The 135427-nt window shown below is 43.2% G+C and overlaps 1 protein-coding gene, 1 non-coding gene and 1 pseudogene across 3 annotated transcripts; 1 reads left to right on the top strand and 2 right to left on the bottom strand.

The window, feature by feature from the left end:
- Positions 1 to 16508: 16508 nt before the first annotated feature.
- Positions 16509 to 107103, bottom strand: ARID1A (AT-rich interaction domain 1A). 2 transcript variants are annotated; one of them, XM_007532497.3, is made up of 20 exons: positions 105610 to 107103; positions 69625 to 69837; positions 67195 to 67650; positions 65092 to 65208; positions 40123 to 40363; positions 39748 to 39837; positions 39280 to 39450; positions 37807 to 38119; positions 36004 to 36149; positions 35802 to 35911; positions 35094 to 35303; positions 30345 to 30552; positions 28338 to 28470; positions 28000 to 28172; positions 27117 to 27267; positions 26898 to 27035; positions 26721 to 26817; positions 25159 to 26050; positions 24697 to 24827; positions 16509 to 19613 (listed from the first exon to the last, which is right to left on the bottom strand). In XM_007532497.3, the coding sequence occupies exons 1-20, from the start codon at positions 106735 to 106737 to the stop codon at positions 17862 to 17864; spliced, it is 6870 nt and encodes a 2289-aa protein (XP_007532559.2). In that variant the 5' UTR covers positions 106738 to 107103; the 3' UTR covers positions 16509 to 17861. The 2 variants fall into 2 exon arrangements, with proteins under 2 accessions (XP_007532559.2, XP_060061603.1); XM_060205620.1 differs by having other exon boundaries at positions 28338 to 28467.
- LOC132532497 (U6 spliceosomal RNA) lies at positions 22715 to 22817 on the top strand. Its single transcript, XR_009544451.1, has one exon. It is a non-coding gene; the product is annotated as a U6 spliceosomal RNA (small nuclear RNA).
- LOC103121945 (large ribosomal subunit protein eL34-like) lies at positions 46939 to 47344 on the bottom strand (annotated as a pseudogene).
- Positions 107104 to 135427: the final 28324 nt, after the last annotated feature.

The following is a 135427-nucleotide window of genomic DNA, read 5'->3' as shown; positions in this document are numbered from 1 at the left end:
TACAAAGACAAAACTGATGGCTAGGAAGGAGCATAACAGTTATACAACAGACTTTTATGTCTCAGGTTCTGAGGTCCTGGTTCAATCCCCAGCACCACTTTAAACCAGAGTTGAGCAACAACTCCCTGTCCTTGCTTTGTAAATTCATAAAGAATACATTATTATCATTGTTGCTGTTTTTCAATGTTATAGCCACCAGAGTTATTGCTGGCACCAGTACTACAAATCGTCGGTCCTGGTGGCCATTCTCTCTCTCTCTCTCTCTCTTTTCTATTTTATTTGATAGAACAGAGAAATTGAAAGGGAGAGAGAGAGAGAGAGAAGGACACCTGCTCCACCTACTAGTGAACAGTCTTCCCTGCAAGTGGGGAGCAGGCACTGGAACACCTATCCTGGGGCACTCCACCGGGTGTGCCGCCACCAAGCTCCAGGAATGCATTCAAGTTCCCTCTATCTCATTAAATTCCCCCCTAAAAACTCATTCATGGAAGAAGACACAGGTTACATGTGTTAAGTCAGAATGCTTCCTAAAAGCTCAACTGTTTCCCTTTAAGTAAAACTTTGTCCAGATCTACAGCTCTACTTTCCAGCAAATTTTCCTTCCTTTCCTTCTCTGCTAACCCCCGCCCCCTTCCGCTGTTTCCTGTTTCATTTTCTGGCTCCTGCTCTGTCAAAAAAACAAGAAAGCTGAATCTTAGGCTCCCAAAGCCTCAAAGATTGTCAAGAGTGGAAGAAGACTTGGTGGGATGGGAGCAGGCTTAGGGTCCCCTAGCTGAGAGTTAAGTAGTGGAGGAGGCAGCTCTCTCCAAGCTGCCTTTAGAATCTGCAGCTAAAATGGAGTCTGCAGTTACAAGAGGAGCTGGCCAAACTACCAGCACCGTGGGAGAGTCAGGGAGCCAAAGATGTATCCCAGGGCACCAGAGAGGCTCTACATCTCCTAGTTACTTCCATTAAAAAGCAAAAAATTCACACTTCCAAAAGACAATTGGATAATTAATACAAATCCCTGACCTAAACAATGCAAGTGATGCATCCTTGTTTCTAGAATACCAGAATGCAAAAATAGAGCATTTCTTTATTCCATTGTTGCCCTTGTTTTATTGTTGTAGTAATTATTGTTGTTGATGTCATCACTGTTAGATAGGACAGAGAGAAATGGAGAGAGATGGGGAAGACAGAGAGGGGGAGAGAAAGACAGACACCTGCAGACCTGCTTCACCTCTTGTGAAGTGGCTCCCCTGCAGGTGGGGAGCTGGGGGCTTGAACTGGGATCCTTACACTGGTCCATGCACTTTGCGACCTGTGCTTAACCTCTGCGCTACCACCCAACTCCCAAAAATAGAACATTTCTGTTCCCTGGCCTTTGCCTGGCTCTGTACTTGCTCTTTCTCTTGCTTTTGAAATACTTTATTGCCAACCCAACTCTTTGACAATCACATTCAGGTTTCAGCCTAAAGGTCACATGCTCAGAGAAGCTTTCCCTGACTACCTAGCCATTACCAGCACCCTATATACTATGCAATCACCCTGCTCTTTTCTAAACAGCACTTATCACCACATGGATATTCTGCCCACAAGTTTCACATGTTTCATTGTCTGTTTTCCTCTTATGAAATAAAATCTCTTGGGGGTTTGTGCAGAATTGTTCACCAAAGTATAGCCAGCACTTAGAAGAGTGCTTTGCATATTAAGTGCACTCAAAAATTTTTAGTGTGGGAGTCTGGCAGTAGCGCAGCAGGTTAAGCGCACATGATGCAAAGTGCAAAGGACCCAGAATAAAGATCCCGGTTCAAGCCTCCGGCTCCCCACCTACAGGGCAGGTCTCTTCACAGGCGGTGAAGCAGGTCTGCAGGTGTCTGTCTTTCTCTCCCCCTCTCTGTCTTCCCCTCCTCTCTGCATTTCTCTCTGTCCTACACAACAATGACGACATCAATAACAACAATAATAAATACAACAATAAAAAAGGCAACAAAAAAGGAAATAAATAATTAAAAATTATATATACATATATATATATATATATATATATATATATATATATTTAAAAAATTAGTGAAAGGGGCCGGGTGGTAGTGCACCTAGTTTTGCCACATTGCAGTGCGCCAAGGACCTGGGTTCAACCCCCTGGCCCCCAGCTACAGGGGGAAAGTTTCATGAGTAGTGAAGCAGAACTGCAGGTGTCTCTCTCTTTCCCTATCTTCCTCTCTTCTCTCTCTCTCCCTCCCCCCCCCCCGTCTATCTTAATCGTTTTATTTATTTTTGGATAGAAATTGAGGGGGGGGAGTCGGGTGGTAGCGTAGCAAAGTTAAGCACACATGGCGTGAAGCTCAAGGATCGGCATAAGGATCCCGGTTCGATGAGGCCCAGGCTCCCCCACCTGCAGGGGTGTTGCTTCACAGGCGGTGAAGCAGGTCTGCAGGTATCTCTATCTCTCCCCCTCTCTTTCTTCCCCTCCTCTCTCCATTTCTCTCTGTCCTATCTAACGACGATCATAACAAGAACAATAATAACTACAACAACAATAAAAAAAAACCAAGGGCAACAAAAGGGGTAAAATTAAAAAAAAAAAAAAAAAAATTGGAGAGGGGGAGGGGAGATAGAGAGGAAAAGAGGGACCATGCAGTGGCACACTTGGCTAAGTGCACCCAATACAGTGCGCAAGGACCTGGGTTCAAGCCCTTGGTTACCACCTGTGGGAAGAAAGCTCCATGAGTGGTGAAGCAGAATTGCAAGTCTCTCTCTCTCTCTTAATGTTTTTATTTGTGTTTATTATTTATTTATTTTATTTTTATACCAGAGCACTACTCAGCTCTGGCTTATGGTGGTGTGGTGGATTAAACCTGGGACTTTGGAGCCTCAGTTATGAGAGTCTCTTGCATAGCCATTTTGCTATCTACCCCCACCATTTTATTTTATTTTTTTACCAGAGTACTGCTAAGCTCTGATTTGTGGTGATGTGGGGCATTGAACCTGTGACTTCAGAGCCTCAGGCATGAGAGTCTGTTTGCATAATCAATACACTATCTCCCCAGTCCTCTCTATCTCCCCCTCCCCTCTCAATTTCTCTGTCTCTATCCAATAATAAACAAAAAAGTTTAAAAATAAGAGTTGGGAGTCTGGCAGTGGTGCAGTGGGACCGGCATAAGGATCCCTGTTAGAGCCCCTGACTCCTTTGTGAAGCAGGGAAGTCGCTTCACAAGAGGTGAAGCAGGTCTGCAGGTGTCTATCTTTCTCTCCCCCCTCTGTCTTTCCCTCCTCTCTCCATTTCTCTCTGTCCTAACGACAACGACTTCATCATCATCAACAACAACTACAACAATGAAAACAACAAGTGCAACAAAAAGGGAAAATAAATAAATGTAAAAAAAAAATTGTGGGATATGGAGATTGGGCGGTGGGAATTGTGTGGAGTTGTACCCCTCCTACCCTATGGTTTTGTTAATTAATCCTTTCTTTAATAAAAAAAAATTAAAAAAAAATTTTTTTTTAATATTTTTTAAAAAGAGTTAAAAAAAAAGAGAAAGAGGAAGAGAGACAGAAAGACACCTGTAGCCCTGCTTCACCACTTGTGACGCTTTCCTCCTGCAGGTGGAGAGTTGGGGGCTGGAACCCGGGTCCTTGTGCATTGTAACATGTGCACTCAACCAGATATGCCATCATCTGGTCCCTCTCTCTCCCTGTCTTCCCCCTTTTTTTCTCAATTTCTGGCTGTCTTTATCCAATAAAAAAATATTTTAAAAGATTGTTTTTAAATGATTAAAAATAAAATTTTAAAAAACAACTAGGGCAACAAAAGGGGAAATAAATAATAAAAAAATTAAAGATAAATAAATAAATATTTAGTGACTAAGTCAATTTTTTTTTTTCCTTTTTGGTTTCCAGGGTTATTGTTGCGGCTTGGTGCCTGCACTACAAATCCACTGCTCCTAGAGGCCATTTTTTCCCTTTGGTTACCCTTGTTGTTTATCGTTGTTGTTATTATTATTTTTGTCATTGTTGGATAGGACAGAGAGAAATGGAGAGAGGAGGGGAAGACAGAGAGGGGGAGAGAAAGACAGACACCTGCAGACCTGCTTCACCGCCCGTGAAGCAACTCCCCTGCAGGTGGGGAGCCAGGGGCTCGAATCAGGATACTTGAGCTGGTCCTTGTGCTTTGTGCTATGTGCGCTTAACCTGCTGCGCTACCACCCGCCCCCCTGAATAAGTCAATTTATTCAATCTGGTATCTATGTTTTCTGGCAATGAGAACAGGCTCAGAAAGATGAAATGACTGGCCTGAAGGTACACAACTAGTAGCAAAAGTGGGGTATGAATTCACATCTCCAGCCTCCCATACTGATTTTCCTGTCACTGCACACCCCTTTAATCTTTCTTCAGTTTATCTCTTTCTTTTGATTCTTTTTTCCACATTTGGGAAACTGGAGAGATACCTCACCTGGGAGCGTTGGCCCAGGTTCAGTGCTTTAGAGTTTCTTTCTTTCTTCTTTTGGTATATCACATAGTTTCAGGTAACCAAGTTAGGTAGTCTTTTGGGGGCCATGGTTTCACAACTCTCTTGGCACTGTATAGTAATTTTTTTTTTTTTTTACCAGAGCACTATTCAGCTCTGGCTTATGGCGGTGTGGGGAATTGAACGTGGGACTTGAGAGCCTCAGGCATGAAAATCTCTTTGCATAATCATTATGCTATACCCCCACTTTTAAAAAATATTTATTCCCTTTTGTTGTCCTTGTTGTTTTATTGTTGTTGATGTTGTCGTTGTTGGATAGAACAGAGAGAAATGGAGAGAGGAGGGGAAGACAGAGGGAGAGAGAAAGATAGACACCTGCAAATCCGCTTCACCGCCTGTGAAGCGACTCCCCTGCAGGTGGGGAACCTGGCCTCGAACCGGTATCCTTACGCCATCAGTCCTTGAGCTTTGCGCCACCTGCGCTTAACCCACTGTGCTACAGCCCAACTCCCTATTTTTTTTTCTTTTTACCAGAGCACTGCTCAGCTCTGGTTTATAGTGGTGCCCCTGGGGGGATTGAACCTGGAACTGTATAATAATTATTACTTCACCCATATACTAGATTTTACTAGAGCAATGGGGAGTAATGAGCCTTTTATCTATGCTTAGGGTCTTGTACATACTAAGGGGGGGGATGCCATGATGGGGGTGGGGCAGTAACGCAGCGGGTTAAGGGTACATGGCGCGAAGATCAAGGACTGGTGTCAGGATCCCAGTTCAAGCCCGACTCCCCACCTGCAGGGGGTTGCTTCACAAGCAGTGAAGCTGGTCTGCAGGTGACTACCTCTCCCCATCTCTGTCTTCCCTTCCTCTCTCGATTTCTCTCTGCCCTATCCAACAACAACAGCAATGGCAACAATAACAAAAACAACAACAACAACAAGGGGAAAAAAAAAGCGGGGGAGAAACTGCCATGATAGGATGGAAGGCTTGAACTGATGATCTGGAAGGTCCCTTTCAACCTTGAGAGTCTAAAAGTGAAGTGGTCATAGTTGCTCACCACTTAAAAGAAGTGGGCTTCTGTCCCACTACAGAAAGACAGAAACAGGCTGAGGATATAGGTTGACCTGCCAACATCCATGTCCAGCAGAGAAGCAATCACAGAAGCCAGACTTTCCACCTTCTGTACCCTATAATTTTTTTTTGGTTCATACTTCCATACTTCCAAAGGGATAAAGAATAAGGGGGCTGGGGCCAGACGGTGGCACATCTGGTTAAGTGCACACATTACAGTGCACAAGGACCCAGGTTCAAGCCCCTGGTCCCCACCTGCAGGGGGAAAGCTTCATAAGTGGTAAAGCAGTGCTTCCCAATCTTTGCAATTTCTCTGTCTCTATCCAATAATAAATTAAAAAAATAAACTAAGGAAAAAAGGATTAAAAAAAGAAAGAATAGGGAATACTACACAAGGCATACACCAATTCTTAGCTTCCCTCTACTCTTTCTTCCATTAAGTTCCTATCATACCTGTTTGATTTATTCAACAATCTAGCTACTGTGTGGCAGGACAGAGCAAGACAGTCATAAACCTTGTCCTTATTGAGATGATAATATCTACCTTGTGGATTTTAATTTTTCTTTTTTTATGGTGCTGAAACTTTGCACTTGTGCAATTTCATTGTTCTGAGGCCAACTTATTTGTTTTCATATTTCATTTCAGAGAGACAGAGAGGAAGAGACATTATAACACCAGAGCTTCCCCTTCATGACATGGCACTACCATGTGATGTAGGGTTTGAACCTGGTTGCAAGCAAAGCTAGGCACATGCTCTATCAGGACAGCTCTTTCTGTCTCATGTTGTTGTTTGTATTAAAAGATTTATTTGGGGGGGGGGCAGGTTAACCACACATGGAATGGCATAAGAATCCTGGCTTGAGCCCTCAGCTCCCCACCTGTGTGTGTGGGAGGTTGCTTCACAAGTAGTGAAACAGGTCTATAAGTGTCTAACTCCCCCCCCCCCATCTTCCCTTCCTCTCTCGATTTCTCTCTTATTCAACAACAACAATAACAATATCAAGGGGAACAAAATGGGAAAAATGGCCTCCAGGAGCAATGGATTCCTAATGCAGGCACTGAGACTCAGCAATAACCCTGAAGGCAAAAAAGATTTATTTTTTATTATCATATGAGACAGAATATTACACATGAGGCACAAAGGAGGAGAGAGAAACAGGAGTCAGGCGGTAGGGCAGCGGTTAAGCACACGTGGCGCAAAGCGCAAGGCCCGGAGTAAGGATCCTGGTTCGAGCCCCCGACTCCCCACCTGCAGGGGAGTCGCTTCACAGGTGGTGAAGCAGGTCTGCAGGTGTCTTTCTCTCCCCCTCTCTGTCTTCCCCTCCTCTCTCCATTTCTCTCTATCCTATCCAACAACAATGACATCAATAACAACAATAGTTATAGCAACAATAAAAACAAAGGTAACAAAAGGGAAAATAAATAAATATAATAAAAGAATTTTTAAAAATAAATTGATAAATAAAAAAAAGGAGAGAGAGAGACAAGCCAAATAATCACTCTGGTATGTGATGTTGGAAATCAAACCAGAAATTTCAGGCATAAAAGTCTGATGCTCTACCAGTTGAGCCATTTTTCCAGCTACCCCTAATTCATAGTATGTACCTGGCTTCAATCCCTTGCACTAGATGGAAGAGCCTTGACAGCATGAAAGGAACATTTAAAATGTATATTTTAGTTTCTCTCTTTCAGGTCTAAACATCTCTAAACTATGTGTTTTCCTCTTTTTTTAAATTTTTATTTATTCCCTTTTGTTGCCCTTGTTGTTTTCCTCTTTTCTATCCCTACTTTATTTCAATAAATGCTCATCTTTACAAAGTAAAATAAAATAAAATTAAACAAAATCAAATGAAATATATTTTAGGGGCTGGCAGTGGCATACCTGGTTGAGTGAACATGTTACCATGCATAAGGATCTGGCTTTAAGCCCTTGCTTCCCACCAGGAGTGGGGAGTGGTGAAGCAGGTCTTCAGGTGTCTTTCTTTCTCCTCTCTACCTCCCCCACCTCTCTCAACTTCTCTCTGCATTATCAAAATAGGAAGAAAGAAAGGGAAAAGAAAGGAAGGAAGGAAGGAAGGAAGGAAGGAAGGGAGGAAGGAAGAAAAAAATGCTGCCAGGAGCAGTGAGTTTATAGTCCCAGCACTGAGCCCCAGTAATAACCCTGATGGAAATAATAAATAATTAAGGGACTGGGCAGTGGCATACTCATTTGAGCACACTCATTACCATCAGGGTTTCAAACCCCTATCCCTCACCTGCCAGAGAGATGCTTCAGAAGTGGAGAAGCAGGTATGCAGATGTCTGTCTACACACACACACACACACACACACACACACACACACACACACGTCTCTGGTACATGTGCTGCTGGGGATTGAACTCAGGACCTCATGCGCAGGAGTCTAATGCTTTATCCACTGTTCCACCACCCGGACCACTTTCTCTCTCTTTCTTTTTTTCCCTCCAGGGTTATTTCTGGGACTCAGTGCCAGCACTATAAATCCATTGCTCCTGGAGGCTATTTTTCCCCTTTTTGTTGCCCTTGTGGTTGTTATTGTTATTATAGCTGCTGTTGTTGTTGGACAAGACAGAGAAATAGAGAGAAGAGGGGAAGACAGAGAGGAGGAAAGACAGACATCTGCAGACCTGCTTCACTGCTTGTGAAGCGACCCCCCTGCAGGTGGGGATCTGGGGGCTCGAACCGTGATCCTTAGACTGGTCCTTGCACTTTGCTCCATGTGTGCTACCGCCCAGCCCCCTCTGCCTCTCTTTCTATTGCCTCCTCCCCTCAATTTGTCTCTGTCCTATACAATAAAAATAGGGAGGGAAAAAAAAAGGCCACTGGGAGTAGTCGATTCATAGTGCCATCACTGAGCTCCAGTGATAACCCTGATGGCAAGTAAGTAAATAAATAGTATATTTTTATTGTTATTAATGAGAGAAGGGGGTGGGGGTAGATAGTATAATAGTTATGCAAAGAGACTCTCATGTCTGAGGCTCCAAAGTCCCATAGGCCAGAGCTGAGCAGTGCTCCCGTAAAAAAAGAAAAAAGGGAAAGGGAGAGGATAAATACCATAATGGTTATATAAACAGCTCTCATGCCTGAGGCTCCTAAGTCTCAGGTTCATTCCCCTGCACCATTGTAAACCAGAGCTGAACAGTGCTCTGGTTTAAAAAGGAAAAGAAAAAGAAAAAGAGAAAAAGAGAGAGAGAGAGAGAGGAGAGAGAATCAGACTATTACTTTATTACTCTGGGACCTCATGCTTGAGGGTCAAATACTTTATCCACTGTAATACCTCCTCCTGAACCACTACCTCATGGATTTTGGATTTCATTTTTTACTTTATTATTATTTTTAAAATTTTTTATATTTATTTATTTTCCCTTTTGTTGCTCTCATTTTTTTTATTGTTGTAGTTATTGTTGTTGTTACTGATGTCATTGTTGTTAGACAGGACAGAGAGAAATGGAGAGAGGAGGAGAAGACAGGGGGGGGGGGAGAAAGATAGACACCTGCAGACCTGCTTCACCGATTGTGAAGCAACTCCCCTGCAGGTGGGGAGCCGCGGGCTGGAACCTGGATGCTTAACCTGCTGCGATACTGCCCGACTCCAGATTTGGGATTTTATGTTTGACATAAGTGTTCAACACAGATGGGCTGTTATTAACTTCTTGAATGAAAGGGAAATGAGTGACTTTCCCACTGAAGGTGTGAAGAAGAAGTTAGTATGGTAGACCCCACAGATCACTCATCTCCCTGGAACAACCTCTCAATCTAGTTCTGTCTGTAGCTGCCTTGCCTTACTCCTGATGTCACATAAGGAGATGGTCTTGGACTCAGCCTGGGCAGAGAAATAGCCCAGTATCTATTCTCAGTAGCTCTGTTTCCAGACACTTTTAAAACATTTTTTATTTACTTATTGTTAGATTGAGACAGAAATTGAGAAGGAAGGAGAGAGAGAGGGAAAGAGAGACACCTGCAGCCCTACTTCACCACTTGTGAAGCTTTCCTCCTGTAGGTGGGAACCAGGGGCTTGAACCTGGGTCCTTGTGCACTGTAATGTGAGCGCTTAACCAGGTGTGCCACCACCTGGCCTATCCAGAGAAACTTTCCATGATCTCAATCTTATGGGAATGATGGAGTAGCTGACTTCTGATCTTAGCAGTGAGACCGTGACATTATAGTTACACAAATATGACCACACTGTTGTCTCATTCTGCCAGCTGTTAGTAGGCAGGGCTAATGCCTTGATGACAGGCTGTTGTGCTCTGTCACAACTTTTTTTTTTTTTTTAACATTTATTCTCTTTTTGTTGCCCTTGTTTTATTGTTGTTGTTGTTGGATAGGACAGAGAGAAATGGAGAGAGGAAGAGAAGACAGAGGGGGAGAGAAAGATAGACACCTGCAGACCTGCTTCATCGCTTGTGAAGCGATTGCCCTGCAGGTGGGGAGCCGGGGGGCTCAAACCTGGATCTTTACGTGGGTCCTTTGCGCCACGTGTGCTTAACCCGCTGTGCTACCGCCCAACTCCCCACAAATTTTTTTTTTTTTAGTTTTTTTCTTTATTATATTTATTTATTTATTTTCCCATTTGTTGCCCTTTTTTTTTTTTTCAATTGTTGCTGTTGTTATTTATGTTGTTGTTGTTGTTGTATAGGACAGAGAGAAATGGAGAGAGGAGGGGAAGACAGAGAGGGGGAGAGAAAGATACCTGCAGACCTGCTTCACCGCCTGTGAAGCGACTCCCCTGCAGGTGGGGAGCCGGGGGCTGGAACCAAGATCCTTACTCCCGGTCCTTGTGCTTTGTGCCACAGGCACTTAACCGCTGCTACCGCCTGACTCCCTCCCCACAACTTTCTATCCTGACATCTGGAGTGATACCAAAGATGTCGTGGACCTTTATTAGAAACATCTTTTTGGTGTCTATCATATCACTTGAAGATACTCATCTACCCCAAGACAAGGGGTCCTGTCCTGCCTCCCACTTAATGGAGCCAGATATTGATCCTTTAAGCCTCATGGACACTAGAATAGTTTCCACCCATCCCTTTGGCATTTGCCTTTTAGTGGTTAGAAAACTTGACCCCGTGTATTGTTATATGGGAAACTGGGGAATGTTATGCATGTGCAAACTATTGTATTTACTGTTGAATGTAAAACATTAATTCCCCAATAAAGAAATTAAAAAAAAAAAGAAAACTTGACTCCATTTAGAGGTTTAGTGGGAAGGGCCTTAGCCACTTGGGGGTGGCAGTGGCTGTACAGCAAAAGAGCCAATGAGGTTGAGAGTATTGTTTAGGCCTGACGTGGCTGCTCTCCAGCTATGAAAGGCTAAGGTCACTTGGGGGGTGGGGAGGGAGAAGGCTGGGAAAAGAACTACTGGCCACACCCCTGGTTCTCTACTGGTGTAGTTCTATTTACTTCTCAAAAGCAAATTACTCACAGCTCAGTAGCAAGCACTTTGCTCAGCCTGTGGTAACTCCAGTCAGAAACTAGAAACCAGGCTAGGCATCCTCTGCATTGCAAGAGAGCAGATGAAAGGAACCCAGGAAACCAAACTCCTAGGTAATGCTCCACACAGCCCAGACATGCACTTTCTAGGCTAGAAAGTGGAGTTCAAGAGCCTGTAGTATTATATATAGCCATTACTAACAACTGCTTATCAAAACAAAGATATGAAAGTCTTACATTCCCCAGCCCCCCACCGCCTCAGGAATTCTAGGAAGGCATCTTGATGGTTAGCCAAGACTATTTCCCCATAGAGAAATACTATTCATTCCCATTCCTGATTCAAATATTAACAAACACACTTGGTTTGATCAACACCTAATTGAAATTCTTTTTTTAATTATTTGTTTATTTTTATTATTGGATAGAGACAGAAATTAAGAGGGGAGAGGGAGATAGAAAGGGAAAGAGGCAGAGATAACTGTAGCCCTGCTTCACCTTCACCACTCATGAAACTTTCCCCTTGCAGGTGGGGACCAGGGGCTTGAACCTGGGTCTTTGCACACTGTAGTGTGTCGGCTTAGCCAGGTGTGCCACCACCTGGTCCCATTGAAATTCTTTGGACAGGGGTCAGGCGATGGCACACCTAGTTGAGCACACATTACCATGCCTAAGGACCCAGGATCGAGCCTCCACTCCCCATCTGCAGGATGGACATTTCAAACAAGAGGTAAGCAGGTCTTTCTTTCTTTCTTTCTTTCTTTCTTTCTTTCTTTCTTTCTTTCTTTCTTTCTTTCTTTCTTTCTTTCTTTCTTTCTTGTGTTTGTGTCGAGGGCTGACTTTCAATAAATCGCAGCGAGGGAGCTGCTCTGATACGTACGAAACCCTGACCCAGAAGGTCTTTGAATGGTTTAGCACCAGGTTCCCCACAAACGTGCGGTGCATGACAGGCGAGGGGGAGCCGCCTTTCCACCCGCGCCCTGCAGGATTTTTTCTCTCTCCATCTCTCCTCAACTTCTATGTCATATCAAATAAAATTACTAAAAAAAGAAAAAAAGAAAAAAGGCCGGGGTAGATAGTATAATGATTATGTAGACTCTCAAGTTTGAGACTTAAATTTTTTTTTTTTTTTAATCACAGCACTGCTCAGCTCTCTGGCTTATGGTAGAGCAGGGGATTGAATCTGGGACTTGGGATCCTCAGGCATGAGAATCTCTTTGTATAACGATTATGCTATCCACCCCCACCCTCAAGTTTGAGGCTTTAAACATCCCCAGTTCAATCCCCCCCACACTACCGTAAGCCAGAGCTGTAGTTCCACACCAAGTCCCAGCAATAACCTTGGTGGCATTAAAAAAAAAAAAAAATTGGCCAAGGGAGGTGAAACAGTTTTACCTCATGTTAAATACAAAGGAAAAAGGATATTTTCTTGGCCCCAGTTAAACTCAGTTATTCCTGACTGTTCTCTGTTCAGTATTGTGTATATATGGAGACCTTGGAGTCTGATGAGGCTTGCTTCGTGTGAACTCAACCAAGGCACTTTTCCTCAGCTGTAAAATTAGCCAGAATCCTGATCTCACCAGCATAACCTATTGTATTTGATCTACCATGTCTGGCACACAAGTTGGTAGGTACTCAATGTAAAGCTGTCATTTCAAGTTTACTTTTAAGTGCCCACAATAATAGCATTTTCTATTACTGCTTCTGGTTTCTCCATTGTTTCCTTTAAAAAAAGGAATGAATGGAGAAACTATATGTTGTAACACTAGTCTCATAAAAGCAACTACATCTGGCCAACATCTACAATTTCACTCAAAATTACTTAAGTGGCTACTATGTGCCAGGCTGTGCTGTAAAATAGGAATGCATCAGTAAACAAAACAAAGCCCCCTGCTGAGAGCTTACATTCCAGCAGAACACAAAAGGTAAGTACAATATACAGCAGGCCGAAAGGCAACAAGTGCTATCAAGAAAAATGAGGTAGGAAAGGGAAACGAGACTGGGGAGCAGACTGCTAATTTGAATAAGACTCCAGGGAAAGATTTACTGATACATTTCAACAAAGACCTGAAGCTCTTAAAGTATGTAACTATCAATGAAAGTGTATATATACCAGAGCATCAATCTGGCACATATAATACTGGGCATTAAAGTCAGCACACTTGGGAGTCGGGCAGTAGTGCAGTGGGTTAAGCGAACGTGGCGCAAAGCACAAGGACCTGTGTAAGGATCCTGGTTCGAGCCTCCGGCTCCCCACCTGCAAGGGGAGTCACTTCACAGGTGGTGAAGCAGGTCTGCAGGTGTCTGTCTTTCTCTCCCCCTCTCCATCTTCCCCTCTTCTCTCCATTTCTCTCTCTCCTATCTAACAATGATGACATCAATAACAACAATAAAAAAAAAAGGGCAACAAAAGGGAAAAAAAAATTCAGAAAAACAAAAAACAAAACAAAGCACTCGGGAGTTGGGCGGTAGCGCAGCAGGTTAAGCACACGTGGTGCAAAGCACAAGGACCGGAGTAAAGATCCTGGTTCGAGCCCCTGGCTCCCCTCCCCACCTGTAGGGGAGTCGCTTCACAGTGAGGCAGGTCTGCAGGTGTCTTTCTCTCCCCCTCTGTCTTCCCTGTCTCTCTCCATTTCTCTCTGTCCTATCTAACGACATAAATAACAACAATAATAACTACAACAGCAATAAAAAACAAGGGCAACAAAAAGGAAAAAAAATTCCTTCAAAGTTAGGACACTCATGCTTGAGTCATGTGCCACCTTCTGGGTTGCTGATCAGAGTATGTTCTAGACAGAGAACAGTAAGAATAAAGGCCCCAAGGTGGACATATCCTTGTAAAGGGGAGTGAGCAAGGGAGTGAGCAAGGGGCCCAGTGGGTAGCACACCCGGTTAAGTGCAAATAGTACGAATCCCAAGGACCATGCACAATCCAGGTTCAAGCCCCTGGCTCTCCAGGTTCAAGCCCCTGGCTCCCCAGCTGCAGGGAGGACATTTCATGAGCAGTGAAGCCGGTCTGCAGGTGTCTTTCTCTCTCCTCTCTCTCAATTTCTCTGTCCTATCCATTAAAATGGAAAAAATGGCCACCAGAAGTTGATTTACGGTGCTGGCACCAAGCCCCGTAAGAAGGAAAAAAAAAGGGGGGGGATAGTAAGGGGGAGAGTGAGCAGTAAGAAAGAGTGAAGAGAGCGCTTAAGAGGTAGTAGCTAACTTGAGGGCCTCAGGAGTCATTATATAAGGATCTGGGCCTTTATCTAGAAAAGCATTGAATGATTTTGACTTGATAGTTTTGCACTGATCAGCTCTCTTAGCATGGTGATTAGAATTGAACCTGGAACTTTGGAGCGTAAGTCTTTTGAGGTCTTCCCATCTCAGTTTGATAGAGTTTAAAGACAATTTTCGGGAGTCGGGCTGTAGCGCAGCGGGTTAAGCGCAGGTGGCGCTAAGCACAAGGACCCGCATAAGGATCCTGGTGGGATGCATTGGATGGACCTTCTCGTGGTGCATCCCGTGAGTACCCATTTATTGGGGAAACTGACGGATCCTCCTAGCCGACTGAATCCACATGGATCCCAGTCACTTTCAAAGCCAGCAACAAGCAGACATCAGGCTCAACCTGACGCTGTAGACTGGCTACGGAAGAAGGGCAAACGCTAGAAGAAGAAGGATCCTGGTTCAAGCCCTGGCTCCCCACCTGCAGGGGTGTCGCTCCACAACCTATGAAACAGATCTGCAGGTGTCTAACTTTCTCTCCCCCTCTGTCTTCCCCCTCCCCTCTCCATTTCTCTCTGTCCTATCCAACAACTACGACAACAATAATAACTACAACAATAAAACAAGGACAACAAAAGGGAATAAATAAAAATAAATATAAAAAATATATATTAGGAAAAAAAAAGACAATTTTCTAGGGCCTGAGGACAGCATGACTTTCATGTATGAGGCTCCTAGGTTCAATTCCCACCACCACAAGCCAGAGTACAGCAGTGCTCTGGTTAAAAAAAAAGTGCTTTGAATCATCCCAGTACATTGCCCATGTATAATACCCCAGTGAGTTACTACCCCAATGTTTTCTTTCAAGATTAATGAGATATACTCAAGAGCATCACTGGTACATGCAATGCCAGAAAATGAATTTGAGACTTCATGCTTTTAAAGAGTAACACTTTATCCAACTATGCCAATTGCAACCTCCGAGGCCACTGAATCTGCATTCCATAGTTTGAGAGACAAAAGCACCCTCCACCATCTATGGTGTCAGGGATTGAATCCAGGACACCTCAATACATAGATCAAACTTGGGACCTCATGCCTGCCAACTTGTGCATTCAACTTGCTATGTTACTTCCTAGGCTGTCTCAGTTTTTGTTTTTAGTCGTAAAATTTCCATTCTTGTTGGACAGGACAGAGAAATGGAGAGAGGAGGGGAAGACAAGAGAGAGAAAGAAAGACAGATACCTGCAGACCTGCTTCACCGCCTGTGAAGCGACTCCCCTGCAGGTGGGGAGCCAGGGGCTCGAACCGGGATCCTTACCCAGATCCTTGCACTTTGTGCCACATGCACTTAACCTGCTACGTTATTGCCCGGCTCCCAATTTTCATTCTTTTAATTTTAGATAAATAGGGAGGGAAAGAGAAAAGAAACACCAGGAAGGAACTGTCTATAATGTTCCCATGTGATGCTGGGCCTCCTCATACCTGGTGTGAGCTCTACTAGGTAAGCTGCCCCTTGGGCCCCCAGAAGTGTCTTTTTTCTTTCTTTAGAGTGTCATTCATTTCTCTATGAAAACCCACTTTATTTCTTTTCTTTTTTTTTTTTATGCCTACAAATCTGTGAAGGTAAAATTGTCTACGAGATTTCTTAAGTTTACACTGTGGAAGGTAATGGAGAACTTGATGCATAAGTAACAGAGTTTAGCATACTAGCCCTTAGAGGAGGAGATAGGCAAGAACAAGACCGACTTCCTCACTCCCTGAAAACATCAAGTTTTTAAGTATGCTTGAAAATAAAAAGCCTGGGAGGGAGGGGGGCCGGGGCCAAGATGGCGACTCGGAAGCAGCTGCTGGCTTGAGCTCTGACAACTGATGGAAAACATTGGATCCTGGCCTTCAGCAGGACGGTGAACAAGACGTTCTAAGCATGACACCAAGGAGCCACCAGGTTCCGGATGCCAGCATACCGACCAGACTTCCCTGGACTGACGACCCTACCAACGGGTCCTGGAGCTCCACTTACCCAGAGACCCACCACTAGGGAGAGAGAGGCAGACTGGGTGTATGGACCGACCAGTCAACGCCCATGTTCAGCGGGGAAGCAATTACAGAAGCCAGACCTTCCACCTTCTGCAACCCACAACGACCCTGGGTCCATACTCCCAGAGGGGTAGAGAATGGGAAAGCTATCAGGGGAGGGGATGGGATATGGAGATCGGGCGGTGGGAATTGTGTGGAGTTGTACCCCTCCTATCTTACAGTTTTGTTAATGTCTCCTGTCTTAAAAATAAATAAATAAATAAAAATCCTCACAAACGTCTTACCAAGATTTAATGTACATTTATTCTTAACACGTGGAACATATAGTATAAAGATTTCATACTGAATAAATGATATTCATTAAGCCAAAAAAGGAAAAAAGGAGGAATTTACATCAAGTTTTAGCTACATTGTTTGAAATACAAATATGCAGATTTTATCACTGAAAAAATCTCAATTGTGTTTCTTCATCAGGAACTTCAACTGAACCTAGAACTTTTTCACACCTCGATTAGAAAGAAAACAAAACAAAACAAAAACCCAGAAAAAAATAAACTATAAGTTGATTGGCTGCTCAGACAGCAAAGACTTTTTACAGAGACCTGTACAGCATCGTGCCAAGAGGGACGATGTCTGGCAAGAGATTAAATAGCTGTGTCTCGCTTTGTGCAGGTCACCAACTTGTTAACTCGTCATACTATAAAGGGGTAGCTGAGAGGGGGACCAAACTGTGGGGCTCCAAGGGTATGTGCAATGTACAACGTCATATATATATACACACGTGGCAGCGCGACCGCTGCAGCTAAAGGTTAAAACCAGTTCTAAGAGGTGATCTCAGGGTTATCCATACAATCAAGGAGGAGAGAAAGAGGTCAGGGTGTTGTAGGTTCACACATGATACTTTGGGGGAAAAGCCTTTTTTTTTTTCTCCTCAACGTTTTAACTAAAAACATTTTTAAAAACTACAGCTTGCTGCTGACCCAGCGTTTTCTCTTGTTTCCATGTGAGACATTATTATTACAGTATGTTTACAGTATCAGGTGTACAGTACAGTACATGAAAGGGTCTACACTCTACTGCACAGGCCTCTCCAGTGAACACGGTCTGTCCACAACTGCGAACTTCTTGGCTCCTGCAAGATTGTGAATGTACAATAATAAACCACGCACAGTTCAGCAGTCACCTTTTTTTGTCCTTCAGAGGTTTTTTTTTTTTTTTTGTATTTTTTTCCTTTTTTTTTCTTAACCATTAAAAACAGTTATGAAATGTGGCATCCCGTTGATGCAAGGACTGGGAAAACCATTTTAATTTTATTTTTTTTCCCCAAACTCACTGTAAACAACAGTAACTTTGGTTAAAATAAAAAAAGTATTCTATGTAGGCAGAGCTTTGTCTTTTCAAATGGGGGGGGGGGATCCTGAGGGGAATAAGGTTAGGATAAGGAACAGAAAGGTGTGGGAGGGGGTGGGAGGAGGAAGAAAAATAGGAGAGTTTTTTTTTTCCCAAGGGAGAAGCTGGACAGCACAGGGTAAACTGGATTCTGAGGTGGTTTTGCATAAATAAAGGGCAACAGTCAGTTTCTAAGTTCTCCACACACGCACACACACACAGGGAGGGAGGTGTCCCACGGCTGTCATGACTGGCCAATCAAAAACAGTACATCACAAATGACTTGTGAAACCAGTGAGTTCATCAATGGTGATACTGAAATGTCCAACAGCCGTGATTCATACAGCGTGAACTCTGAGTGGTTCTCGTCCACCTTAGCCAGGGCCAGCAGAGCACGGGCAGCCCGCCGCATCATGTCCACACTAGTTGGCTCAAAGGGCGGATTCTGCATGTGAAGCAGGCTGGCCTGGCTCTGCTGGAACTGTGTGGCAGCGAGGCTGTCCTCCAGGAAGCCCAGGAGGTTGCCGATGCTGCCCTTCTGTACTGCAATTGCTCGGGCTGCCAGGCTATCACCCTGTGCCAGGTTGGCCAGCAGTACCACAGCCATCTCCCGGCACACCGGGTTCTTTCGGTCACTGAGGAAGCGCACCATGGTGCTATACAACTTCTCCAGGCGGCTGAAGGGGGGCGTGGCCAGGATCAGGTCCACATTGTTGTCCTGGATGCTGAGTTTGCTGAGGGTTTCCAAGACCAGTCTCTGGGGGGAGAGGACAGCATTGGGGCCCAGAGTGGAGAAGGGATCCTGGGCTTCAGCTGAAGGGCAGACTGCCCAGTGTAAGAGTCCATCCAGGACAGGCAGGCAAATGCTCTCAGGGTATGGGGAGAGGTCCAACTGCCCCGAGATGTTGGCGAGTGTGACCAAGGTGTTTTCTCGAAGCATCTCCAAGCAGTCCCACCACCATTCCACTTTGTTGCAGCTCACCCCTTGGTCCTGCTCCTCCTCCTTCTCATAAGTTAGTGGTGCCTGTTTCCGCTCTGGGTGCTTGTGGTGCAGCAGGATCAGCTTGCCCAGGATCAGCAGCAGCCCTGGGTGTTTGGACATCTCAAAGTCGTTGCCTGGCACAAACGACAGGCTTCGAATGGTATTGGAAACACAGATGCAGCGTTTGGCTAGGGAATCCTGCCAGTCCAGAAGGGTACACAGTGGGGTCTCATCTTTACTGTGGGGCTCATCCTCTAGGATCTTGATGTTCCGGTGGCTCTGTGCCGGGCTGATGCCGAATGGAAACTTGCTGCCATCCTTAGTGGCCTCTGCACTCTTAGCTCCCTCCTCGGTCAATGTGCCAGACCGGCTGGACAACATGTCATCCATAGTGGCTGTGATCCGTTTTTCTGGAGGGCCATCAGGTGGAGGGCCCTCCTGCTCTGTCGTCCCTGGTGTACCCTCCACTGCTGTGACATATTTCCGGGTGGCCGGTGGGCAGGGAACATGAGGCCGGCTAGGAAACAGTTCTGTTTTGCTTTCAAAGTGGGTCTGGATATGCTCAGTGGTGTCCCCCCCACCAATCCTCCAATGCAGCAGGCCACTGTCAAATTCCTGCACACGCCCAAGTTTATCTGAGCAGTCCACTACAAATGGGTCATTCTTCTGCACAATCTTTACTGGAAGCTTATCAAACTTACTAATCAGTTTCTCCTCACTATTCTCTGAGGCTGCCTTGTCCTTGCCCGAAAAGGCCAGCTCCTCATCATTTTCAACTACTTCCTCTTCTTCCCCCTCCTCTAGTATAGGACTGAGAAGGTCTTCCTCTTCTTCTTCCTCCTCCTCCTCCTCCTCCCCCTCTGCAGGGGCTGGACTAGATGCCTTGCTGGCTCTCCCAGGGTCCAGTAATGTTCTCTGTCCTGGGTCACCCACCTCATACTCCTTTAAAATGCCAAAGATCTCAATCAGGCAACGTCGAAAATATTCCACAAGGAGTTCTAGCAACCCTGGGAGCTACAAGAGAAAGAACAGAAGATAAGTGAAGGGAGAAAAAAAGGGTTAAGGAAAGAATCTTTCACTTGAGAGACTTCCTTTTCTTTTCCCTTTTTAGCCAGGGCACAGCTCAGCTCTGGCTTATGGTAGTGTGGGGGACTGAATCTGGGACTTTGAAATCTTAGGTATAAAAGTCTCTCTCTCTGAATCATTATGCTATCTACTCCCACAACTTGAGAGACTTCTCAAGGTCTCAAACCCTTCCTAGGGTTGCCACCTGTATCTGGGAGAGGCAGAACCGCTCCTCTGCCAGAGCAACACAGCAACTTGTTTAATCTTGCCTGTGTAATCTTCCCACAAAATTATATTTCAGGGGGCTGAGCGGTAGCACAGCGGGTTGAGCACACGTGGCACAAGGACTACACATGAAGCAAGGCCGGCATAAGGATCCTGGTTTGAGCTCCTGGCTCCCTCCTGCAGGGGAGTCGCTTCACAAGTGGTGAAGCAGGTCCACAGGTGTCTATCTTTCTCTCCCCCTCTGTCTTCCTCATCTCTCTGCATTTCTCTGTCCTAACCAACAACAACGACATCATTAACAATAAACTACAACAATATAACAAGGGCAACAAAAAATGGGGGGAAATGGCCTCCAGGAGCAGTGGATTTATAGTGCAGGCATCGAGCCCCAGCAATAACCCTGGAGGCAAAAAAAAAAAATCTATTTCAAATTATCTTCTATAAACCTGGTTCTGGGAGGCAAGATGGAAAGGCTGATTAGCAGCTCTGTACCTCACCTGCATCACCCATCCCTAGGCAGGTCCAATGTCTTACTGTTTGGACATTGTCACTATCCCTCCAAAGATACTCTTGACATACTATTGCTAAGTGGAGCCCTCTCAATACAAGCTCAGAAAAGAGATACAGAATGAACCTGTTTATCTGCTTTTGAAAATATTTCCAATATTCTAGGAGGCTGGGATTCCATGAGTTAAGCAACATAATCAGTGTAATAAAGCCTTAATTCTTCAAACAGGGTGGGGATAGATAGCATAAGGGTTCTGCAAAGACACTCTCTTGCCCGAGGCCTCAAAGCCCCAGGTTCAATCCCCACCCCACCCTGACACACCATCGTAAGCCAGAACTGAGCAGTGCTCTGATTCAAAAAAAAAAAAAAAAAAAAAAAACAACTTCAAACATTGGTTCAAGCTGCTGCCGAGTAGATCCACACTCCAACTTGGATTCTACATAGGATATTTAACTCTCGAAGAAAAACACTCATCTCCAGTAAGATTATTTCTAACTGAATAGTACAGCAGAATGGAAAATAAAGAGTCTTAGAAAATAAAAAAAGACCTAGGTTTGAATTCTGGCTTTTCTAGCAACAGGTTGTATGTATGACTGAAACCCGAAGCTGCAGTTTTTCTTACTGGAAACAATGTGAATCCTCAATCTTACAGGGTTGTTCTGAGACCTAAATGGATCATATCAAATGAATGGCAAGTGAAAATTGTTATATATATGAAGAGAGAGAGAGGCGTGGGGAGGGAGCGAGAGAGATATGCACAGGACATTAAACTAAACCTTTCCTCAATGTGGTAGCAGCTGGGCTTGAGCCTGACTCACATGGCAAAGCAGCACACTATCCCAGTGAGCTATTTCTTTGGCCCTGTTCCTTTTATTTTTCATGTAGGAAATACAATGCAAACAAACAAACAAAATTTTTATTTTAAATTGCCATCAGGTTATTGCTGCAGCTCAGTGCATGAAGTACAAAGTTTGAGCTGTAGTATCACACAAGCAGAGTGATCTGATTCTCTCTTGCTAATAAGTGAGAAAAAGCACTTGGCACATGGTGAGAGCACAAATAAACTCTCAAGTATTAATCACAAGACCCTGGGGCTCCGCAGTGGTAAAACCAGTTGAGTGCACATGTTACAATGTACAAAGACCAAGGTTCAAGCCCCTGGTCCCCACCTACAAATTACAAGGAGGAAAACTTCATAAGCAGTGCTACAGCTGTCTTTCCATCTCTTTTCTTTTCTCTACCCACCCCATTTCTGTCTCTATCAAATAAATAAATAAATAAATAAATATTTTTAAATTTTCTATGCCTGGCCACAGATGGATTGGTGAGTATAAGGATGATCAAAAGACATCATAGGATAGAACAGAAACTCTTCCCAGTCATTGGGAAAAACTCAAAAGTACACATCCTGTGAGAAGGGGTTAGAGAAGGACCTCCAGGAGGCCAGGCAGTGGTGCGCCCAAACATATCACCATGTGTAAGAACCTGGGTTTAAGCCCCTACTCTTTCCCTGTAGAGGGAATGCTTCATGAATGGTGAAGGTGACTCCCTCTCTACCCCTCCCCTCTCATTTTCTGTCCTGTCAAATAAAATAGGGGAAAAAAAAAATGCTGACAAGACAAGTAGATTTATAGTACTGGCATTGAGCCCCAGTGGCAACCCTGGGGTAATAAATAAATAAATAAAACCTCTGTAAGAACATCTCTGAGGGCCTGGGGGGGTGGTAGCAAAGTAGATAAAACACTGGACTTAAACAAAGACGAGGTTTGAGTTTGATCCTTGGCATCCCAGTGATGGTTTGGTTCTCTCCCTTTTTCTCATAAATAAACTTCAACAAACACACACACACTAAAACATCACGCCATACCACTTAAACTTCCATTTCCATACCCAAGGAAAACGAGTTCAGCAAAGACCTCTCCTCCCTCTCTTCTGTTGCCAGGGTTATTACTGGGGCTTGGTGCCAGCACTATGAATCTACTGCTCCTGACATACATTTTTTCCTCTCTCTCTCTCTCTCTCTCTCTCTCTCTTTTTAAAAAAGATAATTGGATAGAACAGAGAGAAACTGAGAGGGGAGGGAAAGATAAGAGAGACACCTGTAGACCTATTTCACTGCTCACGAAGTGTCCCTCTGCAGGTGGGTATGAGGGCTTTGAATCCAGGTCCTTGCACATGGTTAATACATGTGCTTAACCGGGTGCACCACTGCCTGGCCCCAGACCACTTCTTTCCAGAGTGGATGAAGAAAAACAAAGGGGGCTGGGTGGTGGTGCACCAGGTGAAGCGCATACAGTACGAAGTGCAAGAACCATGCTTGCTTCAGCAGCACATATACTAAAATTGGAATGATGTAGAGAAGATTAGCATGGCCCCTGCGCAAGGATGACATGCAAATTCGTGAAGTGTTCCATTAAAAAAAAAAGTGCAAGGACCCACACAAGGATCTTGGTTCAAGCCCCTGGCTCCCCACCTGCAGGGGGGTGTCACTCCACATGTGGTGAAGCATGAAGCATGAAGCATGTCTGTAGATGTCTATCTCCATCTCCCCCTCCTCTCCCAATTTCTCTGCCCTATACCAAAAAAAAAAAAACAAACAAACAAACAAACAAAAAAAACCCTGCAGGAGCAGTGGATTTGTAATGCTGGCACTGAACCCCAGTGACAACTCCAGGATACATTTAAAGAAGAAAATAAAGGAACCGTTTTTTTAAAGACCAGCGGTTTTTTGCTAGTCTAGAAAATATGGTGTCCTTTCTGATACCAATAGTCTACATTTCTTACCAGTGTCAAGAATGTCCCCCCAAATTAGTTTTTTTATTTAAAAAAATATTTTTTATATTTATTTATTTTTTCCTTTTGTTGCCCTTGTTGTTTAACATTGTTGTGGTTATTGTTGTTGTTATTGACGTCGTTGTTGGTGGATAGGACAGAGAGAAATGGAGAGGAGGGTAAGACAGGGGGATAGGACAGAGAGAAACCAAGAGAGGAGGGGAGAGGCAGAGAGGGGAGAGAAAGATAGACACCTGCAGACCTGCTTCACCGCCTGTGAAGTGACGCCCCTGCAGGTGGGGAGCTGGGGGCTCAAACTGGGATCCTTATACCAGTCCTTGTGCTTCGTGCCACGTGTGCTTAACCCACTGTACTACTGCCCGACTCCCTATTTTATTATTTTTAAGTATTTATTCCCTTTTGCTGCCCTTATTGTTTTATTGTTGTAGTTATTATTGATGTCATTGTTGGATAGGTCAGAGAGAAATGGAGAGAGGAGAAGACAGAGAGGGGGGTGAGAAAAAACAGACATCTGCAGAACTACTTTACCGCTTGTGAAGAGACTCCCCTGCAGGTCGGGAGCCAGGGACTCGAACTAGGATCCTTGCGCTTTGTGCCACCTGTGCTTAACTCACTGCGCTACCGCCCGACTCCCAAAAAATATTTTTTAAAATTTATTATTAGATAAAAGACAGAGAGAAATTGAGAGAGGAGGGGGAGACAGAGAGGGAAAGAGACAGAGAGATGCCTGTAGCCCTGCTTCACCACTTGTGAAGCTTCTTCCCTGCAGGTGGGGACCGGGGGCTTGAACCTGAGTCCTGTGATATGTGTAATTTCTTTTTTTAAAAAATAAACTTACTATTTATATTTCCTTTTGTTGCCCTTGTTTTTTATTGTTGTTGTAGTTATTATTGATGTCGCCGTTGTTAGATAGGACAGAGAGAAATGGAGAGAGGAGGGGAAGACAGAGAGGGGGAGACGGGGGCTTGAACTGGGATCTGTATGCCTGTCTTTGCACCATCTGTGCTTAACTTGCTGCTCTACTGCCCAACTCCCATGTGTGTACTTTCATGCTGTAATGTGTGTACTTATCCAGGTGTGCCACTGCCTGGTCCCCGGAATAAAATTATCTCTCCCCCACCCGGAAATATTTTATTTATTTTAATGAGAGATACAGACAGAGGGAAAGAGAGACCACAGCACTGCTCAACTATAGTTTATGGTGGTGCTGAGGATTGAACCTGGGACCTTGAAGCCTCAGGCTAAAAGTCTCTTTGCATAACCATTATGCTGTTTCCCTAGCCCTTATCTCCAAATTTCCTTTGAAGTTAATCCTGATATTTTATACAAATTATTACTGTCCTCAGTATTCTGGGCCCATGGCCAGTGGGAAAGTACTGGCAAGGAATAAAAAAACTGGCATGGGGAGGAGTGTGAGAGAGGAGACCACGTAGGCTAAAGACAGCTTAATTTCTTTTGTCACTCAGTTTTATCTATTATAAGAAGGTTCCAGGCACCTGTACTCACCTGACTGAGGTTGAAGGTCATGATGCTGTTGTCATCATACAACAAGATGTTAATGGTATCTAATGCCCATGTGCTCTCTGCCAGCAGCCCAGACTTGAGGGACATCATTACTCGCCATGCCTCTGGAGTTCCTGAAATAAACTTCCATGTTATCTATCCCTCAAACCCAGTTTGACTGGAGGACTCAGCAGGCTAGCCCATCAGACCACTCTGATGACTGGGAGCTAGTCCCTATATGGGAAATCATACACATTTGCCTGTCAGGGCTACTAGGCTCTTTTAGGTCATCAATACATGATGGCTCCTCTAAGAAAAGCTTGCAATCAATTGATCTTTATCCTTATCCAAAGTTCTTTGACTCAATGATCAATGGATAAGATTTAACCAGAATGTTGGGATGGAGAACAAAGGACAAGATGGAAAGAGGGAGATTAAGTAACCCAATCAAAAAGATCTCCTTACCAGTATCTTTCATTGTGAGTCGCCTCCTCTGCTTCAACACAGGCTGTGTGGCTTCAACAGAGCCGGGTGGAAAAGTGATGTCCCGCCGTATCATGGGGGGCTGCACAGGGGCAGGCGCTATGTGCGAGGCAGGTACTGGGGGACCTGCCTTCTGCATCTTCATCCCAGAGTGCAAGAATGGAGACTTACTAGGAGAGGTGCGGTTTTCCATTGGCCGGGGCAGGGGAGCAGGGCTGGATACCTGAGGAATGTGATTCTGCATGCTTGGCGGGGGCTGGTAGTTGGATGGAGGGGGCCTTGTCATGGGGGGCACAGGGGCAGAGGGACCATATGGGGGCTGACGTGTGCCATGGGAAGGCCATGGACCTTCATGATTGGCCCTCTGATCTGTGTGCAGCATTTCATCTGTTCGGTTCACACCATGATAGGCAGGACCCTGGGGGGCGGAGCCTGTGCTCTGCCTGTTGGCGTAATTGTAGGTCATGTCATTACGCCCCTGCCACATGGTGCCTTGCTGAGCAACCTCAGCCGATGCCTGTATGGGGCCACCCATCATTTGTGGTGGCATGTTCTGTTGGGCATTGGAGCCAGGGGGTGCAGAGACACGGTCTCGGCCAAACTGGAATGGAAACTGGTTCTGGGGGCCACCTGCGGGTCGGCGCTCAGTAGCAGCCGTAGCAGAGGCAGGATAGGCATTGCCATACTGGTTGTACACATCTTGTTGAGGGGAAGGTTGGGCAGCTTGTTGCTGACTGGAGGGCTGGGGTTGGGCTGGGGGCAGCTGCTGCTGCTGGGGCTGCCCCTGTCCAGTGCTGTATGGCACGCTGTACATCTCCCCTTCGTGCCGCTTGGCAGGAGGGCCATATGTACCATCCATTGGCCGCTTGTAATTCTAAGACAGGGACAAGTAGAGGGGAAATTAATTAGCACTTAAGAACACAAGACCCACCACAGCTATACTATTAACTGACTAGTAAGATGGTGACACCAATAATTGCTTGGTTTACTTTTTCAATTTTCTTAATTTAGTTTATTTATTATTGGATACAGACAGAGAAATTGAGGGGGGGGTAGAGAAAGAGACAGAGACACCTGTAGCTCTGCTTCACCACTTATGAAACTTTCCCCTTGCAGGTGGAGACCAGGGGTTTGAACCTGGGTCCTTGTACACTGTAGTGTGTACGTTCAACCAGGTGTACTACCACCTAGCCCCCTTGCTTGGTTTACTTCTGACTCTCTCTAGAAGAGAGACTACAGACTCCAATGGAACAAAAGAATCACCGTTGCTAAGTATCTTTTGAAGTTTTGAAAGCAGTAACCGGATATTCCTCTATTCTCCCATTTCTCCCTTGCTTTAGGTAGAAGAAAGTAGAAAAGTTCTCTGGCTTATGGTGGTGCTGGGGATCAAACCTAGGACCTCTGAGCCTCAGGCATGAAAGTCTTGCATAACCATTATGCTATCTTGCAAGCCCAGGAGGTAAGCTTCTTAAATTTTTCAACTTGGTTTTCAAACTGGCTTTCAAGGGAAACTTATGTGAGCACTCATCCCATACCCTCCTCACCTGCTGCTGCTGCTGATACATTGTGGTCTGCTGGCTGGGGAAAGGGCTGCTGGAAGGGGTGCCTTGAGTGGAGAATTGATTGCCATAGGAATCATGTCTACAGGAGGGAGAGAAACAGATTATGGTGGGAAGTAGTAGAGCCTGAACCACAGTAGCAAGGACACCAGTTCCACTCACCGTTGCTGCTGCTGCTGCTGCTGCTGCGGAGGGTAGCGGCTAGGAGAATACATCCCCGAGTCTGGGTTGGAAGGCATGAGATTCGGCTGTGGGGCTCCAGTGCCCATATTTCCCTCAGGTCCTATTCCAGGCTCCGTCCTAAGCAAAGTCATAGAAGTGAGTTGAGTTCACTATAGCTGCTGGGTGCTGAAGTGGAACAGGAAAGGGATTCATACTTACCTCACTCTGTCATAAGGACCTCCATAGGGATAGTGCTGTCGTGGTCCCATCGCCACATTTCCCAGCCCTGGGCCAGCAGCTCGGCTGTAGGGGTCCCCCATCCCACCGTTGGGGCCCTGCCCTGAGGACATGAAGGGATCACTCCCTGGAGCTGAATGCAGAAAAGAAGGCAGTGAGAAAATTGGTAGGTCATTAGTCCAGAAAATTCTGCACCTGTCTAGTCTCAAAGACCCAACCTTCAGAGCTTGGGCTTGTTTCTATTATTTTCCTGACTGGTTCAAAACAAAGACTTAAAGTAGTCTCAACCATCAAAGAACACATATTTATTAAGGGGTGACGAGGTGAAGCAAGGGAGAGGGAGACAATGAAGAAAATAGGGATACAGCAAAGTGATGGCTAGGTCAAGAGGTCTCTTATTTTAGAGGATGGCTTTATTTAATGTAATTTTTTAAACCTTTTATTTATTATTAAATAGAGACAAGAGAAATTGAGAGGGCAGGCAGAGATAAGAGAGGGAAAGAGATGGAGAGATACCCGCAGCTCTGCTTTATGACTCGTGAAGCTTTCCCCCTTCAGATGAGGACCAGGGGCTTGAACTCAGGCCCCTGAGCACTGTAATGTGTGCGCTTAACCAGGTGTGCCACCACCTGTCCCTCAGAGGATGGCTTGACAAAATCCCTGAACCACCCCCCCCCCACCCCCACTTCACCGCTTATGAAGTGACCCCCCCCCTTGCAGGTGGGGAACTGGGGGCTCAAACAGGGATCCTTATGCTGATCCTTGCACTCTGCGCCATGTCCCTTAGCCCCCTTGAACTATTTTCAAGATCATCTCTTACCCTGTCTATAATGGCCTTGTGCCATTATAGACAGAAATCAGTTACCTTTTCTCATGCTGCCATAAGGATCCTTATTTGGCTCATAGGACATGCGCCCCATCATGTCAGAGGTATTCATACTGGGCTGGTACCCAGGGTTTGGAGTCATGGAATTCCGTTTCTGGAATGTGGGGTCACTTCCATCAGGAAAGGCATCCTGAATCCCGACTGAATTGCTCCTGGTTCAGAATGAGAAAATCCAATTAAAATCCCAAATTAAAGCAACTATTCCATTAACAGAGAACATACAAGGAGTCAGAATAGGGACCACCCAGGCTGCACAGAACCTCACACGCTTCTGCCCATAGCCCTCCTAACCACCCACTCTGGCTCCTGAGCGTTACCTCATGCCTGGCAAGGGGGGGATCTGACTGTGTGGTGTAGATGCTGGAGTTGGTGGCTTCAGGTCTCCTCCTTCTGCCATGGAGCTGCTGGTTGACTGAGGTGTCTGTGGTCCCTGCATAGACCCTGATCCTGCTGTGGACAGTGATGTGGGGTGAGCAAGAAAGTGAACGGTCAACAGAAATACACAAATGCACTAGAACTTCTTATAAAAAGGGGAAAAAAAAAAAGCTAGTTATTTTTATTTTTTTTGCCTCCAGGGTTATTGCTGGGGCTTGTACTTCAAATCCACTGCTTCTGGAGGCTATTTCCCCCCCACGTGTGTTACCCTTGTTATTATTATTGTAGTTATTGCTGCTGTTGTTGCTGGACAGGATAGAAAGAAATCGAGAGGAGGGGAAGACAGAGAGGGGGAGAGAAAGACAGACACCTGCAGACCTGCTTCACCACTTGTGAAGCGACTCCCCTGCAGGCGGGGAGCCGAGGCCTAGAACCACTATCCTTACGTAAGTCCTTACACTTCGTGCCATGTTTGCTATTAAACCCCGGCGCTACTGCCCGCCCCCCCCTTTTTTTTTAACCAGACCACTGCTCAGCTCTGACTTACAGTGGTGTGGGAGAATGAACCTGGGGCCTCAGAGCCTCAGACCTGAGAGTCTGTTCACATATCCATTATGTATCTCCCTGCACCCAAGTTAAGATTCTTTAAAGCCTAAATAACTTTCTAAGCTGGGGATCTGCTTGAGGGTTCTATGGTTCCTTGTTTCTATTTCACACTTAGAGGAAAGTACAGATGTGGGACCATCACCAAGCTGGTGATTCCTTGAATTTCCTGGCTAGCACCTCTGATTACTATTCTCTAGTTCCACCCCTAAGGCCCCATCTCACCTATTAAATGCTAGGCTGGTGCATAAACTCCTTATCTGGGCCCTCAGAATCCAGATTCTTGCCTCAGGGTATACTTTAGGAGCCTTCCTATTCTCAGGCATCTAGAATAGTGTCACCACTCAAGATTTGAAGGTTCCACTAAACTCCTGAGCACAGAACTACCACTAATTAATGTTTCCATTAGTTACCATTCCCAGCAGTAGATATCCCACTGCCTTGGCCTCCCAAGCTGATGAGTCATCTCAGGCACTCATTACCCGCTCAGAGGTCAACACTGGGGCACATGTGTTTACACCCACCTTCAAGGAGCTCTGGCCTTCTTCCCTCCTCATGCCTGCCCAGGCACCAGCCTCTTTTCAGAAAGGAGGGTGGGCAGAGTCACTTCCATCAGAGAGTTCCATTCATATCCTCCTCCCCTCCCCCCTCCTTTCCATTCATTACCATCTCAGCTCCCTGGGGAATTTAGGGCTCTAGTCTGAGCTACATTCTAAGGCACTGACATCAGTGGGCCAAAGCTCCCAGATGGCCCAGCCTCATTGCTATTTGTCAGATTTCTCCACTCCTCTGGTGTCCCTCCTACTCACTAGTTTACAAACATTTGGCAAGATGCCATGCCCACAATGAAAATCAAAACTTAAGGGCTGCTACAGACTACCTCCCAAGGGAGTCACTGCTGACCTATCTTTTGTCTGCCCACCGGTTAAAGCCTGGTGGTAGGGCAAGCCAGATAGAGCACACATCCCTGGTGGCAAGCACTGCTGAATAAGGATCCTGGATGCTTGATGGGTGAGCCATGTTGAGATGGCTCAACACATCATTTTGTGTGTGTGTGTGTGTGTGTGTGTGTGTGTGTGTGTGTCTCCAGGGTTATCACTGGGGTTTGGTACAGGCTCTATGAATCCACTGCTCCTGGTGGCCATTTTTTCCGTTTTACTAGATAGGAGAGAGAGAATTTGAGAGAGGAGGGGAAGATAGAAAGACACCTGTATACCTGTTTTACCACTTGTTAAGTGTCCCCCTACAGGTGGGGAGCCAGGAGCTTGAAGTGGATCCTTGCTTGGGTCCTTTTGCTTTGTACTACGTGTATTACGTAATTGGCCCCCAACTCAACACATCCTTACCAGGAGAGGGAGGCTGGATCTTGGGCTGGGACTTCTTGGAATCAGCAGCTGCAAAGATGTCTGGGGGAGGGTCTTCTCCCCGTTCAATCTTGCACTCAAAGGCATACAAACACTGGATGTACTGCTTTTTCAAGGAGCTGGCTGCACTGCTTGAAGTGCCAACATTGAGGTTTGTTGCCAGTTCCCGCCATTTTTTGTTCTTGTTGACCTGTAAAAGCCACAAGAAGAGTTGGGGTGCATCTTATACGAAAACCCCATGTTTTCATCTCTTATAGAATCAGTTCTCAGTGAATCATAAACATTAACCCCCAACTAGGAGATTATTCACAACAAATGTTAAGTCCATTAAACTCATGACTGGCCTGCCTTCATCCTAAGCAGGCTCTATTCATAAATCATTACAACTAGTAAACACTGTTTATATAAAATAAGTAAATTTCATAACTCTTGACAATTCAGAAGGTTGTCTACAAGTGTCCTGCAAACCACTATTGCATTCAAATTCCACTTAAAATACATTAATAAATATTAGTATTTTCTTTCTCTATTTTTTATTTGCCTCTTAGGGTTCAGTGCTGGGCTCAGTGCCTGCACTATGAATCTACTGCTCCTGGAGGCCATTTTGTTGCCCATGTTATTGTCATTATTGTTATTGTTGTTGGATAGGACAGACAGAAATTGAGACAAGAGGGAGACAGACAGACACCTGCAGACCTACTTCACTGATTGTGAAGTCACCTCCTTCCAGGTGGGGGGCCGGGCTCCAATTGGGATTCTTATGCTGGTCCTTGTGCCTATACTGGCCTGTTACCAACCGGCCCCCATTATTTTCTTCTTCTTTTTAAAATATTTATTTATTTATTATTTCCTTTTGTTGCCCCCTTTTTTTTTTTGTTATAGTCATTGATGTTGTTGTTGTTGGATAGGACAGAGAGAAATGAAGAGAGGAAGGGAAGACAGAGAGAGGGAAAGAAAGACAGACACCTGCAGACCTGCTTCACTGCTGGTGAAGCGAGCCCTGCAGGTGGGGAGCCGGGGGCTTGAACCGGGATCCTTATGCCAGTCCTTGCGTTCAAGCCACGTGTGCTTAACCCGCTGCGCTACCACCTGACTCCTCATTATTTTTAATTTTTTTTTTAATATTTATTTTCCCTTTTGTTGCCCTTGTTTTTTTATTATTGTTGTTGTTATTATGGTTGTTGTTATTGATGCCATTGTTGTTAGACAGGACAGAGAGAAATGGAGAGAGGAGGGGAAGAAAGAGAGGGAGAAAGATTGACACCTGCAGACCTGCTTCACCAACTATGAAGTGACTCCCCTGAACATTATTTTAAAAAATTTTTTTAATTTTTTTTTTTCCCTCTAGGGTTATTGCTGGGCTCGGTGTGCCCGCACCATGAATCCACCGCTCCTGGAGGCCATTTTTCCCCCTTTTTGTTGCCCTTGTTGTTGTAGCCTCGTTGTGGTTATTATTATTGCCATTGTTGATGTTGTTCGTTGTTGGATAGGACAGAGAGAAATGGAGAGAGATGGGGAAGACAGAGAGGGGGAGAGAAAGATAGACACCTGCAGACCTGCTTCACGGCCTGTGAAGCGACTCCCCTGCAGGTGGGGAGCCGGAGGCTCAAACTGGGATCCTTACACCGGTCCCTGTGCTTTGCGCCACATGAGCTTAACCCACTGCGCCACCGCCCGACCCCCTATTTTCTTTTTAAATGCTGCATCTGCTGCACTATTTTCTAGGCTGCTTCATCCTCACCCCTGCCTCCACATGCTTCTCAGCTCTAACTTGTGGCATCAGAGATTGCACCTAGGATATCCAAATCAGGCATGAAAGTCTTTTGCATAACCATTATGCTATTTCCCAACCCTAGGTTTGTATTTAATAAAATGGAAACTCATTATCAACAATCACTCTGCTTAACTGTGTTATAAGTTGGGGTTTTTCTACACACATTTGATTTTGTCTCTCAATGTAGGGGTCTCCCTATCATATGGCATTCTGTGCTACTGCTCCCTTGAAGCCCAGTCACACATAACTGAAAACCCTTCTTCCTGATCAGGCACTGTGATAATTGTCCAGGACAGGTTTCAGCTCACAAATGTCTTTTGTACTTTCTCACCAGCCAGTCTATAGTTCTGTTTCTTTTCCTTAGTTTCAAGACACACTGACCAAGACCATTCCCCAATCTCCACATAATTAGTTTCCTCTGTTCTACTCAGGCATTCCTAGTTTGTTTACCTATTTCTCAAGGGGTGGAAGAACTGGCTTTTCTGTCATAATCCACAAAGGAAGCTCAATATGTTGTTATCTGGTATCCGGGATACCAGAGAGAAGACTGATAAGCAAGCAAAGAGGGGAACAACCTAAATGGAGGTAAAGTGACTAGGAATACTTTAAAGAGCAGGTAATTCCTGAGTTAAGTCTTAAAAATTGGAGATGGCCTGGCAAGGGTATAATCCAGACTTCTAACTCTATGCCATCTGGACCAGTCAACTGGAATGGCTCCTCCTATCCAACTTCATCTGATTTTTGTTTTTATTATTTTTGCTTTGAGATTCCCTCTTAATTTACCATAGGCTCAGTGAATCCAGAAGTATGCTCAGTCAAGAGTATGCCAAACCTCAATGTGCCCTTCCTCTTAGGCAGGCCTGTTAGAACTCAACACCAGGAAGAAACGGTAAGAATAAGGAGAGGTCACCTCAGAAGCCTTCTATGGCTTTGCTTCCCACGCCAGTTTGCGTGGCAGTGTGCGCATGTCCTGTTGTGTTTTGTTTTCCTTTGTGGGGGAGGGGAATAAAGCCTGAAGGGAGAAGGAATTCACAACTGCTGATTGGCTTCATTCCAAACACTTTCTTTTCAGCTGGTGACAGCTATTTTCCTCTTCTGATTTAGAAGGTTGGGAATATACCCCCTCCCTCCCTGTCACGCCTTCCTCTGAGCTCAGCCACAAACTCAGACCCAATAGATTCCTGGTCTAATGACTACAGAAACTATAGAGACAGAGGACTTAGTGAGGGTTGAATTGTTATATGGAAAACTGAGAAATGTTATGCATATATAAACTATTGTATTCACTGTTGACTATAAAACATTAATCCCCCAATAAAGAAATTAAAAAAAAAAGAAACTATAGAGCTTGGGGATTGGGCGGTGGCACACTGAGTTAAGTGCACATAGAATGAAGTGCAAGGACGTGCGCAAGGATCCCAGTTCAAGCCCTGGCTTCCCATCTGCAGAGGAGGGGGGTTTCCTTCACAAGTGGTGAAGTAGGTCTGCAGGTGTCTCTTTTCCCTCTTTCTTATTTCCCCACCCCTTTCAATTTCTCTCTGTCCTATCCAATAAAATAGGAGGGGGGGAGAGGGGAAGCCTGCCAGGAGCAGTGGATTCACAGTGCCAACACCAAACCCCAGTGATAACCCTCACCTGTAAGCCTTTTAGGCTGAATGTAAAACAGCTCAAGGAGGCTCAGAAATTTCCATCAGATTAATAGATTAATACATTTACCTAAGTATCCCATACAAAGTAATTTAAAAAAATGTTATTGGATAGAGACAGAGAGAAATTGAGAGAAGGGAGAGATAGAGAGGAAGAGAGACAGAGAGACACCTGCAGACCTGCTTCACCACCTGTGAATCGACTCCCCTGCAGGTGGGGAGCTGGGGGCTTGAACCGGATCCTAACCGGTCCTTGCGCTTTGAACCACATGCGTTTAACCCGCTACTGCCCGACTCCCACAAAGTAAATAATTTATACTTCTTCCATCATTATTTCTATTAAACAGCTCCTTTTTAATTTTATTTATTTATTTATTTATTCCCTTATGTTGCCCTTGTTGTTTTATTGTTGTAGTTGTTATTGATGTCGTTGTTGTTGGATAGGACAGAGAGAAATGGAGAGAGGGGAAGACAGAGGGGGAGAGAGAGAAAGACACCTGCAGACCTGCTTCACTGCCTGTGAAGTGACTCCCCTGCAGGTGGGGAGCCTGGAGCTTGAACTGGGATCCTTACGCTTAACCTACTGCATTAACACTCGACCCCCTAAATAGCTTTAAAAAATTTTTTTCCCCAAATATTTATTTGTTTTCCTTTTTGTTGCCTTTGCTGTTTTTGTAGTTATTATTATTGTTGTTGATGTTGTCATTGTTGGACAGGACAGAGAGAAATGGAGAGAGGAGGGGGAGACAGAGAAGGGGAGAGAAAGACAGACACCTGCAGACCTGCCTCACCACCTGTGAAGCGACTCCCCTACAGGTGGGGAGCCAGGGGCTCAAACCAGGATCCTTAAGCCGGTTCTTGCGCTTTGCGACACGTTGCGCTTAACCCGCTGCGCTACTGCCGGACTCCCCTAAATAGCTCTTAAAGTCTCATTTCTAGTGGGAAATTTTCTGGAGTGAAAAGGTAAGCAACTACTTTGGCCATTATGTTTCAAACCAATTTATGTGGAGAAATCCTGTTGAAACCCCTTACTGCACAAATAAACTCAGGGCACAATGTGGTATATTTCACACTATCACATTTGCTACAACTGGTTAAGACAGGATTCAAAACCAGAGCCATGCTCCCAAATCTTGTCCTTATTTACATGTCAAACTGATTCCCCTAGAATGAGAATGCAGAAATTCCCTGTCAGTGGGGCCCTTGACATATTATAAACTTACAGTTAAGTTGCCATGGGATGATGAATCCACTAAATATCAAGAAAGAGCCTTGTTAGAGCCACAGGAGAACTTCTGGGCAATCACTCACCTGAGTCAATCCACCAATCTCCTTCACAGACACGTAAAGGCGATAGAGGTCCAGAGGTTTCCTGCCCACAGCAGGTAGATTTGTCATGCCCATGGCCTTCTCCTCTGTGAAAGCCAGATAACGGTCCACCCACATCTTTCTTTCAGGCTCACCACCCAGCTCATACAACTTGGTAATCTTCTCATTGGTTGTAGTAGAAGAACTGGATTTCTAGAAGGGCAAGATTCAGAGGAATCAGCTTCAAAGCCCATAAAAGAGTCTTAGATGTCCACTGATTAAGGCAAAAAGGACTATACTTTCTTCTAGTGAAGAAATGTTAACAGCTATGATTTTTAATTTCCCAACTTTACAAGAGCAGAAATGAGATATGATAAAGGGCAGAAATGTTTCAAGTGATTCAAATGTGAGCTAGTGCCTAGACAGCTACACAGCCAGAACACCTAGGACCCAAGCCCCATACACCTTAACCCCCTGACCACCCAACAGAGCACGGTATACCAACCATTTGGGCTGCTCTAATAGAATCTGGTCATCCTTTTATCTCTTTCTTTTTCAAACCAAAACACTGCTCAACTCTGGCTTATGGGAGCGCTGGGGACTGAACCTGGGACCTCTGCTGCATAACCATTATGCTATCTCCCTCTCCACCTCTCTTCTATTGATGGTAAGGATGGAACAAAAAGTTAAAAGGAGTCAAGACACAATTACCTTGGATTTGGATTCTGTCTTGGGTGTCCCATCTGCCTTATTGTTCATTTTGGTGGCAGGGGTTAACTTGACATCACCAAGACCCATCATATCTGGGCTGGCTGCCATCCCTATAAAAGAAAAACATCCTCAGGTCCAGCAGGTTTATGACATGAAAATGCTCTGGAAGACATCTTTGGAGTGATCAAAGACTGGGGCTCACCTGCTGAATTATTGGCCATGGTTCCTCCCATGGGATATGGAGGTCCCTGAGGGTTGATCATGCCAGCCATACTATTAATCCCTTGTCCATAGGGAGGTCCAGTTCCCATCATGCCCCCTTGATTCATATTGGGGTAGCCTGGTGGTCTGAGAAAGATAGACAGTAAGAGAGACATAAGAATTAAGAGACTGGGCATTCAGATTTGGACTTGAGTCAAACAGGGTTGTGAGAATCAAGATCATTCAGTACGGTTCACAAGGACAAAGTTAATGGACCTCCTAAACCACAACCCTACACCACCTTATTTGGGCAGGGGGGAAACAAAGAAAAGACACCTCAGCACAGGTCCAACATCCATCAAGCTTCCCAGTGCTCTCTCCTCGTCGCTGTGGCTTGAACTTGGGGTTTGCACACGGTAAAGCATGCACTCTATTGGTTAAGCTAACTTCTGGCTCTCCCCATACTTCCATTTTTACTAGTATTTGCACATCAGGAGCTTTACACCTACATGAATCCACTATTGCTAGCAAATTCTTCTTTATCCATGAGATGCTGGAAGTCCAAGCCCCGCTTCTGCATAGCAGGTGTGTGCTCTCTACTAGCTGAGTTATCTCCTTGCTCCACCTTCCATTATTATATAGTTAGCAAACCTACCACTGTGCCAGTCAACTAAACCATTCTACCTTGGGTAGAATTAACATTAACATCAACATCATAGTAAGTCAAGACTCATGTGCATTACTAAGAAAAAAAAATTTTTTTTTGGGGGGGGGACTTAGTGGAATAGTCCACTTGGGAAAGCACCTGCTTTGCTATTTGTGTAACCTAGACCCTCAAGGCACTGCAGGGAATTTCAATTCTGTTGTGTGTCTCTTCATAATTTATTTAGATAAAAATGATATATAAAATTTTTATTATGATTTATGATAGAGATATAGAACATCATTCTGGCACATGTGATGTTGAGGACTGACTTGAGACCTTATGATTGTAAACAGAGTGCTCTCACCATTGTGCAACATATGACCTGGGCTGTACCTCCTGGCTCTTTCTATCTGAGAGAGTTGGCCCAGAGTAATAAAGTCCCTGCTATGGGACAACTCCCCAAAGGAAGGGGGGGGAAAAAATGAGTGTTTAGGTAAAGCTTAGCTGGCAGAGCACAGAAATTACATGTCCGAAGCTTCCAGTTCAATCCCAAATACCTATGTGCCAGAGCCATGCTCTAGTTTCTCTCTTTATCCATCTCCCTTCCATATGGAATTATCTCTTATGAAATAAAATAAATCTTTAAAATCTAGAGTTGAGCAGTGTTCTGGTTAAAAAAAAAGTGAAGGGTCAGCAAAATAGTTTAACTTGGATAGTACAGCTGAGCTGGGCCTGATGCTGGCCCCCACTGCACTGGAGGAAGCTTCAGTGCTGTGCTATTCTCCTATCTCCTCCCTCACTCTCCTCCCCAGTGAAAAAAAGTTGGCTTGGAGCAGTGAAGACAAAAAGAAAAGAAAGAACTCTGACGACTTATTTACCAAACAAAATAACATGTAATTTTTAAAAGTTCTTTATATATGATATCTGCTGATATGAAATTTCATATTAACCTAAGATTCTAAGGTTCCAAGACTTCTACTTGTGCTTTGTACTCTAAGCAAGGCTAGTTCCCTAAAAAACAAACAAAACACACAACTCTCAGTAAAGTACGTATATATCAATATAACATAGCTTAGGTCCTCAGTGACCTGAATAACTATAGAATTTAACTCCTTGCATTGATGCCTCCTCCTTCACTTTCCTGTGAAATTGCATTACCTGTTTTGGATAGAGTTGGCAGCAACATGCATGGCGACAGCAGTTTCTTGAGTTTTCCGGTTCATGCCCCCGGGTGGGGGGCACATCCCTGACCCAACCTGAGGTGGCATATTGGCCATGTTAGGGCCATAAGGCCGGTTGCCCATGGAGGCATGACTCATTCTCCCTGGAGGGAGTGTGCCATAAGGTGGGATGCCAGGCTGCCCATGCATCTGACCTGCAGCACCCATAGGGTTCATACTTCCAGCCATGCCTGCACTGGGGTAGTTAGCATTGGGCAAGGCATTATAGTTTGGCTGCCTAGGGTAGCCTCCTGGGGGAGGAAAGAGAGAAGATGCAGAAAAAGTTGGTTAGTGTCATCAATCAGTCAACTTGAATTCCAAAGATGATAAACAACAGAAACCACTAAGTATTTCTTTTTTTAAAAAAACTTTAAAAAATATTTATTCATTTCCCCTTTTTTGTTGCCCTTGTTGTTTTATTGTTGTAGTTATTGATGTCATCGTTGTTGGATAGGACAGAGAGAAATGGAGAGAGGAGGGGAAGACAGAGAGGGGGAGAGAAAGACAGACACCTGTAGACCTGCTTCACCACTTGTTAAGTGACTCCCCTGCAGGTGGGGAGGCAGGGGCTCGAACCTGGATTGTCACTCAGGTCCTTGTGCTTTGCGCCATGTGTGCTTAACCACTGCGCTACCGCCTGAATCCTACCACTCAATATATTTCTACTAGAAAAGAGACCAACTTGAAGGTAGCTTTGATTCTATTAAAAATAAATAGGAGGAGGAGTCAGGTGGTAGCGCAGTGGGTTAAGCGCAGGTGGCACAAAACACAAGGACCAGAGTAAGGATCCGGGTTCAAGCCCCCAGCTCCCCACCTGCAGGGGAGTCACTTCACAAGTGGTGAAGCAGGTCTGCAGGTGTCTGTCTTTCTCCCCTCCCCCCATCCCGTCTTCCCCTCTCCATTTCTCTCTGTCCTATCCAACAACAACGACGATATCAATAATAACTACAACAATAAAACAAGGGCAACAAAAGGGAATAAATAAATATTAAAAAAATAAAAAATAAAAAATAGGAGGGAGGCCAGGAACATATACATGCAAGCCTCAGTTGTCTCATCCACAAGACACAGCACAGCACAGACCAAGGTCTGATGGCTGGCAGACTGGCTTTGCTGGTATTTGGGCCCTTAAATTTCCAGAAATCTTTCTTTCTACACACTCATCTTGCCTGCTCATCCATGCTTTAGCAGAAAAATTCTGCTTGAGATACATATAAGGCTGATTTTGAGCAAAGATTCATTAAGACTTACTGTAAAATAATTGTAATAGCCAACAATTGTCATCTCCTATCTATGCATAGTCTTGAGCTAAGCATTTTATTCCTTTCTTACAACCCAGATGGAAGCATATAAGAAAAAGGAAATATTTTCTCCTCTCATTGCTATATTCCTAACTGTGCTGTATACTCACCCTGTGGGCCATACTGATTCCCCTGGGGACCATAACTCCCCATGGAATTCTGCTGCTGGTAGGAGCCCATGCCTGTGTGCATCTGTCCTCCTGAAGGCTGACGCGGAGATAAGGCTGAGCCAGGCTGGGGGGAACTGTACTGGGGCATCTGGGGGTTCCTCTGGATGTAACCTATTTACGGGTAGTGGTCATAGAGTTATGGCCCTGGTACAATGGTAAGATAGATCCTAGGACTTCATAGAGTTGATCTTGTTTGTAATATAACAATGATTAAAACAAAAATGGAGTGTGATCTAAAGGGTAAAGATTCATTATTGAACAAATCAGGTGTATGTGTATCTACCAAAACAAACACTGAGAAATAAACTGCTTAAAAATTACAATTCTGGAATCATCAACATGCACAAGATAATCAAGTGGTTTGCTTAGCTCTCTCTTCATCCCTCTCCTTAAAGCCCAGGTTCTCACCTCGATCTTGGGCAATGCTTGATTGGTTCATGGAAGGATGCATGATACTGTCCGACTGGCCACTGGGTGGCCGAGGCGGCATCTGGGTGCCTGTTCCAGATAGAGAAAGAAGTAAGCCAATCATCACTAAGTCTGGAAATTATAGCTAGGAGGTCAATTTATTGCTAGAAATGGCTTCTAGGAAGACCAAGTACTTCCCAGTCTCATATACTAGAAGAGATCTAGCTATATAGTTCCCATTTTATCTTCAAATGCTAAAGGGAAATTTGTGGGCATGAACCAGGGATCCTCTTTCTGCCAGACTCGGGGTCTGCTATGATTAGAGAGCAGTTCCCTCTTTTTCCCCTCCCCCCAAAGTCCAGTACTTGATGGTACCTGGCACTGCAGCAGGCGAGAGTGGTCCTGAGCGAGACTGAGCAACACTGGCGGGAGAGCCAACGGGGGATGGGGAGGGGCCTCGGATGCCAGGCAGGTGAGGGGAGGTATGAGGAGAGAAAGGAGACTGAGCTGGATTACTCTGCTCTCCTTGGCTGCTGGAAATCCCTGATGTGCTCACTCCAGGGCTCAGAGCTCCTTCTGTCCCCATAGGGAGATCGTCTATTGAACCAGACAGATCCTGAAATAAACATAGCACAAAGATTAGTATTATTAGGCAGAAAGATTCTTCTTTTGATAATCCTATCATAGGGCCAAAAATTTCCTAAACCACCAAAAGAAAACATACTGCACACATATTATGTAGCTAAGATACTACAGCTTACAGGGGACAAACTATTTTGGTACTATGTAGGCTAGATAGTACTTGCCACACAACTACTTACCCTAACCACTGCAGTGAGACTTTAGTTTTTTTTCCCCTCAAAGGGGAAACTTTACAACATAAGGGAGGGGTGTGTGTGTGTGTGTGTGTGTGTGTGTGTGTGTGTGTGTGTGTGTAAATGATACACTGCACAAGAAAGAATTCCTTAACTGCTAAGGTCTGGAACTATATTCCTAGTATCTGGCCCACAGGTGATGAACAAACTCAGTTCCTTATTCCTGCTGCCTATTATAAGGTATTCAAAGAAAACTTGGTGTGTATTTGAGACTTGTTTTCAACTGACCATTTAAGAATTTATCTAGGTCATAAAATCCAAGATATTAGAAAGCTCAGTATGAAAAATAATCACTTGGGGCCAGAAAATGGCACACCTGGTTAAATTAACTGCACACATTACAGTGTACAAGGATGCAGGTTCAAGCCTCTGGTCCCCACCTGCAGGGGGAAAACTTCACGAGTGGTGAAGGTGTGCAGGTGTCTCTGTCTCTCCCCCGCCTCTCAATTTCTCTAACAATAAATAAAAATATATTTAGGAAAAAAAGTAATCACTTCAGGAACTGGAACTGGCCCCTCTCCCTCAACACACACACACACACACACACACACACACACACACACACACACCCTTCCTTAAGCAGTTATCCCATGTTCATTCTCTAACAGTATCACTGGCTCGACAGTACACATTAATTTCACAACTAGGAATTATAGTGCTCTGGAGAAAGGGCAGGTTTTTTTGGATAGAAGCTTAGTTTTGGGAACTATCCAAATGAGGGGGCCAGGAGGTGACACACCTGGTTAAGTGCACACACACAGTGCAAAAGGACCCAAGTTCAAGTTCCTGGTCCCCATCTGCAGGGGGAAAACTTCACTAGTGGAAAAGCAGGGCTGTAGGTGCTTTTGTTTCTTTCCCTCTACCTCCTCTCCTCTCAATTTCTTTCTGTCTCTATCCAATAAATAAATAAATAAATAATAAAAAAGAAATATTCAAATGATTAAGACCCAAAATATCATTATTTGAGTTTATTTCTATTCCCAAAACAGATTAACTACTTGCTTGGTTTGAAGCCAATATCTCAAACTGTCATTTTCATCCAATAGTAACTGGTAAGTACAGAGTTGATTGGGGGGGGGGGGGGATTAAAACCAGAATACTACCATAGGCAGGACAAATAATCTTTAAAAATCATTTTTTGGGAGTCAGGCGGTAGCACAGCGGCTTAAGCGCACGTGGCGCAAAGCGCAATGATCGGCAAAAGGATCCCGGTTCCAGGCCCCGGCTCCCCACCTGCACAGGGGTCACTTCACAGGTGGTGAAGCAGGTCTACATGGTTTATCTTTCTCTCCCCCCTCTCTCAATTTCTCTTTGTCCTATCCAACAATGATGACGTCAATAACAACAACAATAATAAAAACTACTACAGCAATGAAAAAACAGCAAGGGCAACAAAAGGGAAAATAAATTTAAAAAATTATTTTTTATTATCTTTATATATTGGATAGAGACAGCCAGAGGGGAAGGGGAGGTAGAGAAGAAGAAAAAGTGATAGCAATAGCACTGCTTCACCACTCAAAAAGCTTTCCCCTTGCAGGTGAGGACTGGGGTCTTGAACCTAGGTCCTCGTACATTGTAACATGTGTGTTCAACCAGGTGCACCACCACCCAGCCCATGGGACAAATAATCTAAATGTTAACAGTATTTGCCATTTGTAAATTCTATGAAGGAGAACATTTATTAATTAATGAAAGAACCAGAGATGCTATGGGATCCAACTTAGGGCCTCGTGCCTGAAAGTCCAAAGTTTTATCCACTGTGCTATTTTTTCTTCCTTACAGAGGGAGAAAGGGGAAGAGGGGCTTAAGATGGGGAGGAGGAGAGGGGAGAGACAATTATAATACTGCTCCACTGCCAGTGAAGTTTCTTCCTTGCGGGTGGGGACTGGTTGCTAGAACCCAGGTTCTTGTACAAGATTAATTTATTTATGGGGGGGGGGGGGAGAGGGGGAGAGGGAGAGAGAACCAGAACCATCACTTTGGCATATGCAATGCTGGGATTGAATGGGAGTGTTGTGCTTGAGACTCTGGCGCTCTGTCCACCATGTCACTTTTCAGGCTGCAGGCCTCTCCCTTCACCCTTTTAAGATGATTCCCTTTCCAGGGAGTTGGGTGGTAGCACAGCGGGTTAAGTGTAGGTGGCACAAAGCACAAGAACCAGCATAAGGATCCTGGTTCGAGCCCCCAGCTCCCCACCTGCAGGGGAGTCGCTTCACAGGCGGTGAAGCAGGTCTGTAGGTGTCTATCTTCCTCTCCCCCTCTGTATTCCCTATCTCTCTCCATTTCTCTGTCCTATCCAACAACAACGATATCAATAACAAAAAGAGCAAGGGCAACAAAAGGGAATAAATATTAAAAAAAAAAAATATATATATATGATTATTCCTTCTCCATCATGCTGTCATGTACATGGACTGAGGAAAAAGTATCATGCCCTTCATTTAGAAGACCAAGGTCCAGCTTTTGGTACTTGCACACCCATTAATTGGAGTGGCTAATGTCTTTTTTTTTTTTTTTAAGATTATTTATTTATTTATGAGAAAGATAGGAGGAGAGAGAGAAGGAAGCAGACATCACTCTGGTACATGAGCTGCCAGGGACTGAACCCGAGACCCCATGTTTAAGAGTCCAATGCTTTATCCACTGTGCCATCTCCTGGACCTCTAATTAGTGCTTTAATGAGTAATGAGAGAAGAGTGGTATGGGCAGAAGATTCAAAACAGAGAGAGAAAGAGATTATCCACAATTGTCTTCAGTATTAATGGTATTTTAGCAGTGATTTTTGAAACATAAACTGTAAGTAAACAATGCATTTGAAAAAATATTTTAAAAGTCCCTGCCTCTGTCACTTATTTTTATTTTACTTATTTATTAGTGGGGATGGGGTGGGGGTGAGAGTGTGCCAGAACATGTGATGCTGGGGGTTGAACTTGGGACTTCATGTATGCAAGTCTGGTGCTCTAGTCACTGCATAACCTCCAGGGATATCACTAGAGCTTCATGCTTGCAGAATTCCACCCCTCCCAGGGTACTCTTCTTTTTCTTTCTTTCTCTTTTATCTAAAGATAGAGGGTGAGAGACAGAAAGGGAGGGAGAAAAAGAGAGAGAGAGAGAATGAGAAGCACCACAGCATCTACGCCATCGTTCACGAAGCTTCTCCTGTGCATTGTTCTCCAGTATGGTGAGAGGGGTTTGAACCTGGGTCCTCAAGCAAGTGTGCTCTCTATTGATTGATCTATCTTTCCCCCTACCATTTACACGAACAGATACTGCAGCTGCTGTGAACTCCATGCCCTTGCACAGGACACACCAGTTTTTCAGGTCTTTTGTTCCACAAAAAGCCGGATGTCTGGTTGTTGAGTCACAGCCTAACATACCTACAAGTACAGCTTTCTACGACTCATTTATCACAAAAAGCTCAGTCAATGCGAGAGTACTCTCCCTGGTGGGGGTCGTTAGTATTTGAGTACTCAGTTCTCCCCAAAAGGGCCCACTTAGCAAGCATACTCCAGAAGAGCTGACAGAATTATAGCAATGCCCCTCATGTGGAAAGACCCCCCACCCCCCGAATTTGGTCTCCTTCAAGCATAACTTGTATGATGTTATTTATCAACGAGGAAGAAAGAACCAGGCATCACTCCAATATATTCAGTGCTGAGGATGGAACTCAGCACCTCACATACATTAAGTCCTGCACTTTGTTCACTGAGCCTCACCAGCACAATCTTACTGAAAACTGGTAAGAAAAGGATCAGCCCACTCAGTGCCCTGCTAGTTCCAAGGAAGCAGCAGGCCAGGGAGAATTTCCTCACGTGTTTCCAGCGTGTTTCATGCATTTTATTGCTCATCTACCATGCAGATCAAAAGCACTGGAGCAGGTCCAACTATTTCACACAGAATCTCACACTCCAGGCTGGCTACAGCCCCGAAAGCCTTCGTTTCTTCACTTGAAATACTGCCCAATGTTATTTTGGGATATGACCTGATAGAGGAAGCCCATAGGGACTCCATGACGATAACTGTTCCAGCTGTGATTGGTTGCCCAGCCCCAGCAAGTGCCAGCATGGGTTTGTCAGGCTCTGCTGACAAACAGAACTCAGTAGCTAACACCTTCTTTTCATACCACAACAAAACCATGCCCTAAATCACAGTCTATACCTCACTGGGAGTGGGGGTTCCTAGTGCTGCTTTCATAGGAAGGGCTTCAAGTTCTGACATGAATTAGCTGCTTGATAGAAATACATTTTCAAGTAGGAAGACACCAGATCAGGACTGGTGGTGGGGCGTGGGTGGTGGTGGTATTTAAACAAAGTCTCACAAGGATGACATCAGTTCATTTTGCAAAGCAGATTAAAGAAAAGCAACACATAAATCTACAGAACAGCTCCATAATACTTGAATTCAGGATTTTCTCTTAAATTCAGCTGAAACCCCGAGGAATGCAGCTTTTGTTAACCCTCTAGAGAGCCCTCATATTTCTTCAGTTATGAAGGGTTTCTGCCAAGTTGCACTGAGTACTGAAGAGAGAAAACCACCTACTAACAACACTAGGAAAACCCTATGTACATAGTCAGAGTGAGTTTTACAAGTGGTGGGAGCTCTATAATTCAGCCGGATTTACTTAAAACAGTAATCCTTAAATAAAAGTCCAAATGCACAGTCTGAAAGTACTGGATCTCCACTAGCATTTTGTCAAGTATTTTTCTCCCAAACCCACCCTAACAACTGCAAACCAATGGTAGGAGATTGCTCCTATGTTAAAGAATGAGAAAAACACAAAAGAGATTGGGAAACACAACCCTTGAAGAAAATCAGATGACAGGGAAGGAAGAACTGCAATGACAAACTTCAGGGGAAAAGGAATAAACCAAATTTTATTGTATAGGCACTATTTAGGGCAAATAGTTGTCAAGAGGGTAAGAAAAATTATCTTTAACACACACACACACACACACACACACACACACACAAATTTTGTTTTTTTTTTGCCTCCAGGGTTATCACAGGGGCTTGGTGCCTGCACTACGAATCCACTGCTCCTGGAGGCTATTTTTCCCATTTTGTTGCCCTTGTTGTTGTGCTTGTTGTAGTTGTTATTGTTGTCACAGCTATTGTTGTTGTTGGATAGGACAGAGAGAGATGGAGGGAGGAGGGGAAGACAGAGAGGAAGAGAGAAAGATAGACACCTGCAGACCTGCTTTACCGCTTGTGAAGGTACCTCCTGCAGGTGGGGAGCCGGGGGCTCGAACTGGGATCCTTACGCTGGCCCTTGTGCTCTGCGCCACATTTTTTCCATTTTATTGTATAGGACAGAAACTGAGAAAGGCAGGGGAAATAAGAGATAGACACCTGCAGACCTGCTTCATTGCTTGTCACCCTGACCTGCAGGTGAGTAGCCAGAATCCTTGCCCTTCATACTATGTGTGCTTAACCTTGTGTGCTACCACCCAGCACCCACCTCTAAATGTAACAAAAATCAATTTTGACAATCTCAAACTGGTAGAGACCTCAAAGTTATAGTGCTGTGGCACTGTTCTTCCAGTGAGTGGTCTCAGTTCAACAGATCAACAGCTGTCTAGAGAGCTGACTGGATTGTGCTGGCTGAACAACCAAGTAAAATCCGCAGACTGATGCCTCTTACTACTTATTGGTGGCATTTCTAAGTCAGGGTTTAAGTAGGTGGTAAGGAAGAGGAAGAAAAGACTTGAGCCAGCACCATTCTTTCTGTTTAGGACCAAGACCCATCTTTTGTCAGGACCACACTAGCTACTTAACTGTACTGGGAAAGGCTCAGAAAACTTTATTTCCTGCCCCCACCCCTAGTTTCCAAAAACTTCTCTTGTCTATTTCAACAACAGGCTATTGTTCTGAAATAATGGATCACTTCTTCTTGGTGTGTCCTGGCGGTCTGGTGGAGACTGCATAGTAGAAAGATCAGGATGCTTCTTGGGACGGGATTCTCTCTCTCTCTCTCTCTCTCTAAATGAAAAACAAAACTCTGGAAGACCAGACCTTCAGACTCAAAGATATCAGATCTAAGAATTTAAAGCGTCTCCCTTTTGAAGGGAAGCGCAACTAACAGGAGTATGTGACTATCATGTGTTCAACCCTAAGGACTCACATTTAACTCTCACAATTGTCTTCTAATACAGGTTTCACCCACATTTCAGCAAAGCAAGAGACATAGGATAGAGCTATTAATTTTATTTTTTATTACTAAAAAATGCTTCATTTTTTTAAAAAAAATTATTTATTCTGAGAAAGATAGGAGGGGAGAAAGAACCAGACATCACTCTGGTATATGTGTTGCCAGGGATCAAACTCAGAACCTCATGGATGAGAATCCAATGCTTTATCCACTGTGTCACCCCTCGGACCACAAAATGCTTCATTTTTTTATTTAGCTTTCTGACTTTGGGACTGTGCCCTCAACACTTTAATGATGATTTTCTGCTCCTCAATAAGGAAGGCACGCTTGAGCCTGTCACGGACGCACTTAGCACACATGGAACTACCATAGACCCTACTGACATTTTTGTATCCGACAGTCTCTTAGGTCTCACTGCATGAACTCCTTGAAGTCAGCCTGGGCACACACCACACATAGATTTGGATGCCTTGCCAACCTTCTTGGGGTAAAGGTAACAATTACCTGGGGTTCAGGACAGCCTGGTATTGTTAGAGGCTGTGTCGTAGGACATCCTACATCAGTAGGTCAAATGTTAGGACCATTGTGAATGCCTATAGACACCATCCCAGAAGAGAAAGTTATTAGTTTAATACAACAGCTTGGGGTTCAAATCCACATTTCTCTGATTCTAAAGATTATGCTCATTCTTCCATAAGGTGGAAACCTACCACTATCAAAACTAGGTTAAATGTTCCAATGAAGTGAAGTTTCAACAAGAGCAATCAAGTCTCCAGACGTGTTGGGTAATTTACCTACATGGTTCTAAACCACAAAGGCCAGCACTGGTACACAAGACCTTTTATATAACTATGAAAGCAACAAGCAGTTATCCCCTTACCCTCTCCCTCCTTACTAGGGGGAGTAGGTAAGTTCCTAGAGAGTAAGAGAAAAGCTGTAATAACTGGTAGGATGGATTTCCAGTCCCAGTCCCTGAGAATATAAATGCAACCACAAGGGAGAAAGAAGCAGAATGCTAGCAGGAAGAAACATCTCATATTCCATAATATTACAAAATAAAGAATATCTCCTTCATACAAAAGGTAGAAGTGCAGAGCTCTTACTTGTCTGAAGCATTAGGCAAATGGATATTTCTGGATTATTTCAAGTTCACTAGGTTTCTTTGGTGTCTCTGCAGAACAGACTAGATAATCCAATTCTGTAAGTCTAAAATGCCAATTTTTCTCTTTAGAGATATTCTTCTACCTTGCACCAGCATTTACTTCACATCAGTCCTTTCACCAGAAACCTGTTAATTTAAATCTATTTTTCTGTTCTTAATAAATAATTTTATTTTTATTTATTTCTTAAGGGGACTTAATCTTTATTTATTTATTATTTACTGGATAGAGATAGCTGGAAATTGAGAGGGAAGGGGGTGATAAGAAGGGAGAGAGACAAAGAGATACCTGAAGCCTTGCTTTACCACTCGCAAAGCTTTGCAGGTGGGGACCAGGGGCTCGAACCCGGGTCCTTGTGCACTGTAACATGTGCGCTCAACCAGGTGCACCACCATCTAGCCCCTTATTTTATTTTTATTTATTTTTACAAGAGAACTGTTCAGCTCTGACTTATGGTGGTGCTAGGGATTGAACCTGAGGCCTTTGGTGCCTCAGGTATGAAAGTCTTTTTGTGTAACTATTATGCTATCTTCCCCAGCCCATAGTTTCTTTTTTTTTTAAAAGCAATGTTTTATATTTTATTCATTTATTAGAGACAGAAATCGAAAGAGAGAGGGAGGGAGTGAGGGAGGCGCCTATAGCACTGTTTCACCACTTGTAAAGCACCCCCCCCCCACAGTGCTTAGGTGGGGTTTGGGGGTTTGAACTTAGGTCCTTGAGCATTATAATGTGTGCCGCCTGGCTCCAAAACCTACTTTTCTACAATTCTTCTCACCCTTGGTACTTAGAAGGGTATAATGTACAGGGGTTGGGGGTGGGGGGTGGGACTTAGAACCTGGGAGACAAGGGGAAAAGTAAAGTAGTGAAGGTAGATGTCTGGTACCTGCTGGCACTTACATATATTTAATATACATTAATTCTATTCACAAGAACAAGGATGTGGTCCAGAGAAGTCAAATATAAACTTGATTCCAGTGTCTAGCAGGCCTTATCTTATCTCTCATACTGTCTTCCTCACCTGCTCCACAGCCAACCTTCCAAACTGCAAGACAACCAGGGCTACTACAAAATGGGAAAGCATTTCCTGAAAGCAAAGCCAAAGCAAGTTTTGACCCTCTGCCCACAGATGTACTCCAACAATGGGTAACAGACCTTTCTTCTAACACAGAGCAGTGCAGCCAATTCTCCAACCACCAAAGAAGAGAACAAGGTGGGAAGCCCAATTGCCTGAAAACACACTACAGATACTGCTACTACAGACTAAAATAATTTTTTGCCTTGAGAAGTTCAAAGACAAGAGAGCATTTGTGTGTGGGTGGGTGGTGTGGTGTGGGGGCTGTGCATAATGCATCCACAATCAAGAGAACAAATTTCCTGGTCTCACCCTTATGTCTTAGGCAGGGCCTAGAGTCCCTCCAAGGCCACTCTAGATGCAATATGAAAGGCCTATGAAACTGTGCCAAATATGTCCTCCACCTAGTCTGTGAGACTCAGGCACAGACAGGCTATACTCTGTTATTAATGACAAGAAAAGTGTCAGGCATACAAAGACAAAATTCTTGATAAATGTTGCTTAGCAAATAATCTACTAAAAAGCATCTTTAGACCCAATCTCTGTTAGCATTCCTTCTTTCCTTTAATCTTTATTTCTTCACCGTGGCTCTGTACCTGAATTCTAGACCTCTGCATTGAGGGATTCCTGTGTGCTGGCATCAAAGGGAACTGACTTTCTTGTCAAAAACTGAAAAGTGCAACCCTGAATAGGCCATGGCCATTTGGGCAAGAGCTCTTCATAAAACTGCAGTGTAAAGAAGGAATGTCTGGAAAGGAGGGCAACGGAAGATGGGAGCCTGTATCGCTGGAGAAATTTCAATCTAATTACAAAAATAAAAGAACCTGCTGTTCTAATCCACCTCAGAAACCTCTAGAGGTAGGCTTGACCCTTTCAGTGGAGGGCGAGGACAATGATGAGGTAGAAGAAGGGGAGAAGAAAGACCGTTGAGCTGCTTGTGTTCCTGTGGTGGGAGCCCCTGCAAACGGCAGCCTACCCACTGCAGCAGCCATTGATTTCCAGAGGTCGATATTCTGCTCCCACAGATCTGCTCAGCTAGAGGTTTAATCACATTGAGTACTTCTGCTCAACATCTCCCCTGCACTGCCCCCTCCTCAAACCAATAAAACAAACACCAAACACAATGAGACTTGGCAATGGATAGATGGTACTCCCCACAGCTGTCTCCCACACCCAAAGAAATTGTAAGCCCTGATATCAAGGGAGTATACTCGAAGTCGAAGGAACCAAGGTTATACAGTTAATGCACAAGGACTGCATGAATAGACCCCACAGTTCCCAGAGAACCTCTTAAACCACTGACCAACACTCCCACATAGACCCATCTAATTAGAGCTTACATTTAAAAAAGAAAATAGGGGAGTGGGCGGTAGCGCAGTGGCTTAAGTGCACGTGGCACAAAGCGCAAGGACTGGCCTAAGGATCCCGGTTTGAGGTCACAGCTCCTCACCTGCAGGAGAATCGCTTCACAAGTGGTGAAGCAGGTCTGCAGGTGTCTATCTTTCTTTCCCCCTCTCTCCATTTCTCTGTTCTATCCAACAATGACAACATCAATAATAACAATAATAACTGCAACAAGGACAACAAAAGGGAATAAATATTAAAAAAAAAAATCCAGGTTCCTAGTGGCTCAATTGATCAAACACAGAATTATTGCATGCCTGAAGTTCCTGGTTCCATCATTAGTGCCACTCGCACCAGTGGTGTTCATGTCTCTTTCTCTCTTGGCCTCATATATAAAATAGATCTGGAAAAGTGAAAACTGGAAAAAAGAGGGAAAAAAAAAATCCTAAGTTCCGTGTGTGTGTGTGTGTGTGTGTGTGTGTGTGTGTATATATATGTGTGTGTGTGTGTGAGAGAGAGAGATAGAGATAGATAGATATTGATTCAAGAACTTCTACAGGGTACCACTTGTATGAAGCCATGTTTTCCAGTTTGCCATAATGCTCACCAGTTCTATGCAATATGGTGTTAAAGCCACCTCTCTCCCCAGACTTCTCATTTGGGCCAGGAGTGGACAGCTTATCTAGTCAGAAACCACTTACTTCTTGGCCATAAATGCCCAGAGTGTTTTAAGGGTCACTAGCTGAAAACAATGAGACTGGGTCAGAAGTGGGCTTGGGTTAGAGAAGACAAGAACAGTGCATATTGATGGTATGAGGCTGTTCCAGGCTCAGCAGGAAAGGAGTGCTATAGAGACAGAGAAAGTAAAAGGTTAGGAACTCTACTTACTTTCTCTGAGTCAAGTATTCCTCATTAGGAAAGTCAACTGCACAGGTCTTGTTCTCCATGACAATAAATAGCTCTAATTTTAGAGCTAAAAAAATAGAGAGAGTAGCCCAGGGCCCAGGAGGTGGTGCAGTGGCTAGAGTTCCAAACTTAGAAGCATGAAGTCCCAAGTTGAACTACCAGCATTGCCATGTGCCAGTGTGTTGCTCTGGTTCTCTAGTCCTCTCATGTGGAGAGGAAGTACTACCTTTGGCTTTTAAATCATTTGGCTGCCTTTAAGAAGTATCACAATTAGAAAGCAAGTAAGGGGGTAATAAGTACAACAGGAAAGGCAAAGCTGGCACAGTGCTGAACATAGGTTAGATCAATGTCTAGGGGTCATTAATATGTGCTCCCTGATTTGGTACTTAAAGCCCTAAGTCCATACTTGCCATTTGTTCTTCCTTATCATGGTCTATTGAGCCTGTTAAAATCCAAAGGCCTGAGAGTAGGGAATAGACAAAATCTTAAGACAGTAAAGATAGCCATAAATTCTACAAGGCCTTTTAAAAATCACAAGAACAATTCTGAACATAGAACACAGAATAAATTCTAGAAGTAGAAGACAGGGGTGGGATGATGGTGGCTGGTGTTGGTGTTCCTGATAATAGTTTATTTGAACACTGAAACCTTTTATTTGGAGCTTCTCTTCTGCCTTTCCAAAAATGTCAAAAAACTATCCACTTCACCTCAGCAAACTATATTCAATATTTCTCCTGTATCAAAGCTGACCTTGAGGAGTAGGTTTACCATTTCTCAAACTTTTAACCCTAGTTTCCACCTTCATAAGATGGAAACAGTCAAATGTGAAAGAAGTTAGCAATCTGGAAGTGAACTCTGTTTCATGGCAATCAGAGATTATGTCACAATACCAGCTAATTTCATGCTGACACCAGAGGCTCAGGCTAAAGAAATGAATGGGGCAAGGAATCAAGTCACAAAGTCAGCACTAGATCAATCAGTTTCATCACAGCTTCTAAGGTTTTAGAAACAAGAAAAAATAACAACAGAGCTAATTTATACTTGATTTCTCAGGTATGTTAACACTGCTCCATACCTGCTAGGCCTCTAGACTAATTTTGTGGGAACAGATTGTCAATTAGGGCTACTATTTCTGCAGGGATAGCATTTCTGAGGACTCAGTTTATTTCTAGTTCAAAAAGTCCAAGTGCAGCACCTCTACCTCCAAGTACAGGCAAGCAACAGCTTGGCATCCACATCTGGGGGTTGGCATTCTGATTTTGACTGGGCTTTCAAAACTAACAGCAGAAGCCAGGGCATGTACTTCACTGAGGTAATTCCCTAGACAGCTCTGCAAAAGGTTTCGAAAGTACCAACAGAGATGTACTGTACCAAAGCAAAGGACTGGGGGAGAGGGGGGCTTTCAGGTCCTGGTGCATGATGGAGGACCACCTGGTGGCTGGAGGTGAGTGTTTTGCAGAAAACTGATAAATTTTACCCATGTATCAATGACTGTATTTACTATAAACCATTAGAGAAAGGACAGGTAATGAAAAACCACTGTCAAAGCAACTGAGTTCATTCATTGACTAAGAAATTACAGGAAATACTAGCTTCTGAGATTTCTTTCTTCTAGTATAAATGTTCTCAAATCCTTCTATGGAGTAGACCTGAATCTCAAAGATGAAGATTTGACTAGAAAGCTCAACCTCCAAATCTCCACATAACTTCCTCTCTCCTTTCTCCAAAGAAAAGGGAATGTGAAGTCAAGAGGGGCACATGTCTTGCCATGTGCAGTCCAAGTTTGAAACCATATAGGACTGTTACATCTGAGAAAGCTCCAATGCTGTGGTGTCTCTCCCTCTCTTCCTTATCTGAAATAAAAATAATGAAAAAGTTGGCCTGGGAGCAAAGTCCCAGACACGCATGCACACAAAAGTTATGTTGGGGGCCGGATGGTGGTGCACCTGGTTGAGCGACATGTTACAGTGTGAAAGGACCCGGGTTTGAGCCCCTGACCTCCACCTGCAGGGGAAAGCTTTGCAAGTGGTAAAGCAGGGCTGCAGGAGTCTATCTCCTCCTTCCCTCTCAATTTCTGGCTGTTTCTATCGAATAAATAAAGATTAAAAAAAAAATTTTTTTTAAGTTTTTTTAAAAAAAGTTATGTTAGGCATTCTGGTATATTTGCTGCTGGGGACTGAACTCAAGACCTCATGCTTGAGATTCCAATGCTTTATCCACTATGCCACTTCCCAGACCACTTCTTAGGCATTGCGTATTCCCTTAAAGGAGCTCCCTCCAGCCTCCCTGCCCCAAGCCAGGGTCTCATGCATGTGCATTTCACTATACCCAGACCACTTTTTCATTCATTCATACATTTGTTTGTTTGTTCATTCATTCATAGGGAAAAATACCACAACACCTCCCATATGCTTCTGGGGCTCAAATATGGGCAAAGCAGTGTCATACTCAGTGAGCTTCCTTTGTGGTCCTCTTAAAAAAACCTTTTGCTAGTACTTTATAGGAATTGGTCTTACTTTTGAATGTCCTTGAACAAGACCTTTATTCTTTCTGGGTTTTAGGCTCTGCATGTGTGTGTGTGTGGGGGGGGGTTTACAGGAGGGAGGTGTTGTTGTTGGTGTGATGGATTGGCTTGGCTCTACACCCTAACTATAGAGGCAAAGCTAAAAAATAACCCACTTCCCAGAATCCCTTAGAGATGAATTTTGGATACAATTCAAGCTCTGCTAATTAGAAACAGATTCAAGATTAGATCAAAGTATGACTGAGACAGTATTTCTGTCTCCACTTGTTTTGCCAAGAGCATTTTGGTTTCATCTTCCAGTTAACTGGGTGCTTGGTTCTAGTGGTGGCATTTGTTGCTTCTTTATTCCAGCCTAGTGATCTCTGGAAGACAGAAGAACAATCAATCCCCTAGTGGCTCAGAGGTTAAAAAAAAAAAAAATTCTCTGTATAGGTTCAGTTCCTTGAGGATATACCTAGAGTATGCTGCTCCCATCCTTCCAATAATTTTGTTAGCCCAATTGCCTACAATAAACCTTATTCATTAAAAATACCTAGGTTTAATGTTCAAATCAGAAAATAATCCAAAGATACATAGTTTGAAGAACAGACTTATTCACAAAGATGTCTCCCCTAAGCCAGCACCCTTTAGGGAAAATAGACAAGTCGAGGGAGGGCTCAGAACTTTATAGTTGTCCAAAACAAACTCCTTTCCAAGACCTTTTCACAACCCCCCTGCATTTTCTTCCTCCTATTGTAGGCTTTAGGGATTAAAGTACTCACAGAAGACAAGAGGGTTGAGTCAGCATATGCTTTCCTTTCCTTCCATATATTCTCTGCAGGCATTTGCTCTGCTTAGGATAGCATTAAAGCCCAACTAAAAGAAGTATTTTCTGTCTTTAGAGAGTTTTGGACTTGAAAGGATACCAAGCTTCTTCCTCAGTACAGGAAATATATTCCTAAATTCCAAATATAAAAGAACCAGGGCATAGCAGTCTTAATAGCCCTGTGTGGCTAATGTGAAGACACGTTTGGCCTGCACAAAATTCCAGCTTATCTTTATACCAATTTATGGTCTCAGCAACCAACCACCAGTTTCCTGTAGCAGAGCTGGGGACAAATTGAAAAACAAGGTCAAATCCAAGTGCTGTGCTTGGTGGGGGTGGGGTGGAGGTATACTTCCCACCAGCCCTCAGTAGGGCTTGCTGACCTCGGAGCCATCATAGCTGAGGCAAGGTTCAGTTGATTTTTTTTTTTTTTTAACAAAAGTTGTTCTGAAAAGAAAAAAAGGGGGTGGGGAGAGAGAAGGTAACAGCAGCAAGAGGAATCTGTGTGAGACACACAGGCAGGAAGCAGAGCTGAGCCACCAGCAACTAGAATAGAAACAGGAAATGGGCCCAGGAACAAGCATACAGTGATCTGTTGCAAGCAGCACAAGCTCCAGCAGACACCAGGCAGTAACAGGGCTGGAGCAGCGTGACTAGAAGAGAGAAGCGGATTGGCTAGCCCTGCCAGAGAGCCAGAGATCTACAGGAGGGAGGCTACTTGCACAGGGTTCATGCTGCTTGCTCTGAGCAGTCTGGACAGAAATGACAGAGGGGGTGGGGATTTCCTTTTTGAGACTTGTGAGCACCTGGGCCACAATTCAAGGGGACAAAGCACAGATACCTAGATATAAAGGAAACAAGTCACAAACCTCAGAAAGGGCTTGTTTCTGTGGGCAGCATAGCTGCCAGTATCAGTTTTTGTTATTCCTTAGAAAACAAACCCCAGGCAAAAACTGTTGACCCTACTTTCTTTTTCCATGAAATGAGAAAAATGGGGCATGCATACCAACAGGGTAAAATTAAAACCCTTCAGAGGATTTATGCCACTCCTCCCAATAGACCTCCACAAATAAGCTAGCCCCTGAGCAAGAACAAAGGGGCTAATCAATAAAAATTTACAGTAGTCTGACAGGTGCTAGAGATGCTCAAGCACCAGAATAATGCTAGAACACAAAGAAATCACTTGAAGAAAATAGAGAAACACCAGAGAAAATATTTCATCGAAGTATAGAAGCCAAAGTAGAAGTTTGATAGGCATGGAAAGAGGAGGAAAACGTTTTAAGTTGAAGATCAAGGCAGCAAGAACTGAGAGATTTGAGAAGCTTTAGCTATACCTGAATGTCTGAAGATAAGGTATGTTGGAGCTGTGAATGGTCCCACAACATACATAAAACAATTTGGTGGTAGTTTCTCATGCCTGTCTTTCACAACTAAGGGTTACCTTTATTAGACACAGCATAAATATAATTTATTTCATCAGTCTCTAGTTTGATATTTCATTTGAAAATTTACTCTCAGCTCTCAGGATTCCTTGCTTTTGAACCATTAGACAAATGAATCATCTGGTGCTTGTGGACATTGCTAGATTCAATTAAGTTGGGATGGGGCCCAAAAATATGCATTTATAGTAAGATACTAGGTGGTACCTAGGCTCCTACACAATGAACCACAAGGTGTTAATACAAGAATTTAACTGATTCAAGTTGCCACTAATCAGGACACTGTGTTCTAAGAAGAATGGCAGGGAACTAAACCATAGAACCAAACACTAGTCAACTTCCTACCACTTGACTCCTAAGAAAGATGTGCCTATTCATACCTTCTAACATTCTGCCACTGTCTTCACTCTTCTACCTACTTCATATATATGTAGGTCTTCATATAGATAGGTCTTAAGACGAAGTTGAGGAATCTGGGCTTATTTAGTTGTTTCACACTCTTCAAACCATCTCTGCCTTTCCTAGATTTATTTATGAGCAGTGGGGAGAGAGAACTAGAGACCACTCTTGCACATGTAATGCTGGAGGTTGAACTCAGGACCTTGTGCCCAAGAACTCAATGTTTTATTCACTATACCACCTCCCAGGCTGCTCTATGATGCCACCTTTGAAGTGTGTGCTTTCCCTTTATACCCTTCTTTTATTTGTTTCCATTCCTCCAGTCCTCAGAAATCAAGTCCTATCCTTTTCTGAAAAGAATCCCAGTTACCGACTTCTTGACAAATTCAACTATCCATTTTCCTTGAAATATGTTTGATGTAAACCAACTTTCCCCCTTCTTTGGTTTCTAAAGATGAGGTGCAAACCTGGTCTTCCAATTATCTTCCCACCTATTTGATGGGTGCTTCTAATCAATCGTTGCAGGCATTATCCAGGGCTCCCTCTGACTCATTCCCAGTTTCCATGGCCTGGGAGGCCTAGCCTAACTCATTGCATAGCTTAACTAATCGGGAAGAGTAATGGTTTACAGTAAACAGTAAAATACAGTAGTTGGCACATATATAACATTTCTCGGCTTTCCTTTTTTCCCCCCGTTTTCCGTATAACACTCTAAACCCCCATCTAGGTTCCCCCTCCACCGTCATGTTCCAGGACCTGAACACCTCTCCCCTCACACTCCAGAGTCCTTTACTTTGATGCAATACATCAAAGCAAGCCTAATCTTAATCAGTCCTCTAAATATTTCCTAATATACCCGGCCTTCACCTAGTCTCTGCTCAGGCTATACTTTCCAAACTACATTCATATCTAGTTCATTCTGAACTTTTGCCGTAAGTCTCATTTAGACATCAGGGATAGCATTCATTCATCTCAACATCCAGGCATACACTCTTTTTTTTGTTTGTTTGTTTGTTTGTTTGTTTTGTTTTCTTATTTCCCCTTTTGTTGCCCTTTATCATTGTTATAGCTATTATTGTTACTGCTGTTGTTGTTGGATAGGACAGAGAGAAATGGAGAAGACAGAGGGAGAGAAAGAGAAACACCAGCAGACCTGCTTCACCACCTGTGAAGCGAAGCCCCTGCAGGCGGGGAGCCAGGGGCTTGAACTAGGATCTTTATGCTGGTCCTTGTGCTTCATGCCATGCGCGCTTAACCCGCTGCGCCACCGCCTGGCTTCCCTAGGCATACATCTTTAATCTACTTTGCAAATGAAACATAAGAAAAAAAGTCATTCAAAATCATAAACTTAAAAATTCAGGTAATCTCCAAACTCACACACTTTATCTAACATACTTTATCTAACATGTACTTGCCTTTGAATATAAAGTTCACAGGCTTTACCCCCTAGATAGGGAACTTAACTGCCTTTGCTTTATTGTTGTTGTTGCTAGCAGGATTATCACTGGGGCTTGGTTCCTGTACTAAAATCCATACTCCTGATGGCTTACTTTTTTCTCTTTCTTTCCTTCTCTCTTTCTACTTTGATAGGACACAAAGAAATTAACAGTGGAAAAGTAGACAGAGAAGGAGAGAGAAAAACAAAACTGCAGCAGACCTACTTCACTATTCATGAGGCTTCACCCCATCAGGTGACGTTTGGGACTCAAACCCGGGTCTTTGAGCATAGTAAGGGGTGTGTTCCACCAGGTGAATCACCCCGTCCCTCCCCCCTTTTTTAAATAAAAAAAAAAGATTTATTTCACTCATGTGAGAGAGCAGTTGGAGCACTATTCTAGTATATATGGTCTTGGTGATTAATCCAAGGCCCCATTCATATAAGTTCTACACCTACTATTAAGCCACTTGCCTAGCTGATGTTTAAAATTAATTACTTGTTTATTGTGAAAGAGAATGAGAAGGGAGAGTGAGAAGAAAGTAAAACCAGAGCACTGCTCAACTCTGGCATAAGATGGTATCTGGGGCTTGAGTGTGCATGCTAGTTCTGTACTCTAATATACTGAGCTATCTCCCAAGTGAGTGTGAGTGTGTGAGTGTGTGAGTGTGTGTGTGTGTGTGTGTGTGTGTGTGCGTGCGCGCACATACCCGCATCCAAGAGCACAAAGGATAATGTGGTAGATGAACACTGAACTCTCAAGCATAAAGGTATAAGTTTGATCACCAGCATCAATATACCCTAGTTCTCTCACCCCCGACCCCATAAGTATGTAATATAACATATATATGGAAGTCTTCATCCTTGATCAAGAAAATATCTCAATATCTAGGAAGATTATCTCAATACTAGAACATAGGATCTGCATGCCTGAGGTTCAAGAGGCCCCAGACACTACCACACATCAAAGTTTAGTGGTGCTCTGGTCTCTCTCTTATCTGGTCACCTCCCCAGCCAACAGTAAGAGATTTTAAAGCTTCCATGTAAGATGCAAACAGGTTCGAATTTTCTTTTTTAACAAGATTACTTAACTGATGAGAGAGAAGAGAGAATAGCACACCATCACCCTGGCATATCCACTGCCAGCAATTGAGCATACTTGAGGGACCAATGCTTTATCGCCTGTGCTATCTCCTAGGTTGCAGATTTGAGTTTGAAGATGACTAACCGGGTGATTGTGTGGACACACTTAGAAAGAAAAGAATCAAAACAGACACCAGTTAAGAAAGCATAGGGGTCTAAAATAAAAGGGCAGTGAAGATAGTTCACCTGGTAAGACGCACCCTTCAGCCCCTGTACACTGAATGGGAATATCAGATAAAGGGAAAGTTCCATGAGCAGTGCGGAATTGCTACAACATCTCTTCTTTTTCACTGTCTTGCCCTCTGGCTTTTTTTTTTTTTTTGCCGCCAGGGTTATCACTGGGGCTCGGTGCCTATTCCAGAAATCCACTGCTCCTGGAGGCCATTTTCCCCCCCATTTTTGTTGCCCTTGTTGTTGTCATTATTGTTATTGTTGCCATTTATGTTGTTGTTGGATAGGACAGAGAGAGATTTAGAGAGATGGGGAGACAGAAAGGAAGGAGAGAAAGATAAGACATTTGCAGACCTGCTTCACCACTCGTGAGGTGACCCTCCTGCAAGGTGGGGAGCTGGGGGCTTGAACCGGATCCTTATGCTGATCCTTGCACTTCATGCCACGTGCACTTAACCCGCTGCGCTACCACCAGATCCCCATCTTGCCCTGTTTCTCACTCTTTTTTTGGAGGAAAAAGTCTGCTGGAAGTGATGATTTGAGCATGCAGAAAGCGCGGACAGAAAAAAAAAAAAAAAAAAAAAAAGCAAGGAGAAGGGCAGGAGAAACCAGATCCTAAAGCATGTCTGAAGTAAACTAGGATTTGGTGAGTGATTTATGTGAGGGATCCACTGATGGGTACCAGAGTAAAAGAGAATTCCTATGGCGGAGCTGGCAATACAAAGGCTATCCCAGTCCAGGAAAGAACTGCAGAGGCCACATCTGCAAAATGGACCAATCTCTTTCAATTCTCTTTTTTTTTTTTTGCACTATTTTCCTTAACTCTTATTTCCCTACCACCACCCTTAAAAAAAATCCTTTCTTTTTTGCCACCATGGCTGCACACCTGCATGGTTTAAACTGGTTCTCTCTCTCTCTCTCTCTCTTTCAAGAGGGTGAGAGTAAAGGAAGAGAAAGACAGGGAAGAAAAATATTACACTATTGACTCAAGAAGCCAGTATATATTTTAAGACAAAAATGATAATTCACAAACATGCCCATTAAGAAGAATTGGGGGTTATTTATTAGCGAAATTGCACACTTAGATAAACCACTTAGTGTTTTTTTTTGTTGTTTGCTTTTGATGTTAGGGTCTCACTGTTTTGAGCTGGCTTCTCCAGACAGAGACACACAGAGGGAGGGATAGAGTAAAACACCACAGCACCAAAGCTCTGACTAGTGTGGTTAGGGCTGGGTTCTATTCTGGGTTAAATGCATGACAAAGCAGAGCACCATGTATATCAGCTATCTTGCTGCCCCATAAACAATTTCAGTTTTTAATGCTAGAGGAACACAAAGTGACTAAGACTAAAATGCGAAATCTGCTATTTTATATGCTGCTAGAGACAGAACCCAGGGCTTTCCACATTTAAGGTATATGCTCTACTGGTTCTTAAATAGAAGCTTATAAAGATGTAAACTCTAAATCATTCTAAAAACATCACTATAGTCAGCAGCAGAGCAAGTGACTCAGCAGGTAGAGTACATGCTTTACACGCCCATGCTGAGGATCTGGGCTTAACCCTCAGCACCACCCATGACCACAGAACCACTTAATTTTCTCTTGATCATATTAAAAAAAAAAAAAAAAAACAACTTTAAATAACTATAAGGGCAGGGGTAGATAGTATAATGGTTATGCAAAGAGACTCTCATGCCTGAGGCTACAAAGTCCCTGGTTCAATCCCCTGCACTACCATAAGCCAGAGCTGAGCAGTGCTCTGGTGTAAAAAAAAAAAAAAAAAAAACCTGTAACAGAAATTCAGATATTAATTTTCAGATGAGTCCCCTTTTTAAAAAACCCTCCCCCCCAAAAAAGACTTAGTGGAACATCTTGGAGATTTACTTACCCATCTCTTATAAGGATTTTCTTACATAGGATGAAGTAGTAGCTAGTTTACAAATCTTAGCCCCATTTCTTCCAAAGGCCTGTCAGGAAGCCCAAATTAACCCATTCTCTAAATAAGAGTCTAATGCCTGTCATGTCCTAGAAACGACAACATCTATCTGCAGATCTGCTTCACCATTTGCTTCACCTCCCCTAAAGGTGGGGAGCTGGAGGCTCAAACCAGGACCCTTACGCCGGTCCTTGCACTTTGCACCACCTGCGCTTAACCCGCTGTGCTACTGCCCGACTCCCAAGTATGGGGATTCTTTAACACAAGTGCGTTAAGAAAGGCAAGAATGGGGCAATAGATAGTTCCCCAGGAGTATAGCACACACTTTACCATTCCTGGAAACCACTGCAGAGTACCCTACACAAGAGGGAGCTTCATGTGCAGTGGAGTGGTGTTGTAGAGTCTCTCCCCCCTTTTTTCTGTGACTCAAAGAAGAAAATTTTAAACAAGAATGAGAGCAAGAGAGACAGAGACAGACACCAGCTGAATGGCACAGGATTTTTATAAAACTCGAGTAAAATGTTCCTGTGGCAACATACACACATTCTTTCTCTCTCTCTGTTCTTGGAGGGAATTCTCACTTTTTCTTTCTTCAGATGTTACTGTTTCCAGGCCTAGCTGGGCAAATCTGGCAACAAACCAAAATTCCAAAAAATAATCACTTTTTAGTTTTTTGTGGTTCAAGTAGCAGAATGATGAAAAGCAATTAAAACACAGTCTGCCAATAACCTAGTCAGCTCACCTCCCATGTGAGCTTCTACCATGAAGCAAATGACCTATTTGGATGAATCTACAGCAGAAGTTTGAACATGGGAATGTTCCTTGTGATAGGCTGTATAGGAACAATCCTCTCCTGTGCCTGAGAGGCTGCCAACACTGTCACTTTGGGTCAAATCAGAAGCTCTTGGATTCAATTGTATATGACTCTCAGTCCTTAGAAGACATGCAGACTGTTCTGCCTAAGTGTCACTAGAAGCAAGTAGAAACTTTAAGAAGCAACTTACAGTATTAGTAGCAATCTACCAATTGGGTTCTTGCCATAACAATACCTCACCCAGATTTAGCCACAGACTGTAGATGCGGAAGGGAATGGTTACACTTTTCCAACTAAATCAGTTTAAAAAATGTATGTATGTATGTATTTATTTATTTATTTTCCCATTTGTTGCCCTTGTTTTTCACTGTTGTAGTTATTACTGTTATTGATGTCATTGTTGTTAGAGAGGACAGAGAAATGGAGAGAGATGGGGAAGATAAAGAGGGAGAGAGAAAGACACCTGCAGACCTGCTTTACCGCCTGTGAAGCGACCCCTCTGCAGTTAGGGAGCTCGAACCGGGATCCTTACGCTGGTCCCAGCGCTTTGTGCCACGTGCGCTTAAGCAGCTGCGCTACCACCCAACTCCCCCACATCAGTTTTTAAAAAGCACATTCTAGTGGTCCAGGAGTTGGCGCAGTGATAAAGCATTGGACTCTCAAGCATGAGGTTCCCAAGTTCGATCTCTGGTAGCACATGTGCTAGAGTGATGTCTGGTTCTTTCTCTCTCCTACTATCTTTCTCATAAATAAATAAAATCTTAAAATAAAATAAAATGCCACAGATGGACACTTACTCTCTCCAATTCATCAGTTGAGAAAGTCTGCAGTCTCAGATGTCCCACTGACAGTGGCTATTCATCCTGGCCCAAGAAGCCTGGATGACAGGGGCTAAGGGACTCTGCAGACCTAGTCCCATTAAAATTATGGCTCAGAGATCTTCAGGGAGACTTCATGAAGAGGTTCCTATTTGCTCACTGCTTCTTAAAGATCCAGAAACCATTTTCTCTCAAGCATACACAACAAACTTTCTTCATGCCTAAGGCTTCAAAGGTTCCAGGTTCAATCCCTGGCACCAAGATAAACCAGAGTTGAGTAGTGCTCTGGTGAAAAAACAAACTGAAGAGACACATTCCAAAAATTCAAGTACAATCAAATTTTTGAAATATTTATCTAAGCACACATGGATGAATTTTCTTTTCCTAAGTGATACAGAATTTATAATGAAAGGTTTACTATGTACTATTATTATACTAGGTCTCAGAGTAGTCCACCTTTTTCCTTTGCCCAGAAAATCCTTTTATTGTCAGCATTTGAGGCACTTACCCACACTGGCAGAGCTAAGATTAGAAATAAATGTTCCTAGAAACGAGCCTACTACTCAACAGTTGTTCAGGTCACAATCAAAATACATAAGCCTTCTGAGATAATGCTAATAGATGACATTTATCAAGTGCCTAAAATGTGCCAGCATTCTCTATATGTTTAAAAGATTTATTAATTATTTATAAGAAAGACAAAGAGATAAAGCAGAGCATGGCTCTGGCACATGCGATACTAGGGACTAAACTCAGGACCTCATGCTTGCTAGTTCAATGTATGTAATCAACCAGTGTGCCACTGCCCTGCCCCTCCACCACTTTTTTTTTTGTATTATATACAGACTTGCTTTAACTATTTGTTTATTGCCTCCAGGATTTCACTGGGGCTTCACGACCATTTTCTGTTAGATGTGTTTCGTTATATTTTATTTTATTTTTTTTGTAATTTTTATTTATTTATTGGATAAAGACAGCTAGAAATTGAGAGGGATGAGACACCTGCAGCCCTCCTTCACCACTTGCAAAGCTTTCCTCCTGCAGGTGGGGACCGGGGGCTTGAACTCAGGTCCTTGCGCATTGTAATGTGTGCGCTTAACCAGGTGCACCACCACCCAACCCCGTGTTTCGTTTTCTTTATTTTGAGATAGAAGTTGAGAAATAGAGGGTGACGAGAGAAAAAGAGAGAAAGAGGGAGAGGGAAAAGGAGGGAGGGAGAGAGAGAGAGAGAACGAAAGAGATACATCACAGCACTTGTCTATCACTCAGTAATGCTCTCCCTTTGCATTTAGTGACCAAGGGTTCAAACCAGGACACTAGTACAAGGCAAAGTGTTTATACAAGGAGATTTCTTCTGGGCCCCTACAACACTCTATTTCTCTCCAAATTTGGAGTGCTTTACTATGCATCAGCAAGGTAATGATTTTCTAATACATCTTTCCATATTGCAAACTCTAAAAGTAATCTTTTAATCAATTAAATTTAAAAAATCAATAGTCTATTCACAGAACCACCTCCCACTGACTCTATACTAACCCCACAAAATGGGTACTTTTAGGTTCAGTTTGCAAATGCTACGGCTGAGGTATGAAAAAGCTAAGTGATTTGCCCAAGTTGTAGAGTTAACTGCAAAATTAAAATGCAGACCCAGAAATTCTGGCTCTAGAGCCCAAGCTCTCAGTAAGTAGACTACACCATCTTAAGAAATGGGAACACTAACCAAACATCTGGGCATCAAGCACTGTACCAAACAAAACTGCACCTATTCACATAGAACAACCAGAAAAACTGCTCTCACTCTGCCATGTTCCATGTGTCTATTCATACTGAACACATTTCAGATTCTACTTCTTATCTAAATGTTAAAAATCAAGCCCTCAAAACAAGGTAAGAAAAAGAAAAAGGAAACAAAAGCAGCTGCCTGGGAGGTGGCACAGCAGTAAAGCAAAGGACTTGCAAGTGTGAGGTCCTGAATTTGATTCCTGACACCGCATATGGAGAATGATGCTGTGGTTCTGATACATAAGTAAATCTGAAGGGAAAAAAAAGTGACTTCTCTCACCTTCATGTGCTTCTAATATCTCTATTTCCCTGTCTCTCACCTGTATTTATGTCCAAGATTAAAAACAAAAAATGATGTAACTAGGGTTGACAAACGTATTACTTGAGCAAGCAGCCAAAACATATATTCCACAAGATCAGTCCATAAATTTCTATTCAGAATTCGGAAGGTGAATAAATGATAGCTCATCATTTACTTAAACTCAATAGTACCAGAATACTGAACCAGAGGCTGGCTTTCTTTCCTTTCCTTTCTGCCCCCACCATCTTTTAAGGGTTGGAGGAATACTCACAGGCAAGCTCGAGGGTCTTGACTGAAGACTCAGGTTCATATCTTCTTGCCCTCCCTTACTGGAGGTCATTGAAGGGGCTGAGGATGCCTGAGACCCAAATGAATCTTGAGATAACTCCTAAAACAAGAGAAATAACATCTGTGAAGACCTGGTATTGATAAGGCTGACAAGCTCACTTCCTGGTAAAAAGTCTATGAAACTTGCACTTAATAAGAGAAGGCTGTGATGAGAGAGAGATCCTCCAGTTGTACACACTATTACCCAAAGGCAGAAAAATATTTAAGACTCCTGGTGGCAACACCAACCATTTATCATCACCCAAAGTAGGTTTGTCTTGGGGTTAAATGCCAAAATTTGGTTAACTACAAGGAATGAGACCATAAGGTAAAACAGACAGACAAAAAACAACTATAGCTGGTGAAATAGCTTGCTTAGACAGTTAGCTGTTTTGCCATGTGCAGCCTTCATATCATTGAAGAAAACTTTTTAAAAAGTATTTTTTTATTGACACCAGGGTTATTCCTGGGGCTTGGTGCCTACACTACAAATCCACTGGTGGGATTTTGGTTGTTTTTGTTTTGTTTTGTTGATAGAGACAAACAGAAATTGAGAGGAAGAAGGGAGATAGACACCTGTCAAACTTCACCACCTGTGAAGCTTTCTCCCTGCAAGTGGGGACTGGGGTATTGTACAACAATCCTAGTACACTGTAATGTGGTAATGTGTGCACTTTACCCACTACCTCCTGGCCCCCCTGAAGGAAACTGATATCCCATCCCCCTCCAGAAAAAGAGAAGATGAAAATCAGTCAAAAACTGAATACTAGCATCTATGCATTAATACTGCTTCCTTCAAAGACATCAACTTGGCATATGATAGTTATTTCAACAATATCACCAATACATGAAATCTTCAGTGGAGCTACCACCAATCAGTCATTTTTCTTTTCTGTTTTTCAAAGAATAAAGCCTGTGGTCCGGGAGGTGGCGCAGTGGTAAAGCTTTAGACTCTCAAGCATGAGGTCCCAAGTTCGATCCCCGGCAGCACATGTACCAGAGTGAAGTCTGGTTCTTTCTCTCTCCGCCTATCTTTCTCATAAATAAATAAAATCTTTAAAAAAAAAAAGAAAAGAAAAGAATAAAGCCGAGGAGTCGGGCGGTGGCTCACCCGGTTAAACTCACATGGTAAGAATAAAGCCCAAAGAGTTATTTCTTGGGAGCATGGATCGATATGCCAATGCTCATATCCAGCAATTACACAAATCCAGACCTTCCATCTTCTACACCCATAATGATCCTGGGTCCATGCTCCCAGAGGGATAAAGAACAGGAAATCTTCTAATGGAGGGGATGGGATACAGAACTCTGGTGGTGGGCATGGTATCCGTCTGATCCTATGGTCTTGGTGATCATTATTGAATCAATTTTTTAAAAAGTTATTTCATCGCTACCCTGGTTCAGATAAGGCTACAAATAAATCTTTGCTAATTTGTAAAATCAAAGCCACTCTCAACAAATGAAAAAATTTACCACCACTGAGAATATTCTAAAGAATTTTATAATGTCAGGGCTGGAGAGACAGCAAAATGGTTATGCAAAGGACTTTCATGCTTCAGGCTCCGAAGTTCCAGGTTCAGTCCCCAGCACCACCAAAAGTCAGAGCTGAGCAGTTTTCTAATCTTCCTCATTAAAATAAAATAAATACAATAAATAAAGGTCCGGGTATTAAAAAAAAAATATATATATTTATTTATTTCCCTTTTGTTGCCCTTTTGAGGTCCAAGTATTTTAAGCAGTGGCAAAATGGAACAGCAGTCTAAACATGATGAATATACACACACACCATTATCTTTAATTTCTTCTCTATCTATGCAACCTCCATTACCCTATTTCTTCATCAGTAAGGAGAGCTACAGGTTTTTATGTGGTTAAGGTCATACTTTTATTAGTTCAGTCAATCCAGTTACCATGTTTACCCTGTATTTAATTGGCTTTTAAATACCTATTAGAAACAATCTATATGGCAAAGTTCTCATGACACCATCTCCCAAACTACTTGTGGTCTCACACACACAGGCAAGGTAAAGAGGCAGGAACATCTTACCTGTGGTGGAGGGAAGCGCTGCTGAGAATAGGCAGTTTGCTGTGACTGCTGAGACTGGGGTTGAGGGTACGCAGCCTGCTGGGAAAGCGTCGAGGATGCTGGCTGCTGAGGTTGCTGCTGCTGGTAGGGAGACTGTGCCTGTGACTGTGAGTAGGTGGGCTGGCTCTGGGGGTGCTGCTGGGTGGTGGACTGCTGGGAAGGGTATGGAGTTGGGGACTGCTGATGTGGAGGCTGGGATGGCTGCTGGGAATACGGAGGCTGTGAGGACTGAAGTTGTGGTGGCTGAGCCTGTGACTGCTGCTGATATGAAGGTTGGGCGTGAGGAGTTTGAGATGGTGGTTGTTGAGAGTAGGGTGGCTGCTGCTGCTGCTGGGGGTGAGGACTTTGCTGGTTGTAATACGGAGTCTGGCCCTGCTGACCATAACCACTGGGGCCTTGTTGTCCATAGGGAGGAATCTGTAGAAAGGAAAGGATACTTTACCACTGTACTAATACACACACACACACACATACACACACACAAAGTACACTCTTAATTGCTATGTAAGCAGTTTGTAAGAGTTCAAAAGCAGCTCTTTTCACCAATGAGCCTACTCTACCATATCCTAGACCACTGGGAATTTGTGCCTACCTACACTGAACAGCTAACAACCTGGTTCAGATGACAGAACACCTAATGTTTAGTAATCCGTTTAGCATGGGAATCACTGAACTATTCAGCTATTTCATTTAGTTTTCATTCAAGAACCTACTTTCAGGACTACAGAGATACCTCACTGGGTAAGGTGCTTGTGGTGCTTTGTCCACAGGCCAGGTTTGAGTCTTGGCATAATGTGAAAGTATCAAAGCACTAGGGAAAGGCCTGGGGCTGTGGTATCTCTCCCCACCCTCTGTGTTAAGGGGGGGGGGGGAGGAGATAGATTGATCTGCCCAGGAGCCCCTAACTACAGACACACTTTTTTCCCTCTCATTCCTCATTAAAAAGACAAGTGAGGGGACAAGGAAACAGCTCACCCTATAGAACACACACTTTACCGTGTATGAAGACTTACATGCACATGGGAGCATATGCACAAGAGAGGCTTTGAGTGATTTAATGGTACTGGGCTAGCTCTGCCCCCCCCCCATTCAAAAGATACAGAGAAGTGGGGGCTTACTGGGGAGTGCTACAACTGTGCAGACACAAAGCCCCATCAAAAACCCTGATGGGGATGGGAGGGGGAAAAAAGTGATGCTATCTCACTTTCTACATTTAAGGGAAGAGTTTGCTTTTTAGTTTTTTTTTTTAATTTTATTTATTTATTCCCCTTTTGTTGCCCTTGTTTTATTGTTGTAGTTATTATCGATGTTATTGTTGTTGGATAGGACAGAGAGAAATGGAGAGAGGAGGGGAAGACAGAGAAGAGGACAGAAAGACAGACACCTGCAGACCTGCTTCACCGCCTGTGAAGCGACTCCCCTGCAGGTGGGGAGCCGGGGGCTCAAACCTGGATCCTTTTGCCAGTCCTTGAGTTTGGCGCCACCTGCGCTTAACCCGCTGCGCTACCGCCCGACTCCCTGCTTTTTAGTTTTAAGCTAGGTTTTAAATTCTGTCCTTCACTATTTTCAGTATGAATAGCACTCAGATATAAATGATAGAAAATGCTGTCGTATAAAAAAATAGCAAAAAGATAGTGATGCAGAAGGCCGGGTAAGAGGAGACGAAAGAAATTTTAACATTTGTAATAGCACTGCTGGCATCTTTATGGTTCAATCTACTCTTCTTCTATTCCCAGACCCTCCTACCCATTTATCTTGAATCAGATAGCTATATATTGAAAGTCTTGAGAAACAGCTATATGTTAAAGGAGTTCTTTCATCAGTAGAACACATAATACAAGTGGCTTTCTAGGTATCATTGGCTAGGCATTCAGTTGTCACCATTGTTTCTTCCCACTTCCTTTACAGATCATTTGCAGGTACAAACAGGTCAGCCAGGTGAAAGAAAAAGGTATGTATAGCTTGTGGCCAGGGAGCAGTATTCCTTGGAGCATACATGGAAAGCTATCCACAAACTTGGCCTAGTAAGTAGCACACTGTAACTAAACTGAGCTAGTTCGCTCAGGCTAGTTCACTTGCTTTCTATTTCTTTTTCTTTATTTACTGGACAGAGACAGAGAGAAGCTGAGAAGGATGGAAAGGATATTGAGGAAGAGAGACACAGGGACATACTTGCAGCATTGCTTCACCACTTGTGAAGCTTTTCCCTTGCAGGTGGGGGATCTGAACATTGCTCCTTACACACTGTAACACAGACGCTCAACCAGGTGCGTCACCACCCACTTGACTCATGTTCTCTTAAAGAGGTGTCTGCCAAAGATACTCTTATTTTATAGCTCACAAACCCGGTCCTGAATGACAAGCATCAAGGCAATCACAGTCATTATCTACCTGCTGTGCATAAGAGAGGCCGCCCATGGTACTCTGCGCCCGGCCCTGCATGGTCATCGGGTACCGCTGCGGGGTCTGGGACCCATATGGCTGCGCTGGGTACCCATGTCCTTGCTGTGGTCCTGATGGAGGTCCCTGCTGTTGCGAGTAGGGGTTAGTCCCGCCATATGGCTGAGGTCTCATCTTGCCCATCTGATCCATCGGACTGGATGGCTACAAAATAAAAGAGCATTTCATTAACTTGAAGCTCTGAACACAAACCCAAGCATACTGTTCTTTTGAGTCTATCTATATGCCACATAGGAAACTAGGTATTTACGAAAAAAGTAATACCAATCCAGTAAGCTCTGGGAAAATCACTTAACATTCCTTAGAACCTGGATTTTATCATACGGAAATGGATAGTAGAATAATCAGCACTTCAGCTGAGAGAGAACAGTGCTTCTCTACCATGGATAATCCTCGTCAGCATTAAAACTGATGCTTCAACAGTGTGGCTCGGAATTCAAATACACACTCTGGCTGCTTCTATTCTTTAAATAGAATTTAAAAAAAAAACACATTCGTCTATTTACACTACTGCACAGGCACTTAAATTCCAAGTAGGTAACATGGCTATGCCAGTTTGTGAGGGAACTGAGATACTGAATTCAGTCTTGTATCTCTTACTGAGAAGTTCATCTCCATTAATATCTAAGAATTTGAGAATACAAGGAGGCTAGAACATTCATTTTTTTAAAGAACAATATACACAGGTACAGTACAACACTAGCAATGAAAGCTCAAAGTTCAATTCACAGGTGTTTGGCCACCCACAAACATAGCTTTCTTTCAGCTCTTTGTGGGGCATCAGATTCAGTTCATTTACTTTTAAAAACATTTAATATGGGTCAAGCAGTGGTGCACCCAGGTACACATATAACCATGTGCAAGGTCCCAGGTTCAAGCTCCAGCTCCCCACCTGCAGAAGGGATGCTTCACAAGCAGGTGTCTGCTGCAGGTGTCTGTCTTTCTATCTATCTATCCTTCCTTCTCAATTTCTCTCTGTGCTGTCAAATAAAGTGTGTGGGGGGAGGGGGAGGGGGAGGGGAGAGGGGAGGGGGAGGGGGAGGGGGAGGGGGAGGGGGAGGGAGAGGGAGAGGGAGAGGGAGAGGGAGAGAATCAGAGCATTGTTCTGGCACATAAGATACTAGGGATGGAACTCTGGACCTCATGCCTGAAAGTGCAGTGTCTTACCCACTGCATCACCTCCCATACTGCAATCCATTTACTTTATGACAATATATATTTTAAATTTTTAGTATCTTTACTTATTTGATAAAGACAGCCATAAATTGAGGAAAGGGGGGAGACAGAGAGCAAGACAGACACCTGCAGCCCTACTTCAGCACTTGTGAAGTTTTCCACCTGCAGGTAGGGACTGGGGGCTTGAACCCAGGTCCTTGCACCCCGCCCCTGCCAAGAACTTTATTCTACTGGAGCTATATAGCTATATAAGGCAGTTACAGCAGAGACCTGTCAGAGACCTCTACCTATATCCAATGGTATGGGGGGAGGTGTTTTTCTTTTCTCTTTTTTTTTTGGGGTGTGTGTGTGTGTTTTTTTCTAAGTACCTACACACCCATGAGAAGTAGAAGCCAAAAATAAAATGAGAAATAAATCTTAAATTGAAGATTCCAGGGGCTCTTAGCCTTAAACATGCACCAGAATAACCTGAAGAGCAGGGGAGATAGCATAACAGTATGAAGTAAATAAATAAAATAAAATCTCCTGGAGGATGTTAAAAAACATGGGACTATTGGGTCCCACCCCCAGAATCTCTGACTCTGTAACTTCAAGACAGAGTTTATGACATGCATTTCTAACAGGTTTCAAGGTAACATTGATGCAACTGGACCAGAATATCTGATCTAGATGATACCCAGGCTTTGGTTTTTTTCTAGTTGTTAACCTATAGTTAATAAATTATTCTATAATTTATAATGTGTAATACATTAAATAATAACATTGAAATAAATAAATAAAACATTAAAAGAGTTGGTTCTCTGTACAAATCCTAGTGTTTTCTTGGGGTGTGGGGTGGGGAGAGGTATGGGGGAGGGCTACACAGAATACTGTTTTATACTAGGGATAGTAAAGCTATCATGAGAAAAACATAAAATAATTAACCACAGAAACTTTTCTTCTAAAATAGCAAGACAAAACAACAATAACAAAATAAGCAACATTACTAGGTCACAGCAGAAAATCGCAACCAAAAAATAACAATGATCATAAGAGTACTTTCCAAGTTTCTAAACTACCCTTCAGATTTCTAAAGGGAATCAGTAAAACTATGTCCCAAGTTATTACTACATGTCAATATTTTTTAAAGGGCTGTTTGTAATAACCATAACTAAATGATTTTTACCCAAGTCCTGCCTCTGTTATCAGAAACTCCAGTAATAGTCCCAATCAAAGCTACTGATACATGGATTCTTTGGGGACTATTTAAGGACCTCAAATTTAATAACATTTGGATTAATGAGTAATCAACAGCATGTGATCTTCCCCATATACACCTGGTAATAGAGCAAAACATATCCATTCTCTCCTGCAAAGAGCTCAGGGGTTCTCAAGGCCACATCATGCCACATATCACAAGATCCTCATCTCATTCTAAACTGCAGCTGCTGTCCGAGTGGCCCCCAGGTGAACAGACACATCTGACAAGGAGAGAAACCAGCCCACTGTGGGTATATCTGTCAGTCAAGGTCTTCCCACAACAGATAGGGGGCAATCGTTGTCATGGCTACCATGGGGTTTCTAGAGCAATAGTTATTAACTAGGGCTACAGATTGGAATTTTCTGTGAAACCTAGGCTTCTATCTGGAGATTCCAATTTAATGGGTTTTAAGGGACTTGCCCCCACCCCCTTTTCTTAAGATCACTGGGTGTTCTGGATGTATACTATAAGAATACAACTAAGAGTCAGTGATCCAGAAAAATACTGCCCAGTAAAATTTATTCTGAAATATGGTTCACGTGATTAAGGAACTGAATGTTAAATCTTACCTATTTTTAAATTAATTCAAGTAACCACCTATGGCTAGTGGCTTCTCAACCAAACAAGTCAAAAGCAATCTTCACAAATAACTTTCACTTCCCCTTTATCAACAATAGCTTCACACATCCTATCTCATATATATCCTGCACAGCACTGAATAGGATGAACAAGGATCATAGTAAATTCACAGGCTTGGGTTCAAATTCTAACTTTATCACTGTCCAACCTTGAATGCATCAGTTCTTATAAAAAATATGCAAAGCCACTTCATGTAATACAAGGTATATATGCCTAATATATATTAGCAATTATCAGTAGTGATAGCAACTCTTCCTGGCTTGAAAGCCCTCTGCTGTGCTCTACTTTTTGATTTCATGCTAATATTCCCCGTACACTGCACATCCAACTCTATACAATGGTATACGCTACCCTGACTTCTGGTTCACAATGGCTTCTACCAGTAGAAATCCAAGTTTCGCAACCCAGGTGTCCAACAACAGATGAGTGGCTGAGCAAGTTGTGGTATATAAATACACAATGGAATACTACTCAGCTGTAAAAAATGGTGACTTCACCGTGTTCAGCCGATCTTGGATGGACCTTGAAAAAATCATGTTGAGTGAAATAAGTCAGAAACAGAAGGATGAATATGGGATGATCTCACTCTCAGGCAGAAGTTGAAAAACAAGATCAGAAAAGAAAACACAAGTAGAACCTCAAATGGAATTGGCATATTGCCCCCAAGTAAAAGACTCTGGGGTGGGTGGGTGGGGAGAATACAGGTCCATGAAGGATGATAAATGACATAGTGGGGGTTGTATTGTTAAATGAGAAACTGGGGAATGTTATGCATGTACAAACTATTGTATTTACTGTTGAATGTAAAACATTAATTCCCCAATAAAGAAATAAATTTTAAAAAAAAAAAGAAATCCAAGTTTCATCACGAAGTCACTTCCCACTCTGAAGCACACTTGAATTTTCACATCTCTCAACGCCCTATTGTAAATTTGCTTCAAATAATAAGATTTAGCGTTTGGTTTTCTATATAATTGACTGTACCTCTCAAGACTGAGTTATATGAAAACAGAGATCAGGCATTTTTACATTCAAAGTCGTGTTCAACACAAGTCAAGTGCAGAATTAGGGTATAGTGATGTACCAGGCTGCTCTACTAAAAAGCAGACATGGAGTACTAGTATAAGCCGTCCAACCACAGGGCCAGGGGCACACACCTTAAACCATGTCTTGAATTTGAAGGGAAAAAATATAATGTGAATTAAACTGAAAAGAGAAAGCAGGCTGGCAAGTGGCAAAGCAGCAGAACACAGAATTTGCAAGTATAAGGTCCTGGGTTTGATCTCTGGTACATGAGGCTAGAGTGATGTTTTGGTTATTTCTCTCTAAATAAGTAAAACATTTAAAAAAAATGAAAGAAGGAACAATAAAACAGCTAAGGGAGAAAAAAAAATAAGTACAATTCTTCAAGTAATTCTGTATACCATCCTTTACCTTCAAACTGCATATAAATTCCCAAACATGCTGCTCAAATGTAAAGGCTAAAGGTAAATTACCTTTTGTCTCTCTCACATCAGGAAGGCTGAAACTCCCAATGAAAGACAGTTACTTACATGGTGGATAGTTAATGAAGGGTCTGACAACTCCTCCATTAACTTTAGGGAGTCTTTGTGAACCAAAAGTAAATACAATTCAAACTCCTAGCATCTCCCCTTCTTGGTTATCAGAATCCTTTTCCTACAACAAATGTTTATGATCAACAGAATATCCAATTTGGTGAACTAAAATATGCCCAATTCAAACAATCATCCCACTCCAGTTTCATGTCAAAGTTACATACCTGTTCACATCAGGAGAGGAGGGCAGGGCTACTGAACTCTCACTTCTGACATTTAAAAACCACTATGAAAGATTTGTGATTTGCAGTTATGGATTAAATGCCATCTTCCAACTTCTCATAACAGAAAAGTGGTCTTAAATCTTCACTAATCAGTTTTAATAGAAAGTAGCAATTTCAGTCCAGAAAAATCCTTACTACATAAAAGATAGAAAAGCCAGTATAGTGGTTTGGAAGATGGTGCAGTGGATAATGCACTGGATTCTCAACCATGAGGTTGTGAGTTCAATCCCTGGGAGCATATGCACTAGAGTGGTGTCTGGTTATTTCTCATGAGTAAATAAATTCTTTAAAAAAAAAAATGTAACGAAAAGAAAAAAGGAAAGAAATGAAAGGCCAAAATAAGCAGTCTTCAGGTACCAAGAAAGAAACAAGTGGGAAACACCAAACCCTGGCTGCAAAGAGCCAAAGATTCCACTCTGGGAAAAAAAGAGAGGAAATCCTTTCAATGGGAAACCACAGGAGTAGATTACTGTGATTACACTTCAAAAGCAAAGGCTCTGCCACAGACACACAATTGAGAGGAAAATGCTGCCCCCTTGATCAAGGAAGTCAGGCCCCCTGCTATATACTCTCTTGCATTCATAAAAAATAAAAATAAAAAGAGGAGAAGAGCCCCCCCCCACCCCCATCCACCACTTATCTCCTTCCAGATCACTGGCTGTGTTACAAACTGCCTGCCAAATGAAATGCATCAAAAGACGCAGTTTAGGGGCATCAAAGGCAAGGAGGCCTAGCAAGCTGATCCCTCTGAATACATTCAGAATAGCTCACAGACCAACCACCTGCATGAAGAGTTGTTCTCCAAGCAAACAGAATTACATGTTCCTCCAGTCCAATAGGCTAATGGAACCTCTTATAATTTCCTATTGTCCCAAAGAAAGCTATAATTACTAAAGAGTTGCTGAGATTTAACAGAATAGACTTCAGATTCTCCAATACTAACTGATTGGCAAAGGAGCAGATAAGATGGACTAAAGCTTCCAAGCAAGAAGGGTCTGGCTCATCACAATGTATCACACCATGGGGCACCAAGAAAGAGAACATTCTTAATTTTCTAGAAATAAAAGTGCAACTGAGGAATGCCCAGGACAGAAAGAGTAACTCAAGGAATCTAATCAGATCTGATACACAAGGACTGGCAAGAACATGAATTACAGGGGATGAGCCTGAACAATTGAGAAAGATCTCCATCGAAAAGCTTAAGTCTTGACTACCGAATGCCAACTGGTTGGGGACAGAATAAATTTAGAGCCATAGCCTTGTATATGGGATATTTAATGTTTTATGCTTCGTGTGCTTTCAATTCACTCCTGGCCAGATTTGTTGTATGACTTTAAGTAATAACAATAAAAAAAAGCATCCCTGGCTCTTTAACCGAAAGAACCCCCTAATTGATTCCCACAGTAATTAACCTGCATTTTACCTCAGAGAGCGGTAGTTAAGGAAGTCGGCACTGCTATTTATAACTCATCTCAAATTGAGGGCAGACTGCCTAAAATCTAACACATCCCAGCTGTACTCCTGTTTGAACTGGGGCCAAGGGAATTTTTTAAAGCAATCTTGGCACCGAATGAATGACACCAACAGTATGAGAGCGAGCGGTTGTGTTGTGGTGACGTAGCACTGGAGGTGGAATTGGAGGGGGCCAGTGTACTGTGATCCCTCTCGTGCACGCCTGCTGCTAGCTGAGTCCCAGTACAGTAAGCTGGGAACCGCCTACTGAGAGCCAAACACAGGAAAAGGCTTTTCCTGTGGAACGCCTTGAAGTGAGAAACACATGGCTAATCTGCATAAAACGCGAAGCCACACCGCCCCTGCCAGGAAGGTTAGTGCTCGTAATCTCTGGCCATGAAGCTGGCTGCCTGGGAGGACTTGGACTGGCGCCTGATAACCCAGAAAGAGCCGAGAGAACAGATGGGTAAAGGACCCCGGCAGAAAACAGCCCCGGGTCACGTGACTCGCCACATGGCCCCGCCAGCACAAACTATTGTCTGGCTGCAGAGCTCCCATACAAAGGCACCCGGCCTCAGCTTCCTGTGATTACAAGGACTGGCGGCAGCTGTTGATCCAGTTCCCGTATGGGACCCTCCCCTACAGAGGATCATTCCAAGCAGGGACAAATATAAAAGTTCAGGCCTCTCTCAACCAACGTGTTTCCAGTTTCCTGCAAGCTCCAATTCAAGTAGGCTCCCATTTAATATCTCTCTCTCTCTCTCTTTGGACCTCCCTCCAGTCAAATGAACACAGTTAAATCCCTCTCATTCTTTCTCACAAGAATGGCCAAGAAGAGTCCCTACCCCATGGAGGAGAAACTGTCCAGAAATCTGCATATACCCTGCTTCCTAAAAAGAGAGCTCCCTTAGTTTTGTTTTGCATTTAAACATCTTTTCTACTCCATGTGGTCTAGGACAATAACAGATTTCTAATTTCTTACTGGACCTCTTCAGAGTTATTACCAATTTCCTGAAGTTAAACTGATGATAGAAAAATAAAATATCTAGTTAGATATACTGACATTTGGCCCAGCAAATCAAGCCTACTCAACCTATGACTTATCACTAGTAATTGAGAATTATACCCTAGCTTTACAAGTGATGTAAAACAAGTATCTCAAACAAGTATTGCTCATTCATGTTTTAAGCTGGTCATCTGCCTTTGGTATGAGAAAAATCAATAATACTCTGAATCGATGGGTTTTTAGCATTTCTTTCAGGGCCAAGAATGGCTCAGTAAGTAGAATGCACACCTAACTCATGCAGTGAAAGTCTTGGGTTCATTTAGATACCAGGCACCACATGGGAGTGCCTTGGAGACAATATACTTCAGAGAATGGTAGTTATCTTATTGCTCCTCTCCTGTCCTTTCTCAAAAAGTAGAATAAAAATCGGGCTGGGGAGGTGGCTTAGTGTTATTACACATACCAAGGCTCTGAGTTCGTTCTTCCAACATAGCATTAAAAAGTCTTTCAAATTTCTCAAGTGTTGAAGCTGAGTAAAGGTTTCGAAAAGCCCAAGGGCAATGAAAAAAAGTTCTATCGTGGTCCAGGAGGTGGTGCATTGGACTCTCAAGCATAAAGTACTGAATTCAGTCCCCAGCTGCACATGTACCAGAGTGATGTCTCATTCTTTCTCTCTCTCCTCCTATCTTTGTCATGAATAAATAAATAATCTAAAAAAAAAAAGTTCCGGGGCCGGGTGGTGGCGCACCTGGTTAAGCACACATGTTAAGTGCGTAAGGACCCAGGCTCAAGTCCCCAGTCCCCACCTGCTGGGGGAAAGCTTCACGAGTGGTGAAGCAGTGCTGCAGGTATCTCTCTTCCTGTCTATCACCCCCTTCTCTCTCAATTTCTGGCTGTGTCTATCCAATAAATAAATTTAAGATTTAAAAAATACATTTAGGGAGTTGGGCGGTACCGCAGCGGGTTAAGCGCACGTGGCGCATAACAGGAAGGACCCGCGCAAGGATCCTGGTTGGAGGCCCCCCCCACCTGCAGGGGAGTCGCTTCACAAGCAATGAAGCAGGTCTGCAGATGTCTATCTTTCTCTCCCCCGCTCTGTCATCCCCTCTCCATTTCTTTCTGTTCTATCCAACAACGACATCAATAACAATAACTACAGCAATAAACAACAAGGGCAACAAAAGGGAATAAATAAATAAATAGTAAATACATATATATTTTAAAATTTTAAAAATAGTTCTACCATGGTCCAGGAAGTGGTGCAGTAGATATAGCATTGTACTCTCAAGCATGAGGGCCTGAGTTCAATCCCCAGCAGCACAGACTGATATCTGGTTTCTTTCTCTATCTTTCTCATTAATAAATAAAATATTTAAAAGAAAAAAGTTCTACCTACCCTATTTTGTTTACAACACTCATTCTAGAAGAGCCAGGTACATGACCTGCCCTAAATAAAAGTCTATTTCGGAATTGGGGGTAGCACAGCAGGTTAAGCGCACGTGGTGCAAAGCGCAAGGACCGGCCCAAAGATCCTGTTTGGAGCCCCCAGTCCCCCCCCCCCCACCTGCAGGGAAATCACTTCTCAGGCAGTGAAGCAGGTCTGTAGGTGTCTCTCCCCCTCTGTCTTCCCTTCCTCTCTCCATTTCTCTGTTCTATCTGTAACAATGCCAGCATCAATAACAACAATAACTACAACAGTAAGGGGGGGGCAGCAAAAGGGGGGGACTATTTCAAAGACATCCAAAAGCAGCCCAACCAAACCCCTAGGAGGGGGTGTAAGCAGGCCTTGCACCTAGACCCATCCCACCAACACTTGGTCTCTAAACTGATAGAGAACAAGTCTGGTTCTCTCCCCGATTCATATTTAGGCTAATGGACTCCTCCATCCTTTCAGACCAGATCACAGAAAACTCACTAAGCAGAGAGAATGGAGAGCAAGGGCTAAGAGTCACTGACTCAGCTAGCAAAGCTCAAACAGATGACAGCCAACTGTAATAACCACTTCACAGCTGTCCAACCAAAAGAGGCATATGCCAGAAAAACCACAACCAGGTGGCTGGTTATTTCTTTATTTTTCCTTTGCTTTCTGAAAGAGACCTCCAAATAAAGCAGTCAGAATACTAAAATGAATGCCTTTCCCAATAAATGATAAAATTTTTTCTCCTTCAGAGCACTTTTATTAGCCATATTTACAGAGAATGCTCTAAAACTATTAAAATCACTTTTCTTGAAGATTAAGCTTGGTTAATGAATGTTTCCTATTTTCAACAAGCTACAAAAAGCTCCAAGGAAATTGAACAACTATTTAAAGAATTCCTCTTTGGGTAAAACTTGGGGATAGAAAAAGAGGTAGGATTTAAAAGAAAGGGGGGAAAAAAAGAAAAACAATAGAAGGGTCTTAAGAAGGTAATTAAACAGGAACTGAAATGTCATTTGACAAAATTAAACATCCCCCCACCTTTTTTTTTTTTAAACAACTTTTTAATCTCAAGAGTAAGGCGGACGTTGAAAGAATACTATTGATAGATTGAAAGAACACCTGGGTTCTTTCTGTTCCTACTCCACTGACCAACTGGGGGCTGGGGAAAAGCAGGCAACTAATTAGGTTGTACTTTAACCTGTTCAACTACAAAATCAAACTCTGAATCAGAAGCACGAGGAAGGAGTCGGGAATCTACATGCGGGTTTCAAGGCCTCCCTCCAAAACTCCTCCTATCATCAGTATAGTGTGATTATAGAATGCAGATGCACTTCAATTTCCTCAGTCAAATAATTTCTGAGAAGGGCAATGCCTGGACAGTAAAGAAAAGTGAGGCATGCATCTCAGATTCCCAAATAAACAGCATTATAATGAAAGTCAAGATCCCCCAAACCAGAATTTTACTCAGACCAATTCTACCTAGACCAGAATTTTCTTGTTTACCTGACACATATTGCTAACATAACATTTGTCATTGCAGGGGCTTCACTGCTCTGGACCTACTTTTTTTTTTTTTTTTTTTTTTTAAGGAAAGGGAGTGAGAGGGAGTCGGGCTGTAGTGCAGCGGGTTAAGCACATGTGGCACATAAGGATCCCGGTTCGAGCCCCCGGCTCCCCACCTGCAGGGGAGTTGCTTCACAGGTGGTGAAGCAGGTCTGCAGGTGTCTACCTTTCTCTCCCCCTCTGTCTTCCCCCTTGTCTCCATTTCTCTCTGTCCTATCCAACAACAACGACAATAATAATAACTACAACAATAAAACAATGGCAACAAAAGGGAATAAATAAAATAAATATTAAAAAAAAGAGAAAGAAAGGGAGTGAGAAAGAGAAGGAAAGCACCACACCACCAAAGCTTATCCCCCAGTGCAGTGGGAACCGGGCTCAAACCAGAGTTACATACATGTGAGTGATCCTGTCCCAGGTGAGCTGTCTTGTACGCCATGCTTTATGTATTTATCTGGTTTACTAAATGAACCCTCAGCTAGAATATAAAATCCAGGAGGTGGAAATGTCTTCTGTGTATGTTTCACTGCTCTATCCTCTAGCACCCAAAGTGTTAATAACCGTTAATCTACACAAATCCCAAATTTCTAGCAATAAAGCTTAGAAACTACAACAGTTATGGCCTGATCCTACACATTTAACAACAGCAACCTGACTTGAATGCACAGGGTCCCCCAGGCTCCATTCCTGTCACTACATATGCCAGAGCTGAGCAGTACTGATCGTTTCTCTCAAATACTTTCTGGAAAATCTGGGGCTCCGCAGTGGGGCACCCGCCTGAGTGCACACATCACCATGTGCAAAGACCCAGGTCAAACTCAGTCCCCACCTGCAGGGAAGAAGCTTCTTGAGCAGTGAGGCAGTGCTGCAGGTCTCTATCACCCCTTACCCTCTCAGTTTCTCTCTATCCTATCAAATAAAAAGGGGGGAAATTGAAAAAAATGTTATGCATTGCCGAGATAGCTCACCTGTGAGGGTACCTGCTTTGCCTTGTGTGACCCAGGTTTGAGCCCCTGGTATACATGGAGTGCTACTAAGGCAATGGAGAAAGCTTCAGTGCTATTAAGTTTATTTCTATCTGAAAATGGTTCAGCTGACAGAAACAATAAAAAGAATAAAAAGGGCTTAGGGCTGGGGAAATAGCACAATGCTTATGCAAAAAGACTTAATAACTGAGGCTTCTACATCCCAAGTTCAATCCTCAGCACCACCACTGAATAGGAAGGAAGGAAGGAAGGAAGGAAGGAAGGAAGGAAGGAAGGAAGGAAGGAAGGAAGGAAGGAAGGAAAGGGAGGGAGGGAGGGGAGGGAGGGAGGAAGAGAAAAGGTACAGAGGTTTTTTTTTTAATTATTTATTTATTCCCTTTTGTCACCCTTGTTTTTTATTGTAGTTATTGATGTCATCGTTGCTGGATAGGGTAGAGAGAAATGGAGAGAGGAGGAGAAGACAGAGAAGAAGAGAAAAAGATAGACACCTGCAGACCTGCTTCACTGCCTGTGAAGCAACTTCCCTGCAGATGGGGAGCTGGGGGCTCGAACCGGGATCCTTACTCCAGTCCTTGTGCTTTGCCACCTGCACTTTGCACTTAACCTGCTGGGCTACTGGCTCCTGAGTGAGAGTCCAAATTCTTAATCACTGCACCACCTCCTGGACCACAAGGTGTCTCTCTTTCTCTCCCCCTCTCTGTCTTCCCTTCCTTTCTCCATTTCTCTCTGTCCTATCTGGCAACAACAACATTAATAACCACAACAATAACCACAACAATGGTAAAAAACAAGGGCAACAAAAAGGGAAATAAATAAACAAACAAAACATTATTTAAAAACAAGGGGCAGAAGGAAAGCTTTACAAGTGGTGAAGCAGGGCTGCAGGTGTCTGTCTCTATCACCCCCTTCCCTCTTGATTTCTAGCTGTCTCTATCCAATAAAGATAATAGAAAAATTAAAAACAAACAAAAAAACAAGGGCAACAAAAGGGAATAAATACATATGTTTAAAAAGTTACTATCTTAAAAAAAAACCAATAAGACAATTCAAAAGTGTGTGCAGTATGTTGCATTAACAGTTCAAAGGTGCATAAAGAGACATTACTTCCCTCTTTTTCACTCTAACAGGAAAAAAAAAAAAAGAGAAGTTGAAAGTACAAGTTTTTTCAAAAATGCCTACTTAAATAACAAGAACACACAAGTTAGACACCAAAAGGTTTGGCAATTCCAATTCTCTTTAAAAAAACAAAACACTTTTATTATTTTAATGAGACACCAGAGCACTGCTCAACTCTGGCTTGTGGTGGTGCTGGGGACTGAACCTGGGGCTTTGGAACCTCAGGCATAAAAGTCTTTCTGCATAACCATTATGCTGTCTCCCCAGCCTGCCATTCCAATTCACAACACCAACTTCTTTCAGTCCTATTTTCAAAGAAAGCTACCCAAAGTTCGAAAAATCCTGACAGTAAATCCTAGTTTGTTTCTTTTTTTCAACCAGAACACTGTTCCCTTCTGGTTTACAAGTGGTGTGGGGGACTGAACCTAGAAATTCAGAGCCTCACCCATGAAAGTCTTTCTAGCTTAATTATTATACTAGCTTCCCTACCAAAACCCAACAGTTTTCAACCAGGGCAGTATCAGTCTCTGAGAAGTACTTGGAAATAAATTATAAAAGCACCACAACTGATGCTACTGGCATTTACAATCTGGTCAGCAGGATGCCAAATGTCCTGCAATGTATCTTCCCACAAATAAAAGCCTGAGTCCTTTACATATCCAATCTCAGAGAAATTCCTCAACACCTGACTCTGGAGCAGTGATGGGGAAGGTAAGAAAATTGCCTTGTATCATTATCCCAAGAATTCACTCATTAGCCATGGTGTTCATAAATACAATTTTATTAAAAAGATAAAATAAAAGCAGGGGAAGAGGTGTACAAAAACCTTGATGGAGGGTGTGTAACTTAGACATAGTAAGAGTTTGAGAATTTACCGCTGAAATCTTCTAATTTGATAAAACACTGCTAATCAATAATAAAAAAAAAAAGTTGGGGGTCAGAGTTTACTGGGTAGAGCATGTGTCTTGCCATATGCATGGTCCAGACCATAAGCTGTGCAATGGCACCAGGGGAAGTTCTGCTGCCATTTAGTGTCTCTCTCTCTCCCAATCTATCCAATAAAAAGCAGTCTCAGAGGGAGTCGGGCGGTAGCGCAGCGGGTTAAGCGCATGTGGCACAAAGCGCAAGGACCGCGTAAGGATCCCAGTTCGAGCCCCCAGCTCCCCACCTGCAGGGGAGTCGCTTCATAGACGGTGAAGCAGGTCTGTAGGTGTCTATCTTTCTCTCCCCCTCCATTTCTCTCTGTTCTATCTATGACAACAGTAATAAATACAACAATAAAAAACAAGGGCAACAAAAGGGAAAATAAATATATATCCAAAAAATTTTTTAAAAGTAGTCTTAGTTAGGGAGATAGCACAATGGTTATATAAACAGACTCTCATACCTGAGTCTCACAGGTCCCAGAATCTATCCCCCTACATAAGTAGTGTGGTCTGGGAGGTGGCGCAGTGGCTAAGGCACTAGACTCTCAAGCATGAGGTCCTGAGTTCAATCCCCGCCAGCACATGTACCAGAGTGATGTCTGGTTCTTTCTCTCTCTCCCTCCTTTCTCATTAATAAATAAATAAATTAATTAAATAAATGAAGGAGAAGAAGAAGAAAGAAAAGAAGCAGCTGTGGTTCCCAACAAAATAGTTCACTTGGATAGTGTTCTGCTTTTGCCATGGTTTGCTTAAGGTTTGAGCCTGGCCTCTACAGTATTGAAGAAAGCTTCCTGGGCATAGGCCCTGGGGGTGGTGGGTGTGGACAGCATGATGGTTATGCAAAGAGACTCTTATACTTGAGGCTGCAAAGAAAATTTTATGTTGGTACTGAGGTTTCTTTCCCTCTGTATCTACTAAGAAGGGAGGGAGGAAGGAAGGGAAGAAGGGACAGGAAAAAAAAAAAAGGGCAAACAAGGCCGAGATAGTATAATGGTTATGTGAACACACTCATGCCTGAGGCTCCTAGGTTCAATCCCCTGCACCACCATCATCCAGAGTTGAGCAGTGTTGTTAGAAAGGAAGGGGGGCCAGGCAGTGGCGCATCTAGTTAAGCACACACTACAGTGCACAAGGATCTGGGTTCAAGCTCCTGGTCCCCACCTGCAGAGGGAAAGCTACACAAGTGGTGAAGTAGAGCTGCGGGGGTCTCTCTCCCTATTTATCTCCCTCCCCCCTCTCAATTTCTGTCTATCCAATAATAAGTAAAATTTTAAAACACACATTTTTAAAAAAGGGATGAATGGGGCCTGGGAGCAATGAGTTCCCACATGTACGAGGCTTTAGCCACCCAAATGGGGGGGGGGGTACTTTACCTAGGATTGTACTTCCCTAGTGAAAATAATTAGTTATTCATATTATTTATTTTACATCTTTCTTCACTAGAAAGTAATATAAACTCTATACTCACAACCAATATTCCACCACCTCTCCACAACCTCTCTGCACTATTGCATTCATGTAAGTAATTAGCATGTGGTAAGTGTGTACTCATGGGTTTTCTGCTATAAGATCTCACACTAGCAGGTTCCCAACTATATTATGTTTTCAGTTAGACAGACACTGTGGCAACAGAACTGAACAGTTAGGCAAGGATGGGGGGAGAAGGGGATGAAAGTTCTGATTCTGAAAATTCTTGGGACATGAAGTATATGATCAAAGTTTAGTAAATTCTGGTGGTATACAAAGGAAGACAGGTTGCTTCATCCCAATCCATGCTCAATAATTTGACAGTTAATAATGTACAGGTCATGCTACCCACATGGGGTGGTATGGGTGGACACCAAGAAAGGTACTTCCTCCCATAAACCATCCTCTGGGGTGGCTGTTATGGAAAGGAACTTGTTATGGATGGGCCACAAGTCCAGTCATCATTCAACAATACAGTACAATCAAGGAAGACATGGCAAGACAGGGGTCATGTAAGTTTCATCTACTAGTGCACATACCAACTTTCAATAAACAACACTTTTAAATCACACCTACTTTTTCTGACCTAGTTTCTTTTCTTTTTTCTTTCTTTTTTTTTTTTTGCCTCCAGGGTTATTGCTGGGGCTCAGTGCCTGCACCATGAATCCAATGCTCCTGGAGGCCACCCCCCCCCTTTTGTTGCCCTTGTTATTGTAGCCTTGTGGTTATTATTGTTGCTGTTGATGTAGTTCATTGTTGGATAGGACAGAAAGAAATGGAGAGAGATGGGGAAGAAAGAGAGGGAGAAAGATAAGACACCTGCAGACCTGCTTCACCACCTGTGAAGCGACTCCCCTGCAGGTGGGAGGTTGGGGTCTCCAACAGGGATCCTTATGCCTTGCGCTTTGCACCACGTGCACTTAACCCGCTGCGCTACTGCGCCTGACCCCCTGACCTAGTTTCTAAAACAATCTCCCTCATCCATATATTGCTTTGCATAGAACTACAAAGGGGGGGGGGCGGCGGCTTAACTGCTCCTATGAACAAACTTTGTCCTTTTTAAAAAAAAAAAGATTTTATTAATTATTCATGAGAAAGGAGGAGAAAGAACCAAACATCACTCTGGTACATGTGCTGCCGGAATTTTCTTATGTAACTCCAATCTTATACTGGTCTTGCAGAAGTCATACAAAGACGGGGGGTGGGGGTGGGGGGGTGGTATGGGAGATGAAATGGATAAAAGCACTGGACTCTCAAGCATGAGGTCCTGAGTTCAATCCCCAGCAGCACATGTACCAGAGTGATGTCTAGTTCTTTCTCTCTTTCCTATCTTTCTCATAAATAAATAATTAAAAAATAAAAATAGGGAGCTAGGTGGCAGTGCGGTGGGTTAAGTGGTACAAAGAGCAAGGACTGGTTCAAGGCCCCAGCTCCCCACCTGCAGGGGCGTCGCTTCACAAGCAGTGAGCAGGTCTGCAGGTGTCTGTCTCTTTTCCTTCTGTCTTCCCCTCTCTCGATTTCTCTCTGTCCTATCCAACAATGATAGCAATAAACAACAATAAATAAGGGCAACAAAACAAAAAAATGGCCTCTGGGAGCAGTGGAGTCATTGTGCAGGCATTAACCCTGGAGGCAAAATAAATAAATAAAGCAAAAATAAAAAGGCCCTAGGGCGGGGGCAGATAACATAATGGTTATGCAAAGAGATTCTCATGCCTGAGGTTCCAAAGTCCCAGGTTCAACCCCCCCCCAAACTACAATTGGGCAGTGCCCTGCTTAATAAAACCCTAAATTACCTATGCATACAGTTTTATGTCTTGCCAAAGCATCTTCTTTGTACACTGAAAAAGGTCTGAGTTTTGGGAATCTAATTTTCATGTCAGGGGTTCTGTTTATTGTTATATTTCTAAGGTCAACCCAATCAAGTCGTATATTTTGATAAGATACTGAGAAGCAGCAACAATGCCATTGCATTTATTTCATTAATTCCCAGGACTATCTTGGACCACTTCCCTCAAAATACCAAAATATTTTATTAGGTCCACCAAGTCTACTCTGAACAGTTATAATTAAATAAGTGAAGGAATGGCCCAGGGCACAGCTGACATGTGAATCTTAGGTGCATCTAAAATCTTTGGCTTTTGTTTTGTAAGATTTATTACGTGAGTTTTTAAATTTTTAAGTATTTTATTTATTTACTGGATGGAAACAGATTTAAGGGGAGATAGACACCTGTAACACTATTTTACCACTCATGAAACTTCCCCGCTGCAAATGGAGACCTGGGGCTCTGCACTCAACCACGTGCACCACCTGTTCTTTAAACGTGAGAGTTTTTCATGGGGAGCAGGGAGGGAGGAAGTTGCTCTGGTACATGAAGCACTAAGGATCAAACCAGGAACCTCAGGCATGCCAATCTGATGCTCTACTAGTTGAGTTATTTCCCAGGCTGATCCTTGGGTTATTTTAAGGTCAGCAATACTCTGAATAAGACTTTTATAAATTCTCCAGTCCTTTCCAAAGATCCGAAAGTACAATAGTACCAATCTCTTCTATACCAATGTCCACATAAATGTATACAGAAGACCTTGATATCATCAGTTATTAAAGAAAAATGGTACTATGTTAACAATTATCTTTTCCAGAGTTTTGTCTCTCCTCCTTACTTGCTCCCTTAACCAGAAGAGCTGAACTTCAATGGATACTTGACATGCTAAGTTATGGTAAGCTAGCTAAAAAATATTCCTGTCCTCAAATGTGTTTTAGCTCACACTCTCTTTTAAGATTTTATTCAAGGCACACGGAATTTCCTTCTGGTGAATGTGTTTGGGTGGGTGAAACCAACTATCTCAATCTCATTTTATTTTAACTCAAATACCATAATGAGACTACATACTGGTCACTTGAGGTTTTATGAAGGGGGTTTAAAAACCCAATTCAAAGCAAACTGGAAAAACAGAGGATTCAAATCATTAACTATAAAGAAAAACTAAATTGTTATAAATCTGTCCTGAGTAAACAAGAACCCCCAAAACAGCTTAAGGAGGAGGACTAAGCAGTAGTCACCAGACCAAAAGCCAAAGGGGAGCGGTTGAGATAATTTAGAAACCCTATACTTATTAATTATTATTTTTCCCTTTTGTTCCCCTTGTTGTTTTTGTTGTTGTTGTTATTGATGTTGTCATTGTTGGATAAGAGAGAAATGGGGAGTCCGGTGGTAGCGCAGCGGATTAAGCGCTCTTGGCACAAATCGCAAGGACTGGTGTAAGGATCCAATTCAAGCCCCTAGCTGTAGGAGAGTTGCTTCACAAGCGGTGACGCAGGTCTGCAGGTGTCTGTCTTTCTCTCCCCCTTCTACCTTCCCCTCCTCTCTCCATGTCTCTCTGTCCTATTCAATAACAACGACATTAACAACAATAATAACTACAACAACAATAAAAACAACAAGGGCAACAAAAAGGAAATAAATATTTTAAAAAATGTTTTAAAAAAAGAGAAGTGGAGAGAGGAGGGGAAGACAGAGAGGGGGAGAGAAGGATAGAAACCTGCCGACCTGCTTCACTGCTTGTGAAGCGACCCCCCTGCAGGTGGGGAGCCAGAGGCTAGAACGGGATCCTTACGCCTTGCGCCTCCTGCGCTACCGCCTGACTTCCAGAAACCCTGAATTTATAATATTAGCTAATTATACAAAGGTACGACCAAAGATCGTAGATACAAAAAAAATCTTCACCTAGGGAGTCGGGCGGTAGCGCAGCGGGTTAAGCGCAGGTGGCGCAAAGCACAAGGACCAGCGTAAGGATCCCAGTTCGAGCTCCCGGCTCCCCACCTGCAGGGGAGTCGCTTCACAGGTGGTGAAGCAGGTCTGCAGGTGTCTGTCTTTCTCTCCCCTTCACTGTCTTCCCCTCCTCTCTCCATTTCTCTCTGTCCTATCCAACAATGACAACATCTATAACAAAAACAATAATAACTACAACAATAAAAAGCAACAAGGGCAACAAAAGGGAAAATAAATACAAAAAAAATCTTCACCTAAATGTTAATCTGAAAAATCGTATGAACTGTCATCACCAATTATTTTAAAAAATTAATTACTGGGAGTTGGGCGGTAGCGCAGTGGGTTAAGCGCAGGTGGCACAAAGCCCAAGTACGGAAGTAAGAATCCGGGTTCGAGCCCCTGCTCCCCACCTGCAGGGGAGTCACTTCACAGACAGTGAAGCAGGTCTGCAGGTGTCTATCTTTCTCTCTGTCCTATCCAACAACAATGACATCAATAACTACAATAATAAAAACAAGAGCAACAAAACAGAATAAATATTTTTAAAAATCAATTAATTATTAACATAAGAGGACTAAAGAGCATCATTCTGGTTGGTATATGAACTGCCGGGGATCAAAATCAGGGCTTCATGCTTGAGCGTCTAACACTATAATGTACCGCCTCCTGGGTTGCTATCGCGTTCTTTTAAAGACACTTTACCAGCTCTATGAAGATAGAGTTACTGAGGTCTCCATGTGCTTTGCATTCTATTAATAGAGATGCCAAAAGAGAGAATGAAAAATACCAAGAAGCAAAATAAAGCTAAAAGGCAGATTAAGATATAAGAGTGCTGCAGGTCTCTCTCCCTATCTCCTACTTCCCTCTCAGTTTTACTTAAAAAAAAAAAAAAAAAAAAAGGAGGAAGGTCTCTATGGTGGTTCACCTGGTTAAAACACAAAGACCTGTTTGAAGGAGTTTGAACTCCTGATACCCACTTTCAGGGAGAAGCTTCACAAACTGCATCAAGCACTACAAGTGTCTCTCCATCTCTTTTTTTTTTAAAAAAAAAATTTTTAACTGTTTTATTGTGTTATTTATCTATAACCTCCAGGGTTATCGCTGGGACTTGGTGCCTGCACTATGAATCCACTGCTCCTGGAGGCCATTTTTTCCCTTTTATTGTTTATCCTTGTTATAATTGTTGTTATTTCTGTCGTTGTTGTTGGATAGGATAGAGACAAAGAGGGGGAGAGACACCTGCAGACCTGCTTCACCACTTGTGAAGCAACCCCCCTGCAGGTGGGGAGCCTGGGACTTGAACCCAGATCCTTATTCTCGACCTCGAGCCATGCACACTTAACGCGCCACGTTGCGGCCCAGCCCCCTATTTTTTTTTTTTTTTTTTTTAACCAGAGCACTGCTCAGCTCTGGCTTATGGTGGTGCGAGGGGATTGAACCTGGGACTTTAAAGCCTCGTGTATGAGAGTCTGTTTGCATAACCATTATGCTATCTACCCCTGCCCTCTTCATCTTTTTAAAAATATTTTTATCATCTTAATTTATTGTACAGAGACAGAAATCAAGGGGGAATGGGGTGGTAGGGAGAGAAACACCTGCAGCACCACCCAGGCCTTCTCTTCATATCTATTTCTCCCTCCCCTCTAAAAATTCTGTCCTATGAAATTTAAAGGGGGGGGGACCTGCTAGGAGTGGTGGATTTGTTGTGCAGTTACTGTGCCTCAGAGATAATTACAGTGGCAAAGGGGGGGGGGGTGGACACCAGGAGAAATGGAGTCACTGTGCAGACACCAAGCAAGCCCCAGTGATAACCTTGTGGCAGTGCAAAATCAGATATAGATCAAGTCTCTGTCTTCATCGCAGCTAGGTCACGGCAATTACAGCTTCACTTCTCAGGCAGCAGGGAAAAGTGACCTGGTATAGGCTAGTGTTTTTTAATGGGAGACGGACAGCAGCCACATTGGCTTTTCAGAAAGTCCAGGTAAACTAGAATGCCTGATTTCTGTTTTATTACTATTTATTACCTGGTCATCTCTATAATTCCTATTTGTGTGCCAACCACAATCTTTATTCACTAAATCCTACAACTGGGGATAAATTTTGGCTCAAATACCCACCCCACAGAGAGATTTCATCCACTTCAGAAATGGGGGGACTTAGAGGGTTTATTTGCTACAATTTCACAATAAGGGACACAAAGAAATGAATCACAGAATTCAGGCTGGCCACTGGGGGATGCAGTGGAAGAGGGAGGGAAGTCATTAAGGATGGTCCATTTTAGAAATTGCCAGATTACCAAATGCCCTGTTCTCCAACCAGTCACGGCATTTAATTTAATGCTCTAGCAATGACCTGTGAGTAACATTTCCAAGAATCACTTCTTGGGCAATTTACTAACTGGTCATATGGTGACCCCCATAGGTATCCATGCTAAAATGGCCTTTCCCACCTTCATCAAACAACCAGGATCACAGACTCAAATTATCCTCAAACTGCTTCAGCTAAAAGCTAAAAGAAGAAATAGGCTGGGGAGATACACTAGTAATACAAAAAGGCTTTCACGCCTGAGGCACTAAGGAGCCCAGGCTTAATCCCCAGTACACACACACACACACACACACACACACACACACACACACACACACACACACACACACCAAACCAACACAAACTGGGGGAGATAGAGCTTCTTGTACTGCAATGGACTTTACTCTCATGCTTGAGGTTCCAGGTCAATCCCCAGCACCACCTTAAGCCAGAGCTGAGCAGTATGCTCTGGTAAAAATAAAATGAAAATATTAAGCAGGGAGCCTAAAAACCCTATCATTACATAGTGGAATATTTGCCTCAAAATATTTTTTATTTTTACACAGCATTGGGGAATGAGCCCAAGTCCACATGCATGCGTAATACCACTGAGAGGCTTCCCTGTTCCATTTCTTTCTTTTATTTGCTTATTTTGAGAGTGAGAAAGAAGAGGAAGAAATAGGAGAGACATCATAGCATAGCACTGCTCCACCATTCATGGAGCCCCCCTGGTGCCAGGCTTGAACCCAGGGTCAGGGCCTAACACAGAGGAAGACGGGTACTCTGGTGGTCTGGTTGTGGTGCTGTGGATAAAGCATTGGACTCTCAAACATGAGGTCCTGAATTCAATCCCTGGCAGCATGTGTACCAGAGTGATGCCTTGTTCTTTCTCGCTATCTTTCTCATCAATCAATAAATAAAATCTTAAAAAAAGAGGGGTGGAGGGTAGATAGCATAAAGGTTATGCAAACAGACTCTCATGCCTGAGGCTCCAAAGTCCCAGGTTCAAGCCCCCACACCACCATAAGCCAGACCTGAACAGTACTCTGGTAATAAAAAAATAAAAACTTAAAAAAAAAAAAAAAAAAGACAGGCACTCTGGTGTGCACGCCCAGTCTTAAAAGTTTTTTTTTTTTTCCCCTCCCCGCAACTCCAAGAATTTTAACCTTTCCCTATCCAATTAACACTTTCACATCATGGAAAGAGAAAATAAATCCTGAAACATACCCTTATAGTGTTATTTTGAAAAAGCCCCTCAGGACATACATACCCTACAGTCCAGTTAAGCATGAGTCTAATAGTTCTCAAATTTAAGCATATATCACAATGGTCTGCAGGGCGTGTTTAAAAACAACTAGAATTGTGGATTCAATAGGTCTCGTGGAGTATTTTTTGTAATTTTTTTAAAATTTATTTTAAATTTATTTATTCATGAGAGAGATAGGAGGAGAGAAAGAACCAGCCATCACTCTGGTACATGTGCTGCCGGGGATCGAACTCGGGACCTCATGCTTGAGAATCCGGTGCTTTATCCACTGCACCATCTCCCGGACCAATATTATTATATTTATTAAAGAATATTCTCTGGTGGAATATTTATTATCTAAAAAGGGCCCAGGTAATTACTGGTGCTGAAAGTCAGAGACAACAGTGAAAAACACTGCACTAATCTAAGTCTCTTTATGTCCTAAATGAGGATACTTAGTAAAACTTGGGGGCCTTTAAAAAGCACTAATTTAATTCAAGTGTAACTAAGAACTATGGGAGATTTTAATCTAGTGAAGCCCAATACTGTACTGCCTTTACTACTCAATCCTAAACCCTTCTTAAGCTGGAGCCTTTATCAACCAAGAGTAATTATTAAAATTTCATTAGATAAATAAACAGTATTTTCCCACATCATTTAATACTTAAATTACAAAAGCCTGTAAGACAGATATTCACCACCATTACGTATTTACAGATACAGATTCAAAAGTTAGGTGACTTACCTACAGTCACACAACCTGAGGGAACTTTGATTTTGCATGTGCTAGCTTTTCTCAGTGTGGCAAATTAAGACAATAAACTGCTTCTCTAGTGAGTGCTTTAAGTTCCAGAAAGTATAATCACTCTGAAAATATTTTAATGCTATAAGTTACTCTCATCAAATCAACATTAAAAAAGGTCACTATCTTTGAGTCTGAATTCCACTCTCATCCTCACTCTCAAAAATGCCTCCTAAAGAGAAAGGCACCTAAGCAGGTGGGGAAGGTCATATAATAGTTATGTAAAACTTTCATTCCTGAGGCTTCAAAATCTCAGGTTCAATCCCCTGCACCACCATAAACCAAAGCTGAGCAGTGCTCTGGTAAAAAATAAGGAGAGAGAGGGGGGGGGGTTGCTAATCCTCATATTGAGGACCGCATAACCATTAATAAGAAACAAATAAAATCCTGAATGGAAAGTACGGACAGATAAAAATCTAAATATCAGATTATAACTAAAAGATTTCAGTATTTCACCCCATTTAAGAGTTCTGGGCTACTACTAAATAATAATGTCCCAATAAGCATTAGTGCTTAAATAATTCATTTGGAACAAAATGATTTAGTACTTTATAGTATCATGGTTTTGGAAAAATCATATAAACTCAGAACCTTATTTGCAAAGAGAGTGAAAGAGACTGCAGCAATGGAGTTTCCTTTAATGCAGTGTCAGGCTCAAACCTGGCTTGCACATATGGCAAAGCAGCATACTATCCAAGTGAGCTATTTCGCCAGCCTGAGAAATCTTTTATCAGCCACTTATTTTAAGGCAAATTTCTCATTCCATACTCCATTTTCTCATTTGTAAAATGGGAGGAATAATAGTGGGACCCACCTCCACAAACTTTGATGGATACATGAAGACATTCATGTAAAGATCCAAACATAGTGGTTAGAAGCTAGTATATGCATAGTAATTATTAATAATCACTCCCAGCACACAACTGTTTAAAACTCAGTGAGGTTCGTTGGCCTTATGACTAGTCTAGGACAAAGCAGTGGGCAATCAGCCTATATAACTACTCCCCAAATCCTTTACAATGTAGTTCGATGACAGTTCAAGTTCCTAAACAAGTAGAAGTCTGGAGACAAAAAAGCAAGTTACTCAAATCTGAAGCTTTTTATACTGCTAAACTAATGCTGAACCAATATGGGAACTCCATACCATTTTAGGACTAGAACAAAATGTTTTCAAAGGAAAGTCATGTGTATTAGCCAGACACAGTAAAAAACTACAACGAATTCCCTGCATTTCAGCTTAGGTGACTTACTCTTTAAAGACTACAGATAGTGATACGGTCTACCACAAGACAGAAAAGAAATCACTGGGCAAGAAGAGCCTAAAGGTTTTATTTTCCCTCTAAAAGGAAGCACCCAGCAAGATGTAGCCTTCAATCCCCTACCACATGGCTGAACTCACACTTTTCTTAAAGTCAAAGTACACTAGGCATAAATCCATTGAGAGTAAACAACTAAATGTTGATGCACTCTGCCCAGCAAATTGTGACTGCAAGGAAAACAGAAGGCAAAACAAAATCATCAAACACACAGAAAATGAGTTTTAAACTACCAGTCAACTGCTAACCTTCCTTGCTATCATCATGTTGGTGCCTAGATCTCAAGGGGGTGGTGGTGGTAGAAATCCTTCTAACAGATATGTCATGTCTATAAAAGCAAGCTGAAAGCATCATAAGTTTAAGAGGAAAAAGCATACAAAAATCTTGGCGGCGGCTGCTGCTGAGCCACAGAAATCATCAATGTGCCAGTGACAAAGGAGAAGAGTCTAATATCTAGCACTGGAGACTTGGGAACCCAGAGGCAAAACAGCCATGGGGGGGGAGGGGGGAGAGAGTGAGGAGAGAGAGAGAGAAGGCACGTGTCACGGGGAGCACATGGAATGATTCTTCATGAGTGATAATTCAAGTAGCACTCTCTGCCTGCAGGTCACATGGCCCCAGTGCCCAAAGCCCCTGTATATTTCATATCAACATCAACTTCCTAGAGGGTAAAATAAAAATCTGTCCTGGATTACTGGGTGATTTCTAATATGTACCATAACCAACACTAAATCAACATTTTAGGGATCAAATTTCCTACTCCACAGCATGTTGGAATGCATTCTTGGCATTATACTTCTTCCCACAGCAGTCCACCCTTAGAAATGAATGCACAAATCGTGAAAAAAGTTAAGACTCTACTAGTCCAAGACCATCTTCTCATATGCACATGTGACTAACAAAAAAAAAAAAAGTTCACTCAGATGTCCCTTTATATTCAACCTATCTACCCATTTAAGTGTGTATGTGTGTGTGTGTGTGTGTGGGGGGGGGGGTGTCAAGAAAAAATACTCATGGTAGTTAAGTCAATATTCACCCTGGACGATTCAAGTATCTTCAGTGGTTAAGCATCTACATACAAGCCTTGGGAAGTGCTAGAAACATGTGTGATCCAATCACACATAAGCCAGCAGGTAAAGACACAAAAATCACTATATAGCACAGACTCCCATAAGAAATGAGCATGTGCCATAAAACATTAATCCCCCAATAAAGATATTTTTTAAAAAGCGGGGAGGAGGGGAATCGGGTGGTAGCACAGTGGGTTAAGCGCATATGGGGCTACACCTACAGGGGAGTCGCTTCACAGGCGGTAAGCAGGTCTGCAGGTGTCTGTCTTTCTCTCCCCCTGTCTTCCCCTCCTCTCCATTTCTCTCTGTCCTATCTAATAATGATGGCATCAATAACAACAACTACAACAATAAATAACAAGGGTAACAAAAGGGAAAATAAATTTTAAAATATTTTTAAAAAGCAGCAGCAGCAGCAGGTGTTTGCAGCATTTAGGAGCTTTTTGGCCACAGTCAACCTAAGCAAGAACAATACTGACGGCCATTTCTAGGAACAGATGTGTACACTGTGTATTTGCACACTTGCCCACCCATCAACACTCACTATAAGGCCTGATTCAAGCAACTTAGCTCAAGCACAGTTCCCAAATCTTCAGAAATAGCAGCAGATTAAGAGTACTAACAGATATTTCACCACTCTTAATATATATATTTTATTTATTTATTATTGTTTATCAGATCACTGCTCAGCTCTGGCTTATAGTTGTTCAGGGGATTGAATCTGGGACTTTGGATCCTCAGGCAGGAAAGTCTCTTTGCATAATCACCACGCTATCTACCCCTGCCCACTACTTTAAATTTTAGGAAAAATCAACTAATTGCCAAAAATCAAACAAACAAATGCCTTCAAGCACTCAAATCAAAACTGAAACACTGTCACTGCAGATCACATAACTCTGAAGGTGAAGTGACTTCCAAACCCAAAATTACTATAAAGGAGTCCCTGAACTGTCCAAGAATTTGGCAAGTTGTACTAAAGGCTCCACATAACCACAGGAACCACTAAGACCCTGGAATAACTCTTTCAGGAAATTTTATGGATAGAGTCCAAATTCTCAAAGTCACTGGAATGAGACAACTACAGATCTGGGGACAGCTGTGTAATTTGGACTCTATAAAGCTCACGAAGCTTTGAGTAGCTTTATGGAAAAGCAAATCGATATTTTAACTTTCTCCTTTAACATTTAGCTTCATAAATCACTGACTCTGAAAACTGTCCAGGGTTAACCATGTCCAACCCTGACTGCTCTTTCTTCTTAGATTCCTTCAGTCCATATACTTAGTTTGCTCTAACTCATTTATCGAAACTTGCTCCGCAAGTTTTCCAGACTGTGCAAATACCTTGCTTCATCCAGAGGGGAAAAATACTTTGATACAGATGTTGCCTCTTTCAAGTCCTAGTACTTATTATGTCCAAATCTCCTATCTCCCTGAACAAGAAACAATATTCTTTTTTTTTAAATATTTTACTTATTATTGGATAGAGGCAGAAATTTTATAGGGGAGAGGGAGGTGGAGAAAGGGAAAGAGACAGACACCTGCAGCCCTACTTCACCACACATGAAACTTTCCCCTCTGCAGGTGGGGACCAGGGGTTTGAACCCTGTGCACTGTAAAATGCACACTTAACCAGGAGTGCCACTGCCTGGCCCCAAGAAACTATGATCTTAGCATTAAGCCCGACACTCTTAACTACTCTCACAACCACCACACCAGGGAATATGGGCAACAAATATCAGTATTAATCTTAAGTTTTTACACTTTCTTTTAAAACAAGCTGAGAGCCTTTGATATCAGCCTCTAAACCTAAAAATTAGGTTCACTAAACCTAAAAATTACCATCTGGGGGTTGGGCAGTAGCGCAGTGGGTTAAGTGCACCTGGTACAAAGCGCAAGGACCTGTGTAAGGATTCCGGTTCGACCCCCACGCCCCCCCCCCCCGTTCCCCACCTGCAGGGGGGGTCTCTTTACAAGCAGAGAAGCAGGTCTGCAGGTGTCTATCTTTCTCTCCCTGTCTTCCCTTCCTCTCTCGATTTTTCTCTGACCTATCCAACAATGATGACAGCAATAACAATAATAACCACAACAGGATAAAACAAGGGCAACAAAACAGAAGAAAAAAAAAAAGATTTAAAAATAAATAAATAAAATTTACGATCTGAGCCATAATTACATTCATATCTCTATTATTACATTAAGTCAAAAAAGCACTCTAGGGAGTCGGGTCGTAGCACAGCGGATTAAGCGCATGTGGCGCAAAGCACAAAAACTGGGATGGAGAAGGATCCCGATTGGAGCCCCCGGCTCCCCATCTGCAGGGAAGTCGCTTCACAAGCAGTGAAGCAGGTCTGTAGGTATCTATCTTCCTCTCCCCCTCTGTCTTCCCCTTCTCTCTCCATTTCTCTCTGTCCTATCCAACAATGACAATAACAACAATAATAATTACAACAATAAAACAAAAAGGGCAACTAAAGGGAATGAATTTTTTTTTAAAAGCACTCTAGTAGGACTTTGATCTCAAAAATAAATCTTATGGCCCAAGAGATGGCACAGAGGATAAAGCACTGAATTCTCAAGCATGAGGTCCCGAGTTCGATTCCTGGTATTCTATATACCAGCATGATGCTCTAGCACACTGTCATTAATAAATGTCTTGAAAAAGAAAAAAAGGGTGGGACCAGGCTATGGCACATCTAAGCACACACAGTGCTCAAGGTCCCAGGCTCAAGCCCCTGGTCCCCACCTGCAGGGGGAAAACTTCACAAATGGTGAAGCAAAGTTAGAGGAGTCTCTCTGTCTCTTTCCCTCTCTGCCTCCTCCTTCCCTCTCAATTTGTTTCTATCCAATAATACACACACACACACACACACACACACACACACACACACACACACACACACACACTCACACACACGAAAGCCTGGTGTCACATTCAGTATGTTTACCTTAAAAGGAGACTTCAGGGGGCTGGGCGGTGACGCACCTGGTTAAGTGTACACATTACAATACACAAGGACCCAGGTTTGAGCCCCTACTCTCCACCTGCTAGGAGGGTGCTTAATGAGCGTTCAAACAGGTCTGCAGGTGTCTATCCTTCTCTCTCCCCTCCTCTCCCAATTTCTCACTGTCCTGTCAAATAAAAATAGAAAGGGGGGAAAATGGCTGCCAGGAGCAATGAATTCATAGTGCGGGCACTGAGGCCCAGCCATAACCCTGGTGGAGAAAACAAGAGAAAGAGACCTTAAGGGGCTAAGTGATGGCACACTCAGTTGAGTGCCTGTTACCATGCACAAGGACCCATTAAAGCCTCTGGTCCCCAACTGCAGGGAGGAAGCTTCACAAGTGGCGAAGATGTGCTGCAAGTTATCTATCTCCCATTTTTTTAAATTTTATTTATTTATTAATGAGAAAGATAGGAGGAGAGAGAGAGAGAAGGAGCCAGACATCACTCTGGTACATGTGCTGCCGGGGACCAAACTCAGGACCTCAGGCTTGAGAGTCCAATGCTTTCTTTATCCATTGTGCCACCCCCCGGACCACATATCTCCCATTTTCATCTCAGTTTCTGTCTCTATACAATAAATGAAAAATGGGAGTCGGGCGGTGGCGCAGCGGGTTAAGTGCACGTGTCGCAAAGCGCAAGGACCGGCATAAGGATCCTGGTTCAAGCTCCCGGCTCCCCACCTGCAGGGGAGTCGCTTCACAGGTGAAGCAGGTCTGCAGGTATCTATCTTTCTCTCCCCCTCTGTCTTCCCCTCCTCTCTCCATTTCTATCTCTGTTCTGTCCAACAACGACTACATCAGTAATAACTACAGCAATAAAACAACAAGGGCAACAAAAGGGAATAAAGAAATATTAATAAAAAATCTTTAAATAATAATACAATAAATGAAAAATAAAAAATTAACTTTGAAAAAAGTAATCTTGGTGGTCTGAGAAGTGGCACCATGGATAAAACACTGGACATGAGGTCCCAAGTTCAATTCCCAGCAGCACATGTACTAAAGTGATGTCTGGCTCTCTCACTCTTTCATTAATAAATAAAATCTTTTTTTTTTTTTTTTTACTCCAGGGTTATTGCTGAGGCTCAGTGTCTACACTATGAATCCACTGCTCCTGCAGTCATTTTTATTTATTTATTTATTTTTGGCTAGGACAGAAATTGAGAGGGATAGGGAAGATAGAGAGGGAGAGAAAGACACCTGCAAACCTGCTTCACCACTTGTGATGTGACACACACACACCCACCCCAGACCGGGAGCTGGGGCTTTAACCAGGATCTTTCGTGGGTCCTCTTGCTTCATAGTAGTTGTGCCACTGCCCTGCCCCCAATAAATAAAATCTTTAAAAAAAAATTTTTTTAAAGCGCTCGAGAAGGTAATCTTGTTATCTCAAATGATTGCCAAAGCAGAGTACACAAGAAGACAACTTAAACACTCCTAAAATACCTCATACTTCAGAAAAATAGTTATTGAAAGAACCTAGAATTGTGCAGACTCTCATGCCTGAGGCTCTGAAGTCCCAGGTTCAATCCTCCACACCACCATAAACCAGAGCTGAGTAGTGTGCTCTGGTGGGAAGAAAAAAAAAGTGGACTCTGTCCACATAATCCTGCAGGCAGCATTTAGTGAATCCCCAAATATTTGGCCTTTGTACTGACCCAGGAATGAATATCTACGTATCAATAATTTAACACATGTATACATGCATGCATATCTCAAGAGTCCAGTAAAGTCTATATAAATAAATGCAGTCCTTGGAGGGAGTTAAAAATCTTAAAAAGTCACCATAGGACAGAAGCTAAAGACCAGTGAGGCCACAGAATCTTTTTTCTCCTTTATGGTATTCCAAAATAGCAAACTCAACCCTGGAAACATCTCACCAAACTAGAAAATCCTTCTAAAGAATAAACCTTTAAAACTCAGTCTCGGGGGTCGGGCGGTGGCGCAGTGGGTTAAGCGCATGTGACACAAAGCGCAAGGACCGGCGTAAGGTTCCCGGTTCGAGCCCCCGGCTCCCCACCTGCAGGGGAGTCGCTTCACAGGCGGTGAAGCAGGTCTGCAGGTGTCTATCTTTCTCTCCCCCTCTCTGTCTTCCCGTCCTCTCTCCATTTCTTTCTGTCCTATCCAACAACGAACAACATCAACAATGGCAATAATAATAACCACAACGAGGCTACAACAACAAGGGCAACAAGGGGGAAAATGGCCTCCAGGAGCGGTGGATTCATGGTGCAGGCAACGAGCCCAGCAATAACCCTGGTGGAAAAAAAAAAAAAAAACTCAGTCTCATAAACTAAGCTTTTGGAGCTTACTAACACACTACTACAACTTAGGGCCTTCGTTGTAAATTTCTGTTTATTTTCACTCTGAAACTACAATCAGTTTTGAGCAAAGCTCCAAGTGTTCTTCTGAACTTAGCTTGAAGCCAGGGCCACAGAGGCTCCTTTTCCAGGACAGCATCTTTCACTTTGAATCTCTTTTAGATCATCTCTTCTTATCTCTATGCTGTCCACCCCCTCCCTATACAGTAGTTCCCTACCCCCATCTTTTTTCTTCAGTGTTATTTTATTCCACATGAGAAGCGGCTAGTATTATTTTTGCTTGAAAAGTGTTCATTAATTTGTCTGTCAAACATTCTATAGAGCCGTTTACATCTTACTAGAGAAACCTCCTGGGTACATATTGACAGCTCAGCAAGTATTTACACAAAGCTTTGAAACATTTGGTACCTTCAGAGGAAGAAGCTGCTGTGTCAAGCACAGTATTATCAAATACCTTTCCTTCCACCTTTTCCCTGTTTTCTGAGGGGAAGCTTCCTTCTAGTACACCTCTAATATTCCTAAATTACACATCTAAACTACCACGCCAGGTGGAAAATGGAAACTCAGGTGTGCTAGAGAAGAAAAAGAAAATCATTTCCAGAACCACGTGCAAAGTATACTAGACTGTTAAAAAGTTCGGAGTAAAAAAGGCAAATACATCCGTGAAAAGGCCCAGAAAGACTAGGCTGTTCCTATTCTAGTCCCAGGAACTTTTTGCTCCTCTATCAGCAAAACTTACAGGACAAGTTCAGGCACTCAGATTACAACCAACTGCCCAAACCAGACCTAAACCTGCCCAAACACCAAGAGTCTGGAGAGCTTAATACTACCTCTTTCCCCACCTTCCTATTCCTTGTAAAGAAACAGTTATGCTGAATTTATAAATATTCACTCCCTGCCCCACCCTAGTCTATCCACCCTAGTCTATCCTTCAAATCTCCTTTTGATGATACTGAAGCAACTATTTTTTTTAAGTCTTTTTTTTTATTTTTATCCAGAGCACTGCTGAGCTCTGGCAGTGCGGGGGGATTGAACCTGGGATTTGAGAGCCTAAGGCATGAAAGTCTCTTTGCATAACCATTATGCTATACTCCTACCCTAAAGTCTTCTTTTAATGAAGTCTGCCTAATTTTTCAATTACTGTTCAGTGTTTTAAAACCATCAACCAGGTAAATGACTAACAGCAAACAGATGAACAGTTTCGAGACAAAACAATTTTCTAAGCTGCCCCATTTTTTTACTTTTTTTGGAAAGAGCCACAAACCACCACAGAACCCAAGTGCTCAGAGCTGTGTTTCCATAAACCTTAAGAGAAAACAGCTTTGAGTTATTTAAGACCAAGGGAATAAATACAGTTTCAAGATCCCTCTAGAAAACTGCACAGGGAGAAACTGTCCTCACAAATGTATAGCACCAGAGAGAGAAGGTGATGCAGTCCACCAAGTTCATTTTACTGATGAAAATAATATGAGAACAAACTCAGTACTGGTAATAACCAACCAAAAAAACAATAAAATCCTAAGATAAAAGTAATAGAAATCAAGATTCCACTTCAGAGACCAAGTTAGCACAAGCTGACAGGCAAGAAAAAACTAGCTGGTGCCAATTTATTTTGAATACCACATTTTAGCCATATTTGCATGCTTCACTGGATTCTAGAATTTGGAGTTTTGAGAACCCCAAACTGGCAAAGTCAATCAACACAACCTTTTAGGAAGTGGGAATGGGAAAGGGCTATATCACTGTTAGTCTATAGCCAGGTTTCAAAAAGTTTACCGACCTCTTTGCAAAGCCTACTATATAGACATCACACCCTTCAGGAGTCAATCCAACATATGAATGTTTAATGCAATCCAAGACATCTTGTTACAGCAGGTGCCACTTGTCATGGTTACTCTGTGTCACAGACAAAGAAAAGCATCTAAAGGAGTCTGTACAGGCTCAAATACAAAGAAGTCAACGTTAATCCTAACTGCTTTCTCTTCTTTCCACCATCACAACCCCCGTTTCTCAACTGTAGAGAAACATGAAGCCCCCACAACTAAGTGGCTCTTAAGTGTGGTTTTCCTGGTACCTCCTACTTAAGGGAGCTCCAAGAGTCCCATACTTCGGCCAGCTCAAAATTTCTGCCAGTAGGCCTTCCAATAAGCCCAGGATTCTTCTATTTCCCAGGAGTAAGAAGTATCATCACATAATAGGTGCCAACAGCCCACCAGATTTCCACGATCAAGCCCATCTTGATCATCAACTTTTTATTCTATTTTGCATTTTACTTTGATGAGCTGGCTCTACAGCTAAGAGTCCCAAGCAAAAAGCTTTAGAATAGGATTCAAGCACATAAGTGACCTGAAAATCTTTCATCAGAAGCAGTATTCAATATTTTGAGACACAATAGTACCCGTGGTAAAGAATGTTTGTCTGTGAAAGACATAGCCAAAATACACACTTACCTAATGTTTATTTCACAAAGGCAGTGTCAAATAAGAATATTATCTTAGTTAGCAGTGTCAATCAAGTCTCTATAAAATACTCTTAATTCAAAATTGAGGGAAAGAAGGGACAGAGGATTTATGAACGCTTAAGAGTGCAAAGGGCACTGTAGTCTGAGACAAAGTGATTAGTAGCTAAGAAGAATTCAGAACAAAATCAACCCACCCACAACTTTCATCTAAATTACACACCTGAAACAACCCATAAAACTGGAAGTTATTGTCTTTTCTACAAGTGACTACTCACCAGTTCTGGGTCTCAGAGGATAAGCAACTGAACTGAAATTGAACAGAAATCTATGTTGTATAGAGGCTGGGTACAGTGATGCTAAAGGGGACCTAAAATTCATCCAGAGGCAGCAAGGACAAGCTGTAAAATGGGAACCAGATCTATCATCTACCAGTTACCCAAGACAGCACAGCACCTAATATATAGAAAGTGATCAAATTGTTTAATAACTAAAACCATTAAAATTACTGTACGGCAAAGACACTTTCACATTATCCCCCCTCCCAAAATGCTTGACTCAATATCCCTGAACCAGTAGAATTCAAATTAGTTTTTACTTTTAAATGAGCCTTAACTTACTCCTGACTCCCACAATTATTTCCTCCAATAGTTTTGGAAAGGTAAATTTCTCAGTCCCTTTCCCCACCCCCAAAAAGAGGAAATGAGGAGAAAGAAGTATAGACATAAGAGATGCTTATATTTTAAGACAAAATTTATCCTTCAGACCCTATAAATTCAACTTGTCTGGATGTAGGAAGAAAGATAGGAAGTCAAGGCAGAGCTCCAAGCCTGATCTAATAACCTCACAATTTTCAAAATATACAAGTCAGTTAAAGAACAGAAAGACATTTTTATGATGGAGAAGAAATACAACTAATTAGGTTGCCTAAGTGAACAAATGCCCTAAAATAAAGGTACAAGTAGGTATTTACTAGGAAAGGGGTCATGGAATTTTTCCCTCTCTAAAATGATACAGGACTCCGTAAGCTACCCAATATTCTTGACCAAAGCAGTGAAAACATGATGAAAAAGGAAGAGCAAAATAAAAAAAAGTGAACACACACACAAAAAGGTACCTAAAAGTTGTAATTTCTAAGCAAATACTAAGTTTCATTGTAAATTATGTTTATTATTTTGATAGAAAGAAAAATGGAACATGTCTTTAAAATGTAGAAAGAAAACTAACTGTTCAACATCTAATTCAAAGCTCAGAAATGATTAAAACCAAAACATAACATTAGCTTTTTTGATATTCCAGGAGCAAATGATAAATTCCACCTAGCCCAAGCCTTTAGGAATAAATCCCTCTCAAAATCATGGAAGATGTTAGCTTCCCTTTGAATTGGCCTATTCACCCAAAGTTCAATTAACAAAAGAAAGTGTTAACAAGATTCAACATGTAAACAAAGAATGAAGCCAGTCTTCTTAAAACAGAGCACTTGAGCCTAATATGAAATTCTCAGAAAGCTTTAGGTCCTTAGGGGAAAAACAAATTTTCTCCCCCCCCCCATAGAGATCCCACACTTGCCACTCAAGAAAAAGCCTAGTAAAATAATTTCTATTCTGTAAAGCGTCAAAATTACTCAAGATAAATGCATCTTCAGAACCATCAAAGAAGTCATTTATACCATCAGGAAAGTCACAAACCCTAAACAAACAGCAAGCCCATTGTAGAGGAAAACTCAGCTACTGTTCTGACAACACAGAATCTATTTCAGGCTGCATAAAACATAACAAGCAAAATAAATCCAAGGTACAAGCAAAACGCCACTGCCTCCTCTTTTGTTTCGAGCACAATGTAACAAGGGCAGCCTGTCTGGGGCTCTGCTCCTGCTGATACAGTATTGCTGCTTAAACCTCCCTCCTCAAGGTCACAGCCAATTTCAGCTCTGGAATAAAAGGCAGATAGTGGCAGCGATGGTTTGGGTTATCACTGGCAGAAAAGCAGAGTGTAAAAGTTTATGAGCTCATCAGGATTGTTGTACCATTACATCAGAGGCAATTATAAATGGCCAAGAGCAGGAGATGGGGAGCCAATCAGATCACAGATAGGATGTCAACCTAAGACCAACTGTCTCCTGGCTTTGACAGAAGGATTTTACCTCCATAATTCAAATCCCAAACCAAAGCAATCTGCACTTACTACTCCAATCACTCAGCTGTTTACCAGCACTTCCAGGGAGAAGCCCAGGCCACTGGGCCGACGGAGACTAAGACAGGAGATGGCCCCGGCTGCCCCGGGTGAACCGCACCCGGCCTCCAGCTGCCCCCAAGAAGGCCCCTGGCCTCCCTCGAAGTCCCCCCGGCCCGAGGGGCCACTCCTTGAAAGTACAGAGAAGGGACGGCCTACACCAAGGCAGGGGGGTCAGAGAGGCGCGATAGGTGAGCAAAGAACTGGCCACACAACTCCCAAGCTCCCAGGGCTGCCTGCACCCCTAACCTGGGCCCCCAGCACCCCCTCACCCCAGCCGGGCCCTGCCCCGCACCCCCTCGAAGACCCCGCGAGTCCGAAGAAACCGGAGGGGAGAGAGAAGGGGAGCAGACACCTCTGGGAAAGCCCCACACAAAGGGCTGAAGGAGGGAAGGAGAGGAAGGCAGACAGGCAGCCATTTTAAGAGAGAAGAGCCAGACAATGGCAGCTCCCCAGCAGTGGGGGCCCCGGGCTGGGGGTAGCCCACCATGCGGCCACCACCCACTCCCCCCAGGACCCCGCTCGCCCCAGCCCCCTCCCCACTCGGCTGTGTACCTGCGGGGTCCGGGCGAGCGGCTGCCCCCCGCCGCCGCTGCTCCCGGGGCTCATGGGCGCGTGGTGGCTCCTTTGTTGGGCCCCTCCCGAGGCGGCCGCCGCGGCAGCAGCAGCAGCAGCAGCAGCCCCCCAGCACTGCGAGGCCATGTCCGCCGGGCCCTTGCCGGCGCCCGCGTCCTGGGGGCCGCCGCCGTAGTCGCCCCCGGGGTAGCCCTGGTAGCCCCGAGCCGAGCTGGGCGACGTGAGCAGTTGGTTGAGGGTGGGAGTGGCGGTGGGCTGGGGGGTTCCCCCGGCGGCGGCTGAGGGGCCGCCTCCCCCCATGGCCCCGAAGCGCTGCTGAGCGAAGGACGAAGACGACGAGGAGGCGGAGGCGCTGGAGGAGGGAGGCGGCTTGGAGCCGGCGGCCGCCGCCGCGCCGGAGCCCGGAGTGCCACCTCTCGGGGAGCTCAGCGCGTAGGCCTGGGCAGACGGGGGGTAGGCGCTGCGGTTGGGGTAGTAGGAGTTGTACTGGTGGTTGGGGAAGCCGTGGTCGTGCGAGTTCTGCTGGGGCCCCGCGTAGGGCTCCAGGCCCCCGCCACCGCCGCCGCTCTGCAGCGCTGCCAGGCCAGGGCTTTGTTGTCCGCCATGTTGTTGGTGGAAGACGGCGGCCGCGGCGGCGGCGACGGCTGACGGGCTCCGGCCGTAGGGTGGCCCGAAGCCGTAGGCTGGGGGCGGCAGGGCGGCCGCGGCTGAGTGAGGAGGCGCCCCCACCCCATCGCTGCTGCCGCCGCCGCCGCCGGGCGGCTCCGGGAGGTTATTGTTCAGGGCGGGCCTAGGGCCCGCGTTCCCGTTCGAGTTCTTCAGGTCCGGCTCCGCGCCGGGCCCGCCGCCGCCGCCGCCTCCGCCGCCGCCTCCCCCATTGCTCTCGGCCCCGTCCTGCAGCTCCTTTCCCAGCGGCTGCGGCGGCCCCACGGCGGGGCCCTCGCTTTCCTGCCCGGCGGCTGCCTTCATTTCCCCGCGCTCGGCCGCCGCCGCCGCCTCGCCCCCCGCCTCCTCCCGCTGCTGCTGCTCCGCTTTCTTCAGCTCCGAGGGCGGCGGCGGCGGGTTGCCCAGGCTGCTGGCGGCGGCGGGGGCGACCTGCGCGGCCATGATCCCCGCTGTCTCGTCCGCGGAGAGACCCGGCCCTGTCTTCGTCTTCTCCCCCCCTCCCACCCCGCCCCGGGGCCGAGTCCCCCGGGCTCCCCTCCCCACCCGCCCGGGCGGGCCTCGCGGGGCTCCGCTGCTGCGCTGCGCTCGCTCGCTCGCTCCTCTCCCCCCCGCCCCGCCGGCTCAGGCTCCGGGCTGGCGGCGGCGGAGGAGGAGGAGGCGGCGGCGGCCGAGGCGCTGGCGGCTCAGCTGCTCCCGGCGCTGTAGGCTCGGGACCCGGCTCTCCCGGCTCATTCCCCCTAAGCCCTTGCCTGGGAATGAGGGGGGCGGTGGAGGCTCCGCTCCCCAGGGCCTGGCCCCGCTGTGACTCTCCGCTTTCTGCTGCCGGAGAAAGGAGGGAGGGAGGGAGAGAGGGAGGGAGGCGAGGGGGAGGGGGCGGGGAGGGAGGGAGGGAGCGGGGGGAGGGGGACCCGGGACGGGCGGGCTGGAGGGCGCGCGGCAGCAGCCCGGGCGCCGGGAGGCAGAGTCGGAGCGCGGGCCGGGCCGGGAGCCCTGCCTCCCCTCCCCGGCCGCGGCTCGGGCCGAGGCTGCTGCGCGGCAGCGGGCGGGCGAGCGGGCGGCCGGACGGACGGACGGAGCGGCGAGAGCGCCCCACTCTCCTCCGAGTCCCCCTCACTCCGACACGAGGCTCAGCACTGCCATTTTACCCAGCGCCGTCGCGGCTGCCTGGCAAACCCGGAATGGAGCGCGGAGCGGGCGCAGGCCGTGGAACGGATTCGCTCCCTTCCCCTCACAAAGGAGGAGGGGAGAGAACGAGCGGCGGCGGAGGCCGCTCTCGCTCGGCAGCGCCGCCGCCGAAAGCTTCGGGGAAAGCTCGGCCCGGAGCTCGCGCCTCGCCAGAGCCTCTGCCGCCTCCCTCCTGGCGTTCCTCTCCGGGTCGGTCCCCTCCAGGCCGCACCGAGGGGAACCGGTAGCCTGAACTTTACTCGCGGCTGCAAAATTGGCCAGAGCCCGAGACCGCGGCCGCCTCGGCCCAGGCCTGACCCCCTGGCAGCAGGCCTGGTCTCTTGGCCGCTACTTAGCATTTCTACAGCACTTTTCTTCTTCAAAGTCCTTTTATAAACCTGCTTTAAAGTCCCAGCTGAGTGAGCGTGCAGGGTCCTGACACCCCCCCCCCACCCCTTTGCAAGTCCAAATGGAAAGACTGATTATCCAGGCTTCTTTCCTGACAAGGCCCAGGGGGTATGAAGTCTTGATTATCCCCATTTTACAGAGTTTAAAGACCAGGTGGGAAAAGGACTTGCCAAAATGTCAGATGACATTCTAGTAAGAGAACCCAAGCCCATCTTTGCCTCCTAAGAGTCCATATTCCAACAATGAGCAATAGTTAACAGACTAGGAAGAGTGAATATAAGCAGACCACATAGTTCTAGTCCCTGAACTAGAGCAATCTGAGTAAATGATCTACTGTAGAAGGAAGGCAAAAGGAGGGAACCATTTTCTCCTTAAAGAGAAAAAAAGGGACAGTCCAGAAGGTCCGAAGTTGTTAAAAAAAAATCGATGCAGTCCGTACTTGTTTCTGCCCTGCAGTATAAAGACTGATCTACAAAGTTTACTATTTCATGCTAAAATATCTTGACCTAGAGGTGTATATAGGAAACTAGTGAACTAGATGCCCTACCATGTCCCAGCAGCGAGTCTTTTTCTCCTCAGGACATTAGGAATGCTCTGACTTGACACACTGTAAAAGTCTCAAGGGGATTCCAACTCCTTACTAGACCAACATGATCACTAAATCCAGGGCCCCCTTCCCCTCAGGTGTTATAAATAGACTTCATGATCACAAAACCAACACCTTATAAATTCCAGACTCTTGCAACTTGATGAAGTTCTGGCCATGCCACTGTATACAGTGAATAATTCCAAAAATCAGAATTTGTTTTTACATACAAGAAAATTTAAGGAACTTAAGTCACACAAAAGGCAAAACCTTTTTGTTAAATCTAAGGGTGGGGGGTGTGTGTAAGTAATATATTTCTCTCCCAAACCAGGCCAGTACCCCACTGAGGAGTGGGTCAGTTCCCTGGTTCCACTCCCACTCTTCAGGCAACAATGCTCCCCATCTACTTGGTCCTAGAAAACAAATTATAGGCTGCCTCATAAAGGGAGCTTGGCTATTTAATCAAATGTCTCTGAGCTGGCAAACAGTCCTGTGTCCTGCTCACAAATGAGGAATTTTTTACATGCAATTACCCTGCCATTTTCTTTAGAGCTGGAGTGTAATGGGAAACCTGGAGCCCAGTGAAAATCTGGAAGCCAACATGGATTTGTCTCTCAAAGGAAACCCTTATCCCCTCTCTCCAAAGGCTGAAATTTGGGGAGGCCAGAATCCTTTTTTTTCTACACGTGAAAAAGCTGTTTAGAAAACAGCCACCATTTTTATCTAGTAGCAAGGTAAAGTGCACACAAATAATATCCATTTGGGTCAGAAGAGGTAATGTAGCATTTCTCTTTTATACTTAAAGTGAAAGAAGAAGAAAGAAAATAGCTCGTTTAGGGTCGTCCTCCACTCCTACCTTTAAAGCACCCACATAACTATCCCAGGGACTGCCGGGTTAAAGGGAACTTTCTTAGAAACTCGCCCGTCAGCTTTCCCGAGGGGCAATGGCAGCGGGGAAAGGGGGGAGGGGAGGAGCTAGGCACGTGGCTGGCCAGAGCAGAGAGACTAGGGTTTAGGGCTGTGGGCCCTCCCCTTGGTGGAGTTTTCTCCCCCACAGCCCCAGCCTTTTAACCCCGCACCCAGGCAGCTCAGGAATCCCGGTGCAGATTAGAGAACTAGGACTAGGACAGCGCTACCATCAGGAAAGCGCCCCTGCCACCAACAGCCTGATGGCAAATATGGACTGAATCGTTGACATGGAAACCGGACTAAAGTCTCGCTCTCCCTCACAAGAGAGTTCTTATCACCATCCCCAACCACACGGCACTTGGCAAACGTGGACTGGATCTTCAACCCAGAGAACCAGGCGGAGTTTCTGCGCACGGCAGTAACTCCCATGGCAGCGGCATCCTGGAAGGGGGGCAGGGCTGTCTAGAGAAACCGACTGAAAATGGCAGATGAGCACTAGTTTCATCTGGCTGCACCCTGTGCTTGGGTTGGGCCCGAAAACAAGGTAACGACCTATTAAAACCCACAATCAACTGTAAATTGTGGAAGCGAGGCCTGGAAGGTTTGCTGAGAAAGAGAAACGCTTGCAGGGAGGACAACCCTTCCTCTCACAACTTGCTTCCTCCAAGTCTCCAAAATATAAAACTCTACAAACAACACAGAAAATCCACCAAACGCAGAACCCTAAGGGTTCCCTCCTTTCTGATAATTCTACTAAATGAAAGCAGTTTTTAGGCAAGTGATTTCAGTGAAGGTTTGCTTTGGTTTTGAACTAATGGCGCCAGGACTGGATGGAGGGCCTGATTGTGGGCCCACCACCACCATCACACACACACACACACACACACACACACACACACACACACACACACACACGTCCGCAACACACACACACACACACACACACACACACACACACACACGTCCGCAACACACACACACACACACACACGTGTCCCCATAGAGGCAAAGCAGCAGACACCCAACCGAGCTCTCTCGAGTGAGAACTGGAGCTGGGAGTTTGAGCAAAAGGGCAACTATGTCAGTTGACGGAAGCCAGAAGCAGAGTTCAAAGCCTGGCGTGGATTTCCGTCTGGAGCTGTCTGTTTCTTAAAGTTTGTAACTCTGTGTTCAAAACAGCCCCAACGGAGGCTTTGGGAGCAGTGTGAAAGTCTAGCACTACCATCTGACAGCGAGCTGCAAAACTTTGGGCTGCATATTAAGCGAGGAAAGTGGATTGAAGCGAGAGTCAAGGCAATTTATTATATTACCAGCTCCCAGATGGGAGCTGTAAAATCCGAACTGGATCTCCACGGAGGATCATGGGATGGAGTCAGAATGGCTCTCAGCAACTCTTCGCATTAAAAAAAAAAAAAAAAAAAAAAAGTGTCTACCCAGCACCTAGAATTCCAAAGAAGGAAAGTCTGAGGCTTCTTCTTCGGGGGTCTCAGAAACTACTAGTCTCCCCTCTTCTCTTACTCATTTCAGTCTTAAACATTTTGGTGGGCTTTGCATTGCAGAATGATGAAAAGGAACACATTTTGAAAAATACTCATTTCTGAATATGGTGGGTTTTTATCCACCAGAAAAGTAGCTATGTAACCTTTTTGTGTACTAATATAAAATGTGTGTTACCATCCCATTTCAAGCCCCTAGACTGAAAAATAAATAAAATTTAATACAGGCTTGTTTAGTTTGTGGCAGGTTTCACACAAAACATAACCCCTAAGAGGGAAAAAATACCAACACTCTCTCACACTACAATATGTATAGTCTCCTTATCCACCAGTCTTGTTAGTGAACTTGCTCGTTATTCTTTTGAAGAAGACAAAATAAAACTACGAATACTCTTTTAAAGACAAACAATCCTGTACTGATTTTTTACAAAAAAAAATTTTACAAAAAAAAAAAATTCTGCTGAGTCTCCCTAAAGGCTATTTTCACCCAATTAATACATAAACAATATATGAAAGACCTACTTACAAAGAAGCTTGAAAGCCACTTACAGTCCCTCAGAAGGAAAACAATTGCTTTGGGTACTTATTAATAAGCTGACTGTAGATTTGGAGAGCTAAGTATCACCAATGTTACCAAGGAAAGATAAGTTCACCATTTATTTTTAACTTCACCAACCTTAATACCAAAGGCTATTGCTCAAGAACAGGAAAAGTCTGTTATCTTTGACTTGCCATACTAAAACCAATGTAAGCTGGGTTTGTTTTGCTTAATTCTTTAAAGCAATCTGGAAAATTTTCACATATGTAAAATGATTGTAAAAGAATTTTTAGAAGTTGAGAGTAGAAAAGAAAATAGGAAAGAAAGTCAAATAAATAGGCTAGGTGCATATTTCTTTCAGCCCTTAATTGCATAAAGCTTTCTTACACTGCCATTTTACTGAGATAGGGAAAAGAGAGGGGAAGTTTCTCATAGCAACTCTGGAATGGATCTGGAATGGAGTCTTTTGCTCTAACATAAGTTCTGTAGAACAGAATTGCAAAGAAAAGGAAAAACAGTGTGAGCATTGACAAAATGGGGCGAGGCAGACCTATGAAATAGAATAGCAGCCTAAAACAGTAAATGTTCTGCTTGCTTTGTGCAACACAGCAACCTCAAGAGACTACTCTAACATGATCATCCCAGGCTTTTTATATAAGAATCAAAGGAAAATCCAAAAGAACCTATTAGGCATAAGTCAGGAAGGAAATGGCCCCTAAGGGAAAGCATTCTGACTCGTTTTTTAGTAGAGTTTAAACCCATCTATCCCTACAGAAAATGGCTTCTTTTGAAGATAAAAGAAAAAGTGGACAGAACAGAAAAGTCAGCTGAGGAACCACTGTAGTAATAGTGGTATGGCACACCAGTAAGATGTAACATTTACCAGTGACACCCAGGGAAAGCTGCCAGGAAAAATTATAATGACTTTTGGCACTTTTCCAAATTATCACTTTCTGCCCTGAAATTTAACAATGTTAAGGGTGGATTCAGATGCCACCAGAGGTTCTGGGGGTGGGGACCACTGGCTTGGCTCTTATTGGCCTACCCTGCCAATAAGTCTTCTAAAGGCTGGTGTGCAAGCATGTTGTTGTTCCAGTCATACTGTGGGAGAGAGTAAGGAGACAAAGGAGAAACAAACGAACACACTTCATTGAGCCTATCCAACAGGCCTTTAACATAGCTCTGAAACACACATACACACTCCTCTCAAACACAACCACAGTGTTTTCATTAATAGAACCCATCCACAAACCACACTCAAACAAAAGAGCACACAATGCTAAATGACACTGGGTACTATTGTTGCCCTAGACACCAAGACCAGGATCTAAATTACACATTTAAAAATATGTGTTCCCTTTTGACTTCAAAACTGAAGTCCAAGGTTTCGTATAAATATTTTCCCTAATCAATAACAGCTACCAAAAATATGAATATTCTGTTAAACAGAAATTGGAGTTCACAGCTGATGTTATGTTTCCTTTTATCCCAGCAAAAATTGGAAACATCAAAGTGTTCCAGAGAAGAATTCTAGTTGACTCTACACCTACTCTTGCTTTTTGTTTGGTTTGTTTTTATAAGTAGGCAAATGTTTCCAAGATTGAGATAGGATAGTTGAGATCTTCAAAAAGAAGACATTCTCTAAGAAGATTAGAAGTTAGGAGGTGGCAACTTGATTGGCTACTGATAATTTTTTCTTTAATTGCCACCAGGGTTATTGCTGGGGCTTGAGGCCAGCACTAGGAAATTTACCTCTCCCAGTAGCTTTTTTTTTTTCCTTCCTGCTTTATAATTTTCCCTGGCAGCTTTCCCTGGGTGTCACTGCTAAGTGTTACATCTTACTGGTGTGCCATACCACCATTACTACAGTGGTTACTCAGCTGACTTTTCTATTTTGTCTACTTTTTCTTTTATCTTCAATTTTCTCTACAGAGAGAAATTGAGGGGCCAGGTGGTAGTGCACCTGGTTAAGCACACACACTACAGTGCACAAGGAATGGGATTCAAGCCTCCAGCCCCCACCTACAAGGAGAAAGCTTTTTTATTTATTTTTTTTTTAGATTTATTTATTCTCTTTTGTTGCCCTTGTTGTTTTATTGTTGTAGTTATTGATTTTGTTGTTGTTGGATAGGATAGAGAGAAATGGAGATAGGAGGGGAAGACAGAGAGGGGGAGAGAAAGACACCTGCAGACCTGCTTCACCGCCTGTGAAGCGACTCCCCTGTAGGTGGCGAACCGGGGTTCGAACCGGTCTTTGCGCCACATGTGCTTAACCCGCTGCGGTATCGCCCGACTCCCAAGGAGAAAGCTTTAAAAGTGGTGAGTGGTGAAGTAGAGCTGCAGGTGTCTCTCTGTCTCTCTCCTTCCCTCTCTCCCACACCCTTCTCATTTTCTCTCTTTTTAAATTTAATTTTCTGGGATTTGGGCGGTAGCGCAGCGGGTTAAGCGCACATGTGGCACAAAGCAAGGACTTGCTTAAAGATCCGGTTGGAGCCCCTGCCTCCCCACCTACAGGGGAGTCACTTCACAGAAGTGAAGCAGGTCTGTAAGTGTCTATTTTTCTCTCCCCCTCTGTCTTCCCCGCCTCTCTCCATTTCTCTCTGTCTTATCTAATAACAACGACAGCAGTGATAACTACAATAAAACAACAAGGGTAACAAAAGGGAATAAATATTAAAAAGAATTAAAAATTTTAATTTTCTTTTAAAAATTTATTTATTTTATTATTGGATAGAGACAGAGAAAAAATGAGAGGACAAGGGGAGAGAGAGAGGGAGAAAGCACTGCAGTCCTGATTCACCACTAGTAAAGTTTCCCTGCTGCAGGTGGGGGGTGGGGGCTTGAACCAGGGTCATCAGGCATGGTAACATGCGCACTTAACCAAGTGCACCACCATCCAACCCCTAGCTACTGAGGATTTTCAGTAACCCATCATTAGCTCAATTTGTAATCAATATGGAAAGACTAAACAAATCACTTTAAATATTTATTTATTTATTTCAAGAAAAAGAGAGAACCAGAGCATTTCTCTGGCACATGTGATGCTGGGGATCAAACTCAAAAGCTTTTGCTTGAGGATCCAACATTCTATGCACTGTGCTACCTCCCAGGCCATCAGACAATATTATTGTTGTTGGTGGTATTTAGCTTAACTAAATACTGTGGACAAGGGACATTCAATCTGTCTTTGAAAATTCATTACTTAATTAGTAGTGAAGCTGGTGTACATGTGCCTACCTCTTTTTCTTAAATATTTTTTTATATTTTACTTATTTTCCCTTTTGTTGCCTTTTATTTAATTGGTGTTATACTTATTGTTGTTGTTATTGATGATGTCATTGTTAGGACAGAGAGAAGTGGAAAGGAGGGGAAGACAGGGAGGGGCAGAGAAAGACACCTGCAGACCTGCTTCACCGCTTGTGAAAAGAAAATTTTAATTTTCTTTTTAAAAATTTATTTTATTTTATTTATTATTGGATAGAGACAGAGAGAAATTGAGAGGACAAGGGGAGAGAGAGAGAGAGAGACACAACTGCAGGCCTGATTCACCACTAGTAAAGTTTCCCCGCTGCAGTGGGTAGCTGGGGCCTGGAACCAGGATCCTTATGCTGGTCCTTGCACTTCACACCACATACACTTAACCTGCTGTGCTACTGCCAACCCCCACCTTTTTTTTTTTTTTTTTTTTTTTAACCAGAGCACTGCTCAGCTCTGGCCTTATGGTGGTGCAGGGGATTGAACCTGGGACTTTGGAGCCTCAGGCATGGGAGTCTGTTTGCATAATCATTATGCTATCTACCCCTGCCATGTGCCTAACTCTCTATCCCTCTCCCCCTCAGTTTCTCTCTGTATGATTTTTTCTCTCTGTATAATTTTTCTCTCTGTAATAATTTTCATGTTGCAGTAACTTAACTCTATGTACCTGCCCTTCTGAGCAATACTTGCATTGCATGTGCTGTTCTGACCCAATTGTAATCAAAATGGATCTTCTATAGAAATTGAGATATCAGTACCAGGTGCTGGTTCACCCGGTGGAATGCACACATCACTATGTGCAAGGATCTGGGTTCAAGCCCCTGGTCCCACCTGCAGGTGGAAGCTTCTCAAGCTGTGAAGTAAGTGTTGAAGATATCTCTCTATGTCTATTTCTCCATATCTCACCTCCTCTCAATTTCTGTCTCTATCCAAAAATAAATAAAGGGCAGAGAAATAACATATCAGTTATGCCAAGAAGCACTTATGCCTGAGGCTCAAACGTCCCTGGTTCAATCCCCCACACCATCATAAGCCAGAGTGGAGCAGTGCTCTGGTAAAAATAAAGAAATAAAATTTTAGAAGAAGTTATAATTAGGGGCCAAGTGGTGGTGCACCTGGTTGAGCACACGCATTACAGTACACAAGGACCCAGGTTCAAGCCCCTGGTCCCCACCTGCAGGGGGAAAGCTTCACAAGTGGTGAACCAGGGTTGCAGCTGTCTCTCTCTTTCCCTCTCTATCTCCCTCTCCTCTCTCAATTTCTCTGTCTCTATCCGATAATAAATAAAATACCTTTTAAAAAAATAATTAAAAATTAAGTTCAGAAATCTTGTTATTCTTTTAAGTAGAAATCAAAAGTATGACTTCATCATGCTAAAACTACATCTGGGTGGCTGGGCGGTGGCACAGTGGGTTAAGCACACATAGAGCCAAGCACAAGGACCGGAGTAAGGATTCTGGTTCGAACCTCCAGCTCCCCACCTGCAGGGGGGCCACTTCACAAGTGGTGAAGCAGGTCTGTAAGTGTCTTTCTCTCCCCCTCTCTGTCTTCCTCTCCTCTCTTGATTTCTCTCTGTACTATCCAACAACAACAGCAATGGCAACAATAACAATAATAACAAGGGCAACAACAAGAACAACAAAATGGGAAAAATGGCCTCCAAGAGCAGTGGATTTGTAATGCAGGCACCCAGTCCCAGTGATAACTCTGGAGCCAAAACATATATATATATATATATATATATATATATATATATATATATATCCTAGTTTCTTGCTTTAACTTCTAGAATACATATCAGTACTATTGTTGTCAATAGACTTTTTTTTTTTTTACCAGAGCACTGTAGGAAATTGAACCAGAGGTCTCAAAAACCTCAAGCATGAAAGACTTTTTGCATAACCATTATATTGTCTCCCCCACCTGTCAGTAGACATTTCTTTATTTTATTTTAATTATTTATTTATTAACACAAAACAGAGCTAGAGAGAACTGAAGCATCTCTTGCTCCCAGATGGAGTGGCCTACACACTATGCCACCTCCCAGACCCAAGGTAACCATCTTTTTTAAATCTTTATTTATTTTGATAGAGACAACCCTAAATGGAGGGGGAAGGGAGTGGTTGAAAGGGAGAGAGACTGTGGTCTGGGAGGTGGCACAATGGATAAAAGTATTGGATTCTCAACCATGAGGTCCCAAATTCAATCCCTGGCAGCACATGTACCAGAGTGATATCTAGTTCTTTCTCTCTCCTCCTATCTTTCTCATTAATAAAATCTTAAAATAAATTTAAAAAAACATTAAAACCAATAAACACTTAAAAAAAAAAAAAGAAAAGAAAAGAAAGGGAGAGAGACAGAGAGAGACCTGCAGCAGTGCTTCACCACTGGCAAAGCTTTCCTTCTGCAGGTGTGGGCCAGGGGGCTTGAACCTGGGTCCTTGCACATTGTAACATGTGCACTCAACCAGGTACTCCACCATTTGTCCCCCCAAGGTAGACATTTCTAAAGTCCTCCAATGAATATACAGGAGAGCCTTGCAGTGGCAATAGTGCTAAAACTAAATGCAGTAGCAAGCAGGAGCAGTGAAGCTGAGCCATAATTGTTTACTGACACCACCTTTTGACTGTGAGTAATTCATATCTTCAGTGATCTGTTAATTGAAGATTAATTAACTTCCTGGACAAGTTTTCCATCATTGCACACACTGTGCTATTTGACCTAGACGTTCCCTTAACTCTGTCACGTTACATATACACACACCTCTGACATCATGTCTTGGTGTGATTCTGAAATCTGGGGGATATTTAACAGGAACAATAGGTGAAATGATTTCTGAACAACAACAAAAAAACCAAGGATCTGGATTAATTATTATTTTTTATTATTTGTTTTTTTATTTACTTAAGAAAGGATTAATTAACAAAACCATAGGGTAGGAGGGGTACAATTCCACACAATTCCCACCACCCAATCTCTATATCCCACCCCTTCCCCTGATAGCTTTCCCATTCTCTATCCCTCTGGGAGCATGGACCCAGGGACATTGTGGGTTGCAGAAGGTAGAAGGTCTGGCTTCTGTAATTGCTTCCCTGGATTAATTAATTTTTAATATCTTGTTAATGAGGGATGTGTACATTTTTAAAAGTTTTTTATTATCTTTATTTATTGGCTAGAGACAGCCAGAAGTCAAGAGATAAGGAGGAGATAGGGAGACAGACAGAGAGACACCTGCACCCCTGCTTTACCACTCTCAAAACTTTCCCCCTGCAGGGCTCGAACCCTGGTCCTTAGGCATTGTAATTGTGCACTCAATCAGGTGCGCCACAACCCAGCTCAGTTTTTTTTCCTTGTAAAAAATTAATTTCTCTGTATGTGTGTTTTCTATTTTATCTAGGGGTTTTAATTTTATTCTTTCAGTCTCAGAGCATACTCACTCAGACAATGATGTGTCTGTCATTTGTCATTTCCAGGGCTTCATAGCTCCATAATGACTTCAGGAAGAGTGAGACATAGAAAGATGGAGAGAAACCACAGGACCAAAGCTTCCTTCAGGGTGGTGGATGCGACACTCAGAGCCGGATTACATGCCTCACAAGCAGCATACTACCCAAGTGAGTTATTTGCTGACCCAATGTATACTTTTTTTTTGCCTCCAGGGTTTTCTCTGGGGCTTGGTGCTTGCACTACAAATCCACTGCTCCTGGAGGCAGTTTTTTTCCATTTTTGTTGCCCTTGTTGTTATTGCTGTTATTGTTATTGCTATTGTTGGATAGGACAGAGAGAAATCAAGAGAGGAGGGGAAGACAAAGAGGGGAAGAGAAAGATAGACACCTGCAGACCTGCTTCACTGCTTGTGAAGTGACCCACCCCCTGCAGGTGGGGAGTTGGGGTCTCAAACTGGGATCCTTACACAGGTCCTTGTGCTTAATCCACTACACTAACCCCTGGGCCCCTATGTATACGTTTTGTTTTTAAAGGGATCACAGACTCTATTCAGGATTAGAGTCGTATCAAACCTATTCTACACTACCATTTTCCACAAAGTCAAACTGAAGGAAAATATGATGAAGTGGTCTGAGCGGTGGTGCAGTTGATAAGCATAAAGTCCGAGTTCAATCCCCGGCAGCACATGTATCAGAGTGATGGCTCGTTTTTTTTCTCTCTCTCTCCCCTATCATTTCTCACAAATAAAATCTTTTTAAAAAAGAAGAATATGATGAAAAAATTTATACGAATGGAGTAAGACAAATATAGATGAAAATTGTTAAAGATGTTCTTCTTGGAGGTGAGTAGGAGTAAAGGATAAGGAATAGGAAGAAGACTCTTGCTCCTGAGGCTCCAAAGTCCCAGCATCAACCCTCCACACCAGCATAAGCCAGATCTCTGGTAAAAACAAAACAAAACAAAAACAAACAAACAAAAAAATAAATAAAAAGAAGACAAGAGTTGAAGAAGGACAACTTACCTAATACTCAAGGCAAAAAAAAAAAAAAAGGAAAAAAAATCTACAGTTTGGGAGCTATTTCAGTACTGGAGACATTCTAAGTCATGTTTTAAATGACTATATCCATTTATAAACTGTAATGATCAAAATTTCAAATAGATTCAGAAAATCTGATACTATGAACTATGCTTAGAAGTATCAGAGCAGGGCAGGGATGCATTGGATCTACCTTCCCGTGGTGCATCCCGTGAGTACCCATTCATTGAGGAAACTGACGATCCTTCCTAGCCGACTGAATCCACATGGATCCCAGTCACTTTCTTTTTTTTTTTTTTTTAATTTTTTATTTAAGAAAGGATTAGTGAACAAAAGCATAAGGTAGGAGGGGTACAACTCCACACAATTCCCAACACCCAATCCCCATAACCCACCCCCTCCCCTGATAGCTTTCCCATTCTCTATCCCTCTGGGAGCATGGACCCAGGGTCGTTGAGGGATGCAGAAGGTAGAAGGTCTGGCTTCTGTAATTGCTTCCCCGCTGAACATGGGCGTTGACTGGTCGGTCCATACTCCCAGTCTGCCTCTCTCTTTCCCTAGTAGGGTGTGACTCTGGGGAAGCTGAGCTCCAGGACATATTGGTGGGGTCTTCAATCCAGGGAAGCCTAGCCAGCATCCTGGTGGCATCTGGAACCTGGTGATTGAAAAGAGAGTTAACATATGAAGCCAAACAATTTGTTGAGCAATCATGGATCCCAAGCTTGGAATAGTGGAGAGGAAGTGTTAGGGAGGTACTCACTGCAAACTCTAGTGTAGTCCTGCTTTCAGGTATATATTTTGCAGTAGTTTATGGATACGTGTGCACATAAGCTCTCTCTCACAGAAACTGGTGTATATCTAGGTTATGGGACTTTGTTAGAAAGTGAACTACCTGAGATGAAATTAGAGTGTACTATTAAAGGAAAGGTCTCACCCGAGTAATGAAGCTGAAGGGTTGTCATTCCACACGTGAAGTCTCTGGATACATTCTGAGGTGAAGCATGTTGAGGTAGCAATCGTTGCTTTGGTTAGGTTGTGATCGGCAGATGCAATGTTATTTGGTTTGGATTGGGAGATGCATACGGGAAAGTGGGCCCTATCCAAGGGTTCCAGGACTGGGGGAAGTAGGGGCTCTATAGTGAAGATGTGAGGTTCCTGCTGTCTTAGGGTTCAAAAAGACACTCAATAGTTAATATTATCATCACATTATTTGTTAATTGGGTTAACTTTGAAAAGTCCCTTTGTTATGGTTTGCTGGACAGTACCCAGTATCTTGTATATAGCTGTGCTATTGGAAGCTTCTAATCTACTTGGTCTAGGCTTTTGAGAGAGTCCGCATATCAAATACATAGCCTATATATTAAAAAGATTCAGTTTGTCTTTTGAGAAACTTTGAGACATACAATTGATTTCCCCCTCTCATATTAATTAGCTACTGATTTATATGTCTACATTTTGCTAGGAGTGTACATAAACACCATTCCCACCACCAAAGGACTGTGACCCATCCCTCCCGCCCACTCCCACCCCCCACTGGCTCAGGAAGCTACATGCCTACCCCTCACCACTGGGTTTTTACTTTGGTGCCCTACTTACAATTTGATCAGGTCCTGCTTTTAGTTTCCCTTTCAGATCTTCTTAGTCAGCTTCTGTTGATGAGTGGGATCATCCCATACTCATCTTTATCTTTCTGACTTAGTTCACTTAACATAATTCCTTCTAGCTCTGTCCAAGATGGGTCAGAGAAGGTGGGTTCATTGTTCTTGATAGCTGCATAGTATTCCATTGTGTATATATACCACAGCTTTCTCAGCCACTCATCTGTTGTTGGGCACCTGGGTTGCTTCCAGGTTTTAGCTATTATGAATTGTGCTGCTATGAACATAGGAGTACACACCTCTTTTTGGTTGGGTGTTATGGAGTCCTTGGGGTATAACCCCAGGAGAGGAATTATTGGGTCATATGGAAGGTCCATGTCTAGCCTTCTGAGAGTTTTCCAGACTGCTCTCCACAGAGGCTGTACCAATTTACATTCCCACCAGCAATGTAAAAGGGTTCCTCTGTCCCCACATCCTCTCCAGCATTTGTTGCTGCTGTCCTTTTTGATGTATGCCATTCTTACAGGAGTGAGGTGGTATCTTAGTGTTGTCTTGATTTGCATTTCTCTGATAATCAGTGACCTAGAGCAGTTTTTCATATGTTTGTTAGCCTTTTGGATCTCCTCTGTGGTGAATGTTTTGTTCATTTCCTCTGCCCATTTTTGGATGGGGTCATTTGCTTTTTTGCGGCTAAGTTTGCTGAGCTCTTTATATATTTTGGTGATTAGTTTCTTGTCTGATGTCTGGCATGTGAAGATCTTCTCCCATTCTGTGAGGGGTCTCTCTGTTTGTTTAATAGTTTCTTTGGATGTGCAGAAGCTTTTCAATTTGATGTAGTCCCATTGGTTTGTTTCTGCTTTGGTCTTCCTTGCAATTGGGTTTGATTCATCAAAGATGTCCTTGAGGTGTCCCAGTCACTTTCAAAGCCATTAACTGGCTACGGAAGAAGGGCAAACGCTAGAAGAAGAAGAGCAGGGCAGAGGGTAGATAGCATAATGGTTATGCAAAGAGACACTCATGCTTGAGGCTCCAAAGTGCCAGATTCAATCCACCGCACCACCATAAACCAGAGCTGAGCAGTGCTCTGGTTAAAAAAAAAAAAAAAAAAAAGGCATCAGAGCAGAGGTTCCTAATAAGTCAGATGGCTGTTCCTTCACTGTGAAAAATTTTAAGCAGTTTGAAATTTTCCACTTTTCTTATTTATTTGCTTACTTATTTATGAGAGATAATCAAAGCATGAGTCCAGCAAATGTGATGCCTGGGATCAAACTTGGGACCTTATGTTTGCAAATTCAACACTATACCAACCACACCACCTCTCAGATCACTTTTCTATGTGTATGTGTTTGTGTGTGTGTGTTTGAGAGAGAGAGAGAGAGAGAGAGAGAGATTGAGCACAAAGCACTGTTCTACCATACAAGGAGTTCTTCATGTTACTTTCATGTCATGCCAGGAATCGAACAGAGTCACTTTCACAGTCCGCTTTTTTATTTTGGATATCAATTCTTTCGTGCAGTTGACCATAAATGGGAGATTCTCTGACAACTAGCTTGTTATGACTTGTTATGAGGCATAAAACTATTGTATACACACACACACTCTACCATCCACATACACACTACTGTCTACCTGAAAGGAAAGACACTCGTCCCAAATCATATAGGGTTTTTCCATTCAAACTTTATTTATTTATTTTTTTTTTTTTTCCCTCTCTCCCTCTCCCTCTCCCTCCTTCAAACTTTATTAATACTCAGGTCAAGATTCCTCGTTTTTCAAGAAAGTTGAAGAAAAAGAAGGGGGGAGGTAAGATATGTCAATTTCTTTTAAAAAGACATTTATTCCTTTTTGTTGCCCTTGTTTGATTGTTGTTGTTGTTGGATAAGACAGAGAGGAGGGGAAGACAGAGAGGGGGAGAGAAAGACACCTGCAGACCTGCTTCATTGCTTGTGAAGCGATTCCCCTGCAGGTGGGGAGCCGGGAGCTGAACCAGGATCCTTACTCTGGTCCTTGCACTTTGTGCCATCTGTGCTTAACCCGCTGTGCTACCACCTGACTCCCAAGAGATATTAATTTCTATTCTACGGGATATTACAAAGAAAATAATGATTGGGGAATGTTATGCATGTACAAACTATTGTATTTACTGTTGAATGTAAAACATTAATTCCCCAATAAAGAAATAAATAAAAAAAAAAAGAAAATAATGAATGTCGGGGATGCCCCTGCTCCATGGGCGCATGGGCGGGGGGGGCGGGGGGGGAGAAAACAATGAATGTTAAAAGTAGTTTGAGGGGCGGGGGAGATAGCATGATGGTTATGCAAACAGACTCTCATGCCTGAGGCTCCTAAATCCCAGGTTCAATCCCCTGCACCACCATAAGCCAGAGCTGAGCAGTGCTCTGGTGTTTCTCTCTGTGTCTTTCTCTGCATCTCTCTCAAAAATAAAATAAATAAATAAAATATATTTGTTAAAAAAGTAGTTTGAGGTGGTCCAGGAGGTGGCGCAGTGGCTAAGGCACTAGACTCTTAAGCATGAGGTCCTGAGTTCAATCCCTGGCAGCACATGTACCAGAGTGATGTCTGGTTCTTTCTGTCTCTCCCCTATCTTTCTCATAAATAAATAAATAAAATCTTTAAAAAAAAAGTAGTTTGAGGTCACTGACACAATTGTTAAAGATATTATTATATTATGATTACTAATGTTCTTTTTAAAAACATTTTTTAAATCTTTATTTATTTGTTGTATAGAGATAGTCAGAAATTGAGAGGGAAGGGAGGGATAGAGAGGGTGAGAGACAGAAAGACACCTGCAGCCCTGCTTCCCCACTTGTGAAGCTTCCCCCCCTGCAGGTGGGGAACTGGGGGCTCAAACCTGGGTCCTTGCTCACTATAACATGTCCGCTCAACCAGGTGTGCTACCACCTGGCCCCCTGATTACTAATGTTCTTATACTTAGATTCAATATTAGTCATATTTCCCCCTAGATAAGGCAATTAAGGTTAAAATTTCCTCCTTCCCTCTTGCTTCTCATTGTCCTTCTCTCTCTTGTATTATAATTTTTTTAAAGATTCATTTATGTGAAGCTGGTGGTGTCACACTTAGTTGAGCATACATGCTACCATGTGCAAGGACTTGGGTTCAAGAACCTGTATTTGTCACCTGCAGGGGTAAGCTTTCCAGTGGCGAAGCAGTATTGCATATGCTTCTCTCTCTCTCTCTCTCTCTCTTTTGGGTTCCCCGCTCTTTTCATTATCTCTCTTATCAAATATAAGAAAAATAAAATAAAGAATTAAATATTATTTGAAAAATTATAAAAGTTTAATTTATGAGAGTTAGGAGGGGAAAGAGGGGATTTTAACACCACTCTGGGGGCCAGGTGGGGCACACCTAGTTGAGCGCACATGTTACAGTGCACAAGGCCCCGGTCCCCACCTGTACGGGGGAAGCTTCATGAGTGGTGAAGCAGGGCTGCAGGTGTCTCTCTGTCTCTCTCCCTCTCTATCTTTCCCATTCCTCTTGATTTCTGGCTGTCTCTATAAAATAAAGACAATTAAAAAAAAAAAAAAGAACACCACTCTGGCATTATAAGATACTGAGGAAGGAATTCAAGAACTCATGCTTAAGAGTCTAATTTTTTATCAACTGTGCCACCTCAAGTGTTGTTCATTGTATCCTTGCCCCTTCCCCCTTCCCCCTTTGATTCAGGATCACTTAGACTCTTTAATTGGGTAAATATAAATACACTCACAAACACACACACATTTTGCCTCCAGGGTTATTATCACTGGGGTTCAGTGTCGGCAGTACAAATCCACTGCTCCTGGAGGACATTTTTGCCTTCTTTTTTTTCCCCATTGGATAGGACAGAGAGAAATTGAGAGAGGAGGGCAAGATAGAGAGGGGGAGAGAGAGACAGACACCTACAATCCTGCTTCACTGCTTGTGAAGCGACAACCCCTGCAGTCAGGGAGCCTGGGATCAAACCGGGATCCTTGCCCTGGTTCTGGAGCTTTCTATTTGTGCTTACCCCGGTACGCCACCGCCTGACCCCTGAATAATTATGTTTGGATTGTAAATGTAGTTTGTAAGTACAAATGATAAACTTATAATTTATGCTACACTGGTTGCTCTCAATGCCCTGTAAGAGTGCTCATGCCAGGAATTCCTGCACGGATTTAGAATCCAGTGCTGCTAAGACAACTAAGAGAGAGAAGATCTTTGTCTTACCTATTTGCTTGGCTCTAGGCTTAGAATGTTCTTTAGTTTTTGTAACAAGAGAAACTACCCACTGAAGTAAGTGACTAATATGCACCAAATTATATAATATTCTTTTTTATTTATTTTATTTTATTTTAATGAGAGAGAGAGAGAACCAATATAATGTTCTTAATTGATCAGATGAGAAAGAAAAAGAACATGGCCCGGTAGGTGGAACAGTGGATAAGGCATTGGACTCTCAAGCATAAGGTCCCGAGTTCAATCCCCAGTAGCACATGTACCAGAGTGATGTCTGGTTCTTTCTCTATCATTCCTCACAAATAAGTATATAAAATCTTTTTAAAAAGAGAGAAAAGTTAGGGAAAAAGAAAGAAAAAAACCAACCTGGCTTGCAGTCCATTTCTTTGAACTCTCCAACAGTTTCCTAGTGTTTGACAAGGAGATAGGCTATAGGCTTCCAATCTTGATCCTTGCTATTAAAAACTAGAATCTGATTTTCAGATCAGTGTTTATGGGGGTTTCAAAATTAGTGACTGGGAAGTCCCAGGCCAACAGCTAGCACTTCCTCACTCTGTGAATGTGCACTGTCCCGTTAGTGATTTGCTTCCATCAGTTCAACCTTTTTGAGTACCTCAGAGAACAGCGACACAGCAGGACAGTTAATAGATCAAATTCTGAGTATTCAAATCTACATTGAATAGGTTGAACCCTGTTTTCTTTTTCAATTTTTAAAGTATGTGTTGAACATGCTATAAAGTAGGTTTTTTGTTTGTTTAATGATATGTCCAAAACCAATTTTTTATTACAGTACTTGTAAAAATTGGAGTGAGATTTACCTTAAACTCTAAATATCAGGGCCAGGTGGTGGTGCGTTTGGTTAGTTGCATGTTAACCTATACAAGGACATGGGTTCAAACCTCTGGTCCCCACCTGCAGGGGGAAATCTACACAAGCAGTGAAGCAGTGCTATAGGTGTCTCTCCCTCTCTCTCCTTCCTTCTCAATTACTGACTGTCTCTATCCAATAAATCTAAATATGTCCTAGCTAACAACATTGTTGTTTTTTACAATTGGAAAAAAAGAGAGAGAGAGACTGGGGGTGATAGCAGAGTGGTTTAAACAACAGATTTTCATGGGCGGGGGTAGACAGCATAATGATTATGCAAAGAGACTCTCATGCCTGAGGCTCCAAAGTCCCAGGTTCAATCCCCCCTACTACTATAAGCCAGAGCTGAGCATTGCTCTGGTAAAAAAAATAAATAAATAAAATAAATAAATAAAATCATTTAAAAAAAAACCCCAGACTTTCATGCTTGAACTTCAAGATTTACAATTCCTTGTACCATCATAAACCAGAGCTGAAACAGTGCTCTGATTAAAATACATAATAAATAAATAAATAAATAAATAGCCAACCAGACTTCCCTGGACAGACAACCCCACCAATGTGTCCTGGAGCTCTGATTCCCCAGAACCCCACCCCACTAGGGAAAGAGAGAGGCAGGCTGGGAGTATGGATCAACCTGTCAACGCCCATGTTCAGAAGGGAAGCAATTACAGAAGCCAGACTGTCTACCTTCTGTAGCCCACAATGACCTTGGGTCCATACTCCCAGAGGGTTAAAGAATAGGAAAGCTATCAAGGGAGATGATGGGATACAGAGTTCTGGTGGTAGGAATTGTGTGGAGTTGTACCCCTCTTATCCTATAGTTTTGTCAGTGTTTCCTTTTTATAAATAAAAAATACATAATAAATAAATAAATAAATAAATAAATAGATCAGGGAGGTGGCACAGTGGATAAAGCAATTGGACTCTGAAGCATGAGGTTCTGAGTTTGATCCCCAGCAGTACATGTACCAGAATAATGTCTAGTTCTTTCTATCTCTTTCCCTCTATCTTTCTCATTAATAAATAAATAATACAGTCAACAGTATTTATATACCTTTTCCATATTTGGAAGCTACTCTCTTCCCTGGTCCAGCTTTCTGGTCCTTTTTCCAGCCATGACATTATCTTTCCAGACAAAAACTTAGATCCACCTGCATATCAGATGTCAGGCTCAGGAAAAAAAAACAAAAAAACTAGTGGTCTGGGAGGTGGCTCAGTGATAACGCTTTGGACTCTCAAGCATGAGGTTCTGAGTTTGATCCCCAGCAGCACATGTGCCAGAGTGATGTCTGGTTCTTTCTCTCTCCTCCTATCTTTCTCATTAATAAATAAACAAAATATTAAAAAAAAACTAGTATAGTCATGGGCTCTTTGGAATATAACAAAAATAGGACTACTGACTATCTACAAAACAGAGACCCCCCCCCCCAACTCTTCATATGAACTAATCCAGCTTTTAGGCTCATGACTAGTCAACAATTTGTTTGGCTCTATATGTTAACTTAAAAAAAATTATTTATTTATTCATTTTCTCTTTTTGTTACCCTTGTTGTTTTATTGTTGTAGTTATTATTGTTGTTGTTATTGATGTCATAGTTGTTGGATAGGACAGAGAGAAGGGGAAGACAGAGAAGGGGAGAGAAAGATAGACACCTGCAGACCTGCTTCACCACCTGTGAAGCGATTCCCCTGCAGGTGGGGAGCCAGGGGCTCGAACCGGGATCCTGAAGCTGATCCTTGTGCTTTGTGCCACCTCCGCTACCGCCCGACTCCCATGTTAACATTTTTTTTTCAGCCAACAGGTTCCAGATACTAACATGATGCCAACCAGACTTCCCTGGGCAGAGGACCCCACCAATGTGTCCTGGAGCCCTGCTTCCTCAGAACCCCGCTCCACTAGGGAAAGAAAGAGGTATGGACAGACCTGCCAATACCCATGTTCAGCAGGAAAGCAATTACAGAAGCCAGACCTTCCACCTTCTGCACCCCATAATGACCCTGGGTCCATACTCCCAGAGGGATAAAGAATAGGAAAGCTATCAGGGGATGGGGTGGGATACAGAGTTCTGGTGGCGGGAATTGTGTGGAGTTGTACCCCTCTTATTCTATGGTTGTTGTCAGTGTTTCCTTTTTATAAATAAAAATTTTAAAAAGTAAATAAATAAAATGTTTAAAAATAAGTGAATAAATAACAAATAGAGAAAAAAGAAGGAAAAAATTAAAGAAAAACACGGGAGTGGGGTTAGGTATAATGGTTATATAAAAAAATATTGCCATTCCTTAGGTTCTGAAGTCCCAGGTTCAGTCCTCTGCACCAAATAAGTTAGAACCGAGCAGTGCTTTGGTCTCTCTGTGTCTGTGTCTCTTTTTCTCTCTCATTAAAATAAAACAAATAAAATATTTTTAAAAAAGAAGAAAGGGGTGGTCCAGGTGGTGGTGCAGATAAAGCTTTGGACTCTCAAACATGAGGTCCTGAGTTTAATCCCCGGCAGCACATGTGCCAGTGATGTCTGGTTCTTTCTCTCTCTTCCTATCTTTCTCATAAATAAATAAAATCTTTAAAAAAAAAAGAAGAAAGGGTGGGGGTAGATAGCATAATGTTTATGTAAAAAGACTATTGTGCCTGAGGCTCATAGGTTCAATCCTCCACACCACCATAAACCAGAGCTGAGCAGTGCTCTGGTAAAAAATAAACGGAAGAATAACAAGGACCTAGGGTGAAGCCCCTGGTTCCCACCTGCAGGGGGAAAGCTTCACAAGTGGTAACATAGTAATGAAGGTGTCTCTCCCTCTCTATCTCCCATTTCCCTCTCAGTCTCTCTATCTCTATCCAAATAGAAACAGTTGAAGGAGGAGAAGGGAGGGAAAGGAGGAGGAAGAGGAGAAAACAACAAGGGGGATAGCATAATGGCTATGCAAATGGTTCTTAAGTCTCAGGCTCCAAGGTCCCAGGTTCAGTCCCAGCAACACCATAAGCCAAAGTTAAGGAGTGCTCTGGTAAATAAATAAACAAATAACAATTTAAAAAGAAGAAAACATATTCTCAAATATATTTTATTTTATTTATTATTGGATACAGAAAGAGAGAAATTGAAAGGGGTGGGGGAGATAGGGAGGGAAAGAGAGAGAGACACCTACACCCCTGCTTCATCATTCGTGAAGCTTTCAACCTGCAGGTGGGGACCAGAGTCTTGAACCCAGGTCCTTGCACATTGTAATGTGTGCGCTTAAACATGTGTGCCACCACCTGGCCCCAAATCTCTTTATAAGAACTCCTCAGTTTGCCTACTTAGACCTTCATACCGGTAATGCTTAGTACACAGTGATAGGTGCTGTGAAGAGGTGAAATTTATAAAAGTGTTAAAAGAAGAATAGGAAGAAAATTTTTCACTAACACTTCATGCCAGGAACTTGTCAGTGACATTTAGTATTTACCACATTTTCAACCAGAGACCAGGAAACCTAGGAAATAAAGTCAGACTAAAAATGGAAAGAATATAAAAACAAAAGGAAACAAACACATTGGACAGTCTCTTTTATCTCTGACATTCAGAGAACAACCCAAGTATAACACAGGGGAATAGGGCAGAAGTCTATGGATCAAGCTACAGTCCCTGGACCTCCAGCAGTAGTTCCCCCATGCCACTCCTTCCCCCCAAAAAAAACAAAAACAAAAACCTGTGTAACTGTGATCTCAAGTCATTTGCAGTCATAAAAGGAATCCCTCTTCCATGGGGACCTATTGAGGAGCTACTCTGTTCCAAAATAGGGGTTTCCAAATTGCCTCTCTCTATAGGCTTCCCCTAGGACCAAACATTAGAAAACTTGCCTGTTGTACCTATAATGGAAAAAAAAAAAAAAGTGTAACAACAGATGCTATAAAATTAAATGAAGTAACTCAGGTTAGAAGTTTTTTCAACAAAAATAAAAATCATTGTTGAATTCTTTCAGCTTTCCACTCAAGAATAAGGGACACCAAAACTCTTATCCTGAACTTTTATTTTCACTTCCGTACTATTAACATCAATCCAAATTAATGAAAGCATATACCTATGTATTAAAATAATACTTTAAAAAATTAGGGCAGGGAAATAACATAAAAGTTACGCAAACAAACTCTAATGCCTGAGGCTCCTAGGTCCCGGGTTCAATCCCCCTGCACCACCATAAGCCAGAGCTGAGCAGTACTCTGGTTAAAACAAAAAAAGAAAGAAACTTATATTATATCTCATACAGATTTTTATACAATGTTTATTTATTTTTATCTATTTTATTAGTGAATTAATATTAATTTATAAAATTATGAGGTATCAGGGGTATAATTCCACACCATTCCCACCACCAGAGTTCTGTGTCCTGATTTATTTATTTTTTAAATATATTTATTTATTTTCCCTTTTTGTTGCCCTTGTTGTTGTAGTTATTGTTGTCACTGATGTCGTTGTTGTTGGATAGGACAGAGAGAAATGGAGAGAGGAAGGGAAGACAGAGAGGGGGAGAGAAAGACACCTGCAGACCTGTTTCACCGCCTGTGAGGTGACTCCCCTGCAGGTGGGGAGCCGGGGTCTGGAACCGGGTTCAGGTCCTTGGCGCAAAGCTCAAGGACCTGAACCCGGTTAAGGACGCTTAACCCATTGCTACCGCCTGACCCCCGTGTCCTGATTTATTATTACTACCAGGATTATTGCTGGGACTCGGTTCTGGCACTCCAAAACCACTGCTCCCAACAGCCGTGTTTGTTTGTTTGTTTAGACAAAGAGAAACTGAGAGGGAAGGGGAGATAGAGAAAGACAGACACCTGCAGACCTGCTTCACTGCCTGTGAAGTGATTCCCTTGCAGGTGGGGAGACAGGGGCTGGAAAAGGGATCCTTATGCCAGTCCTTGCGCTTTGAGCCATGTGCGCCCGACTCCCCCAATTTATTTTATTTTTATAAATATTTATTTTTATGCAATAAACAGGAATGGAGATACTACAGAACCATTCAGCTCAACACCATATATATATTACCATTAGCAAATAAGAAAGAATAAGGTCAAAATAAAAAATACTTGATTGGTACTTTTAACTTTAGTATAAGACCAAGAAAATACAATTTCAGAGTCTCTCTCTTTTTTTTTTTGTCTGGCTTATGGTGGTGCTGGGGATTGAACCAGGGACTTTGGAGCCTCAGGCATGAGAGTCTCTTTGTATAACCATTATGCTATATCTACCCTCCGCCCTCAGAGTCTCTTAAATATCTATATTCAAAGTATGATTTCATGTTTAGGAATTTCTTAGAAGTGCACAATGTGAAGCTCTACTTCAGATCTTCTAAAACAGAATCTGCATTTGATAAGATCTTCAAATGATTTGTATGAAAATCAAATTTGTAAGGCACTGTCTTAAAGACAGTGATTCCAGTAAACAGTTGCCTCTCAGCCTCACTGAAACATGTACATTCACAGAACTGGGAAAGAAGAGGATGATAAGAATGCACTCACACTACGTCTTTGTTATCTGCTAACTAAATGCTCATTGGTCACCTTTTTTTTCTATTTCTTTATTGGGGAATTAATGTTTTACATTCAACAGTAAATACAATAGTTTTTACATGCATAACATTCCCCAGTTTTCCATATAACAATACAACCCCCACTAGGTCCTCTGTCATCCTTCTTGGACCTGTATTCTCCCCACCCCAGAGTCTTTTACTTTGGTGCGATACACCTTTTTTTTTTTTTTTTAAATGAATTTATTTGTGAAAAGAGGGGGAGAGGGAAGAACCAGAGCATTACTCTGGCACATGTGCTTCTTGGGATCAAACTCAGTATCTCATGCTGAGTGTTCAAAGCTTTATCCACTGTGCCACCTCTCAGGCCGCCATCTTTTAGTAACAATCCTACTGACATTTAATTACGAGTCATCCATTATAGTGCACAGTTAAATAACTTTAGCATATTTAGAGTTGTGCAACCAGCACCATAATTGGTCTTAAAACATGTCGAAGTCTTCAAAGGAAACTTCTTACCTTTTGGTAGTCACCCCCATCCTTCCTAGTCCCAAACCCTAACCACTAATCTACTCTCGGTCTCTACAGAGTTGCTTAGTGTAGGCATTTTATATCAATGGAATTGTATGATAAGATATTTTGTGGTTGATTATCTTCACTTATCATGTTTCTCAGATTCATCCACCAATCCATTTGAGCCCTTCTTTTTTCATAGCAGTATTCTTTCAACTGACATGTGGCACTGTGAGCCTATCATCCACTCCTCTCAGAGCTCCCCTAAGAGAAGCCTGTCTCCTTCCATTGCTAACTATTCTTTGAGGTCTGTAACAGAGTTCTCTCTTTCTATTTTCTTTCTCCCTGGGACTTAGCAGTTCAAGTACAGCTGGCCCTTGGCCAAGATTTTCTCCACAACACCTGCAGACACTGCCAGTGCTGCCACCTTATGCCCATTTCTTGAAGTAGTGGACACTGGGTCAGATAATGTCTTCCTGCCTAGAGCTCTGCTCTTTACTTGTGTCAAATAATCAAGGTTGTGACTCATGACCCAATGTGACCAGGAGAGGTCGAGGGTGTGCTGTGTGGAAACTCCTATCTGGTACACTAAATGACTAAGAGACAAAGAAGTAAGTTGTACACTAGAGGCTGAAGAGGAACATGTTCTTGCAACTTCTCTTCCTGATTCTCTAGGTTATTTCTCCAGCTCCTGTTTCTCTTCCTCTCCTCAGTGCACTTTCATTTCCCTATGTTATTCTTCAAAGAATAGGGAACCTAACTATTTCTCCCTGTTCATCTCTACCTGGATTGTTTTCTTGTGTCACTTGTTCTACGTTCAGACAGTTGGATGGACTGAGTTACTTCTATTAAAAAAATCTAAGCATTATGCCCTACTAAATGAAAAAACAAAACAAAACAAAACAAAAATTTACTTGTTAAAAAGTCATGATTTCTTTCTTTCTCCCACTTTCTTTCTTTCTTTCTTTCTTTCTTTCTTTCTTTCTTTCTTTCTTTCTTTTTCTTTCTTCTACCAGAGCACTACTCAGCTCTGACTTATGATAGTACGGGGGATTGAACCTAGGATTTTGGAACCTCAGGCATGAGAGTCTGCTTGTGTAACCATTATGCTACTTACCCTTGCCCAAGATTTCTTTTTTACTAAATCTAACTACCCAAAGTCAAAATTTTGCTATGAAATAAATATTGTCAATCCCAAAGAGAAAACAGCAGAATCATGAAAACACTTCTCCTAGATGCTTATGCCTACATTTGGGACCTTTGGGAATTCATTTGGGGGTTTGTAGTTTCAGTACACATTATGATATGCTACCCTGTACACATACATCTCTAGGTCATTTTCTTATTCCTGGAAAATGACTTTCCAAATTAAGACTACAACTACTTCAAGCTCTCACTGCCACTCTATGATATTAATTCAAGAAATGTTTGGTTACAACATGCCAGCCATGTGCCAAACACAGACACAGGGTTCTAATTCGTGGGATTTTGTTTGAGGGGAGGTAGAAGGAGACTACAAATATAATGGTAGACTTACCTGTCATGTGCTGGACTGAGCTCAGTGAGTCTTCATGAATCCTGCTTTACCTGAGTAAAGAAGGCAAGAAAGATTTCCTTATCTTAGCAAAGAAGAAAAGCAGATGAACTTGTGTGGTACTGGCTGGTAACCTTTTAGAACTTACTTTAACCTACTTTGACCCTTGAGAGCCTCTGAGAGTCATGGAAGTATCATACATGTTGAGAACAATAGCATTAATGGGCTGTGACATTATTAAGGTTTAATTAATCTTTTTATTTATTTATTTTACCAGTATTTAATCTATTTATTTATTTATTCATTTTAACCAGTGCACTGCTCAGCTTTGGCTTATGGTGGTTCAGGGAATTGAACCTGAGACTTTAAAGCCTCAGGCCTAAGAGTCTATTTACATAACCATTATGCTATCTTCCCCATCTCTGTTGTACTTTTTCTTTTTTTTTTGGCTCCACGCTTGGTGCCTGCACTATGAATCCACTGCTCCTGGAGGCCATTTTTCCCATTTTTGTTGTCACTGCTGTTGTTGGAAAGAACAGAGAGAAATAGAGAGGAGGGGGAGACAGAGAAGAGGAGGGGAAGGCAGAGAGGGGAAAGGGAAGACAGAGAGGGGGAGAGAAAGACACCTGCAGACCTACTTCATTGCTTGTGAGGCGACTCTCCTGCAGGTGGGGAGCCGGGGGCTTGCACCTGGATTCTTACTCCAATCCTTGCGCTTTGCACCAGGTGCACTTAACCCGTTGCGCCACCAGCCAGCCCCCCTCTCTATTGTAGTTTTTGGCAGGCGACAATTCTACCGCTGAATCAAGCCATGCTACTATTGTAGTTTTGAGTGTTTTTTTTTAAGTATATATATTTTATTTATTTTCCCTCTTGTTGCCCTTGTTTTTCATCGTTGTAGTTATTATTGTTGTTATTAATGTCATTAGATAGGACAGAGAGAAATGGAGAGAGGAGGGGAAGACAGAGAGGGGGAGAGAAAGACACCTGCAGATCTGCTTCACTGCCTGTGAAGCGACTCCCCTGTAGGTGGGGAACTGGGGGTTCTAACCAAGATCCTTATGCCGGTCCTTGCGCTTTGCACCACGTGTGCTTAACCTGCTGTGCTACTGCTCGACTCCCAACTATTGTAGTTATTTTATTTTATTTTATTTTAATTTCTTTATTGGCGAGTTAATGTTTTACATTCAACAGTAAACACAATAGTTTGTACATGCATTGTTATGCCCAGAGGTTCGAGTCCCGATCTCACACAAAGAAGACCAGAATCACATGTAATAGCAAGAGCCTTTATTAGCAAGCTTAAGCTTGGGCCCTCGCCACCCTTCCATGCAAGGGGAATGTCTGTGGCCCTGATCATTTTTCATCCCACCTTTTTATAGTTATCACAGGGTGGGTACAGGTAGAAATATTTACGCAGAACAAGGAACAGTTGGTTTCGAGTTAATGGCTGTTCTCAATACTCAGAGCTGGGACCGGGTGGTGGCGCACCTGGTTGAGCGGGTGTATTACAATGCTCAAGGACCCAGGTTCAAGCCCACGGCCCCCACCTGCAGGGGGAAAGCTTTACAAGTGGTAAAGCAGGCCTGCAGGTGTCTCTCCTCTGTCTGTCTCCCTCTCTACCGCCCCCTCCCTCTTGATTTCTGTCTGTCTCTATCCAATAAATAAAGATACTACTTTTCTACTTCTGCCTGAGAGTGAGATCATCCCATATTCATCCTTCTGTTTCTGACTTATTTCACTTAACATGAATTTTTCAAGGTCCATCCAAGATCGGCTGAAAACGGTGAAGTCACCATTTTTTATAGCTGAGTAGTATTCCATTGTATATTTACCACAACTTGCTCAGCCACTCATCTGTTGTTGGACACCTGGGTTGCTTCCAGGTTTTGGCTGTTACAAATTGTGCTGCCAAGAACATATGTATACACAGATCTTTTTGGATGGGTGTGTTGGGTTCCTGAGGATACATCCCCAGGAGAGGAATTGCAGGGTCATAGGGTAGGTCCATTTCTAGCCTTCTGAGAGTTCCCCAGACTGCTCTCCACAGA

This window comes from Erinaceus europaeus, chromosome 13 (genome assembly GCF_950295315.1).
Source record: "Erinaceus europaeus chromosome 13, mEriEur2.1, whole genome shotgun sequence".
NCBI classification, from domain to species: Eukaryota; Metazoa; Chordata; class Mammalia; order Eulipotyphla; family Erinaceidae; genus Erinaceus; species Erinaceus europaeus.
Note: the sequence above shows the minus strand (reverse complement) of the source record. Positions and strands in the feature narration are given on the sequence as shown.

Coding starts and splice junctions, on each gene's coding strand:
- ARID1A (XM_007532497.3), bottom strand. CDS start 106,737: ATGGCCGCGCAGGTCGCCCCCGCCGCCGCCAGCAGCCTGGGCAACCCG. Junction 65,209..67,194: donor AGCGCTTCCCTCCACCACAG/GTAAGATGTTCC, acceptor CTCTTGTTTTAG/GAGTTATCTCAAGATTCATT. Junction 35,304..35,801: donor AGACAGAATCCAAATCCAAG/GTAATTGTGTCT, acceptor TTGCCCTTCTAG/AAATCCAGTTCTTCTACTAC.